This window comes from Bos indicus x Bos taurus, chromosome 9 (assembly GCF_003369695.1).
Source record: "Bos indicus x Bos taurus breed Angus x Brahman F1 hybrid chromosome 9, Bos_hybrid_MaternalHap_v2.0, whole genome shotgun sequence".
Lineage (NCBI taxonomy): Eukaryota > Metazoa > Chordata > Mammalia > Artiodactyla > Bovidae > Bos > Bos indicus x Bos taurus.
Window position 1 is genome coordinate 79,604,881 of NC_040084.1, and position 121,896 is coordinate 79,726,776.

The 121,896-nt window shown below is 37.7% G+C and overlaps 2 protein-coding genes across 3 annotated transcripts; both read left to right on the forward strand.

Annotated features, from left to right (window-relative positions):
- The first annotated feature begins 13,910 nt into the window (after positions 1-13,910).
- GJE1 (gap junction protein epsilon 1) lies at positions 13,911-15,847 on the forward strand. The gene is made up of 3 exons (XM_027552180.1): positions 13,911-13,949; positions 14,600-14,782; positions 15,328-15,847. Exons 1-3 carry the CDS (start codon positions 13,911-13,913, stop codon positions 15,721-15,723), a joined length of 618 nt encoding a protein of 205 aa, XP_027407981.1. The 3' UTR covers positions 15,724-15,847.
- A 12,642-nt stretch (positions 15,848-28,489) lies between these two features.
- On the forward strand, positions 28,490-98,988 carry VTA1 (vesicle trafficking 1). 2 transcript variants are annotated; one of them, XM_027551720.1, is made up of 8 exons: positions 28,490-28,661; positions 48,511-48,605; positions 51,563-51,690; positions 52,361-52,436; positions 78,300-78,408; positions 83,262-83,435; positions 91,168-91,248; positions 97,666-98,988. In XM_027551720.1, exons 1-8 carry the CDS (start codon positions 28,550-28,552, stop codon positions 97,809-97,811), a joined length of 921 nt encoding a protein of 306 aa, XP_027407521.1. In that variant the 5' UTR covers positions 28,490-28,549; the 3' UTR covers positions 97,812-98,988. The 2 variants fall into 2 exon arrangements, with proteins under 2 accessions (XP_027407521.1, XP_027407520.1); XM_027551719.1 differs by having other exon boundaries at positions 28,491-28,661; positions 83,259-83,435.
- Positions 98,989-121,896: the final 22,908 nt, after the last annotated feature.

Sequence of the window (121,896 nt, forward strand, 5' to 3'; positions counted from 1 at the left end):
TGGGTTCTCCTGAGGAGGTACAGGTCAGCAGCGGACTGCTATGAGGGCAGGGGCTCTGGACACAGTAGACCTGGGAATGGCACAAGCCTTCTTGGAGGAGGTTACCATTAACCCACCATAGAGCCACCAGAGCTTACACAAGACTGGGGAAAAAGACTCTGGGAGGGCTCAAAGAGAACCGTGTGCACACCAAGACCCAGAAGAAAGGAGCAATGACCCCACAAGACACTGACCCAGACTTGCCCATGAGTGTCCCAGAGGAGTGTCCGTGAGGAGTCTCTGGCAGAGGCGTGGGTCAGCGGTGGCCTGCTGCAGGGTTGGGGGCACTAAGTGTAGCAGTGCATGCAAGGGACCTTTTGAAGGAGGTCACCATTATCTTCATTGCCTCCACCATAGTTTGGCTTCAGGTCAAATAACAGGGAAGGAACAAAGCCCCAACCTTCAACAGATAGTTGGATTAAAGATTTACTGATCATGGCCCTGCCCATCAGAACAAGACCCAGTTTCCCCCTCAGTCAGTCTCCCCCATCAGGAAGCTTCCATAAGCCTCTTATCCTTCTTCATCAGAGGGCAGACAGAATGAAAACCACAATCACAGAAAACTAACCAATCTGATCACATGAACCACAGCCTTGTCTAACTCAATGAGACTATGAGCCATGCCATGTAGGGACACCCAAGATGGATGGGTCATGATGAAGAGTTTTAACAAAACGTGGTCCACTGGAGAAGGGAATGGCAAACCACTTCAGTATTCTTGCCTTGAGAACCTATGAACAGTATGAAAAGGCAAAAAGATAGGACACTGAAAGATGAACTCCCCAGGTCAGTAGGTACCCAATATGCTACTGGAGATCAGTGGAGAATTACTCCACAAAGAATTAAGAGATGGAGCCAAAGCAAAAACAACACCCAGTTGTGGATGTGATGGATGATGGATGTAAAGTCTGACGCTGTAAAGAGTAATATTGCATAGGAACCTAGAATGTTGGGTCCATGAATCAAGGCAAATTGGAAGTGGTCAAACAGGAGATGGCAAGACTGAACATCGACATTTTAGGAATCAGCGAACTAAAATGGACTGGAATGGGTGAATTTAACTCAGATGACCATTGTATCTACTACTGCGGCCAAGAATCCCTTAAAAGAAATGGAGTAGCCATTATAGTCAACAAGAGTCCAAAATGCAGTACTTGGATGTAGTCTCAAAAACACCACAATGATCTCTGTTCATTTCCAAGGCAAACCATTCAATATCATGGTAATCCAAGTCTATGCCCTGACCAATAATGCTGAAGAAGCTGAAGTTGAATGGTTCTATGAAGACCTACAAGACCTTCTAGAACTAATACCCAAAAAAAGACATCCTTTTCATTATAGGGGACTGGAATGCAAAAGTAGGAAGTCAAGAAATACCTGGAGTAACAGGCAAATTTGGCCTTGGAGTACAGAATGAAGCAGGGCAAAGGCTAACAGAGTTTTGCCAAGAGAACGCACTGCTAATAGCAAACACCCTCTTCCAACAACACAAGAGAAGACTCCACACATGGACATCACCAGATGGTCAACACCAAAATCAGATTGATTATATCTTTGCAGCCAAAGATGGAGAAGCTCTATACAGACAGCAAAAACATGACCAGGAGATGACTGTGGCTCAGATCATGAATTCCTTATTGCCAAATTCAGACTTAGATTGAAGAAAGTGGGGAAAATCACTAGACCATTCAGGTATGACCTAAATCAAATCCCTTATGACTATACAGTGGAAGTGACAAATAGATTCAAGGGAATAGATCTGATAGGCAGAGTGCCTGAAGAACTATGGATGGAGGTTCATGACATTCTGCAAGAGGCAGTGATCAAGACCATCTCCAAGAAAAAGAAATGCAAAAAGGCAAAATGGTTGCCTGAGGAGCCCTTACAAACAGCTATGAAATAAAGAGAAGCAAAAGGCAAAGGAGAAAAGGAAAGATAAACCTATTTGAATGCAGAGTTCCAACGAATAGCAAGGGGAGATAAGAAAGGCTTCCTCAGTGATCAGTGCAAAGAAATAGAGGAAAACAATAGAATGGGAAAGACTAGAGATCGCTTCAAGAAAATTAGAGATACCAAGGGAACATTTCATGCAAAGATGGGCTCAATAAAGGACAGAAATGGTAGGGACCTAATAGAAGCAAAAGATATTAAGAAGAGGTGGCAAGAATACACAGAAGAACTATACAAAAAAGATCTTCATGACCCAGATAATCATGATGGTGTGATCACTAACCTAGAGCCAGACATCCTGGAATGTGAAGTCAAGTGGGCCTTAGGAAGCATTACTACAAACAAAGCTAGTGAAGGTGACTGAATTCCAGTTGAATTATTTCAAATCCTAAATCCTGGATGATGCTGTGAAAGTGCTGCACTCAATATGCCAGCAAATTTGGAAAACTCAGCAGTGGCCACAGGACTGGAAAAGGTCAGTTTTCATTCCAATCCCAAAGAAAGGCAATGCCAAAGAATGCTCAAACTACCATACAATTGCACTCATCTCACATGCTAGTAAAGTAATGCTCAAAATTCTCCAAGCCAGGCTTCAACAGTATATGAACGGTGAACTTCCAGATGTTCAAGTTGGATTTAGAAAAGGCAGGGGAATCAGAGAACAAATTGCCAACATCTGTTGGATCAATGAAAAAGCAAGAGAGTTCCAGAAAAACATCTACTTCTTTATTGACTACGCCAAAGCCTTTGACTGTGTGGATCACAACAAACTGTGGAAAATTCTTAAAGAAATGGGAATACCAGACCACCTTACCTGCCTCCTGAGAAATCTGTATGCAGGTCAGGGAGAAGGTGATGGCACCCCTCTCCAGTACTCTTGCCTGAAAAATCCCATGGACGGAGGGGCCTGGTGGGCTGCAGTCCATGGGGTCGGTAGGAGTCGGACATGACTAAGCAACTTCACTTTATTTTTTCACTTTCATGCATTGGAGAAGGAAATGGCAACCCACTCCAGTGTTCTTGCCTGGAGAATCCCGGGGACGGGGGAGCCTGGTCGGCTGCCGTCTGTGGGGTCGCACAGAGTCAGACACGACTGAAGCAACTTAGCAGCAGCAGCAGGAAGCAACAGTTAGAACTGGTTATGCAAAAACAGACTGGGTCCAAATCGGGAAAGGAATACCTTAAGGCTATATATTGTTACCATGCTTATTTAACTTATATGCAGAGTACATCATGAGAAATGCTGGGCTGGATGAAGCACAAGCTGGAATCAAGATTGCCTACAGAAATATCAATAATCTCAGATATGCAGATGACACCACCCTTATGACAGAATGCGAAGAAGAACTAAAGAGCCTCTTAATGAAAGTGAAAGAGGAGAGTGAAAAAGTTGGCTTAAAACTCAACATCCAAAAAACTAAGATCATGGCATCTGGTTCCATCACTTCATGGCGAATAGATAGGGAAACTGTGGAACCAGTGACAGACTTTATTTTGGGGGGCTCCCAAATCACTGCAGGTGGTGACTGCAGCCATGAAATTCAAAGACGCTTGTTCCTTGGAAGAAAATTTATGACCAACCTAGACAGCATGTTAAAAAGCAGAGATATTACTTTGCCAACAAAGGTCTGTCTAGTCAAGGCTATGGTTTTTCCAGTAGTCATGTATTGATGTGAGAGTTGGACTATAAAGAAAGCTGAGGGCCAAAGAATTGATGCTTTTGAACCTGTGGTGTTGGAGAAGACTCTTGAGAGCCCCTTCAACTGCAAGGAGGTCCAACCAGTCCATCCTAAGGGAAATCAGTCCTGAATATTCATTGGAAGGACTGATGTTGATGCTGAAACTCCAATACTTTGGCCACCTGATGCGAAGAACTGACTCATAAGAAAAAACCCTGATGCAGGGAAAGATTGAAGGTGGGAGGAGAAAGGGATGAGAGGATGAGATGGTTGGATGGCATCACCAACTCAATGGACATGAGTTTGAGTAAACTCCAAGAGTTGGTGATGGACAGGGATGCCTGGCATGCTGCAGTCCATGGGGTCACAAAGAGTCAGACATGACTGAGTGACTGAACTGAACTGAATATGGCAACAAGAAGACAATTGATAAACTATTAATATCAGAACTGAACTACAGTAGAAGCAGAGAGGAGGGATAATCCGTCAGGATTATGGCAACACTGATCTTTCCTAACTATGAATGGTTGTTTTAAAAAGTTCCTAGATGTAATATTTGTCCATGTGGGCAAGTTAAAACACCAAGATCTTTTGGAATTGGACATAGGGATAATGGTCAAGAAAGATTGTACAATTATTAAGATCTCAAATAGTGATTTAATAGAAATACTAAAATCAAATAAAGAACTCCAACACCCATTGCTCTGAGTATTCTTTAACTCACAAAAACTTACACCAACCCAAACACATACTCCCACACCTACACAAAAAGATATCTTCAGCCTATAATTACTACAGGAAGTTGTGCATAGAATAGTTGGCTCAAAGGGAGAGTGTAGCATTATTAAAGTTCTGCTTGAACACAGATAAAGGTCTCCAAGTGGATCTATTTTTAGAAACTTTTATGAAGGACTTGTGCTCAAACCGTGCTTCCACTGTCTTGAAATCTGAGCAGCTTGCTCTTGTTTTGAGTTGCGACATACCCAGAATCGGGGGACAGTCTCTATCATATCTGTGATATCACTCAATTCCAATTGCCCCACCAACTCTGAGGTCTTGCTTTTTCACAGATCTCCTTGTGTCACTTGACAATAGATAAGCAATTTGCAGCCAGGTAGTACCTTAGGCATTCTTCTATTTTCTTATCCATCAAATGTCTATTCATAACTGTTACATATTTTTAACTGATCTATTGACATAAAGTCATCTTTTAGATTATCATTATTATAAATTTTATCCAGTTAACCAAAGAACCCCATAATTATCCTTGTTATTAACATAATTGCTTCTAACAAATTCACTTCTGATATCATCATTAGAAACATGCCATCTCACCCAAAGTAAGTCCTATATACATTTTAGAGATAAAAAGTGTTATTAGGAAGTTGCAGCACACAAACTCACCTTAAATTGTTTTATCTCAGTAACATAAATGCTGGGACTGGTTTCCATTTGCTGCCATGTACAAGTATGCTTGTGATGATAAGGACAGTAAAGGTCACTACACATTCAAAAACCTTTCACTACATCTTGAAAAGTATGTACCCTGAACATATAAAAGTGGAAGAATCATTCCTTCTAAAACTATCTGTGTGATGGTTTTAGTTCATCTGACTCATAAAACTTGAGTAATTATAGTCAGTAGCACATTTATATAATCATCTCACATATGGTTTCATATTTTACCAGCTCCAGTACATTTGCATCCTGAGATATATATTAACATTTTAAAGATAAATTAACATATCCTAATACTTAATAAGTAGTAATTCATAGAAAAATGGACATTAAAATTTGTTTCTAAAGGGGAGCAAAAGTGGTTTATATATCAGGTGTTCATAACAGGGAAAGGCATTAATCAGCTTTCAAAAGCTAAATTTGTCTCAAGCTCATTATTATTCAAAGCAATGAATTTTCCCTGGTAACATGTCACAAAGGGAATAAAGAAAGGAAGTTCTAATGATAGCCCAGCAATTTAGCACAGGGTTTTAATTCAGTAATCTGGAGTTTATGCACATAAGACTGATTACATGCATAAAAGTTTGATTCTACAAGCACTTCATAAATTAAAGGAAAGCCATGTATTTCAATAATACAAAATATGTTTCAATATATACTGGAATTAAGAGGCATTTGGAATATACTGCTTCACCAAACATAAAACAATTGTTAATTTTCTTCACACTAAAGCATGCAACAAAATCATTTACAATTTCTCATTATGTCCAACATTGGAAAATTACAAAGAATTGATCACTTGTAGAACCCATATTGGTGAACATTGGGGTGCAGTACGGATGCTGCTGCTGCTGCTAAGTTGCTTCAGTCGTGTTCAACTCTGTGCGACCCCATAGATGGCAGCCCACTAGGCTCCTCTGTCCCTGGGATTCCCCAGGCAAGAACACTGGAGTGGGTTGCCATTTTTAAGCATTAACAAAGGAATATTAAGATTGGGCTCCCGAATTTGACTTTGTAGCAAATAATTTCACAAAAATCATTGATTGTCAGATGCTTACATGCATGCTCAGTCACTTCAGTCATCTCCAACTCTTTGCTACAGTATGGATTGTAGCCCACCAGGCTCCTCTGTTCATGGGATTCTCCAGGCAAGAATACTGGAGTGGGTTGCATGCCCTCCTGCAGGGGAATCTTCCCGACCCAGGGATCAAACTCGCCTCCGCCTTCATCTCCTGCATTGCAGGCGGATTCTTTACCCGCTGAGCCACCTGGAAAGCCTGTCAGATGCTTAATTCCCTGCAAATACTTGGTACTCAGTTGACTTCTTAATTTTAAATATAAAGTTAGAACCACTGTGCTACAAAGATTGCAAAATTGACATTATACTTATTCAAGGGTCATATGATCTTAACTCTTTGGAACATTGTCAGCCAAGAAACAGTGTGAAGGGGCTTTATGCTCAGATAGAAATGGAATAAAGAGGATTAGGTGTTCTTTTCTGCTTTCTGCTTAACAACAACTAGAAAATTGGATCAAAAAAGGTAGCCATCACTGTAAAACAGGAGACAGCCAATGGAAAACAAGCAGCACAAGACCAATCACAGAGAGAGAAGTGAACCATGGGAGACTCGATTGTTAGAACTCATTACCTACAGGCAGTTTTCAGGCCACTGGTCAGGAAGTGAAAACCCTAACAGAGCCTAGTGGCTTCAGTGAATTGAGGAACCAGAGTCAGTGTTTGAGGAGGCAAAGATGACTAGAATTTGGAGAGCAGAGTACTATCAAGGCAGGAGCTAAATAGAGAGAACTTCGGAGATCTGCAGGGGGCTCCCCTTCAGGCTTTGACCAAGTTGTTGTTCAGTCGCTCAGTTGTGTCCAACTCTTTGTGACCCCATGGACTGCAGCACACCAGGCTTCCCTGTCCTTTATCATCTCCTGGAGTTTGTTCAAACTCATGTCCATTGAGTCAATGATGCCATCCAACCATCTCATCCTCTGTCATCCCCTTCTCCTCCTGTCTTCAATCTTTCCCAACAACAAGTTCTTTTCCAATGAGTTGGCTCTTCACATCAGGTGGCCAAAGTTGGAGCTTCAGGTTTAGCATCTGTCCTTCCAATGAATATTCAAGATTGATTTCCTTTAGGATTGACTGGTTGATGTCTTTGCTGTCCAAGGGACTCTCAAGAGTCTTCTCCAGCACCACAATTCAAAGGCATCAATTCTTTGGCACTCAGCCTCTTTTATTGTCCAGCTCTCACATCAGCACATGACTACTGGAAAAATCATAGCTTTGACTATACAGACGTTTACCTGCTTATACATAAGAATAAACTTCCCATGGCCAGAGAAAAGAATCACCCATTAAGATTTAAAGTACAAACCAGGCTGAAAGTACCTTGTGTCTCCATAGCCAGACCCAAATTAAACTTCCTGAGCAGGGTTGTCTCCACAAAGATTGGCAATTTTTTTCTTAAAGGCCTGGATAGTAAATATTTTAGGCTTATGGTCCATATAATGTTTGTTGTAAACATTAAATTCTCACAAAAGCAACCACAGACAGTACATAAGTGAATGAGCATGACTATGCTGCAATAAAACCTTATTTTACAAAAGGAGTAGCTGATCCATGGACAATAAATAGTTCACTGACCACTGTCCTAGAGATAAAAAATATCGGAAATGAAAAATGCTCTTAACAGGCTTAACTTCAGATGAGATTCTGTACAAGATCAGTGTTAACATAGTGACTATTCATGATGAAACACAATGAGAAAAAGGATTTATAGAGAGTCAGGTATGTCTGGCAACATATCAAGCATAAAGCATAATAATATCAAACATCAGATCAGATTAGTCGCTCAGTCGTGTCCGACTCTTTGCGACCCCATGAATCGCAGCATGCCAGGCCTCCCTGTACATCACCAACTCTTGGAGTTCACTAAGACTCATGTCCATCGAGTCAGTGATGCCATCCAGCCATCTCATCCTCTGTCGTCCCCTTCTCCTCTTGCCCCCAATCCCTCCCAGCATCAGAGTCTTTTCCAACGAGTCAACTCTTCGCATGAGGTGGCCAAAGTACTGGAGTTTCAGCTTTAGCATCAGTCCTTCCAAAGAAATCCCAGGGCTGATCTTCTTCAGAATGGACTGGTTGGATCTCTTTGCAGTCCAAGGGACTCTCAAGAGTCTTCTCCAACACCACAGTTCAAAAGCATCAATTCTTCGGTGCTCAGCCTTCTTCACAGTCCAACTCTCACATCCATACATGACCACAGGAAAAAACCATAGCCTTGACTAGACGAACTTTTGTTGGCAAATTAATGTCTCTGCTTTTGAATATGCTATCTAGGTTGGTCATAACTTTCCTTCCAAGGAGTAAGCATCTTTTAATTTCATGGCTGCAGTCACCATCTGCAGTCACCATCTGATTTTGGAGCCCAGAATAATAAAGTCTGACACTGTTTCCCCATCTATTTGCCATGAAGTGATGGGACCGGATGCCATGATCTTCATTTTCTGAATGTTGAGCTATAAGCCAACTTTTTCACTCTCCACTTTCAGTTTCAAGAGGCTTTTTAGTTCCTCTTCACTTTCTGCCATAAGGGTGGTGTCATCTGTGTATCTGAGGTTACTGATATTTCTCCCGGCAATCTTGATTCCAGCTTGTGCTTCTTCCAGTCCAGTGTTTCTCATGATGTACTCTGCATATAAGTTAAATAAACAGGGTGACAATATACAGCCTTGACATCCTCCCAGTCTGTTGTTCCATGTCCAGTTCTAACTGTTGCTTCCTGACCTGCATTCAAATTTCTCAAGAGGCAGATCAGGTGGTCTGGTATTCCCATCTCTTTCAGAATTTTCCACAGTTTATTGTGATCCACACAGTCAAAGGCTTTGGCATAGTCAATAAAGCAGAAATAGATGGTTTTCTGGAACTCTCTTGCTTTTTCCATGATCCAGCGGATGTTGGCAATTTGATCTCTGGTTCCTCTGCCTTTTCTAAAACCAGCTTGAACATCAGGAAGTTCACAGTTCACATATTGCTGAAGCCTGGCTTGGAGAATTTTGAGCATTACTTTACTAGCGTGTGAGATGAGTGCAATTGTGTGGTAGTTTGAACATTCTTTGGCATTGCCTTTCTTTGGGATTGGAATGAAAACTGACCTTTTCCAGTACTGTCGCCACTGCTGAGTTTGGCCTTGGAATTTGGCCTTGGAATACGGAATGAAGCGGGGCAAAGACTAATAGAGTTTTGCCAAGAAAATGCACTGGTCATAACAAACACCCTCTTCCAACAACACAAGAGAAGACTCTATACATGGACATCACCAGATGGTCAACACTGAAATCAGACTGATTACATTCTTTGCAGCCAAAGATGGAGAAGCTCTATACAGTCAGCAAAAACAAGACCAGGAGCTGACTGTGGCTCAGACCATGAACTCCTTATTGCCAAATTTAGACTTAAATTGAAGAAAGTAGGGAAAACCACTAGACCATTCAGGTATGACCTAAATATCAAACATATCACACATAAATTAATATGTATTTATTCTTAGTCCCAGAACAAGAGGTGAAGGAGAAGGCAAAAATACTTGAAGAAATAATAGCTTAATTTTTTCCAAATGTGTTGAAAACAAATCCATAGACCCAAAGCATTCAACAAATTTCAAGGAAATGAGGAAACCAAGGTTTAGACTTGTTAGGTGAAACTCAGCATTAACACGGAATGTTTAAACAACCAGTAATGGAAGAAAAAGATAGGAACTCAGATCTTCCGGATTTACAGGCTGTGTTCTCCTACAGAGCTTGGTTATATGGATGGAGTAGCTGAAGAAGAAATAAGAGATATGTATTGTATAACTAGAAACCATGCAGTTTAGGAATATTCAAAATATAAACTTGTTGATAAACAAGGAGAGCAATACCTTCGATTTAACCATTAGGTCAAGCAATTACTGGCATCACACAAATTATTGACAGTAAATCTCAGAACTAGTTCAATAACTCCAAGCATGGTTATAAAACTTAGAATCAAAAAGCCATACATAGAAATTATTTTCAAATCATAGAATTCACTCTTTTCATTTTGTTGAAATGGGAACACACCCCAGAAAGTTAAATAACTTGCCTAAAATCACACCATTGGTTATAGACCCTTTCTTTAAGCTATCCCCAACATCATTCCAGAAAATATGAATTATTCATACAGAAAGACAAACCCAATTTTGGCAGGTCAGAGATTTCAGTGAGATGTGAATTGGTTAAGGATTGTGATTTATGAATTGAGGCATCTATCCAGATTGCCTTCTCTCAGCTGTCCTTCTGTGAAGCACACTGTTGCGAGCACCTAAATTGACCTCTATTTCATCCCATTCAACAGTCATTCCATAGCTCCTGTGGAGGAGGGTAAATTACTGTAACAGTTCAAAACTTATATAGAGATCATTTCTCTTTGTTTGCCAGATATAAAATAAGCCAAGATAGATTGTGACTCTACTCTGAAGAAGTTAACAACGTAAGTCATGCCTCATTTTAAGCAAGTTCTCTGCAGTATGCAGTATAAGGCTTCCTAGGTGGCACTAGTGGTAAAGAACCCGAAACATGGGCTCAGTCCCACGATAGGGAAGATCCCCTGGAGGAGGGCATGGCAATCCACTCCAGTATTTTTTCCAGGCGGGCTGCAACACACAGGGTCACACAGAGTCGGACACGATGCACACATGCTGCAGTATACATGTCTGCATACATATGTACAAATATACATGCAACACAAGCACACACGCTCTTATGTAAGCCCCATGAAGGCAGGGGTCACATCGTTCTCACACATTCCCTGTACCTTACCTTACACAGCAGTTGATACTGTAGGTGTTCAATATTTACTGAATGAATGAAAAAAAAAAGGGTAAATAAGCACAAACAAAAAAGCATACCTCTGGAGCAATACATATAATTTGATTTTTAAGTACTGATTTGGAACAGATTATTTAATAATAATAATAACATCAATGGATCAATTTCCATGTGTAAGTTACCATGAATAGTGCTTTTCAGCACTTTTATTTTAGCCAGTGTTGTCTTGAGTTCTGCACAAATTAGAGGTTTATCCCCTTTCTGGGTTAGATCACAAAGGTCTTAAATGTTTTTAGTCTCAGAAATTTTTAGGACACCGAGAATATCTGTCAAAAGATTGTACATGACTTCTGGGGCTTAGATTAGTACTGGAACATAGCAGTGATTAATTAATGCCAGAAGTTTCTGTGTATGTGTGTGTAATAGCAACAGAAGTAATGGTAGTAGCAGTGCTAAATCTGGGCTTGCCTTCTATCCAAAGTTGAAAGCTTTAAGCAAGTTTGAGCAAGCAAGTTGATGTGGTTGCCTCAAATTTTAGGCTATTTACTCAGGAAATCCATTGAGGTGTCCTAATCATGTTTAAATTCTTTGAGGCTGGGAGAACAGCGAGAGTTTTAATAATTAAATTTACTCAAAGCCCACTGGGGTTCAGTCCCACTAATCCTTGGTGAGCGTAAGTCCATATCTCGGCGTCTGAGTAATAGACTCTGATGGAAAAGACATTCCTCCCACATAGATTAAATGGACATGAAGAGAGAGAGAGAGACACTGAAGATAGACATAACATGGCATTTGTATATATTTGGGCTTCTCAGGTGGGTCAGGTGGTAAAGAATCTGCCTGCAATGCAGGAGACTCAGGTTTGATCCCCAAGTCGGGAACATCCCCTGGAGAAGGGAATGGCAACCCACTCCAGTATTCTTGCCTGGGAAATCCCATGGACAGAAGAGCCTGGTGGGCCATAATTCATGGAGTCACAAAAGAGTCAGACACGACTTAGCAACTAAACAGTAACAAACAATAGCTATCATAACCTGCTTTACAATTTCTTAAATTTCCCAGAAGTCAGTTCTTTCTCAAACTTTTTATTTTGTATTGAGGTATCAGTTCAGTTCAGTTCAGTTCAGTCACTCAGTCGTGTCCGACTCTTTGCAACCCTATGAATCGCAGCACGCCAGGCCTCCATGTCCATCACCAACTCCCAGAGTTTACTCAAACTCATGTCCATCGAGTCAGTGATGCCATCCAGCCATCTCATCCTCTGTCGTCCCCTTCTCCTCCTGCCCCCAATCCCTCCCAGCATCAGGGTATTTTCCAATGAGTCAACTCTTCGCATAAGGTGGCCAAAGTATTGGAGTTTCAGCTTCAGCATCAGTCCTTCCAATGAACACTAAGGACTGGTCTCCTTTAGGATGGACTGGTTGGATCTCCTTGCAGTCCAAGGGACTCTCAAGAGTCTACTCCAACATCACAGTTCAAAAGCATCAATTCTTCGGCACTCAGCTTTTTTCATAGTCCAACTCTCACATCCATGCATGACCACTGGAAAATGTATTGAGGTATAGCTGATTATTAAAAGATGCTTACTCCTTGGAAGGAAAGTTATGACCAATCTAGACAGCATATTAAAAAGCAGACACATTACTTTGTCAACAAAGGTCTGTCTAGTCAAGGCTATGGTTTTTCCAGGAGTCATGTATGGATGTGAGAGTTGGACTCTAAAGAAAGCTGAGCACACAAGAATTGATGCTTTTGGACTGTGGAGTTGGAGAAGACTCTTGAGAGTCCCTTGAACTGCAAGGAGATCCAACCAGTCCATCCGAAAGGAGATCAGTCTTGGGTGTTCACTGGAAGGACTGATGTTGAAACTGAAACACCAATATTTTGGCTACCTGATGTGAAGAACTGACTCATTTGAAAAGACCCTGATGCTGGGAAAGATTGAGGGCAGGAGGAGAAGGGGACGACAGATGATGAGATGGTTGGATGACATCACAGACTCAATGGGCATGAGTTTGGGTAAACTCTGGTAGTTGGTGATAGACAGGGAGGCCTGGTGTGCTGCGGTTCATAGGATCACAAAGTGTCGGACATGACTGAGCAACTAAACTGAGCTGAACTGATAGCTGATTAACAATGTTGTGGCAGTTTCGGGTGAACAGTGAAGGAACTCAGCCATATATCCATATATATATATATATCCATATATATCCATATATCCATTCTTCCCCAAACCCCTCTCCCAACCAGGCTGCCACATACCATTGAATAGAGTTCCATGTACTATACAGTGGGTCCTTGTTGGTTATCCATCATTTTGAATACAGCAGTGTGTATATGACCTTTCCTAACTCCCTAACTATCCCTCCCAGAAGTCAGTTTTATTCCGTAGAAATGAACAAGAAAATGTGGAACTAGACAAGAAAGGATGAATACATGGGAAGTTTCCCACGTACTTATCTTTTCAGACTCACCTAACAGGAAGCCCCCCACCCCCCAAAAAGAGATCACTCAATATTTCAGAGAAAGCTCTAGGCTGGAATCCACTGATTTACACACAGGCAATTCTTAGGTAACTGAGAGGCAGTGAGTGTCAGAGCCCTTACTGGGCTGGCCTCCTGCTTTGCTGGCATGCCTGGGTGACCGGCTGGCTGTGCTGACAGTGTAGGTCAGGGGATTATTAGGTTGACTACATGCCCCAGGCTCTTTGTTTTTGTTTTGTTTTGGGAGGGAGAGAGGAAAGTTGACTGGGGCCCCAGAGATCTATGAAAAAAAAAAAGAAAAGGAGGAGGGGAGAGAAATGTGCAGTGATAAGTGCTTTCTGTTGTAAAAGTCATGACAGAAAATAAGAGTTTGATTCTGGCAGAAGCAAACTGGCAATGTGGGTCAAGGAATAACCCTCAGAGATGCCAGGATAACATCTCCTGAGACATGTCTCTAAATTACATCAAAAACTTCTATGAAGGATGTGTGAGTATTATACAAACAGTGACGATTGTATGAGTCCTCTCTGTGTATTTTAACCTGATTCTCATGAGTGCTGATGAATAGGGTTCTCTACGTGCATGGAGAGATCAACCATTTACTTCAAAATATTCTGAATCTAAATAACTGTAACTAGAATAATTCAGGAAGTACTTCTAGCTGTTGGTGCTTTAAAGCAGCTTGCTCTGTCAATCTGATAGTTGAAGAAGTAGGAAAGAAGATGTAATGACAACCAAATAAACACTTTGGTTAAGAAAGTGCATATACTAATGAGTCTAATGTTGAATTTGTTACCCAACTATTTTAATAGGTACTAGATATACTAAGATTATCTTGATTGTATTGCAAAAGGGATATTGATTGAATTCAAAGCTTTCTACAAATTTCCAAAATTATTTATTTCATTAGCAACAAGGTCCCATTTGACTGTTGCACTTCATATTTTCAGAGTGAAAAGCATTAAGAAATCTCATAACACATGATTTAAACTGGACTCGATAATCCTTAAGGTTCTTTCTTCAAAATTTCATAAATCTTAAATTTTTTTAAAAATGTGATGATGAAAACATCCTTTAAAATGTCCTCCTTTAATTTTTGTTTTCAAAAGATTCTTTTTTCTCCTAAAACTGTAACAGATGAAGCCTCCTACCGTGATTGGCCAATTTCACACCCTTTTCTTTGGATCGGTTCGAATGTTCTTCCTCGGGGTCTTAGGCTTTGCAGTCTACGGGAACGAGGCTCTGCACTTCAGTTGTGATCCGGACAAGAGAGAAGTAAACCTCTTCTGTTATAATCAGTTCAGACCAATCACTCCACAAGTAAGTTTTCCTGTGTGTACAAATATAAACCTTACTCTACACCAGATAAAACTGTTTCCTTTTAAAATGTAAAATAATATGTAGACTATGCTAATGAGTATTATTTCTGGAATAATGTTTTTAAAAATTAATCATATATTTCAGGTAAATTAATTTAAGTAGATCAAGAGTTTCTTCCAAGTCCAGCATTCTATTATCTACTGATGTTAGAATTATACTCCAGGCTTGTAATTAGAAAATGCAGATAGGGTAGCTACTAAAATAAAGTATATCATCATTGTTAGTAATTGATAAGTGATGATAGTAAAATACAACTACTTTTTCACAATTATGAAGACATCTAAAGTTTTAAACTTTAAACATCTTGAAAATTAAATGAGATATGTCCGGCATTGCTACTTTCATTATATTATTTTTATTCCTCATAAGACTTACAAAACTTAGAATTTTTAAGTTAGCCTCTTTTGAGGGTCAGTACATTTTGATAGTGTATATTTTCATGACATGCTGATGGATTTTACTAAGATATTTCTGACACACTTTAGGTGTTCTGGGCATTACAACTAGTGATTGTCCTGGTTCCTGGAGCTATTTTCCATCTATATGCTGCATGTAAAAGCATCAATCAAGAATGCATTCTTCAAAAACCCATCTACACTGTGATCTACATCCTCTCTGTTTTGTTAAGAATTAGCCTAGAAGTGGTAGCATTTTGGCTTCAGATTCACCTTTTTGGTTTCCAAGTAAAACCTCTCTACCTGTGTGATGCTGTGTCTCTCGGGAAAAAATTGACTATCATAAAATGCATGGTTCCAGAACACTTTGAGAAGACCATTTTCCTCATTGCAATGTATACATTTACTGCCATTACAATAGTATTATGTGTGGCTGAGATTTTTGAGATCATATGTAGAAGATTATGCTTTCTAATTAGTCAGTGACCGAAAGGATGATTAACTGATGTCATGCCACTATTAGTTACCAGCCGTTTTTACTTACTTTTATCAGTGAGCACCTCAACTCCAAACATAAACATCTGTTTTTTAAACTGACTTCACTGTGTCTGAAATTTATGTCTAGTATAAAATATAAGACTAAGTTCTAAGGCAGGGATTCTTGAACAAACCTTTCGTTCCATTTTAATTTTTTTCACACATTAAGAAATATACATGGAACTAATGATAACTCATTTTTTAAATAGTACTTTTACAGAGCCTTTTCATACACAACAACTTAATCAATCACAGTATTTTGGCCAGAGAAACTTTTATCAGCTCCTTTACCCCGGTGGAAAATTAGGCTCACGGAAGTTAATGTATGTATCCAAAGTCACATAACCAGACCAGGATTCAGCTTTCTTAACTAGAAAGTCATTTCCCTCTCCACTTAAGTAAGCAGCATACATTTTGAGGATGTAATTATTGTTGCACTCATGTAAAATATAACTTAATGAAGTACAACAGTTGTCAGTTAATTATTAAAAGAGTCATTTTATAATTTGATCACTAACTTGAAGAAATGGAGCATTTACATTTTTAATATTATACTCATACTGTTTTCTTGAAATTTTTAATATTAAAGTATATGGTAATATGGCCACTAAATAAATAAAAAATGCTATGGGAAATAATATGCATGGTCTCTTCGCTTCTTGTTAGATGAAAAAAAATCCCTCTGTGCTCATAGATATTCTATAACTGTAGTTTCTATATACAAGATTAATGAGGTAGAAAATTATATTTATATTGTTAGACTTGCTAAATCACTATGAAATGATTTCTAAGGTATGTTCATATTAATTCAGTGCATTTTGTTTTAACTGCCTGTTTTACCAATAATCATGTCCATATAATATCATTTAAAAACTTTATGTATGACTGCCTTATACTAGCAGTTTATTAAGGAAATAAGTATATTCAGTAAAAAACTGAGGTTTTCAATTTTTTTCTTAAGCATTATTCAACCCATAGTTGATATCATGAATTTTTACATTTAAGGATTTTTAAATCATTGAGGCTTTCTCCACATGATAGCTCAAGAGAAATTCAACGAATAGCTGCTTAGTATCTATTATTAAACACGTACCACATTAAAAGTTCAAATACAAAGATAAACAAGACTTAGCACCTTTATAAGACCAAGAATCCATCTGCTAATGCAGGAGACGAAAGATCCGAAGATTCCCTGGAGAAGGAAATGACAATCTACTCCAGTATTCTTGCCTAGAAAACCCCGTGGGTAGAGGAGCCTGGTGGGCTACAGTCCATGGGCTCACCAAGAGCCAGATACGACTGACTGACTAACACGCGCACACACACACACACACACACACACACACACACACACACACAGATAATTGGTGCTTTAGTCGCTCAGTCATGTCCAATTCTTTGAAACCCCACAGACTGTAGCCTAACAGGCCCCTCTGTCCATGGGATTCTCCAGGCAAGAATACTGGAATGGCTTGCCATTCCCTTCTCCAAAGGATCTTCCTGACCTAGGGATTGAACCCTGATCTCTTGCATTACAGGCAGATTCTTTACCATTTGAGCTACAGAGAAGTTCTTACATAAATAATTCTTAAATTCTATTCTAGTGCACAGTGAAATGACTTGATCCTTGGTGCTTCCTTTTAAGCTCTGTGAGATGGGGGCAGGTTAACCCTCACCAAAGGCTCAATTTTGCCCCATTACTAAGCCAGAACCTTTCTGAGTACCCTATGAGCTACCCCTTTGATGCTTTGAAAATATTATTTTTCCACTGTTCTCAAATTCTTAAATTCCCTTCTCAGGCTGGTTGACTCACTGTCTTAGTCCAATTGGACTACTATTACAGAATATCTCAGCTGGATAGGTTATAAACAAAGGAAATTTATTTCTCATAGTTCTGGAAGATGGAAGTCTCAGATCAGGATGCAGGCATGTTCAGGTTCTGATGAGAATCTTCCTCTGCATTATAGTCTTGTCATCACAGCCTCACATTGCGGAAAGACAGAGGGCTCCCTAGGGTTCCTTTTACAAGCACACTAACCCCATTCATGAGGGTTCCATTCCCAAGACCTACTTACTTGACAAAGGTCCCACCTGCTAAAATCATCACACTGGAGGTTAGGATTTCCAAAATATGAATTTTGGGGGGAACACAAACATCTGGCCCATTGCACTCACAGTTGCCACAGAAATTACTGTAGCTACGTGAAGCAGGTCTTTGCTGTGCCCAAGGAAAGAAGGGAGAGGGGTAAAAAGACATTCTTCTTGATGGCTTCTTACAAATTTTCTAAGGGAAGATCATTTTTTAAAAAATAGAATTCCCTTAAATATCATTGCCCATTCAAAGATGAACACTTTGATTTATTCTTATTCTGACTCATCCTAGGACATTTTCAAAGTAATGCCTCTTTTAAAGAGAATTTCTACCCTAGCTGTTGGGAAAAGTAACTATTCTCACTTCTGTGTGACTCTTGGATATTGTTCCTTTTAATCCTTTCAGGTAGTTCTTTTCCTGCAAAGATGTTACATTGATCAGGCCTCAGTCAAAGACCCTTTACAGATCTCTGGGCTCCCATGCTTTGCAGCTTCTCCCCCTGAGGCACTCTGTCCTGTCAGTCTAGCCTCCTCAGCCCTGGACTCTCTCTCCCCAACTGACAAGAAGGAAAGATAGCATTTCTAAGCCACTAGAGAAGGCAATGGCACCCCACTCCAGTACTCTTGCCTGGAAAACCCTGTGGACGGAGGAGCCTGGTAGGCTGCAGTCCATGGGGTTGCACAAAGTCAGGCATGACTGAGTGACTTCGCTTTCACTTTTCACTTTCATGCATTGAAGAAGGAAATGGCAACCCACTCCAGTGTTCTTGCCTGGAGAATCCCAGGGACGGAGGAGCCTGGTGGGCTGCCGTCTATGGGGTTGCACAGAGTCGGACACAACTGAAGCGACTTAGCAGCAGCAGCAGCAGAGGAACTCTGGTCACCTCTGCTTCATTTAAGTGAATAGTACATATGTGTAAAGACGCAGATTCTGTGTGAGTTTGTTTGGAAAGTCTTTTTAATTCCTTAATGATCTATATTATTCTATGATTTCATTTTCTTAGTAAGTATATCAGGATTGTTAGCACACAGCTATATATACCTGGATAATAAATGTTACAAAAAATATAGCATTTATAACATATAAATATCAGATATTTAATTATATAAAATATAAAAACTGATTTTTCTAACTAAACTGCAAATGTATCAAAAATGAATAAGAATGTCAAAGCTAAACAACTAACTAGCCACTTGAAAATATATTTAAAGATATATTTAAAGTTATTGCATAAAAAGTTCTTGGGTCAAATAAGATAATTTAAATTGAAGTTTTTCAGTCTGTTTATAAATGAAAAATGGTCAGGATACTACATATTAAATCCTATTAGATGTTGCCAAAATTGTAGTGCCTGGCAAATTGACAGCAGAAAATACACTTCACATTTAAAAAAGAAACAATAAATGTAATTCAAGCAGCAAATATAAGAACTTCAAAATAAAACTAAGGAAAACAATAACAATTTAATAAGGATAAAGACAGAAAGTAACAAATTATAAAGTGAACAATATACGATCAGTTCAGTTCAGTTCAGTCGCTCAGTCGTGTCCGACTCTTTGCGACCCCATGAATCGCAGCACGCCAGGCCTCCCTGTCCATCACCAACTCCCGGAGTTTAGATAGATCCAAAATTCGTCTTGAAAATAACAATTAGAAAAATGTAGCATATCAAATCATGTGTGAAAGTATATCCTTGTAAGGTTTTATGATATATATGGAGTTATACATTGTCACCTGAAATACACTGATAATTTAAAGATGTATACTATAAAATACAAGACAACTAGGAAAATAAAAACAACAAAATTTTGGCTACTAAGCCAAAAAAGGAAATCAAAACATTCAGTGAATCCAAAAGATGGCCAAAAAGACAAAAAGGAACAAAAACAGAAGGGACAAACTGAAAACAATAACAAGGTAGTAGAATTAGACCTAAAAATATCAAGTTACAATAAATATAAAAGTCTAAGCATTCCAAAGCAAAACAGGGATTGCTGACTACATTTTAAAAAATATGAACAGATCAAATTATTAACAAGAAGCTCACTTTAAATATTTAAAGATTTAATATTTTTAAAATATTTTAATGAATATTAAATAGATAATAAAAAGTAGAAAAAGATATATCATGCAAACAGTAAGGATCAGAAAGCTGAATTAGCTGCATTAATAAATGAGAAAACGCAAGCAGATTTCAGGATAAGGAATAGTGACAAGGATAAAATAGACATTTCATAATGATTAAAGTATAATTTCATTAGGAAGCATAACAGTTATAAATGTGTATGCCACCAATTAAAAAGTGCCAAAATATAAGAAGCAAAGCCTGCTAGAGCTGAAAAGAGAAACAAATTCAATTATAATTAAATATTTCAACACCAGTAATCAACTGACAAAGTAGAATATCAGGAAGGAAATAGGACACACCAATGAATAACTGGAACTAATTCATATTTAGAGAGCACTCTGCCAAACAAAGCGCAGAGTATATCTATTTTTTCAAGTGCATGGGTACCATTCTTCAAGAGAGTACATTTTCTGAGTCATGATAGAGTCTCAAGGATTGAAATCACAATGGAATTGAACTAGAAATAAATATAAATAAGATATCTGAAATATGCTCAAATATTTTAGAAATGAGCAATACATTTTTATGAACCCATTGATCAAAGAAAAAATTACATGGAAAATTTTAAACATAATTTATTAAAATTTGTAGAAAGTAATTAAAACAGTTATTGGCAGTATATAAAAAGCTCTAAATATTATGTTAGGAAAAAAGAAAGTTCTAAAATGATTTTAGATTACACCTCAAGAAATTATTTTAAAAAACAGTTTAAATACTAATTAAATAGTAGGTAAATAAAAATAAGAGCACAAAACATTGAAATAGAAGACTGAAAGATAATAGAAAAATCAATGAAATGAAAAGATAGTCTTTGAAGAGACTAGAAAATTGATCAATTTCTAGTTAGCCAAACTGAGATACATTAGAGAAAGATATTCCTTCAGAATAAAAGAGAAAATGAAAATTACTCCTATCATAAATGAAAAAAAAAGCAAAAGGGACATCAAAACAGAACATTTAAATGATTATAAGGAAACGCCATGAACAATGTTGCACCAATGAGTTTGATGCTTATGTGAAATGGAAAAATTCCTTGAAAGACACATATTACTAAAAGCTGACTCAACAGTAACTAGAAAATATGAATATCTCTATACATATTAAAGAAATTAAATTTAAAAGTCAAGAGCTTTCTCAGAAATAAAATATCAGGCCCAGATAAAGCTATCTCAGAAAGAAAATATCAGGCCCAGATATCTTCAGTGGTGAATTCCATCAAATGTTTAAGGGAAAAAAAAATACAATCTCTTTTAGGAAGGACTATTTGCCATGTCATTAAATGAAGCCAGTATAACCTTGATATCAAAAATGCTTAGCAAAAACAGTCTAGCATATGTAATCCAGCAATATACATAAAAGATTAGACATCATGTTCAAATGGGATTTATCCCAGGAATGAAAGGTTGCTTTAACATTTGAAAACCACTTAATGCAATTCAACTAGATTAATGGAATAAAGGAAAAAACTCACCTAGTCATCTTAGATGCAGATAAAAGCACTGGATTACATAAACATTTATTAACATAATGAAATAAACAAAAACCCATATCTCTCACTGTAAGAGAATTAGCTAAGCTTGATAAAAAGCATCTAAAAATACCTACAGGAAATATCCCACTTAATAATAGTGGAAGAATAAATAATTTCCCCTTTAGTCAGGTAAAAAGATAAGGCTGTGTACTTTTACCACTTCCGTTTAGCACTGAACTAAAGCCAATAAGACTAAACAAAACAAAAAATACATACTTAAATATATACTTATTCATTAATGCAGTAAGACAAAAAATAGAAGATATACAGATTAGAAAAGAAGAAATATGGTCACAGACATAATCATGAAATAGAAAATTCTAAAGGACATACTGAAAGTTACTAGAATTTGTAATTAAGTTATCAAGGTTAAAATTTCTGTAGAGTAATAAAAATGAAATTGTAATTTTAAAATGTCATTTAACATTCATAAACATGAAACAGATAAGAGAGAAATTTTACAACAGATGTGCTAAAGCTGTACAATGAAAACTAAAAAATGTTGAAAGAAATTAAAACTGTTTTAAATAAGTGAGTTTTTGGTTTGGAAGCCTTAATCTTTTAAAACTCAGTCACTCGAAACTGATATGTTGATCCAACACAATTTCAGTTAAAATCCCAGCAAGCTTCTGTAGAAATTAAGAAGCTGCTTTTAACATTTACACGGAATACAAAAGACCTAGAATAGCCAACATAATTTTGAAAAAGTAAAATAAAAGTAGACAACTTACATTACGAGCTCTCAAGACTTGCTATACAATATGAATGAATGTGCATGAAAAATAGAGACAAACTCACAGGTATGGGGGCTTCACTGGAGGCTCACTGATGAAGAACCCACCTGCCAATGCAGGAGATGTGGCTTCAGTTCCTTGGTCAGGAAGATCCCCTGTAGGAGGAAATGTCAACTCACTCCAGTATTCTTGCCTGGAGTATTCCATGGACAGGGGAGACTGGTGGGTTACAGTCCCCGGAGTCACAAAGAGTCAGACACGATTTAGTAACTAAACGGCAACAACACGACTTCCTACAAAGGTACAATAATCAAAAGAGTGTAGGGCTGGCATGCAGATAGGCACAGTGATTACAGGAGTAATAGATCAAAAATAGTTTAACACATATATAGTTATGTATTTTTTAATTCTCCAATATAACTTAATGGTGCTAGGACAACCAGATATCCATGCTGAAAACATAAATAGCCTTTTTTTTAAAACCTTTATCCTTGTCTCAGCCATGGATGTGTAGATGGAACTGGCCAACTCACTGGTCTTCTCTTTTAATCTTCTGCTAGTAACTGTAAGGGGGGGGGGGAATCTATTTTAGGAGATGATAAACAATAAGAATGTGAGTCTCATGTATTGGAAGCCAAATTTCTACCATAGTGTACCCAAAAGAAACAGCTATAAGTATATACCATCCTTATTACTTTGGCTGAGCCCTGTCATTTCCCATAAAAGTATGTGTGGCCACAATCAGAACAGAAAGTTTTGCTGTGAGATGACCACACTGGAGTCCAGGAAATGGTGCAAAGCATTTAACTTTTTCCGTCAAAACACCCACAGGTCCAGTCTCTCTCCCTTTTCTTCTTCCTGTGGTTGCTCCTACCCCATATCTCTGCACTTCTCTAACTTGCCAAAATTCTACCCCAACCTGGAAGGGGATATCAGATCCTTCAGCAATTGATTAGAGTTGGATGGAGAAGAGTTTAGGTCTTTCTTCATAGTAAAATATCAGTAAATTCTTAATAGAAAATCATCAACCACAAAATTCAACCTCGTGTTTTTAATATTTATTTCACAGAATAATTTCCACGTGCTGTTATGTTAACAATGTCTGTTCAGTTCAGTTCAGTCACTCAGTTGTGTCCGACTCTTTGTGAACCCATGGACTGCAGCACGCCAGGCTTCCCTGTCCATCACCAACTCCCAGAACTTGCTCAAACTCATGTCCATCGAGTCAGTGATGCCATCCAACCATCTCATCCTCTGTCGTTCCCTTCTCCTCCTGCCCTCAATCTTTCCCAGCATCAGAGACTTTTCCAATGAGTCCATTCTTCGCACCAGGTGGCCAAAGTATTGGAGCTTCAGCTTCAACATCAGTCCTTCCAATGAATATTCAGGACTGATCTCCTTTAGGATGGACTGGTTGGATCTCCTTGCAGTTGAAGGGACTCTCAAGAGTCTCCTCTTGAGAAGAAGCATCAATTCTTCAGCGTTCAGCTTTCTTTATAGTCCAACTCTCACATCCATACATGACTACTGGAAAAACTACAGCTTTGACTGCTGCTGCTAAGTCGCTTCAGTCGTGTCCGACTCTGTGTGACCCCATAGACGGCAGCCCACCAGGCTCCCCCGTCCCTGGGATTCTCCAGGCAAGAACACCGGAGTGGGTTGCCATTTCCTTCTCCAATGTGTGAAAGTGAAGTCGCTCAGTCGTGTCCGACTCAGTGACCCCATGGACTGCAGCCCACCAGGCTCCTCTGTCCGTGGGATTTTCCAGGCAAGAGTACTGGACCTAAGTTCTCCAAAATATCAATTATCTTCTGGTGAAGGGAGTACAGTGCTTAGAAAGAAGACAGCATGTGTTGGCAGGTGGAGCAAAATCCCAAAACACTGATATTTAGGCTCCAACCCAGAACAATTATATCTGAAAGTCTGGGGGTGTGGGGGTAAGAAGGACACCTAGATATGAGCTTTTTAAGAACTTCTACAGTGAACTTTAAGGAAAATCACAGATGAGATTCAAGAAGTAATAGAAAAAGAGTACCTCCAAATTTGTAAGGACAGAGAGACCATTCTGCTTTGCTTCATTAATTCCTCTATGAATCTAGCAACTTCTGACTGGATAGTGTAAATAGAGGAGAAAGAAACTGTACTATCGTTGCATGATTGGCTGCTTTAACAAAATACCACAGACTGGGCAATTTATAAGCAACAGAAATCTATTTCCTACAGTTCTGAAAGTTGGATGGTCAAGTGCCAGCAAAATCAAGTTCTGGAAGGAGCCTTCTTTCAGGTTGTGGACTGCTGATTTCTTGTTGTATCTGCAAATAGTGGAAGAGCAAGCTAGTTCTCTAGGGTCTCTATTATAAGGGTATTAATCTCATTCACGAGGGCTCTGCCCACATGAGCTAATCATATGCCAAGGGCCCATCTCCTGAAATCACCTCAAGCATTACCTTTAAACATATGAATTTGAAAAGTGAAAGTGAAAATCACTGAGTTGTGCCTGACTATTTGCAACCCCATGGACTATATAGTCCATGGAATTCTCTAGGCCAGAATACTGGAGTGGGTAGCCTTTCTCTTCTCCGGGGGATCTTCCCAACCCAGGGATAGAACCCAGGTCTCTGGCATTGCAGGCGGATTCTTCACCAGCTGAACCACCAGGGAAGCCCAAGAACACCGGAGTGGGTAGCCTAGCCCTTCTCCAGGGGATCTTCCTGACCCAGGAATTGAACCAGGGTCTCCTGCATTGCAGGCAGATTCTTTACCAATTGAGCTATCAGGGAAGCCCATGAATTTGGGGGAGACACAAATATTCAGTACATAGTACATACATTCTTAAGAGGTAATAAATATGTTGCTCAAATTGGGGAGAACACAGAACTCAGTTCTTTGAAAAACAGGCAGCCCCCTGAGTAAGGTGATGTACTCTGCAAATAGCAGTGGAAAAAAGATAGATGTGCACTGGAGGTAATACAAGGACATTGAGCAGGTTCTGCTGAGGTTTGGGTGAGGGTAGGGGGGAGTGTTGATTACAAAATAGTAGGCAGAGGGAAATTTCAGAGTTTGAGATCTTGTTTCTTCAAGTGATGTGATTTCAATGAAAACAAGCTTTAAGATGAACTCTCAAAACTGGGAACTGAGATAAAATGAAGATGAAGGTTACTGGAGGAAGTAAATAAAGTGTCACATCCTGACAGTATGTGAGGAGAAAAAAGAAAAAGGATTAATGTCACTGATGACAGAAGGAAAAGTTGATGACTACCTACAATGGTATATACAATCGACATCACCAGATGCTCGACACTGAAATCAGACTGATTATATTCTTTGCAGCCAAAGATGGAGAACCTCTATACAGTCAGCAAAAATAAGACCAGGAGCTGACTGTGGCTTAGATCATGAATTCCTTATTGCCAAATTCAGACTGAAATTGAAGACAGTGGAGAAACCCACCAGACCATTCAGGTACAACCTAAATCAAATCCCTTATGATTATAGAGTGGAAGTGAGAAATAGATTTAAGGGACTAGATCTGATAGACAGAATGCCTGATGAACTATGGATAGAGGTTCATGACATTGTACAGGAGACAAGAATCAAGACCATCCCAAGAAAAAGAAATGCAAAAAAGCAAAATGGCTGTCTGAGGAGGCCTTACAAATAGCTGTGAAAAGAAGAGAAGTGAAAAGCAAAGAAGAAAAGGAAAGATATTCCCATTTGAATGCAGAGTTCCAAAGAATAGCAAGGAGAGATAAGAAAGCCTTCCTCAGGGATCAATGCAAAGAAATAGAGGAAAACAATAGAATGGGAAAGACTAGAGATCTCTTCAAGAAAATTAGAGATACCAAGGGAACATTTCATGCAGATGGGCTCAATAAAGGACAGAAATAGTAAGGACCTAACAGAAGCAGAAGATATTAAGAAGAGGTGGCAAGAATATACAGAAGAACTGTACAAAAAAGATCTTCACGACCCAGATAATCACGATGGTGTAGTCACTCACCTAGAGCCAGACATCCTGGAATGTGAAGTCAAGTGGGCCTGAGGAAGCATCACTATGAACAAAGCTAGTGGAGGTGATGGAATTCCAGTGGAGCTATTTCAAATCCTGAAAGATGATGCTGTGAAAGTGCTGCACTCACTATGCCAGCAAATTTGGAAAACTCAGTAGTGGCCACAGGACTGGAAAAGGTCAGTTTTCATTCCAATCCCAAAGAAAGGCAATGCCAAAGAATGCTCAAACTACCACACAATTGCACTCATCTCACACGCTAGTAAAGTAATGCTTAAAATTCTCCAAGCCAGGCTTCAGCAATACGTGAACCATGAACTTCCAAATGTTCAAGCTGGTTTTATAAGGGGCAGAGGAACAAGAGATCAAATTGCCAACATCTGCTGGATCATGGAAAAAGCAAGAGAGTTCCAGAAAAACATCTATTTCTGCTTTATTGACTATGCCAAAGCCTTTGACTGTGTGGATCACAAGAAACTGTGGAAAATTCTGAAAGAGATGGGCATACCAGACCACCTGACCTGCCTCTTGAGAAACCTGTATGCAGGTCAGGAAGCAACAGTTAGAACTGGATATGGAATAACAGACTGGTTCCAAATAGGAAAAGGAGTACGTCAAGGCTGTATATTGTCACCCTACTTATTTAACTTATATCCAGAGTACATCATGAGAAACGTTGGGCTGGAGGAAGCACAAGCTGGAATCAAGATTGCTGGAAGAAATATCAATAACCTCAGATATGCAGATGACACCACTCTTATGGTAGAAAGTGAAAGTGAAAGAGGAGAGTGAAAAAGTTGGCTTAAAGCTCAGTATTCAGAAAACTAAGATCATGGCATCTGGTCCCATCACTCCATGGCAAATAGATGGAGAAACAATGGAAACAGTGGCTGACTTTATTTTTGGGAGCTCCAAAATCACTGCAGATGGCTATGGCAGCCATGGAATTAAAGATGCTTACTCCCTGGAAGGAAAGCTATGACCAACCTAGACAGCATATTAAAAAGCAAAGACATTACTTTGCCAACAAAGGTCTATCTAGTCAAGGCTATGTTTTTTCCAGTGGTCATGTATGGATGTGAGAATTGGACTATAAAGAAAGCTGAGCACCGAAGAATTGATGTTTTTGAACTGTGGTTTTGGAGAAGACTCTTGAGAGTCCCTTGGACTGCAAGGAGATCCAACCAGTTCATCCTAAAGGAGATCAGTCCTGGGTGTTCATTGGAAGGACTGAAGTTGAAGCTGAAACTCCAGTACTTTGGCCACCTGATGCGAAGAGCTGACTCATTTGGAAGGACCCTGATCCTGGGAAAGATTGAGGGCAGGAGGAGAAGGGGAAGACAGGGGATAAGATGGTTGGATGGCATCACTGACTGGATGGACATGGGTTTGGGTAAACTCTGGTAGTTGGTGATGGACAGGGAGGCCTGGCGTGCTGCAGTTCATAGGGCCGCAAAGAGTCGGACACGACTGAGCAACTGAACTGAATTGAACTGAAATATGATATAAGTCGGCAGCATTGAGCAAGAACTATTACATGAATGCCTTATTTGTGCATTTACAAGATAGTAACTATCAAAGAACTTTGCAAATTGTTCATTACTCTCCAGAAACAAGCTATCTACAAATGTTTAATTCACTAGTGTATACACCCAGCTTAGAACAAAGGCCAAATATCTTTAAGTTTAATGGGTCACTATTCATGTTGAAAAAGCATCTGGTTATTTTATCCAATGTGTCCATATAGAAGCGTAATTTAAAATTTTAAACACATCTCTCCTCTTATGCAAGAATTAAATTCAAAGTTTCTAAAGTCAGAGAGGCTTCTCTGGACGCTATTAATATAATGTGAGGAACTGGAAACGATAATTCCTGAAGGATGCCAAAGGCAATTCATCTCTTTACCTTTTCTCCCAATTAATAAACATCATTTTATTCCTGTTTTTCCCTTTCTACCAGTCCTTAAGCCACAAAAGCGGGGGTCGATGGCGAAACAAAGAGAAGTAAAACAAAATCTCTGGTCCCTCCTGCCAGCAGCCAGCAGAGAGCGCTGGTTCCATAGGCAGCTGGATGGCCGAAGCGCTTAGCTCCTCTCGGCTCTAACCGCTACGTACCAGGCAAACTGAGGTTGTCCCTGCTGCCAACCCGTAGTTGCCTCGCTGTCGCTGAGCAACGGGGAAATGGGTGGGATTTGCCGTGCGCGTTCGTGCGGGCACCCTCCCAGGCGGAAGCGGAAGTGTCGGCGGCCGGCGAGTAGGAAGTGGTGATTCCTGAAGAGGAGATGGCTGCTCTTGCTACACTCCCCCCGCTGCCCCCACAGTTTAAGAGCATACAGCATCATCTGAGGACGGCTCAGGAGCATGACAAGCGAGACCCTGTGGTGGCATATTACTGTGAGTCCTTCCGAGTCTCCGCGGTCCTCCTTGGCCTCCCCTCCCCACCCCCGCCCCCTGGTTCTTAAGGCCGTCCCCGCCTCCCTAGCTTTAGACCTGAGCTTTGACCTCTGACCTGTCCCCGGGGTCCCGCCCTCCTTAGGGATCCCCAAGTTCCCTGCCCGCTCCAGGCCTCAGAAAGGCAAAACCTCGAAAGTACTTTAGCGTCCACCAACTAAATATTTTTAAACGGAATACATGGGCTCATGGACTCTGAAACAGTGTTCTAAAGTTTTCTCCCTGTGTGTACACACAGGAGCTTTCTGTCTCCACTAGGAAATCGTGAAATTAACCTGGGTAGTTAAGTAACTGAGTTGGGGCTGAAAGGAAGATAAGTGTTCCAAAGACAGTAGTGATGTGGGCAAAAGGAAGATTGACTAATTGAAAACATTGTAATGAGTGTGGGTTACTTATGACAACTTGCAGGCCCATTCATAAATAAAGAGTGGCTGCTACAGAACAAACACTTGTATTTACCGATTTGTCCTTCTGCATTTAAACTGCTGTCTTCTACCAGTGAGAACTTGTAGCCTTGATTTTGAGCAATAAATGAGGTTGAGACATTTGGTGACACACTCTCACTTGGGTTGTGATACAGTTGATGAAAAACACAGATCAGACTTGATCACACTTTTTCCTTTGTGCTAAAGACAGTAGTTCCATTATAGGTTATTTTATATTCCACATTCTAACTTTGCTGCAAATAAAACAAGTGACCAAGCAACCATAGTACGCTGAAAAGGATTTTTAACTTTGAGAAGCTCAGTGTAAGGTGTCCTCTTTCATAGACAGTATAAGGTTAGCCGAAATACGGTCCACTGCTATCCCGGCCATAAACCAGGAGTACCCCATTTTCACTCCTCAAATGTGCAAGGCCCTTTCAAACCTCCACATTCTTCCCTTTCTTGGAAATCTACCCTTTTTTCCACTTGGCGAACTCCTTAATTCAGATTCTAACTCAGTGTCACCTCTTCTGTGGGCAGTAAGATGATTACTCTCAAGGCTTTACCTCCTCAGTTTGTTCGGATCATAACAACATTTTTGCGTTATACTTGTTTTTCAGGTTCCTCAAGCAGGGACCATTAGTCATTCATTCAGCTTGTATTTATTGAGATTTTACCTGTATGAGTATTACCAGGCACAGTGCCTACAGCATTCATGAAGCTTACATATTGGGGGGTGGGGGAGGGGTTGGATTAAACAGTAAAATGAGTAAATTTATATAGAATATTATAAGATTGTGAAGAAAATTAAAGCTGGGAAAGAACAGGGAGTACCAGGAGTAGGGTGGTAGGAAGTGAGGGAGGGATTTCATTTTCAGAGTGGTCAGGGAAAGCTTCGCTGAGTTCACATCTGAACAAACTTAACAGGAGTGAAAAGCAAGCTTTGCATCACCTGGGCGAGAGTGCTCTCCATAGAGGGGATAGCAAGTGCAAAAGTCCTGAGGTAGGGGCTTGCTTAAAAGAGGATTAAAGTGACTATTGTAACTAGAGTGAATAGAGCAAGCAGAAAAGCAATGTGATTAAAGTCAGAGAGATTATTTCTTGTAACAATTAAGTGGGAACCCTTGATTCTGTCTAGAAGCAGTCCCTCCATGGGCGCTGTATTCTACACGTTTGTTACTCTCCTGGGACCCTTTATTTCCTGTGTCACTATCTTCCCTTTTTTGCTGTTTCTTCCTAAACTTGCCCCGGTTCCCTTTATTTAAAAAATAAAAGGAGCTCTCACTGTGACATTCCCCTGGAGTTGCAGTCCTGTCGGCCCAGCCTCAAAGCTAGGCTTGAAATAGTTGTCTGTAGTTGTCTTTAGATCCTTACCTCATAGATCTTTTTCAGCCCATTGCAGTCTGGTTTTCAATCCCATTATTTCACTGAAACTGCTCTCAGCAGGGTCAAGAACCATGATTTTTATTGCTAAAACCAGGTGTCACTTAAAAAATATTTTTGTTATGAAGCACTGGAGAAGGAAATGGCAACCCACTCCAGTACTTTTGCCTGGAAAATTCCATGGACAAAGGAGCCTGGTAGACTACAGTCCAGGGGGTCACAAAGAGTCGGACACGACTGAGCCACTTCTCTTTCTTTCTTATGTGCGTGTTAAAGAACATATATAATGTGTACATACAGTTCAAGGAATAGTAAAATGAATGCTAATATATCTACCATGCTTGCTGTGATTAGACTTTCAAATTTTTGCTGATCTGGTGAGTGTGAAATGATGTCTCACTGGAGTGAAATTTGCAATTCACTGAGTCTTAATAAGGTTGAGCATCTTTTCATATGTTAATTAACCATTTGTGATTTCCTATTGAAATACCTACTTATTACTTTTGACCATTTTCTATTTCATTGTTTTAATCTAGCTACTGATCTTTTGGTATTGCAAATGTCTTTTCAAAGTTTATTTGAGAAGTTTGATTTTTGATTTTTCATTCTATTTATGAAATCCTTTGATGTGCAAAAGTTCTTAATTTTAAAATATGACCAATTGAGTAATCTCTAATGATTTATGTTCCGATTTTCTAGGTCTTGATTTCTTTTTGTGTACCTTATTTGAGATTTTGGCTTCCTGAGTTTGTAGATGGGTGTCTTTCATCAAATCTAGAAAATTCTCTACTTTCAATTATTGTTTCTCTGCTATCTCTGTTCTTTCCTTCAATTTTAATTAGACGTGTTGCATTTTCCTCCTTTAGCTTCTTTATCTCTTAATGCTTTGATAGTTTGTGTCCATTTTCTTTCTATGCTGCATTCTGTGTATTTCTCTAGGTCAGTGTTCCCCTTCATATATTGTATAACCCATCTGTTACATTTCTATTAACATTTTCATTTTTTATTTCTAGATGTTCTCTTACTTTGTTTTTAAATCAGCCTCACCATTTCTGATAATCTTTTAACTGTTTCAGAAGCACTCATTTCTTTAAGTGCTTTAAAAATATTTGCATTTATATTTGCTGTCTGATAATTACTGTATAGGTTATATTTTAGATCTGATTCTGCTGTGTAACAAAAAATGGCTTATGACAGTTTTTTTCTTGTAACTTAGGCACTAGAACTACTAAACCAGTACTCTTCAATCTTCAATATGCAAATAATTCTACAGGAATCATTTTCACATTTCGCAACTTCTGTGTTTCTTTCCTGACAAAGTTCCTTTGGTCAGGGTGGCAAAGTAGTATGCTTCCCTTCATTTATTTATTTATTTTTTACTATATCTTGTTCTCAATTGCCCTTTTCCTACTTTAAAGAATAAAAGCAGGCTCTCCTGCATCATTAGTATTTTTATGGTGAATTGTTCTGGAGGAGAAAGTGGAAAATCCTCCAGGGTGTCCAGAAAAAAAGGACAGTTCTAACAAATTACTGCTGTTAGTGAAACCTCCATTTATTAAGCTATTAGATAGAGCTTCCTGTCTTTATGTGTCTTATTTGGAAGAAAATCAGTTAGAGCACAGAATAAGCCTTTATCTAAAAATGCTGGGCATGGGAAACAAAGGATGTGAAAGGAACATTCTAACGTACAGCTTTTTATAAGGGGAGTCACCTGGAGTCATCTCCTTTCAGGAATAATTGGTCAAGAATGAATCTCAGAAGAAGGAGGAATTTTTCTTAGCTATTAGCAGCCATTGTTCAATCATTTTGGATTTTATACAGAGGAGTGCAAAGGCGCAGTTTGCAACCAAGGTCAAGTGCAAGATGGTATGGAGCATGTTGTCCTTGTTCTTGGGGAACATGGTAAGGCCATGTTCAAAACTGGCCTGTGTTGAAATTTCAAAATGGTAAGAGTTTTCATTATATGATCTTAGCGTTTCGTTCTCTGTTCCTTATTAAAGTGTCATTCCTGAGGACAGTTTAGTTCAGTTCAGTCGCTCGGTCGTGTCCAACTCTTTGCGACCCCATGAACCGCAGCACGCCAGGCCTCCCTGTCCATCACCAACTCCTGGAGTCCACCCAAACCCATGTCCATCGAGTTGGTGATGCCATCCAACCATCTCATCCTCTGTCATCCCCTTCTCCTGCCCTCGATCTTTCCCAGCATCAGGGTCTTTTCCAGTGAGTCAGCTCTTTGCGTCAGGTGGCCAAAGTATTGGAGTTTCAGCTTCAACATCAGTCCTTCCAGTGAACACCCAGGACTGATCTCCTTTAGGATGGACTGAGGTAAAAGCAAAAGGGAAATGCTGAAGTGGGAGTAACTTATTTCATTCAGGTGACAAGCTCATATCAAGGTCTGTAGGTTATCAAAATTTTAGTCTTAGAATCCAGAAATGAGAAAGAGTGTGTGGGAACATGTGTTAATGTTTATTTGAATTAGAGAAGTCATATTTTTCTGAAAAAAGTAAGCCTCCAATGGCTGATTGGTTTGACTTGAGCAGTTTTGCCATTTATGTAGAATGGTGAACATTCTCCTCAAATGAGGTAAATTTTCAGCTCTGAAGTGTTTTGCTTTTTTCAGAAATACATTTAAAACAAGTGATAAGATTAAAATATTATGACTTTTTTTTCCTACCAGAGGATGTTGAAACAAACACTATTTCAGTTTTCCGAATCCTGTCTCATTCTTAGAATAAAAAGAAGCCTTTGAAAGCAAATGATGAGTCTTTATAAGGTCTTTTCTGTATACTTCAGAGGAATTGAGAAAATGAATACTCTGATGAAGGGGTGACACATTCTTTTCTAGTCTTAAAACAAATTTTGAGGCAAACCTAATTAAAATGTCAGCTAAGAAAGATTATTAAAAATGTTATTTGATGATAAGTCATGATGTGGTTTTTAGCCTATAACCCAGAAGGAATTTAAAGAATTTGGTAGTTTTGCTGTGACAAAGCTTCCATTCTCATCTGCTGCTTTATGTGAATGAATTTTCTCCCTTGTTAAATTCATAAAAGTGAAAGCAGGAATAGAACCAATACTCTGGTTCGTTATGAGGATAAATCATGTTCATTCATAGATAGGCGGTTTACCTCATGCACTTCCAAGGAAAGTTTACTTTTTATACTTAGCGATTATTAAGATAAATAAAATTCATATTGTTTTAAATGTTACGTCGTTATACATAACAATTGCAAAAACTCAATTCCAGAAGAAACATTTTAACACATAGCACCTTCTCTCAGGAAATTTAATAAAAATTTAAATTTAAATTTTTATATACTTTTGTTGCAGAGCAGTGTGATAGGATAATCAAGTAACACCTTTGAGCTTGCAGATACATTTTTATAATAAAATCCTGTAAAGTACATAGAAATATGGGTTAAAAGAAAATAAGACAGTGTATTCTGACTCTTGAAAAAAATAATTTTTTTATCTGAAAAGATTGTAATAGATACCAAATTGCTATGGTGTTTACAGTTGAAAGAGTGATAAAATTTTTAGATGTCAGTACTTGACATCTATAGTACAGAAATTGCATTTTTTACCTGTTTAAACTTCAGATAAAAAGTAGTAAATGTCAACCTAAAAATGTGTGAAGGGATACATTTCTGTAACCTTAGAGCAAACAAAAATTTTCTAAATTCCTAGAGCAAGGAAGAATTTTTTGTGAGAAGAAAAACTAAAGGTTATTTTGCTAAAGTACTCACTGATTTATAAAAGTTCGGTATTATCTTATATTTCCTCTCTGTATGTTGCGCTCTGCCTGGAATCCCCTATGACTTCCTCTTAATCAAATTTAACTCCTATTGACTCAGTACTTTTTACTTTTTTTCCTTTTGAACTGTGTGTAGCTGGAGTAAGCTATGCATTGGAGGCATTATTCAGACACATTGATAGACACTTAAATGTCTGTCAGTCTTAAATGAATAATCGGGGTTTTCCATCCTCTGGATCACTTTTCAGTATGCATTGTGTTTTGATTTTCAGATATTTGGTTGGTGTTTTTGTTTTCTAATATTTTGTTGATCTCTTAAGTTAGTGGTTTTTTGTGTCATTTTTTGGTCATGCCTCTTGGCTTATGGGATCTTAGTTCTCCAACCAGGAATTTAACCCAGGCCCTCGGCAGTGAGAGCTTGGAGTCTTAACCACTGGACTACCAGGAAATTCCCGACTCAGTATTTTTTGCAGATTGGTTTTCCTGAGCTCATATGATGTCTAGAAATGGTATCAAGTATATCCCTCCTCTTGATCCTCTTGATCCTCTTTACCTTTCAGTCTCCTGGATTCTCTTGAAAGACAGGGATTGATACCTTGTTTTCTCTCACCACCTGACACATAATTGGCATTCATAAATATTTAACGAATGCCATTGTTGTAAATGTTACAAATATTCCAGCCTTACTAGAATATTCACTTTGAGAGCAAGAAATATGTCTTAAATTGATGATCATTGAATCTCTTAACTCCTAATACAGTACCAAAGCCATGGTGGATAATTGGAAATTATGTAGTTTACATGTAATATGTGTTGATTGAATAAATATAGGGTAATTCATAGTTTTTTCACATGCTCTTACTGCAGTAAGGAAACATAATGAAAAGAATCTTGAAGCACAGTATTTCATAGCTTGTGGCTACTAGACTGTCATAGAGATGTCATAGGATGTGCCCTCTGTGCTTCCTCATTTCCAGTATTTTGTGATTTCCAGAAATGATTTAGATCTGGCCTTAATGGGAATACTCTAGTGTGTTATCATTTTTTGTTACCTTAGTATTCCTATATTTCTAAGTTGTTTGATCTTTTATTTTCTTTTTAAGTCAGGAATAAGTGTTGAAATATCATATATCAAATTACTTTTTGACTATATGCTTAGAGTTTACTTCTTCGACCTTTTTAATTAGTAGTAACAAATTATTGAATTTACTCTTACTTGGAACATCTCACTCCTGGAAAAAATTCTGTTAGATTTTTTTTTTCATTAAATTATTTTGAAATAATTATAGATCCACAGTTAGAAGAAATAATACAAAGAGATCTGTGTGACTTTTACTCATTGTGCCCAGTGGTAATATCTTGCAAAGTCATAGTACAGTATCACAGCCAGAATATTGATATTGACACAATCTACCCATCTCTTTTAGACTTACGTAGTTTTCCATGAATTCATTTGTGTATATATCTGTATTTAGCTCTAAATAGTTCTCTCAAGTGGAGGTTCATGTATCCAACACCACAGTGAAGATAGAAGTTGTCTAAGAAGAATCCTTAATGTTAATCCTGTTGCAGCCAGAAGTTTATGCTTTGGGGATGTTCTTTTGTATACTTGTCAATTTCTCACATTTAAAAAATTTAACTTGAGCTAATGTTGATGCGTCAAAGTTTTCTAGAATATCTTTCATATCTGTCAGATTTTCAGATTTATTAGTTAAGAAATTACAAACTTAACCTTCCCTTCCTTTCTTCATACCTGTCACAGTCAGCCCAGTCATCAAATGTTTAAATTTTTACTTACCTTCTTAGTTTCTTTGACATCATACCCTCATCTTACATCTAAGCTATTGAGATAGCTTCCTACCTTCTACTTCAAGCTAAGTGAAAGTTGCTCAGTCGTGTGCAACTCTTTGTGATCCCATGGACTATATAGCCTGCCAGGCTCCTCTGTCCATGGGGATTCTGCAGGCAAGAATACTGGAATGGGTAGCTGTTCTCTTCTCCAGGGGATCTTCCCAACCTAGGGATCAAACCCAGGTCTCATGCATTGCAGGCAGATTCTTTATCGTCTGAGCCACCAGGGAAGCCCCTACTTCAAGCAGGTAGTACCTGTTGCTACCTGAAAGTTCTACTTTAAATGCTCAGTGAAAATAAAATTTTATTCACAGAATAAAAGAAGGATAAAGTTAACTAAACATTTAGAAACCTGTGCTGCACAAGCAGTACAATTAATTTATAAAAGCATTGCATTAGGACAAGAATGTTTCCAATAGATGAAAGACAGAGGGCCAGTGTCCTTAATAGGGAAAACACTCATACAAATCCATTTTAAAAAATGAAAACTATGATCCACATAAATGGACAGAAATGTGTATGTACTACTAAAATAGAGCATACTAATTTTTAACGTTTAGCTGAATTAGTAGCAAGTGTAAATTAAGACGGCATACCATTTTTTGACTAAAGTTATAACTCATACAAAATGAGTATGTGATGAAATTCTCCTTGACATGGCTGTGTGAATTTTTAGAAAGCATTTTATCGGAGTATATAGAATTGTAAAAGTATCTGATGTACAGTAATTCCAGTTTTGAAAAGCTTCTGCCTAGGAAATAATCACTAATATATGAAGAACTTTAGGATTATCTGAACAATTATATACGTTTGTGGCAAGCTCAAAAACAGCCTAAACATATATCATGGTGGAAATGGTTAAGTTTTGGTATATCCATTGCACAGAAAATGATGTAATCATTTAGAAATTAGAAAGCATCTTTTGTAACATGGGGAAAGATTGATATAAAAATGCAGGATATAAAATTATATATATACTATTATTTGAACTTTTCACTGCAAATGGTGACTGCAGCCATGAAATTAAAAGATGCTTGCTCCTTGGAAGAAAAGCTATGAAAACCTAGACAGCATATTAAAAAGCAGAGACCTTACTTTGCCAACAAAAGTCCATCTAGTCAAGGCTATGGTTTTTCCAGTAGTCATGTATGGATGTGAGAGTTGGACCGTAAAGAAAGCTGAGTGCTGAAGAATTGATGCTTTTGAACTGTGGTGTTGGAGAAGACTCTTGAGAGTCCCATGGACTGCAAGGAGATCCAGCCAGTCCATTCTAAAGATCAGTTGGGTGTTCTTTGGAAGCACTGATGCTAAAGCTGAAACTCCAATACTGTGGCCACCTGATGTGAAGAGCTGACTCATTGGAAAAGACCCTGATGCTGGGAAAGATTGAAGGCATACATAATAAACTTAGAGGAAAAAATTGCATCTTTAGGTTTCTGGATAGTTTTCTTTTGTCTTTTTAAAAATTTTCCTATAAGTGGGCATGTTTCATACCATCATTACTAAACAACAAAAGCTTTACTAAAAGCAAAAATATTTTTTAAACACCAATAGTAGCTCCATCTGACTATCAGAAAAAATAAGTGCCTTTAGTGATAACTCATGATTTGAACATGGCATCATCTTCTGTAATTTTAATCAAGCTGAATTTCACTCCATTTCTAGAACCTGACTGACCTTCTGTTGTCTCCAGACCTTCCAACATTGTTCTCCAGCCCTTGACACCTCTTCCCCTCCTTACCAAATCCACTCCATTTTTACCCTTAAGATTCTAGCTTAAATGTCACTTTCTCTGGGAGGCTTTGTCTTAAACTCCCTGGTTTTAAGATGCATCATCTCTCGGTCCTCATTGTGCCTTGTATGGCTTTATCTTCATTGCTTTTCATATGCCTGCTGTCCCTTCTAGAGTGTAAACTTAAGGAGACTGTACCCTGCTAGGGCCTCTTGATTCATTCACTGTACCAGGTAGTGCTCGGCCACTAAAGATACTTACACAATAAGGAATAGATACTCCAAAAATGATGAATTGATCTGACTTTTGAGGCAGCCATGGTCCCCATAGCTACACCTTATAGTTGTCATGGAATAAAGAGGCCAGATAACTAACATTCATGGAGCTTTTGGCATTCGTAACGGTCCTTTTCTTCTGGGTATCTGATTTGAACCTTATAGTCATCCTGGTCCTTCTGTTACTAAGTGATGGAACCGGAACCTGAATGACAGATGCTAGATGAGAAGTGGGTACATGAAAAATTGTTGAGAGTAGGTAGTAATTAGAATAGCAGTTACAGAGTGAAGGTAAAGGGACTTGTTAAATCAGTGGGAAAACAAAGGGAACCAGTGCAGTAATCTGGAAGATCCCTGATAAGTGGAGAGTGGAAATGAGGACAGGCTTGATGTTACTGACATCAATTTCTGAGCTTTGTATGTCTCTCTTTTTTTTTTTTTTGCCTTAATGAAGCCAGAAAATATTTGAGTTCCTACTAAACATAGGCACCATATGATAAATATTTTGATTCTGTGACATTTGATGTTGTGGATAAAGCAAAAACTAGAAAGATTCCTTCCCTTTAAACTGTGTGTTGATATTTAGTATCAATATCAACTATCAACACATAAAGTTCATATTAAATATCAACATACAAAGTTTCAGATTTGGTTTTTAAAAGTTTCCTCTAGGGGGTGGTATTGTACAATTAATAGACATTCAGTGACCATGTATAAATGTTCTTTGAGAGTCATTTCTTTATATGACCATAGGAAAATCAGATGTGGTTGTTCAGGAAGTTGAAAATACATATGGTATATTTCATATACAAGATGTCATAGGACACCAGTGTAAATGTTTAAAGGCTAAATAATAATGAATTTTTATTGATGGTGATAAGCTACTTGGATATTAGGATTAATAATCAGTTGCCTGTTATTTGCTGTTAATCACATAAATTGATTTTAATGACTAATAAATTTGACTAAGCCAATTAAAGATAAGCAGTTTTTTTGTGCTGGTTTCTGAATCTGTAGCAACTAATTTGAGCTCATAGTCCTTTTGTCTAAGTATGTATCATTTCTTTTTTGTAAGCTGACTCCAGATACTTTACTGTAGCATGACAGGTTAATAATAAAAACCTCGGAAAGTTGGACTGCTGACTTATCCATTAACATTCCATTTCTTTTTTTATTTTGCAAACATATTTGCAGACATGAATTTTATATTGTAGAATAGTCATTTTAATAATTACTCCTGTTTTGAGTAAATCGTTTTGGTTTTAGACTCTTTAAGCTAACACACACATACACACACACACTAGCAGTACAGTAACTTGTCACAGGCTGTGTGTGTGTGCTCAGTTGCTTCGGTCGTGCCCGACTCTGTGACCCCATGGACTGTAGCCCTCCAGGCGCCTCTGTCCATGGAATTCTGTCAGCAAGATACTGGAGTGGGTTCCCATGCTCTCCTTCAGGGGATCTTCCTGACCCAGGGCTCGAACACGTTGGAGGCGAATTCTTTACCAACTGAGCCATCAGGGAACCCCTGTCACAGTCAGCTACTATATAAAATCGCATTTCACATATTAGTTTAGAACTTACTTTTCCCTTCTCTTGTCCTTTGGCTGTAGTTATCATATATTTCAATTATAAACCTGTAAACCCTAGAATGTAGTTATTTTTTAATTGTCCTTCTTAAAAAGAAATTTATAAAATGAGGAAATAAAATTTTTAGTATATTCCCGCATAATTACCATTTTCAGCATTCTTCATGCCTTTGTAGTTGGTTTTAAATATGGTGTCATTTTTTTGCCTGTTGAAAAGTTTATCATTTCCTTAATAGGATTGTCACCAATTCTATCAGCTTCTATGGTGTGAAACAAGCTTTTATTTTCATCCTTATTGAAAGATAATTTTGCTGGGCAAAGAATTCATCAATCATTTTTGCCACTCCTCCCCACCTTTAAGGGGGTGGACTCCAGTTACATATATGTTAGAGCATTTGATGGTTCCCCATACCTCACTGAAACTCTGGTTTTGTGTTTGTTTTCCTTTTCAGTCTTTTTACTCCCTGCTTTATTTTAGGTAGTTTCTACTGCTGTGTTCTGAAGTTCATTAGTTTTTTTCTTTTATGATATCTAAACTACTATTAATCCTGTCCAGTAAACTTTTCATTTTTATATTTCATTTCTGGATGGCCCTTTTGTGTTCCTTTGTGTATGTTCTATCTCCTCATTTTATTCATGGTTTCCATAAAATACTTCAAAATGATTTCCCAGTATTTTAATGTCATCATCTGCTATTTCCATTATTTTGTCATTGTTTTATTTTTTTATGTTCACATTCTTCCTCTGTTGCCATCATTAGTGATTTTTGATTGATTGAGGGACAAAGTGAATTTTAAGTTCTTGAATGTCTGTTCTTTGAAGGGATTAAATGCAACCAGCAATTAATTGCTGTTCAGTTTAATTCTTTGGTGCCTTGTTTTGTTTTTAGCTTTGGGGGGCAGTTCTAAAGTACTCCTTGCTTTAGGGACAGGTTAACCCTGTTTTATTTGGGGGCTGTCTACAGAATATCCTGGGTAAACCTCTGGGGCTCTCTGCTCCTTTTGGTTGGAACTTGAATGCATCCCAGCCCTGTGTGTGCCTTGGGAATAGTCCAGCTCACAGCTTCTGTTCGCTCTTTGGCCTGCGGCGTTTTCTCCTTCACATACACATGGCAGTGTTCACCTGAGCCTCAGGATAAACTCCTGTCTTTTCTGTGTAGCTCCAAACTCTTCAGAGCTCTGCCCCTCCATTTACAGCTGCCTCAGTCTCCCTGAACTCCAGTCCGTTTTCTCAACTCAGAGCACTGTGTTCTGTTTAGGATTCCCTTCCTACTCCTTAGACTGGGATGTACCTCCAGGCAGAATGCTAGGCTGATATTGGTGTCATCTCATATGTTTCCTTTCTTCAGATGTCCTAATCTTACCATGTCTGTTTCCATTGTCCAAAAAACTCTTTTATATATTTTGTCTAGTTTTCTTTGATTGTTCACAGTAGGATGGCAAATATTACTCCTTATGGCCAGAGTTAGACTCTGTGTTGTTATTTTAGTAATCAGATCATCACTATTATTTACTAAGTACCAGCACAGTCTTTTAGTAGGAATTCAGAAGGAGCTAACTTTTCTTAAAGCTATTATATTATGACAGAAGCTCTAAAAATACTTAATGAAGGAATGAGTGAAGTATATACCCTTTATTAGGATATATTCATTCATACTTTGTTTTTATTTTAATTTTGTCCCTTCACAAAGACAATACTAACCATAGAGCGGTATTTATAATATACTTATGAGTAGAATAATATATTTGGTTCTATTTACTGGAATAAAATTTGGCTTTATTCCTACTTGAGTGCTATATTTATTTAACCGACTAGTACATCACTCTTAACAATTGCTTTTATGTGCCTTTTGTGTCTATATATCATGCATTTCATATTTTTAGATTTCTCATGTATAAATGAGGATGTCATAGAATGTTAATGTTTAGATTTAATGAAACTTTGAAGTATACATGCCTTGAGGATTAGTAAATATTTGTCTCCTAAATGCTTCACATTAAAGTTAGGTTGGAAAGTATTTAATCCTTTTGCAAATATGCCTCATTACTCATCTTTTAAAAATATTTATTCATAAAAATAAACACATTTCCTTGATGAAATAAATATATTTCCCTATAGGTGATTCTAGCTACATATTTATTCTGTTTTACTAGGTAATTTTCCATGTTGGACATCAATTTTTCTTCATACTGCTGCTTCTACAATGAATTACTTGTCCTGAACAGAGTTTTATATAAAAGTAGTCCTTTTTCCCATCTGTATGACTAAAAGATCTTTTGGTGTATAAATTTTCATAAGTAGATTTAACATTTTTTCACTGTATTAATATTAGAAAATGTGTCTTGTTGTACAACTACAAATTGTAAACCATGTAAGATACTCAGAAATATAGAAGCTAGGCAAATTTGTACTTAAATCTTTTCAATTTTGAGAAGATTCTTTCCAGTCCTTCAATTAAAGGTGTTACTTTGTAATAATGTCCTTGTAGTTGCAAAGACTGAATATGCATATAAGCCAAGAAGAAAATGCGTGTAAGTGAAACCATTAAACTGTGTTGTCATTGCACTGTATTTCAAGTGTCAGCCACTTGTATTAAGGTTAGCTTTTAGACGGTAAGAAGCTTATATTATATTTGTGTTGTGAAGAAAATTGATGATGGTTGTGGTGGTAGTGAATTGGGAATAAATCTGATTCTCACTTCAAAGGAGATACCGATAATCTCGATTTTTATTATGAGCAATGGTGGAAGTAGTTAAAAGTAACAAATCAGAAACAAAATTGAACTTTTTACATAGGAATAAATAACATTCTCTTGATAACAAGAAAATACTGATTAGTTTTCTGTGTGTTTGCTTAATGGACTTTTACCGTTGCTGGATAGCCATTTATTTCCACGGTTGCTCTATTAAATAGCTCACTATGCTCCATAGATGGTAGAGTTCATATACTGTCCACTTGGTAATAAAATAAGGAGAAAGACCTCCCAGGGAAATGAAGCTCACTCCTCTATTTCCTCACATTGTGTTACTATGTTGACTAATAGTATATATAGACAGTAAATAATTAACTGATGTCTATTTAATTTTCTGTGTGTATGTTTGGGTGAGGGTTTGCTTGAAATATGCTTGAAATGGTCATTTGAGAGGTTGAGAAAATAAGGAAATCAGTCTTTACACAATTAATATAAAATGTCTTCAGAGAATGCCAAAATAGGAAAGAAGATGAGACACAAAACAGAGAGCTTAAAGATTAGTTTCAAACCAGATGTTTCACACAGGACATAAAATGTTGGCATGTCATAAAAATATGTATGTTTAAAAAACTGTAGCTTGCTCAGTTTGTAGTGATGGAAAGTATATTTTACTTGCTCAAATAAATAATACTGGAATATTCAATATGAAAAAGTATTAAGCTAATTTGAGGTTGATAATTCTAATATTTATAGTGATGCTGATCTGTCTGTGGTCTGTGTTGCTGGTATGTAGATGCAGGGAGAGAGGATTGTTGGGCTTATGTATGAGTGTACGTTTGCCAAAGGAATGTAATAAAAAGATTCAGGGTTTAGAGATAGGGCAGTAAAGTCCTAGAAAAATCTGTCATAAAATCAAAGCTAGTTACAGAAGGAAGTTAAAGGAGAAAAGACTGATTGTAATGAAGAAGTAGGGAGACACCAATGAACTGGAAGCCTGTTGTAACAAACAGAGTTTAAAGTTGGAAGAAAAGCAGTTATGTTTAGAGTGAGTACATGGTATACTGATATTAGCAGTACAGCAGTTTGAAATGGTAATTTAGTTATGAGGTTACTGGCATATAAGGGAGAGTCCGTACAGTTATGGAAATCAGTATTGATAAGAACTGAGAGCACAGCACTGTATATGCATTAGAAATAGATTTGCTTTCTTATTGCAGAAAATTCAGAATTACAATGCATAAGTAAAGTAAGGATTTATTTCCTCATTTAAAAAAAAGTCTGATATTGGCAGTACCCAGTACCAATTCCATGAAATCATCAGGGACCCAGGCTTTTTCTGACTTCAAATCTATAAACCAGCACATGATTACCAAAGTCGCCTTGTGGTCCAAGCTACCTACTAGAGTTTCAGTCGTCCCATTTCTGTTCTAGGCAGGAGGGAGGAGAAAGGGGAATGAGTCATTTCCTTTCCCCTGCCATCATTCCCGTTTTACAGTCCTTCCAGAAGTCAGTCTCAACCACTTCTGGTTATATGATATTTGTCTTAGGTAACAGCATGGCCATATTTTGCTTTGAGGAATAGTGGAAAATGTACTGTTTTGGCTAGCTATATTACAACTCCCTAGTAATATAGGAGTCTTGTTAGTAAAGAAGACAGGGAGAAAGGATGCAAATAGGCTGCTAGCTGTCTCTGTCACAAGGCAGCAAAATTTTAAGATGGTGGAAAGATAAGGAAAGACCCTGAGATACATGAGCAATTACAAGCATAACAGTCCAGTGGAAGAGAATGGGTGAGCACTAGACCAGTGTATTTAGAAAGCCTTGAGAGAATACTGTAATAGTGGGATGCAAAAAGAAAACCAGTCATACTTGCCAACTCTTCTCTTAAATACTAGAAGGAATGTAAGAGAATTAAAACTCATTACTTGAGAGAACTGCAAAGAAAATGATTTCTTAAGTGACATTTAGGTTTTAATTAAGACAAAGAGGAAGAAGGAATCTGAGGAGAGGTAAGACAGTTTGCTGATTCTTCAGAATTGTTTCAACTGTTTTTTCAACAATAGTTCCAGGGAGTATGGTAGAAGGAATAGGGCTGTGTGGAGAAACATGGACTTGGTTGGGGCAAAAAGTATAGTTTACAGTTGAGAGGAGTAAGGATGCAATGAGCAGTGATGCTCAACCTTTTGCTTATCTACCCTCAAGTTTAAAATAATTAAACATGAATCTCCAATATTATGTAACTTTATAAATAATTTTTCTGTATTGATGTACTATACATACATACATACATACATACATACATATATGTGTGTGTGTGTGTGTGTGTGTATATATATATATATATATATAATAAAAATACTACATGTGCCTGACTCTGCAGCCCCATGAACTGCGGCCTGCCAGGCTCCTCTGTTGATGGGATTTTCCAAGCAAAGATACTGGAGTGGTTTGCCATTTCCTTCTCCAGGGGATCTTCCTGACCCAGGGATCAAACCCTGGACTCCTACACTGCAGGCAGATTCTTTACCTGCTGAGCTACCAGGGAAGCATATAAAAGAAAAGTACAAAGGATGAGATAAACATATCAATAAAAGGCTAATATTTTCTTCCCACACTCCAGCCATTCCCTGGACTCTTATGGGTCTCAAAGTCTGCAGCCTCAGTAGCTTAGGGTGAGAACTGTTAGGGGAAATAGAAGCAGCCTGGCACAGAATTTACCCCTACACTCAGCTAAAAGCCTTCCCCTTAAAAATAAGAGCAAGAACACTTAAAAGTCTTCAGAAAATTTTGGTAATACATTAAGACATAATAAGATTAAATTTCAAGGAAGAAAAAGCATATTATCAGTTATAGGTATTATCATGTGAGGAGATGACATTTGATCTGTAATCTCAGTAAAATCAAATAGCCAAGATATATAAAAAGTAAAAACATACTAAAGACGAATCATCAGACAAATCATTAGAGAAGGAAAGAATTTTTTACCACTTGCATTTGGGACAGATACCAGACTGAGGTAGATGCTAGTTATTAAATAGTTAGATTTGAAAAAGCAGAGGAAAAACTGGAAAAATTATGTAACTGAATTTCCAGTTTCTTGGAGATAAAGAGCTTTCCAAGCTTAGAGTTGATAGAAAAATCACTTTGGGTACATAAATATTTTAAGTTTCTGTATTTTAAAACAACATTCAAAAATTGAAAGATGGCATAATACTTGCATCCAAAATGTTTATTTTCCACAGAGCTCATGTGATGTACTTTTAATAAAAGAAATACAGCAAAAATGCTAGAAGAAAAGACCTGACAGCTCACTAAGAGGATGTGTTGGGGAGTTCTGTCACAGTTATAACAAAAGAAGAGCTGACTAAAACAGATATGAAGCTTGAACAACTCAAGAGATGACTGGTTTAAAAAGGGGAGGGTGATCAGCCATGCTTTTAAAAGGCATGGCATGGGGAGAGGTGATTCAAACCTAGTTCTCAAACGACCTGGGTATGTTATTAAATATGCCTGGTTAAAAGAAAGAGAAAAAGAAAATTTTGTCACATTGTGATCAAAGCAATGAATATAATAAGTGGGTTTCTATTTTTGCTTCCAGATTAGATTTTTTGTGTGTCATTAATACCCAGTGCTGGGTATTGTACAGTAAAAATGAAAGTATCATGCTTTTTACATTGTGAGTCAGTGTAAACCAGGACAGGTCTTTAAGAAACTCCATTTTTGCTTCTCATTGATAACTGGATGAATCAAAACCCTAAATTTGGTACAGAAATAAATACATTAATAAATTAAACTTCAAGCTCTGTGAGAGAACCCTAAAAGCCTAAGCCTTTAAAAGTAGTTCCTTCAGACACAGATATTGAATTTAAACACACTCAGAATACATGATTGTATTATTTGTATATTAACACATCTTTAAAGAAGGTGTGAATTGGAAATCATGAGAGTAACTAACAGCTTGCCATGTTCTAAAGCTGTAGCAAATAAAGCCACGATAGATAGTAGACTAACAAGTAACAAAGCAAGATAGACAGTATACAGAGTTGGGGCCTTTTGTCCCATGAAAATTTAATATATGATAATGAATGACAAAAGTGGCATTTAAAGCCATCAGGCAGAATGAGCTGTTCTTTCATTCATGTATTTTATCTATTCAGAAAATGTTTGTCGAAGGCCAAGGACTGTTGCAGATGCCGGGGATCCATCAGCAAACCAAGTAGACTACAATTGCCATTATCATGGAGTTTAAGTTGGAGTTGGAGAATCTTCGAAGAAATAGGTTGAATGATTCCCTGCTGAGGAGAAAAGACTAGAGCAGGAAAGGCGATAGTGTTCACAAGATTCCACTTGGGGGTGTGGGGGACAGGATAGCCCTCTTTCCTACTGTATAAGGAACTGCCGCAAGGCAGTTTGTTAAAAAGAAAGCGACCAAACAGAAAATTTGATGAAATTTTTGTTTTGATAGTTATTCTGCATTCATAAAAGAGGATATAGAGGTCTTCAGTACACCTCTAAGACCTTGAGTAGTGAAAATGCAAAATCAAAAGTGAGATAACACAGTCCTGAGACTGATAGGACGTTTAATACCAGTTTTTAATTTAATGTCAGTTTTTTGCGAGTTTGGGAGAAATGGCTGCTTGCATGTGTTGTTGTAGCTGTAACTGCATAGTGGTGATTTGTTTTGAAGGACAGTTGAAGAGTAGCTGTTCAAGTGAGAAAGGTACACATACTGCAAGCCAGCAGTTCTCCTTGATGTCTCCCAACGGGAACTCACGAATGTGCACTCAAGAAGGTCTGGTAGTGCAGCATGGCTTATAATGATGAAAATCTGAGAACTACCCCGTTGTGCTTTAGTTCAAATGTCGTGTCCATACTGTGGAGCCCTGTAGGGCTACGCAAATCTTCAGAGCATAGTGTTGAAACTGAGAGGAAAATTACAGGCAATATGTATACATACTGGTGGTAATAATTGCCACCGAACTTCACCGCTCTCATCACTGAGAACGCTGTTTAGGGTTGTGGTTTCAGAGAAGTTTTTAGCTTCACCCTTATCTGTAATATTTTTATTATTTTTTTTCAAGAGATGGTATTATTGTAGCCACACATTCCAGGAAACAAACTCCCTCAGAAGGACAATGCAGATAATGGAGTTCAGTTTATTACACCGATGGGCCCAAGGCAGAGTCTCCTCTTAGCCAAGGACCCCAACCAGTTTTTGTGAAAACCTTATATACCCTAAGTGTACGTGGTCAAACCCACCTCCCCGAAGTCTCTGAAATTAGTCTGAAGAAAGGAAAAGAAAGATGCAATCAAAGTTAACCCGTGATTCATATGCCTTAAGCCTAGGTAGTTAACAGTGGACAATTATCAATAGACCTGTGGTTATACCCCAATAAGCATAATAGAATTTATGATTCTATTTGGTTACACAGATAATTAGGGTATTCTTTTAGGCGACAGAGACTCTAGGTACGAGCCCTGGGGCTCTTCCATCCGGGGGTCTGGTTTTCCAGTTGATATGTCATTTCCATAGATACTGGGCATATAGCTCAAAGTCCACAGTCTGGCCCAAGATGGAGTCCTGCTTTTGAGATGGAGCCTGTTCTGTCTGTTTCCTCCTTCAATATGTTTATTTTTACGTGTATACATAAAAATGACCAAAACAATTCTCCCCATTAACCTCAGCTCAAGTGGCATTTCCCCTCTCCCAACGCATATTGTGTATTTTATCAGTTATCACGTATCTGGCCCTTGGCAAGTGCTCCTATACACAAGGTTGTTTTTCTGAATGCCCCCATTTATCCACTAAATTTAAATTGCAGGTTCTTTTGACAGCCTCAGACTGATCCTTTTATTTTAAATATAATGTAAAAAGAGAAGGCCTTCCTTCATAGAAATGTGTTATCATCATCATGAATCTTGTATTCTTTGGATAGTGTTTTTGTGTTTGTTATATTTGTGAATAAGATCCATAGTAAATTAAAGTTTTATTTCTAAATTCACTTAAATTTTAAATTATTTATTAGAGACAAAACATATTTTAAACATTCAGTCCTGGGAATTATTCATATCATTGTATTTTTCTTTATAGGTCGATTGTATGCGATGCAAACTGGAATGAAAATTGATAGTAAAACTCCTGAATGTCGTAAATTTCTGTCAAGGCTAATGGATCAGTTAGAAGCTGTAAGTTGAACACTGAACATTTTTCTGATTAATGTTTATAATGCCATTTTATTTGTGTGTGTGTGTTATTGTAGCTCTAACTGTTGGTAGCAATCAGCAGCGTCATTATAGCTGAGGAAAAAGTAGACAATTTTTTTTACATTTACATTATAGTGCTTAGGGAGTTGAAGGAAAAGTTGGTTTCAGTATCTTTCCCTATACATTATTTCTTGTTCCAGGTTATTGTAGACCTTTGAATCATTCTTTCATAAGTAATGAATCATTTCTAACCTTCCTTCATGCACTCACAAGGATGACTGATTAGAAATTCTTAAATAGCTCTTATAATAATAAAATGGGGGACCTCCCTGGCAGTCAGGTGGTTAAGACTCTGCTCTTCTACTGCATGAGGGGTGGGTTTGATCCTGGTGAGGGAACTGAGATCCCACATGCCACTGATACTGCTCCTGCTGCTGCTGAGTCGCATCAGTCGTGTCTGACTCTGCGACCCCAGAGACGGCAGCCCACCAGGCTCCACCGTCCTTGGGATTCTCCAGGAAAGAACACTGGAGTGGGTTGCCATTTCCTTCTCCAATGCATGAAAGTGAAAAGTGAAAGTGAAGTTGCTCAGTCGTGTCTGACTCTTCGCGACCCCATGGACTGCAGCCTACCAGGCTTCTCTGTCCATGGGATTTTCCAGGCAAGAGTACTGGAGTAGGGTGCCATTGCCTTCTCCGCCCACATGCCACAAGGCACAGCAAAAAAAAAGAAAAGAAGTGGGCTATTTATTTAGTGAAAAAGACAACAAGGCAAGTTTCCTATCGTCTCTTCCTCCCACTCTTAGTCCTGTGACAGGATACTCTTATGGTCCAAGCATTCTCCTCTGCCAGCAGAAATGTGGTAGGTGAACTATGATGTAACATCACAGATTGTGTAGAGGCACCAATCCAGGGAAAACTGAATGCATTTGATTGGGTATCAATATATCAGGAAGGCAATGCTATAGTAATTTCACTTAGCATTAAGGGCTCCACCCTGTGCCTCCCAGTCTCTTTTTTAACAGTGTCAAGGTCTACTCATTGCTTCATCTCCTCCCTGGGTTGGGAAGATCCCCTGGAGGAGGGCATGGCAACCTACTCCAGTATTCTTGCCTGGAGAGTCCCTTGGACAGGGGAGCCTGGTAGGCCACAATCCATGGGGTCACAGAGTCAGACACGACTGAGTGACTAACAAGAGAATTAGAAACCTAAATATTTATTTGACCAGTTGCATTATTTTGTTTAGAGAAACAAAACTTAAACATTAAAAATCAAAACACTTAAACCAGTCAGTCCAGAATCTTTCAGATCAAAGTCTTAGTTGTATGAAGCAGCCATGGATAAGAGTGTTCTTTCTACCCTGGTATGGGTGTCTGACCTTCTGAGGCTGTCATCTTCTGCTATTATCTACCCAAGGTAGGCCTGGTGGCATCACTGATGACCACTCAGCTGCCCTTGGAACCTGTCTGGCCTTCTGCTTCTAACACTGCTTCTGTGAATGCAGGAAAAGTTTGAGTACTCTTGGGAGTGAGGTTAGGAGGTGGACGAAAGAATGTGTCTGACAGGTAGCAGTACTTTGTAAAATACCATCTCTTACAGACATTAATATAGAATAAACCTCTATTAATTTTACAGCTTAACAATAATAGGTGAAATAACAACAGCTTATGGATAAGACAAAACTTAAATGGTTCTTTATAATACACAAAATGTAAAATCACATTTATAAAGGGACTTACCAGGAATTTTTTATTATCTACATTAAATAACAAGGAAGTTTATTCCATGGTGAGAACGTACCTGCTTGTATTATTATAATGTTTATAGTTGGTACACTTCAGGTATATTATGTTATTGCTGCCAGACATTTTATGTTGAGGATGAGATTAAATGGCATACTCCCACTAAATTTTTCTAGAAATAAATTGCCTCTCCAATTAAATTATTTCACAATGTGGATACAGTAAACTAGTGTTACATGTGGGACTTTTTTTTCCCTGTTTTTGTTGGGAGTAAGGATGCCCAGATGTCCTTAAATTCCAATATTCAGTCTCTTCCGGGCCTTAATTATGAGAATATTTACTTTGATGATTTTATGAAAAATTCTGTGGCTTTTTCTAAATTTAATTCTTTATAATGTTCTTTACAATAGTGTGATATTCAGATCTAATATTCTAGAAGGTCATTTTATTCCAATATGACAGTCTCAGTAAAATATAGGAATTAAATTTGTTGTTTTTAAATTACTTTTTCTGTGTGTAGGGAAGGGATGTACTGACTGGAAATTTACATGGGTGTAAATTGTGTTGATTTGAGGTGTATATTTGACTAAATTTAACAGTGTGCTCTGAGAGATACTTTTTAGGATATAATGATCCTTCTCATTGTATTTTTCTATATTTGATAGGAGATATTGAAATAGGAGTAAATTAAAAATTTAAATTATATGGCTAGGAAAGAATTTTTTAACTCCATTTTTCTTGTACATTTGAAATATTTGTCTGATGCTTTACATAGATAGTTGGGCATGTTATCTTTTTTTTTGCTCTTTTTTATTTTGATATTTTGGCTTCCCAGGTGGCTCAATGGTAAAGAATTCACCTGCCAATGCAGGAGACACAGGAGATGCGGGTTTGATCCCTCGGTCAGGAAGATTCCCCTGGAGGAGGAAGTAGCAACCCACTCTAGTATTCTTGCCTGGAGAATCCCATGGATAGAGGAGCCTGGTGGGCTGTAGTCCATAAGATGGCAAAGAGGCCAACACACCTGAGCATGCTCACACAAGTTTTGATATTTAGAACTAAATTATACTTTCAGGTTATCATGAGTATCTTTCTTCAACTTTTTATAAACATTGGATTTGATTATTAGGATTTCTTGTACTTGGTATATGCTTCTCTGAGTCCAGAATCATAAGTTCTATATCTCATTTCATTTTAGCTTAAGAAACAGTTGGGTGATAATGAAGCTATTACTCAAGAAATAGTTGGTTCTGCACATTTGGAGAATTACGCTTTGAAAATGTTTTTGTATGCAGATAATGAAGATCGTGCTGGGAGATTTCACAAGTAAGTATAGAAAGATCAAATAAAAATGACAAGTTTTATTACTGTATAACCAGACTTTATCCAGTTTTTTTCTTAATAAGTTCCAGGATTCCTGATTAATGATTTAGGTGTTTGTTTTGGGTTTTTTTTTTTTGAATCTTAGAATAAGTCTGGGTTACAAGAGTGATCCTGGCTTTTTAGATAACATGGCTGAAAGATAAGTACCCAGAGCAAATTCATTTTCTCAGTAAATACACTCTAACTAGCCATTCTTTAGCAGTTAATAAAATCTGTGTTACTATTAACCAAAACATCCTGGTTCAGTGATACTGATTTTAAAAATTTCCAATCCCACCGACTCAAATGATTTGTCATTATAGTAAAACTTAAATACAAAGAAATACACGTAGCATAATATCGATTCAGATAGTATTGCCACTACATTTTCTAAAATGAAAAGCGTATTGTAAAAACCTTATTGTACCATATGCACCTGTAATATGTGTTGTCACTTCCTGCTAATACAGATTACAGAAGGAGCTCCATTGTGTTCCTAAAATCTGATTTTATTGAAAACATGAACTTCAGAGTGCTTTTTAAAACATTGGAAGTTTTTTTCTTGTAGCTACAAGACTAATTATGCATCTTACATTTTTCATTTAAATTAGATGAACTCTCTTTTCTCTTCCAGAAACATGATCAAGTCCTTCTATACTGCAAGTCTTTTAATAGATGTCATAACAGTGTTTGGAGAACTCACTGATGAAGTGAGTGTATATTCTTTATTGCCTTATTAGCTAGAGATCAGTATTGGTTGCTTTTTATTAGTTTTGTCATTGCATTGTTTATTTAGAGCACTTGTCCATCAGAAATGTAGTAAAAGCAAAACGTGTAATTTTAAATTGTCTACTAGCTACATTTTAAAAAGTTAAAAACAAAAGGTGAAATTATTTTTTAACAATAAATGTTGTTTTTTTGTAGTAGGTTCTTTAAATCCAGCATGTATTTAACACTTAGTGAGTGCATGGCTACTAAATTGGTCTCTGAACCCCAGGTTCATTGTTTTATTTTATTGAGTTTTTAAATATTACTGATCCTTGATGCTGTTAAATTTATTTATTGTTATTTGGTAAACATTACTGGAGGCAGAAATTTTTTAGGACTGTTTTTTTTTCCCTATTTTGTTTCTTGCCAGAAATACTATTGTTAGAGATTTGTTTCTATTGTAAAATGCATATACAACTTGATATTTTACGAGGTACTTCCTATCCGTTTTATCAGTTTGTTTCTCAGAACCACTTTGAGATAAGTTGAGCACATATTCATTTTATGTATGAGCAAATGGAGGCTAAGTGATGAACTTATTGCCATTAGTTCAGTGTTGTTTTCACTGTAGTGGGCTTTACCATTCACATGGAAAAATTGTTTTCTGAGAGGAGAGAGATTAATTTAGAAAGAGAAAGAAGAAAAGGGAGTTATAAACGAGACTGATAGAGGAATGTCTTATTAGTGATTTGAAATCTCTGGAGAGATTGCTTTTTATGAAAAATGATTTTTTTTTCAAAATGGTTAGCTGTTCAGAGTAAAGTTCCAAACAAACGAATCTATGAGACAGTTTACATTTTCATAAAACAGTATATCAAAACTGTGCAAAATATTCTTTGTTTATATGTAAAATGAAGTGAAGCTCCAGGGTTGATGATCATAAGCTAAGTTTTTGAGTTGGCAGAAATGTGCAGTACAGTTCAAAACTGCTAAATGAGGGACACCTTGTACTGAGTGTGACTGTCCCTTATATTTCAAAGTATCCCTGACCCTTGCCCACGGAGCATTCCTCCATCAGTCAGATGACTGGAAACCACCAGCAGATATTTCCAAACACCCTCTAGGATATGGGGCAATGCCCACTGAGGGCCACTTCTGTCAGATTTTCTTGAAATAGAGAAGTACTGAATATAATAGAAAACTGAAACTTGGAGTGTGAAAACCAGAGATGCTTCTCACTTACTTATATTTTATAGGTTCTATAAATCCACTGCTTGGCTCCATTTCTGCTCCCGTCTCCTGTCACTATTTATCTAGATTTTTTCCTGTTTTACTAGTATGCATTGTTGTTGTTGTTTAGTTGCCCAGTCATGTCCGACTCTTTTGTGACCCCATGGACTGTAGACCACCAGGCTCCTCTGTCCATGGGATTTTTTTGGAGAGTACCAGGTGGGTGAAGGAGAAAAAGAGACCTGATTAGAAAAGTAAGTCATAAGCCAGATTAGACAGATGATAAAAAGACTGGCATCTTTAGTAAGGGGACCTTTTTGAATAAAGAGCTATACTTTGAGCAAAAGAACTAGTTAATGATTACTGTGGAACTTCATACAAAGTGGGCTGTCTTTGACCTGAGGAATAATAATATGTTTAAACTTAGATTTAAAATTTGAAGTGCAGGTATACCAACCAAAAATAAATTGCCACAAGACTCTTGGAATCAAAAGACAAGAAATATGCAAAAGAGAGGTGAAAATTTGAGTCAGGAGAGTAGACAAACTCTCAGGTTAAGAAGATAGTTTTGAAAGAGAATATGGTTAGATAAACATCCTGATAAACACCTGCATGTAAAAGGCTAGAGAAAGAAGTGAATAAAGAAATACAATTAGAGAAGAGGATGGAAATGTCAGATGTCAGAAGAGAACGTCATAATGAGGCAAAGTAGCAGATTGGTTTGCCATATCCTTCTGAGTGTCTCTTCCTTCTGAGAGGCGTCTCCTACTTCTTACTTGGAGGAGCTGCTTTTACCCACATATCTCAGAAGCACACACCCAGTTCCATGAAGTTATAACTGCCAACAATGGGGAACCCAGACAATAAAAGTGACAGATACAGGAAAAAGAACAAAATGTTCACAAATCTTAAGTGAGTAATTGAGATTTTGTTTTGTTTTTGCTTTAATTAACAGACATATAAATGTCTCTATTTAGCATGTAATTCATCTGTATTTCAAAAGAAAAAAGAATCTAAGTTTACATTTAGGTACTAGAGCCAGACATCCTGGAATGTGAGGTCAAGTGGGCCTTAGAAAGCTCACTACAAACAAAGCTAGTGAAGGTGATGGAATTACAGTTGAGCTCTTTCAAATCCTAAGAGATGATGCTGTGAAAGTGCTGCACTCAATATGCCAGCAAATTTGGAAAACTCAGCAGTGGCCACAGGACTGGAAAAGGTCAGTTTTCATTCCAATCCCAAAGAAAGGCAGTGCCAGAGAATGCTCAAACTACCGCACAATTGCACTCATTTCATATGCTAGCAAGGTAATGCTCAAAATTCTCCATGCCAGGCTTCAAAAATATATGAACCGTGAACTTCCAGATGTTCAGGCTGGATTTAGAAAAGGCAGAGGATGAGAGATCAAATTGCCATCATCCATTGGATCATCGAAAAAGCAAGGGAGTTCCAGAAAAACATCTACTACTGCTTTATTGACTATGCCAAAGCCTTTGACTGTGTGGATCACAACAAACTGTGGAAAATTTTTCAAGAGAAGGGAATACCAGACCACTTTACCTGCCTCTTGAGAAATCTGTATGACGGTCAAGAACCAACATTTAGAACCAGACATGGAACAGCGAACTGGTTCCAAATCAGGAAAAGAGTATGTCAAGGCTGTATATTGTTACTCTGCTTATTTAACTTATATGCAGATTACATCATGAGAAACGCCGGGCTGGATGAAGCAAAAGCTGGAATCAAGATTGCTGGGAGAGATATCAATAACCTCAGATACACAGATGACACGACCCTAATGGCAGAAAGTGAAGAAAAACTAAAGCGCCTCTTGATGAAAGTGAAAGAGGAGAGTGGAAAAGTTGGCTTAAAGCTCAACATTCAAAAAACTAAGATCATGGCATCCAGTCCTATCACTTCATGGCAAATAGATGGGGAAACAATGGAAACAGTAACATTTTTTTTGGAGGGGGCTCTAAAATCACTGCAAATGGTGACTGCAGCCATGAAATTAAAAGACACTTGCTCCTTGGAAGAAAAGTTATGACCAACCTAGACAGCATATTAAAAAGCAGAGACATTACTTTGCCAACAAAGGTCCGTCTAGTCAAAGCTATGGTTCTTCCCGTAGTAATGTATGGGTGTGAGAGTTGAACTCTAAAGAAAGCTGAGCACCGAAGAACTGATGCTTTGAACTGTGATTTTGGAGAAGACTCTTGAGAGTCCCTTGGACAGCAAGGAGATCTAACCTGCCCATCCTAAAGGAAATCAGTCCTGAATATTCTTTGGAAGGGCTGATACTGAAGCTGAAACTCCAATACTTTGGCCACCTGATGTGAAGAACTGACTTACTTGAAAAGACCCTGATGCTGGGAATGATTGAAGGCAAGAGGAGAAGGGGACAAAAGAGGATAAGATGGTTGGATCACATCACCGACTCAATAGACATGAATTTGAACAAGCTCTAGGAGTTGGTGATGGACAGGGAAGCATGGTGTACTGCAGTCCATGGGGTTGCAAAGAGTCGGACACGACTGAGCGACTGAACTGAAGAACCCTTAACAAGGAACAGCTTCCTTAGTTATTTGAACATAGTAGCTAAAGCTGGAGAAGGCAGTGGCAACCCACTCCAGTACTCCTTCCTGGAAAATCCCATGGGTGGAGGAGCTTGGTAGGCTGCAGTCCAGGGGGTCGCGAAGAGTCGGACACAACTGAGCGACTTCACTTGCACTTTCCACTTTCATGCATTGGAGAAGGAAATGGCGACCCGCTCCAGTGTTCTTACCTGGAAAATCCCAGAAACGGGGGAGCCTGGTGGGCTGCCGTCTCTGGGGTCGCACAGAGTCGGACACGACTGAAGCAACTTAGCAGCAGCAGCAGTAGCGGCTAAAGACAGGACTATGTAATAGGACAAACGATAGGACTTCAAGAGGAGTTGGGGAAGATTTGTTTAGATACTGAGGATACTAAAGAATGAATGTAGTATAAGCATGAAAGGGACATTTTCCCAAAGTTTTTATGCTATTTTCTTTCCCTATCTCATCACATAACCTACTACATACTTCCTTTGCCTTGCATATACACTAAAGTAGGAAATCAACATCTGTTTTGGTGGTTAAAGGATCAAAAAATCAGGAGGGGTCTGAAATAGTATGGAGAAAATTAGGCTTATAGGGACGGCATGGAAAGGACGTTCCTGAAGTTATTTTATTGGGCTTAGATTTATTCTTTGTGTCTTCATGTAAATCCTGCATTTTAATTAGAAAAGGAATTGTACACACAATTAATGTGTACGTATAAGTAGGTACTTTTCACTGCCTTACATATGTTTGTTACAGCATGCAAAATTTGTATATCCAGTGAAAGTTGTATATATCAAAATTATAATTTCTTTGGCATACAGTACTGACATTTCTCATATCCATTATTAAACGATCTTATCCTTAACATGACTAGTGAGTGGGTTTTTGACCATGATTGAAGATTGACAAGGAAAGTAAAATACTGGCAAGATTGTCCATGCATCAGTAACATAATCCCCCAGCCAACCAGTTTGATCACCCTAGTTTCAAATTCTGTTTTCTCTTACTTTTAGTGTTGTTTTGTTCCATCATTTTCCATTTCTAGAAATGGCATCTCCATCATTATCACTGAGGTAATAGCTTTTTCAAAACAATGATTTAAAGTGTTACAATTGTAAACAGTGCTCCACTTTAGCAGCTGCTGCCAAAACAGATAAATTAGATGGTCACCGGCGTTAACTTTCAGTTGTAGGTTCTCGTTGTTGAAGAAATCTAAGGCTTGTATTTATTAATTTATGTTTTAAGCACTTGATGCCCAAATCCAGATGCAAACTATTGGAACATTGCTTATTTCAGAATAGCTATTAATCCCATGAGATGTTTTAACTTACAACAGTTATAACTGTTACTTATAACAGTTGTAACTCATTCCCTTCTTTCAACTTTCACTTCAGTTCATTCTGTACTTTAAAAACACTAGCAGAGACAAAGACAGGAAACAGAAAGGTGGGAAAAGAATGAGTTTAAGGATTTCAGGTAGGCAGATTTTTTTTTAATATATACTCCTGTGGGTAGCTTTCAGGACTTGCTATATCTTATTTGTTCATTTATAAAGGAAATGTAATGGTTATTAACTGCATAGTATCTCACAGTTTTTTGATAAAACTTAAACTCTTCAAAAAGATTGTTCCTCTTGCTTCTCAAAGAATGCTAGTTGAGAAACATTAAAGCCTACAATAACAAAAAATAGGGAAGGGAAAGTCATGATTATCTTATATTTTTATTTGTATATTTTAAAATAATCTTTTAATTTTGTCATCTTTATAATCAAGATAATGATTTAATTAGCATTAAATTTTTAATGCTGTCTTTAATCATTTTAATTATATTTTCTAAAGTTTAAAAAATAGTATTTTTTTTTGCTATCAGCTCTGAAAAATTTTAAAAGAACAGAAAGGTAGTTGTCAGAGCCAGGCCTTACTGAACTCCAAACCAAGAGGTCATTTTACCTCTCTGGAATTGGTTTTTCCTCTGTAAATAAAATGGGAAGCATGGTTGAGCAGATCTCTGAGGTCCTTTGCAGCTATCTAGATCTATGATTATACATGCCAAGCATGCAAGAAGAGATGGGAGAGGGCAAATAAAAAACAAAGATGAGAAAGGAAACAAAAAAGGAAAGGAGAGAAGCAAATATAGTTTTTGATTAAAAGCTCCAAAAGGAGAGATGAGAAATTACCCATATAAGTTGTATAAATGATAATGAAAAGTAGAGCCACCAGAAATGATGACAGCAAAAAACTAATCTCTAGTAATAAAAAAGGAGAAGAAACATGATATGGCATTGTGGGGGTTATCAGTGTAGGAGGTAACAGGGTGAACATCTAGGGCCATCTGTATGGCATTTATACATAAAGATGTGAAGTCTTCTAATTAAATTTATTTAACATTTCAGCCTTTTTTTAAAGGTCAGTCATTCACAAGCTATGTTACTACAGATAACCTAATGAATTTTCCTATTTTAGGCTCTTTTTCCATGCTCTCCTCCATCATTGTTTTAGTGAAGAACCTAACAGAGACTTTTCCTTTCCTGGTATTGCAAGTCCAGGCTCCTTCTTGGTACTTCTTACCAGTCCCTTTTTACATTTGTCAGACCTATCTGCTTACCGCCATCTCCACTTTCACCGTTGTAAACTGTTTTTTTTTTTTTTAGCTGCTTTGTCTGGGTCTTGCCTTCTCTACAAGTCTTAGCTACGTTATTCTAGCCCTTATGTGCATTTTTCCATTCTCTCAGATTTTCCATGATTGGGATTAACTATATGATTGTGAAACTATAAATGCATTAACTTAAGGTTTATATATTGTATTTTAGAATAATTATACTGCACATCCTCAAAGGAAGAACTTTGTCTCATTCTACTATTACATCATATTTGGCAGTAACTATAAATTTGGACATTGGTTAAAATCTCAGAGTGAAAACAGTAGCTATTCAGTAGCTGTTTAGCTATAGCTATTTCAAAAGTTGCTATAGTTTCATTTTTCTATCTATAAAAGAAGATAAGGTTCAGACTTGCTTACACAGAACTTCTTTTATAATTCTTATAAAATGCAATAGATATAATCTTTCTTGGTCTATTTTCTGACTTTTTTTCCTTTTAATTTCATGTCAGTATTCATAGTTGCCCCAAATTTTTAAAGTCTACATTTTCTTTAGTCTTTAGCTTTAAAAAAAAAATACTTTATCTGTTGCTATTCTGTTTCTAAGCTCTCCTATCTGTTTGGTAGACCCTGGTTCAATTACACGGTCAGGAAGATCCGCTGGAGAAGAAATAGGCAACCCACTCCAGTATTGTTGGGCTTCCCTGTGGCTCAGCTGGTAAAGAATCCACTTAGAATATGGGAGACCTGGGTTCAATCCCTGGGTTGGGAAGATCCCCTGGAGAAGGGAAAGGCTTCCCACTCCAGTATTCTGGCCTGGAGAATTCCACGGACTGTATAGTCCATGGTGTCCCGAAGAGTCAGACATGACTGAGCAACTTTCATTTAACTCTTTTAACTGTGCTTTATATAATTCCATCTCAGAATTTGATTAAATTTATAGTCATGTAAACTTTTACCATTCCTATAGCTGTCTTGGAATCAGTGACCCAGTTTTAGGTATAGAGTCACCAGAGTATATGTTAAATTTTTTACTTTTCTGTTGTGAAGCAAGCAATGTTCAAACCATAAATAGGTTATATTCCTACTTGAACATCTTGTGTTAACTACTTATGGCCGCGTTGATAGACTTCCTTTTATTGTATTTTAGGTTTATTTCACTTCTAGCATGTTTGAGGAGCAGATACCATTTTACCTTTATCTGTTGAATTTCTGCTAATTTGAGGGAATCAAATGGTATGTTTTCCTGCCCTCATGGGGGTAGTGTTCCAACTTGGAAAGAGAAGCAGAATAACTGATTGTGATGCTATACGGTGTAGTAAGGGCAAAATACAGTAAAGGGATATACTCCTGCCGTTTGTCTGGCACTGTACTTAGACACTTTTTTCACTTTCACAACCCTGAATTACAGTGAGAAAACAGACTCAGAAAATATAAGTTCCTTATGCCCAGATGCTATGCCCCAGTGCAGTATTCACAAACTCTCTGTGATAAAGGTCCAGCCTCTTTTTTTTTTTCCTTTTAATAGCCATTGTGTTGCAGACTGATTGTTTTGTAAAATACAAGTTATGATTATCTAGAAAAATAACACTTTAAAGAGACATATAAAATACAAGCCAGATTTGTTTTGTCTGCTAAATGCTCTCAATTTCTGTACTATCTTGTCACAAAACTGGTAAACAGTTTGCGAGCCAGCTCTGGTTCTCGGACCATATTTTGATTGGCGCTAACCTACATTCCTCTATTGGAGCTCCTAGAGAATCCTGTTTATATTTCAATCTGGAACTCTCCCTACTTAAAAAACAGAGCTGCAACATAACTAGGATGATCATGTACATGAATAGCTGGCTTCAAAGGAGATGATCTGTTTAAGGTATTCATTTGCAGTGGAAAGTTTGGAATTATTGCTAGCCTGGAAAACCATGGTAGATTAGAAGAAATGCATCTCCTTACAAAAATCATGAGTTTTTCTTTTTTTGTTTTTATTGGCTGTGTTGGGTCTTCATTGCTGCATGCAGGCTTTCTCTACTTGGGGAGGGAGGTAGGGTTACTCTTCATTGCCATGCTGGGCTTCTCATGGCACAGCCTTCTTGTCTTGTTGCATAGCATGGGCTCTAGGCACTTGGGCTCAGTAGTTGTGGTACATGGGCTTAGTTGACCTGTGGCATATAGATCTTCATATGACAGATCTTTGTGGCATATGACAGACTTCATTTTTTTGAGCTCCAAAATCACTGCAGATGGTGACTGCAGCCATGAAATTAAAAGACACTTACTCCTTGGAAGAAAAGTTATGACCAACCTAGAGAGCATATTAAAAAGCAGAGACATTACTTTGCCAACAAAGGTCCGTCTAGTCAAAGCTATGGTTCTTCCAGTAGTCATGTATGGATCTGAGAGTTGGACTCTAAAGAAAGCTGAGCGCTGAAGAACTGATGCTTTTGAACTGTGGTGTTGGAGAAGACTCTTGAGAGTCCCTTCAACTGCAAGGAGATCCAACCAGTCCATCCTAAAGGAGATCAGTCCTGAGTGTTCATTAGAAGGACTGATGCTGAAGCTGAAGCTCCAATACTTTGGCTACCTAATGCAAAGAACTGACTCATTTGAAAAAACCCTGATGCTGGGAAAGATTGAAGGCAAGAGGAGAAGGGGACAACAGAGGATGAGATGGTTGGATTGCATAACCGACTCAGTGGACATGAGTTTGAGTAAACTCCTGGAGTTGGTGATGGACAAAGAGGCCTGGCGCGCGGCAGTCCATGGAGTCACAAAGAGTTTGACATGACTGAGCAACTGAACTGACACTGAACTAACATGGATCTTCCCAGGCCAAGGATCAAACCTGTGTCCCCTGCATTGACAGGCAGATTCTTAATCACTGGACCACCAGAGAAGTCCCCAAGTCATGTGTTTTGTACATATATCATACCTTAAGTTTTCATGCTCTCACTATATACTGAAAGTCTCATTCTTAGTAATTATAATAATAAATAGATCTATGAGGGTAGTATTGTCTCTCTTGCTAGATTAGAAATTTCTCTTTTATTCACCTCTGGATAATAATTGCCAAGAACAGTGGCTTGTATCTGCTCTTCAGTTAACTGTAAGTGAATGGAGTAGTTTTGCATGCAGTGTTAGTATAATGTGGTTAAGAGTACTGCAGGCATTGACCTCAAAATTCCATATGCCACTTTGTAACTGTGTGACTTTGGGTAATTTATTAGAGTTATGTAAACTTGTTCCCACGTCTGTAAAATGAGGAAAAGTATAAAGCCTGCTTCATGAAGGTGTCCTGGATTTTAAATGAGAAAATTCATGTAAAGCCTTTAACAAAGTACCTAGCATATAGTAAATGCTCAACAAACATTAGTTTTTGCTTTTCTTAGTTGGTGGATGATCTTCTAGTGTCCTGTGTTTAGAAAGGATATCCTTATCTACTCAATCTTACATATTAAGGTATATTTATTCAGAAATAAGCATTATGTATTATTACTTTATATTTGGATGTCCAGCATATATGGTTGGAGTTCCAAAACAGACTAGAAAGAAAGTGTTGAAAAAATAATGGCCATACACTTTCTAAACTGGGAGAAAAAATACTTGTGGATCCAAGAAGCTCAGTGAATCTCTACTAAAATAAACACAAAGAAACCATACCCAAGAGCATCATGGTCCAACCTGTAAAGATCACTGATGGAAGAAAGAAATCTTGAAGGAGCAGTCTTGGGAAATAACGCATTACACGCAAGGTAACAGTGCTTTGAAAGATGGTTGATTTCTCTTTTTCTTTTAAACATTCTGCCAAGAAGATAATGAAATTGGCATATTTAAAGTACTAAATATACTTTGGCCACCTGATGCAAACAGCTAACTTATTGGAAAAGACCTTGATGCTGGGAAAGATTGAAGGCAGGAGGAGAAGGGGACAACAAAGGATGAGATGGTTGGATGGCATCACCAACTCGATGGACATGAGTTTGGGTAAGCTCCGGGGGTTGGTGATGGACAGGGAAGCCTGGCGTGCTGCAGAGAGGGGTTGCAAAGAGTCAGACATGACTGAGTGAACTGAACTGAAAGTACTGAAAAAAAAAAAAAATGAGCAAAAAACCCTGACAACTCAGAATTCTATGTAGAGCAAAGCAAATAATGAAGGTAATACTCCAAATAGGAAAAGGAGTACGTCAAGGCTGTATATTGTCACCCTGCTTATTTAACTCCTATGCAGAGTACATCTTGAGAAACGCTGGGCTGGGTGAAGCACAAGCCGGAATCTAGATTGCCAGGAGAAATATCAATAACCTCAGATATGTAGATGATACCACCCTTATGGTAGAAAGTGAAAAGGAACTAAAAAGCCTCTTGATGAAAGTGAAAGTGGAGAGTGAAAAAGTTGGCTTAAAGCTCAACATTCAGAAAACGAAGATCATGGCATCTGTTCCCATGACTTCATGGGAAATAGATGGGGAAACAGTGGAAACAGTGTCAGACTTTATTTTTATGGGCTCCAAAATCACTGCAGATGGTGATTGCAGCCATGAAATTAAAAGACGCTTACTCCTTGGAAGGCAAGTTATGACCAACCCAGATAGCATATTCAAAAGCAGAGACGTTACTTTGCCAACAAAGGTCCATCTAGTCAAGGCTATGGTTTTTCCAGTGGTCATGTATGGATGTGAGAGTTGGACTGTGAAGAAAGCTGAGCGCCAAAGAATTGATGCTTTTGAACTGTGGTGTTGGGGAAGACTCTTGAGAGTCCCTTCAGCTGCAAGGAGATCCAACCAGTCCATCCTAAAGGGGATCAGTCCTGGGTGTTCAATGAAAGGACTGATGCTGAAGCTGACACTCCAGTACTTTGGCCACCTCATGCAAAGAGTTAATTCATTGGAAAAGACCCTGATGCTAGGAAGGATTGGTTGCAGGAGGAGAAGGGGATGACAGAGGATGAGATGGCTAGATGGCATCACCGACTCGATGGATGTGAGTCTGGGTGAACTCCGGGAGTTGGTGATGGACAGGGAGGCCTGGCGTGCTGCGGTTCATGGGTGGCAGAGTCAGACACGACTGAGCGACTGAACTGAACTGAATACCTTCAAATAATGAAGGTAAAATAAAAGGCATTTTTAAATCAATTAATTCATGACTAGAAGTTCTGCAATAAAGAACTAAAGAACAGCAGAAAGGAAGCTTTTCAGGATGAAAGAAAATGATTCTAGATGACAACTTGAATTTATAGGAAGGAATAAAGTATAATGATATAGTGTATAATATTGATACATAAAACTATATATTTTTTCTTCATTTCTTTAAATAAATATATGCCTGTTTAAGTAAAAATCATTGTAACTATACATATATATATTTGGTAAACCCAAAAGAGAGCAGAGAAAGGGAATAGGGAGAAACAGGAATAGATAGGACTAATATAAAACAAATGGCAAATTTTAAGCCTACATACAGCTGTATGAGTACATACTATAAATGTAAATGAAATAACACTCCAAATTAAAAGTAGAGATTTATAAAAGAGCAAGCCTTAACTTTATACTATTTATAAGAGACATCCTTATTTTGAAAATGAAATGATGAAAAAATAATCAATGTAAATATACTAAGTTAGAAAGATTGGAAGTGGTCATATTAGATAAGGTAAATTTTAAGGTGTTTTACTAGAGGTAAAATGGGCCATTTTGTTCATCAGTTGTTACAGTTCATTAAGAAGATACCAGTTATAAATGTCTGTGTATCTCGTAAGACTTTAAAACTTTATGAAAAAAAAGTGATAGAAATAAAGAAAAAATATAAAAAATCCTAATTATAGTTGGAGATTTTAACATGCTCCTCTCAGTCATTGGTGGATAAATAGTTTAAAAACAGATTAACTAAAATGAATAAAGACTGGCCACATCTCAAATATTGACTAGAATGTGCAAACAAGAGCTTTCATATATTGCTTGGTGAAAATGTTAGATGTAATAACCACTTTGGGAAAAGATTTGGCTGATTTTTATAAAGTTAAACATCCACCTACCTTTTATCCAGCCATTCCTCAGTGTTTATCCAAGAGAAATGAAAACATATCCAGAAAAGACTTGTTCAAGAGTGCTCATAGGAACTTTATTCATAATAGCCTAAAGCTGGAAACAACCCAAATGTCCACCAACAGAGGAACTGATAAATAAATTGTGCTTCTATTAAGGTATGAAAAGGTGCTACTGACGTACCCTAAAACATGCTTCAATTTTGTAGACGTTATGCTGAGCAAAAAAAAAAAAAACAGAAGAATACAAACTGTATGATTCGCTTCATATAAAGTATTACAATATTTAACTTTATTCTAGTGAAGAAAATTAGTATTTTGGTGTGTGTTGTATTTTGATAAGAATACATTATACACTTATGAATCTTTTTGTCAAAACTCAGCCAACTATATACACTTAAGATTTGTACATAGCAAGGTATATCAATTTTACCACACCAAAAAAATGCTGAATATTGAACTATTATTAGTAGGTTTGGTTTTTCTTGATAGTATTTGGTTGGCAGTTCTAAAACTGCATACTCTGTATTCAAGAATTGTGCAATTGAGTAAATATATTGAGGGAGCCGGGTTTCTAACTTCTGGGAAAGGAAGGTACATTAGGGGATGGGAGAAGACTAGATTGTGTTATAGTGTTGGATTCGAATTGGCGATGTCCATATTAACCCATGCTTTTAAATATATTATACAAATAAGGCAAACTAGAATATGTATTTAAATAGTTATATATATATAAATATGTGTATAGACAATAACTGTGTTTATGTACATGCAGTGTATATACATAGATTTGTGTATACATGCGCATAAAACATAATATCCATATCTCTGTACTGAAAGGACCTAGAAGCAATGATGCATCAATAACAGTGAGCACGTGTAGTGCCTGAGTTTGGATTCTAAATACCCTTCAGGGCTCACAGAACTGAATCTTGGGCTGGGTCAGGGAAAGTCCTAGATGAAGCTGGGCCTTCTTATTCTGCCAGAAAATAAAGAAGTGGTTCACATAATCACAAGCACATATCAGAAAGATCCAGAAGCCAACTTGAAAGTGTTCCTACTGTCTGTATCAGGGACAATTTGACTACCAAAATATGGTCTTAATAGGTAACCCATTGAAAAGTAAGAGTTCATGGCTCCCTACTGAAGCATACAATGAAATAAATAAATAATGAAAGGATAGAGAAAGCTTCTTACAGTAAAGTTATGACTAATAAGTAGAGAAGTAGAGAAATAACAATAAAGTTAGAAATCATTCATGGGGTTTAAAACTAGTAGGTAGAAAATTTGGTGAAGAACAAGATGTTTATGTTAGTATCTAAATATCTCCCCCTCAAATTATTTATTAAGTTTAAAAGGAAAAATATTAAGCTAGTAATGGAGAAAGCTGTCTGATACCACCTTAACCAAGTCGTCAAACCTAATACAGCCAGTAACGGGACCAACTAATACTGTGTGCCTCCTAATGAGTTGAAATAAGAAAGACAAACATCTCACAACCTGAACCTAATCATAAGGAAACGTCAGACAAATCCAAACTGAAATGTCAGTGTCCAGAAACACTAATAACAAAGGCTGTCTGGATCAAAGGCTGAAAAGACCTGACAACTAAATCAGGTTTGCTTTTTAAGTTATTAAAAATAGACCCAAGGGAGGAACTACCAAGGACATCACTGGGCCATTTATAAAATTAATTGGGATTGTGTATCAGATAGTACTCTTGTGTAAGTGTTAAATTTCCTGATTTTAATAACCATTGTCTATGAGATTGTCCTTCATCTTGGAAAATGCTTAATGAAAGGGTAAGAGGGCAGAGTGACTTAAATTAGTACTGATAAAAATGCAGTTAACATTTTGCATACTAAGAAGTCAGGCATATGTAAGTAGATTGATAAAATGTAAACAATTGGGTGATCTGAGTGAAAGATTCTGTACTAGTCTTAAAAACTTTTCTCCCAGCTTAATGAAATTATATAAAATAAATTACTTCTGAAAACATATATATCTGTATATATATAGAGAGAGAGGTTTTTTTTTCCCCAAAAAAAGATATTAGCTTCTTTTCTTGCCCTGGTGGACTAGGTTTTATATGATTAATGCTCATACCTTCTTTGGATGAAAGTAGAAAGTGAAAGTCATGTCAGATTATTTGCGACCCCATGGACTGTACAGTCCTTGGAAGTCTCCAGGGCAGAAAGAATACTGGTGTGGGTAGCCTTTCCCTTCCCCAAGGGATCTTCCCAACCCAGGGATCCAACCCAGGTCTCCCTCATTGTGGGCAGATTCCTCTGTCCCTGGGGATTCTCCAGGCAAGAATACTGGACTAGGTTGCCATGCCCTCCTCCAGGCTGTCTTCCCAACCCAGGGATCGAACCCAGATCTCCCTCATTGCGGGCAGATTCTTTATCAGCTGAGCTACCAGGGAAGCCCAAGAATACTGGAGTGAGCGGTATATCCCTTCTCCAGGGGACATTCTTGACCCAGGAATCGAACCAGGATCTCCTGTATTGCAGGCGGATTCTGTACTAGCAGAGCTACCAGGAAAGCCGACTTTGGATATCTTTTGGCTAATTGGAGTATACATTCCAAATATTGTAAAAAATAGAGTAAATTTAAATGTGCATTTTAGTTAAGATTTTTTGCTACAGTTTTACTCTCATTTTTGTTGTTTTTTTTTTGTAAAATTCTAGTTGCTTTGAAAAATAAAAAGGCGTAAAATTTTGAATAAATCTACATGAAATGTGTAATTTGTGATTATAAACTTCAGTATTTGAATCATTGTGATAGTAAATTTGTTGAATATGTACTTTTAAAGTGATTCTCATTGTGCTATGTCCAATGTTAATAGGAGTTATATATAGCCCTAATTTTTTGTGTATAATATACTTGGAAGATCATGGCATCCAGTCCCATCACTTCATGGCAAATAGATGGAGAAACTGGAAAACAGTGGCTGACTTTATTTTTTGGGGCTCCAAAATCATTGCAGATGGTGACTGTAGCCATGAAATTAAGAGACGCTTACTCCTTAGAAGGAAAGTTATGACCAACCTAGAGACCATATTAAAGAGCAGAGACATTACTTTGGCAACAAAGGTCTGTCTAGTCAAGGCTATGGTTTTTTCAGTAGTCGTGTATGAATGTGAGAGTTGGACTATAAAGTAAGCTGAACGCTGAAGAATTGAGGCTTTTGAACTATGGTGTTGGAGAAGACTCTTCAACTGCAGAGATCCAACCAGTCCATCCTAAAGGAGATCAGTCCTGAGTATTCATTGTAAGGACTGATGTTGAAGCTGAAACTCTAATACTTTGGCCACCTCACGCAAAGAGCTGACTCATTTGAAAAAACTCTGATGCAGGGAAAGATTGAAGGCAGGAGGCGAAGGGGATGACAGAGGATGAGATGGTTGGATGGCATCACCAACTCAATGGACATGAGTTTGGGTAAACTCTGGGAGCTGGTTATGGACAGGGAGGCCTGGCATGCTGCGGTCCGTGGGGTTGCAAAGAGTCAGACATGACTGAGCGACTGAACTGACTGATACTTGGGAGAATTGTGGGCCTAAGGGTACAGATGTATTATCTGTGATGTTGTCACCAAGTTAGAGATTTTTACTTTCTTTCATGTCGCTAACTACTTCGAAATGTTATGAAAACTGTGACCAATCTTCCATCCATACGTGTATTGCTTTTTTGCATATAACTTAGGGAGTTTCAAGGATACCCTTAACCCTATCCCCTGACTTTTCCTTGGAAGCCCAAGTCAACCTGTGCACTCAAGTTTAATGTTCACATGTATTCATTAGCAAAATGCCATTCTAGGACAACCAGCTTCAGAATCATTTGCGGTACTTGATTTTAAAAAAACATGGATTCCAGAATCTGCTCTCCATTCATTCATTCACCAAATATTTGTTAATCTCTACTATATTCTAGACACCATTCTAGGCACTAGTAATACAGCAGTGGATTAAATCCCTGACATCATAGGAATCACATTTCTCTGGTAAGGATAGACATTAAACAAATAAATGTTTAGTGTGTCAGATAAACATCATGGGAAGTCTCTCATGGTGGGGATAGGAAGTTCAGTTTAAATAAGGTATTTGGGAAAGGTCTCACTAAGAAGACAACATGGAAACGAAGCTCTGAAGAAGATAATGAAATGAATCATACAGATGTTCCAGGAAGAGACAAAAAGTGCCAAGATTTGTGAACAGCAGAGTTACCCATTAAAGTTCAAGACATAACAAGAAAGACAATGTAGCTGAATCGAGAGTGAGAGGAATGGAGGGAGGTGAGGAGGTGGGCAGGGAGTTCAAACATAATTGATTGAATTTGACTGCTGTGTTTAAAGTATTATTACATTATAATGGACAGGGTGAAAATAGGGAGACCTATCAGTATATTATTAATGAAGTGAGGGCAGTGGTGGCTCAGACCAGAATTTGCGATAGAAAACATTATGAGTAGTGGTTAGACTCGAGATATATTTTGAATGTAGAGCTGACAGAATTTAAAAGATTCATTGGTAGAATATGAGAAATCAGGGGCTTAAAAATAACTTCAGAGTTTTGGGCCTGAACAACAAAAACAACAAGGCGTTTACTGACTTGTGGAGGAACAAATTTGGTAGAGGAAGATCTAAAATCAGTTTTGAACTTTGGGTGTTTTGAGCTATCAAATATACAAGTGAAGTGCTGAGCTGAATTATACATCCTGGCGTTCAAAAGAGAGGTCTGAGCAGAGGATATGAATTTGAGAGTTGTCACATCGTATTTAAAGCCGTTAGACAGGAAGAGATAGTCAAGGTCAAAGTTTGGAAAATTTGTCCAAGAACTGAATGCTGTGGCACTCCCCACCTGGAGATGAGAAAGAATCAAATCCATATGAAGGACTGAAAAGGAACACCTAGCAAGGCACAGAGCACCGAAAGACCTTAAGAACCAGGAAACCAATGTAAAGGAATTGCAAAGAGGTCAAAGTACTCCACTTTCCATGCTGGTGGGAACAAGTAAGATGAGATTTAAGCTTTGAATTTAGCAAGAGAGGAGTAATCCTCAACCTTGACAAAAGCAATTCCAGTGCATACTGGAGATAAAACTTGCATAGGATGGGTTCAAGAGGAACAATTGTAGACAGATAATATAAAGCATTTTCTTTCAAAGTGGCTTTTTGGTTTCCTGGTGGAGAATGATTTATATCAGATTTTCTATAGTTTAGACCAGGAGTTTATTTTTTATTATACCCTAATATGATTTTTGTGTGCACCAGATTTGAGAACCCCCCTTATAACATATGATTGGTGTTTGCTACCAATCATTCTTCAGTATAGCAAGTGCAAGTGATTTAAAAATAAATGAAAATTCTTGTTTAACCACTGCTGACTCCAGTGGCCAAAATTTACAGATATCAGCGACTCATCAGCCTAATCACAAAACAGGAACTTAAAGGCCAGGGACAAAAGTTTAAAAAAAAAGAAAAGAAATTTTTTTTTTTTTTTGGTAATTACTATTTCCCTGAAAGGATGTCTGTAGTCAGCCAAAAGAGTTAAAAGATTTCAAAAATATTAACATCTTGAAATTCTCCTTTTCAAATACTGTTTTATATTTAGCATCATTTATTTTAAAACAATTGAAAAGTGAATTAGCTTTGCATTACAACTGCCAAAATCTGCTCAAACTGTAAGCACCAGTTTCTAGAGGCATCTTGGAAATAGTGGGGATTAAAAATTAAACTATTGTATTGATTTATCTGCTTTGGAGGAGTTTTTTTTACTGTATTTATTAAAATGAACCCATTTCTGGTTAATATTTTTTAAATCTCACATACTAATGAAGGAACCCAAGATGGTTTAAATATCTCTATACTATTCATACTATGAAATTAGGAATGAAGGAACCTTCTAAAATCATTACAATACTACTTGCTTAACTAAGTCTTTAGACAATTTTAAATTATTTCAAGCCAAAGAAAATATGTCTCATTTTAAAAAGATTCCAAAAGAAAGTAATTTAATTCTCCTAAGCAATTTATTCATTTACTTTCAAAGTGATTCTATTTACCAAAATATGTCCCGTATAAACACACATTAAGTATCTAACCTTTGACTATTTAAAAGCCCATTTTTCTGTATTTTATATATTCCTGTCTAAATTGCAAATTGCATTTTGCTAATTGTAGCTAACCAGAGCACCTTGAAATGGGATAGCTGAGTTGACTGCTAGTGTGGCCTTGGGTAAGTCATTTTACTTTTGTAATGCCACTTCCTCATTTCTATGATGATGGAATTATAGATTCCTAAGAGAAAAACATGAAGAAAATATTATGGACTTTAGATAATTCAGGTATCACATTTAATGATGGGAGTTATTGCCTGATTTTCACATTGGACTCCAAAGCACATGGCTAACAGTTCATCTCATTATTGCTAGCACTTAGCATGGTAAGTGACTTGAGTAAATGCCAGATACCTGTGGACTTCCTGGGAATCAGGGTGTCATGGGAATATGAGCCTCAGAGAGGAGGAGACTTTTGACATCTTAAGAGGAAACCTCTCTCATGAGAGGAAGAATAGCATGAGAAAAGACTGAAAATGAGACAGAATCCCAATTGGAGTGAGGGTAAGGGTAGGAAATGAGACTTAAGCCATGTCCATAAAGTGGAAGGCTTTGAATGCTGGGTTAATCTGTATTTTACAATGATTCAGGCTTTAATGTCTCAGAGCCTTAGTGTGAGTAAAACGTAACCTGCTTAAATTTCATGGTTATGGTAAGGACTAGTTAAAGGGACAACATGTGAAAGTGCTTTATAACCTACAGTTAGTTCAGTAGCTCAGTCGTGTCAGACTCTTTGCGACCCCATGGACTGTAGCACTCCAGGCTCCCGTCTATCACCAACTCCCGGAGCTTTTTCAAACTCAGGTCCATTGAGTCGGTGATGCCATCCAACCATCTCATCCTCTGTCATCCCCTTCTCCTCCTGCCTTCAATCTTTCCCAGCATCAGGGTCTTTTCATATGAGTCAACTCTTCATATCAGATGGCCAAAGTACTGGAGTTTCACCTTGAACATCAGTCCTTCCAATGAATAATTAGAACTAATTTCCTTGAGGATTGACTGCTTGGATCTTCTTCCAATCCAAGGGACTCTCAAGAGTTTTCTCCAACACCGCACTTCAAAAGCATCAGTTCTTCGACACTCAGCTTTCTTTATAGTCCAACTCTCACATCCATACATGACTACTGGAAAAACCATAGCCTTGACTAGATGAACCTTTGTTGGCAAAGTAATGTCTCTGCTTTTTAATATGCTGTCTAGGTTGGTCATAGCTTTTCTTTCCAGGAGCAAGCATCTTTTAATTTCATGGCTGCAATCACCATCTGCAGTGATTTTGGAGCCCCCCAAAATAAAGTCTGTCACTGATTCCATTGTTTCCCCATCTAATTGCCATGAAGTGATGGGACCAGATGCCATGATCTTAGTTTTTTGAATGTTGAGTTTTAAGCCAGCTTTTTCACTGTCCTCTTTCACTTTCATCAAGAGGCTCTTTAGTTCTTCTTTGATTTCTGCCATAAGGGTGGCATTGTCTACATATCTGAGGTCATTGGTACTTCTCCCTGCAGTCTTGATTCCAGCTTGTGCTTCATCCAGCCCAGCATTTTGCATGATGTATTGTGCATAGAAGTTAAATAAGCAGGGTGACAATATACAGCCTTGATGTATTCCTTTCCCAATTTGGAACCGATCCGTTGTTCCATGTCTAGTTCTAACTGTTGCTTCTTGACCTGCATACAGATTTCTCAGGAGGCAGGTAAGGTGGTCTGATATCCCTTCTCTTGAATTTTCCACAGTTTGTTGTGATCCACACAAAGGCTTTGGCGTAGTCAATAAAGCAGAAGTAGATGTTTTTCTGGTATTCTCTTGCTTTTTCTGTCATCCAACGGATGTTCGCAGTTTGATCTCTGGTTCCTCTGCCTTTTCTAAATCCAGCTTGAATATCTGGAAGTTCACAGTTCACATACTGTTGAAGCCTAGCTTGGAAAATTTTGAGCATTACTCTGCTAGTGCGTGAAATGAGTGCAATTGTGTGGTGGTTTGAACATTCTTTGGCATTGCCTTTCTTTGGGATTGGAATGAAAGCTGATCTTTTCCAGTCCCATGGCCACTGCTGAGTTTTCCAAATTTGCTGGCATATTGAGTGCAGCACTTTCACAGCATCATCTTTTAGGATTTGAAATAGCTCAGCTGGAATTCCATCACCTCCACTAGCTTTGTTCATAGTGATGCTTCCTCAGGCACAGTTCACTTCGCATTCCAGGATGGCTAGCTGTAGGTGAGTGATCATACCATCATGATTATCTGGGTTGTGAAGATCTTTTTTGTACAGTTCTGTGTATTCTTGCCACATCTTCTTAATACCTTCTGCTTCTGTTAGGTCCCTACCATTTCTGTCCTTTGTTGTGCCTGTCTTTGCCTGAAATGTTCCCTTGGTATCTCTAATTTTCTTGAAGACATCTCTAGTCTTTCCCATTCTGTTGTTTTCCTCTATTTCTTTGCATTGATCACTGAGGAAACCTTTCTTATTTCTCCTTGTGATTCTTTGGAACTCTGCATTCGAATAGATATATCTTTTCTTTTCTCCTTTTCTTTTAGCTTCTCTTCTTTTCTCAGCTATTTGTAAGACCTCCTCAGACAACCATTTTGCCTTTTTGCATTTCTTTTTCTTGGGGATGGTCTTGATCACTCCCTCCTTTACAGTGTCATGAACCTCCATCCATAGTTCTTCAGGCACTCTGTCTGTCAGATCTGATTGCTTGAATCTCTTTGTCACTTCCACTGTATAATTGTAAGGGATTTGATTTAGGTCATACCTGAATGGTCTAGTGGATTTCCCTACTTATAACCTATAGACTAAACATTTTTGTCCAAGATTTTAATCCTATCTTGAATTTAGCTTACTTACTCCAGTAGTCTCTAATATATATCTTATACCCATGGCAAAATTTATTTCTTTTCCCTCATTCCCTGTCCACCTTGTATGTTTCTGCCTTTCTGACTTTGCTTATACTTCTCCATAGAATAGTCTTATTGCTTTCTACCATTTTTTCACATCATATCCGTCCTGCAAGACCAAACTGAAGTACTTTTTGCTTTACCATTTATCCTTTATTCCTGTTTTTTTCTTCATTCGGGGAACTCTTTGCTTTACTTACTCCAAGAAAATCTGTAGTACTCCCTCACTACTCTATTTTGTATAGTAATTCTCATTTATATTTTAATTCTATATCCATAACAAGATGATTAGTTCCCTAAAAACAGAAATAATATATTAACTTATTTGCTGAAGTATAGGTTAATAGTAAAAGTTTTAAAATAATGTTATTTTACAGATACTTAATTCAAGAAAACATGCAAACCTAGAGATTTTTAAGTGTGGGACGAATTCACTCTTTGCAGAGCTTCAGTCCCTATTGTTCAGGATTTTGAAACAGTGAAACTAATGAGGAAACTCCATGTTTTATTTAGCAGACATTGCTTATTCTGAAAGAATGGGAGTGGAGGGGGGGAAAAGTTGAACCAGATGATAATGCTATTTCTATATGTCAAAAATAGTCAAACACTGAATATTTCATAACATTCTACCTAAGTATATAGTAAATTTAACTGAACATCCTAAACTTAGTAGTCACTGCTGCTGCTGCGGACGAGTCGCTTCAGTCGTGTCCGACTCTGTGTGACCCCATAGATGGCAGCCCACCAGGCTCCCCTGTCCCTGGGATTCTCCAGGCAAGAACACTGGAGTGGGTTGCCATTTCCTTCTCCAGTGCATGAAAGTGAAAAGAGAAAGTGAAATTGCTCAGTCATGTCAGACCCTCAGCAACCCCATGGACTGCAGCCTACCAGGCTCCTCCATCCATGGGATTTTCCAGGCAAGAGTACTGGAGTGGGGTGCCATTGCCTTCTCCTTTGCCACCACAAATAATAAATCTGTATATTAAACAGAATAACTGCCATCCTAATCATTTAAGCTATCATATATCTGAGATGCATGTATTTGTTGGGCAGCTACTGTATGCTAGTCACCAAACTAAGTGCTTAATGTGTCATTAACAACAGACAGACATAGATCCTACCTTTGAAGAGCTTATATTTTAGAATATGCCTGTTGTGGTCTAGGGGGCTTCATAAACATACATATAAAATGCAACTAAATTGTGGTAAATAATGTTTTCTAAAATACGAGAAAATTTTGGGGAAATCAGGAGAAGATTTCAGAGGAAATGATGTTCATTCTGATATATGAAGAATGAGCTTAAGAGTTAGCTAGATGAGAAAAGGGGAAAAGGCAGAGGGAATACAGTGGGACCCATGTGTTTAGGAACAGAAAAAAAGCTGCCAGGGTAGCTTGTTTGTGGCAAGTGAATAGATAAGAACATTAGAGGAAATTGAACAGTCAGGAACCAAGTAAAGTAGGATCTGTAGCTAGAGTTAAAGTTTGTTTTGTATTTTAAGTACACTGGAAGCCATTAAAAAAACTGACATGAATCGATTTATATCTTGAAAGATCATTCTACTCTGAAGACTGAATGATAGAGGTGTACTGGGGATAAGGCAAGAATACAAGAAAGGAGGCAGATTAAGGGGCTGTTACAGAGAAAATGGGGAGATAAGACCAGTTCTAGATAGTTATCAGAAGCATAATCAACTGGGGTCCTGATAAATTAGATGAGGGAGTCAGTAGAGAGACACAGGGTAAGCGAAAGGTGCAAAACTTAATTCCCAAAGACTTCTGACCTGGGAGAATGAAATTCTGTGGAGGAAGGAGTTGGGGGGTGGGTCAAGAGAACAGTTGGGGACAAGTTACTTTGAGTTGTACATGAGACATCCAGGTGTAGTCTCTGGATATTTGTCAGAAGCAAATTCTAGCTAGATATATAAATTTAGGAATAAAGATGAAGGTAGTATTTAAAACCATGAGAATGAGTATGGAGAGGTAAGAAAATAAGCTGTAAGACATGAGTCCTGAGGCCTGCAGGAATCTGGCAGGAAGTACAATGGATGAAGACAGCCCACGGTGAGATAATAAATGACAACTGATAAGGGTATGTGAACTAGAGAGGGAGGTGAGGGAGCGGGGTGGTAGTATAGAGAGAACAGACAAATCTGAACATTAGTGCATCATCTGCAAGGGGTTGCCTCTACTGACTCATACAGTTTTAAATATGAAGTATATTTTCCACATAATTCAATACTAGAAAAGGCACAGAAAATCCAAATTCTTAACTTCTTGTTTGGTACTTTACTAGGATAATTAGTAGCAAATGAACTCTACTAGGATTATTAGTACCAAATAAATATGGCCCTAATGTTATTAGAGCTTCCATTTTTTAAACAAGAAGTTAAGAATTTGGATTTTCTGTGCCTTTTCTAGTATTGAATTATGTGGAAAATATAATTCATATTTAAAATTGTATGAGTCAGCATTGATTTAGCCCACCAAATTACAGTCTCTGCTTGGACAGGGTACTTAGGGTTATTTGGAGATCAGATAAAGGATTAGCAGCCAGAAAGATGTTAGGGAAAACAGAATATAGTGTCATAAAACCAGAAATAGAATGTTTCACAAAGTTTGGATGGTCTCATGTTTAATATGCTGCTGACAAGTTTGGTAAAATGATGCCTGAAAGTGTTGGTTGGATTTACTAGCGTGTGGAATAGGCTTTTGGTGACGTTAGCAAGAGCAATTCCTCAGTCGAACTGACTACTTAAAATTAAGTAAGGTAGAGACTGCCATGCGTGGGCACAGAACAGGAAAGATCCCCTGGAGTGAATTGAATGATAAAAAACTGAAGACTTTAAATATGGATGCTTCTGAAAAGCTTCTTTGTGAAGTGGAGCAAAATATAATTGTACCTGGAAGAAAATTAGAATCAAAGTATGGAACTTTTTAAGGAATTGAATATATGAGATAATTATTAAGAGAAGAAAAATTAAATATGCAAGTTCAGTCATTTGGAGGGTTACTTTTTTTTAGGTTTTTATATACTACTTACCTAGGGCTTCCCAAGTGGCACAGTGGTAAAGAATTTGCCTGCCAATGCAGGAGATGCCAGACAGGTTTGATCCCTGGCCAGGAAGATCCCCTGTAGCAGGAAATAGCAACCCACTTCAGTATTCCTGCCGGGAAATCCCATGGGCAGAGGGGCCTGGCGGACTACAGTCCATGGGGTCACAAAGAGTCTCTTCTGACTGAGCGACCGAGTACACAGACACCAATACTGCTAGTTGATGGTGTGGTGTAGTGTTAGTCACTCAGTCATGTTCGACTCTTTGCAACCCCACGGACTGTAGCCCGCCAGGCTCTTCTGTCCACGGAATCGTCCAGGCAAGAATACTGGAGTGGGTTGCCATTCCCTCTCCAGGGGATCTTTCCGACCCAGGGATCGAACCTGGGTCTCCTGCATCACAGGCAGATTCTTTACCGTTTTAGCTACAGAGACGCACTTATCTATAGCAGTATGTAAAGAATCTCACATTACAGAATACTCAACTGAGTATCTGGACCGTATGCAGTACTTGTAGTTATTGATGACTTAATGGATCTTTACAACAGGCTAATTACAGTTGTTTTCAACATGACAAAGTCATGTGCCTTCTCCAGCTTTCCTGTACATACAAATCACCAGAGGGGGGGAAGGGTCTCTTGATAGAGTATTTTGGTTCAGTGGGTCTCAGTTGGACTTGAAGAGTGCATTTCTAACAGGCTCCCAGGTGATAGCAATACCACTGATCCATGACTATAGAAAAAGTATTAAGAAACAAGAGGTAACTAGCAGGTTTTTCACTGATTTCCAGTTCTCTTTCCAGCGACCCTGTGATGTATTATTTCCCCCTTTTTAGAACTGAGGTAAATGATGTTTAGAGCTGTTAAATAACACAAGTTAAAAGGTAAAGTTTGCCTAGCTGCCAGTCAGTTGTTCATGTGTTTGCTTTGGCCACTATAGCATCTTAGTTTTTGTAGATTTGTACAGATAATTTTTCCCTCTTTAGTGAAAATTGCTGTTTTCTTTTATATTTAATTTTAAATTCCATTTGACCTCTCTCTCCTACGCATTAAGAGTTGCAAGTTCGTTGGAGGGACACTCCCATAGTCCCATTGTAGTCCTTTTCTGAAACATGAAACCTTAAAAGAGAACTAGTTATGTGTCTTGAGGAAGATGGCTTTTCACAAAGTTTGTCATGCCCTAGGCAGTTGGTAGAATCCAGTGATGAGGTGGGGAGATTGCCAGAATATTCCAGAGCTGTACCATGCAAAAATAGGTTTTATCTGGAAGTATGATATCGGTCATCATAATGTATAGTTTTATTTGACTTCTTTACTGCAGCCTAACATTGACATAAAAATATTTCTTTTAGAATGTGAAACACAGAAAGTATGCAAGGTGGAAGGCAACATATATTCATAATTGTTTAAAGAATGGAGAGACTCCTCAAGCAGGGCCTGTTGGGATTGAAGAAGATAATGGTATGTATTTATATAAGTGAAATGATTTAGTGGAATCATAACTGTTCAATATATTATTATTCAGAATTTTTGGAAACCATTTTATTTCCTTCATCAGGTCCAAAATCAGGTGTAAAATTATAAACTTAGGGACAAGTGAAAAATTAAGGCAGAACTGCTCAATATCTGTTTGTGTCAACAACAGAATGGCTTGGTTTTCTCCTGCATCTGATCAGATTTCACTGCTACATGGGACAGGTGGTCCTTTCATAATCTATAAAATGTTTCCAATCCATAGAGAAAACTGAAAACTTATTTTTTAATAAGGTGAGTTTTGGAGGGGGAAGGGGGGGTAGGTAATACTTTCACAAAATTTGTAATAGAGTATGTAAAAAATATTGAGTGAATTTCTCATTTCCACCATAGTCTTTATTATCCCAGATTCTACTGAAACCAAAAGAAGTAAATATTTTTTTAGTATTTTGTATATCTTTATGGAAATTATTTTTTAATAAATTACTAGTAAATAGGAATATATATCCTCACTTTGTTAACACAGTTGGTAATATACACACTGTTCTATTGATGCATCTGGGTGGTTGGCTTATTTATGCATTCACTTAAGAGGTCTATTTAGAATTTTATAATACCATTCAGTTAAAAAAAGCAGCACCATAGTTGTACATGTAGCTACTACGTGTAAACTCTTGCAACTCTTCTAGAATGCAAGCTTTCATATAGCATTTCAAGTGAATTTTTTGCTATTTCTGAAGAACACTTGTTTAATCTTTAGATAGCCTTTTATATATAGCACACCCTCAGAAATCTTTGACACTTGATGTTATTCTTGTTTGCAAAAGAGGAAACTGAGGTTTCAAGTTTTAGCTGTCCAGATTTCATAGACCCACAGAGAAGGGAACCAGAAATGGAGTTCTTACTCTTTAAGTCCTATGCTCTTTTTACTAACACTACAGCGTGTATACTGTAATACTAAGTTGTTATTAAGTGTTTAAAGTTGACTGTTCTACAGCATGATTAAGTTTTGGGCTTATTTACATCACAATAGTGAAATTGGGTTTTTTAAAGTTTATCGCCACAACTTTATTTCTCACTTTTTCATTTAATATTTTGGAATGTTTTGCATACTTTTCTCCCTGCTTTAATGCTGTCCATAGTCAGAATGTTTTATGTCACTACTGCTTTGTACAGAACAACTAGTCATTTCCAGTTGTCCAAAAGAAAAGATCTGAGATCCTTAGCCTAACAGGCAAGACTCACCATGATATGGCACCGACCTACCTTACCGTCTTTATTTCCTCCTCCTGTCTCCTGTTGGCTTAGCCTGCTAGGGCTGCCGCAGCAAAGTACCATAGACTGAACGGCTTAAACAAAGGGTATTTATTTTCTCACAGTTATGGAGTCTGGAAAATCCAAGATCAAGGGCCAGCAGTTTGGTTTCTGGTGAGATGTTAATGTGATTACTCCTTGAAGAAGTTCAAGGGCAATTAGATATTCTACCCAAGATTTCAAAAGAAAGGTCTAGGCTAAAAGTGATATTTTGGAGTTGTCAGTTTAAAAGGAAGAAGTGAACCTAAATTAAATATTGGATAACCCAGGGAGAATGGATTGCTTAAGAATTAAAAGCAAAGATGGAACCAGCCTTTCTTCACCTTTACTAATCCTATTAGATTAGAAACTGAAGCAGAGGCACTTCTGTTAATTTAAGTAAGGTACATACACATACATGTAGTAAATGTAAAAAGACATGTAATATTCATAATTTCAGACATTTGATTTATGTCTCAATTCTTAAATACACATTGAAAATGAAAATATCTTAAAAAAAAGAAAATGAAAAAATCTTTGTTGTTTTAAACATATCATTATACTCTTCAGTAGTATTTCAGAGGTGTCATTCTAGACACATTGAAATACCTAATGATCAATTTGTTTTTCATGTACTCTGAGGATCAATGACTTCTCTCATCTTAAAAATTTTAATTTCTCTTGAAAGTAGGAAGTGTTACATTTTGATCATTATCATGGTCTCTTTTGTTCTGAAATGGTTATTTTAGGTCCTCTATAATATTGTAGATTATTAAGTACATACTATATAATTTTTGTTTTAATTTCCCAAAATTAGCTTAAACTGAGTTTGTAGTTTTTATTCATTATTTTCATTCCATTTTATAGAGCTTCTGGGTAGTACAAAATTGTTAGCTATAGAATACTAATAATCCTTTAAAATATAAAAGAGAATATTTTCACTATATACTTTTCAACCTATTAAATAATTTAAAATGTGGCCTGGTGTCATAATTAGGTGTTAATGTCGTAACATCTAACAGTGTCTGCTTAGAAATGGCTTATGGGTCTAAAAGAGGATGTCATGAAATCTGAATACGTATTCAAAACCTTTTCTTTAAAACTGATTTTTCTTTTTCTCAATGTAGCATTGTATTCCTTGTATTATTAAATTTTACAAGATATTCTAGGTATAAAAGATACTATGTTTAATAAAAGTCTAATTTTCTGTTGTTCTATAAGTCTAGTAAAGCTAGTAAAAAATAATAGATACTAGGAACTCCCCTCATGGTCCAGTAGAAGCTTCCACTGAGCTTCCAATGCAGGGGACATGTGTTCAGTCCCCGGTTGGGAAACTAAGATTGTATATGCTGTGCAGTGCAGCCAAAAAATAAATACTGTACCTTTGTTAGTTTAGAGGAAGAGAAAAAAAAATATTCTTATTTTTGAACAGTACTGTATTACCATATTGTCTAAAAGTACAGAAGGAAGTCATACAATTGATACAAAAAAGCATTCTAGGAAAAATTTAGGCTTAGCTGAAGGGGAATCTGTTAACATTCAAACCCTTGAGTTTCCGCATCCACTTGCTTTCAGTATCTGCAAAATGGTATTCTTTTTAAATGGTCAACATTAACCTATACTTCAGCAATAAAAACTAATGAAGGTAATTTTGAGTTTTTCTTCTTTTTTTTTTTTTTTTTCATTATGACTACATTTTTCTCCATGGCCTTGAACTTATTTATAGTATTTGCTTTAGAGTTATTTTCCACTAATTTCAATATCTGGGTCACATCAGGGTCTTTTCCTGTGTCTCTTTTTCACCTGCATCTGGTCACATTTTCATCCTCTCCCCTCCCCCCGTATCTCTAATTTTTGTTATTGATAACCTTTGTAGCTCCTCTGCATTCAATTATCTTCCTTTGCAAAGTCTTGATTCTTGTTCTAGCAGACAATTAACTTGCCTAAACTGCCCCTCTTTTGTTTCAGCTTTAAGGCTGTTGCTTTCTTCAGGGCTCCTTAGACCCTTCCCTGAGTCTGCCTGCATAATTTAAGGGCCATATAGGTATTTAGTTGAGGTTCATACAAGCATTTCAAGGCTCACTTCTCTGCAACTCCTTTTTTTGCATACTTTTGGGTGCCCTCAGGTGAAAAGCGACATGAAAGCAAACCTTCCCTGGTGAGATTTCTTCTGTCAGGGCTCATCTTCATTCTAATTTCTACCAACTTTTTTTTTTTTTTGGTAACATTTTATTTTGTATTGGGGTGGAGCTCATTAACAATGTTGTGATAATTTCATGTGAACAAGGAAGAGTCTCAGCCATATATGTACATGTGTCCCTTCTCCGCCATACTCCCCTCGCATCTTGGCTGCCACGTAACATTGAGCAGAGTTCCATGTGCTACACAGTAGGTCCTTGTTAGTTATCCATTTTAAATATAGCAGAGTGTGCATGTCTGTCCAAACTCTCTTAAGTGTCCTTTGTTCACTCTCCAGTGTCTTTATGTTTGTTTGTTTTTTTCCTTTCCAGGATGTTTGTGTTAGAGTTCTCTAATATGGGAAGAAATTATGTTAGTATATATAACATCTACAAGTTCACTTAGTAAAATTCCCAAAAGTGGCTAACTCTTTATTACTCCTTTCTACATAGACAGCTCAATGTGAAATTTCATTCCTTTGTTTTTGTTGATTAATTTGTTGAATAACAAACACACAGGTAATCATTTAATAGCTAGTAAACAATAAATCTTGAGTAAAAGGCAGCTGTCAGAAAATAGAGCTCTTAGGGAAAGCATAAATGTGGTATGTTTTGCTGAAAAGTCCTTTTTTTCCCATAAATTTTAAGAATGAGTTTAAAGAATTTACTTTTAAGAAAAATATAATATATGCATAGATCTTACAGAGTTGGAAAGTATTAATTTAAAGAAATGTTATTCATATTGCCAGGGACAACTAAGTATTGTAAGAAAAGGAAAAAGTTAAAACAATTATTTTAAGAGAAGCTGCGTATCAACTGTATTAAATAGAATTGCACTTGAAGGTCTGTCATGTTCATATATCAGAAGAATATTTGGCATTCTTATTTCAAAATACAGATTTCCTCAACTTACAATGGGGTAATATCCTGATAAACCCATCATAAATTTGAAATAACTATGATTTGAAATGCATTTTATAGCCTACCTTACTGAACATCATCGCTTAGCCCAGCCCACCTTAACCTACAGCTGGGCAGAATCATCTAGCACAAAGTCTATTTTGTAATACAGTGTTGAGTATCTCGTGTAATTTATTGACTAGTATACTGAAAGTGAAAAAGAGAATGGTTGTGAGTGTATCAGTAATTTACTTTTGTGATCTCGTGGCTGACTGGGAGCTGTGGCTCCCACTGCCCAGCATCAAAGAGAATACTATACCACTTACCGCTGCCTGGGAAAAGATAAAAATTCAAAGTATAGTTTCTACCAAAACCATATCACTTTTACACTACCGTTTTAAAAAAAAGACAAAACCATAAATCAAGAACTGTCTGGACCTCGTTTAACATTTCATGTATATCATATAGTAGATGTTGAGGAAAATGAAGATGCTGGAGCCACCTCTCTGCCCACTCAGCCACTTCAGCCGTCATCTTCCACATATGACCCAAGCAACATGCCATCGAGCAGCTATACTGGAATCCAGATTCCCCCCGGTGCCCACGCTCCAGCTAATACCCCAGCAGAAGTGCCTCACAGCACAGGTAGGAAGTTGAAACTTAACAGGTTTGAACTCTTCCTTTCATAAATAACAACTGCTCCTCTTATCTTATTTTTGCCTCATAATGATGGTCCTAAAGCACAAAGTGGTCTTTAAATTCCACTTGAACCCACAAAAAGAATCCTTTTCACTGAAGTTTTTTTAATTTATATATTTTTTAAATTGAAAGATATTTGCTTTACAATATTGTGTTCATTGAAATTTTAATACTAGTTGTATTTTAATTTTTTTAAAAATGACAGAATATTTATGTGTAATTGATTACTATTTACTATATATTTTATTAATAAGTAGAGTGTCTATGTCTATAGTGTCTCTATGTCTATAGTGTCCCTGGTGGCTCAGTGGTAAAAAATCTGCCCGCCAAGCTGGAGACCCAGGTTCCATTCCTGGCTTGGGATATCCCGTGGAGAAATGGCAACCCACTCCCGTATAGGAAATCCCATGGACAGAGGAGCCTGGTGAGCTAAGTCCATGGGGTTGCAAAAGAGTCAGATACAACTTGTACCACCACCACCGGGCCTCATAGTGTCTGTACTTTTCGTGTGTGTTTCCCTTTTCTTTTTCTTCCCCTCCCTTTCTTTCCTTTTCACTGCTGTTCAAGAATAGCACTGAAGTGAGTGGGTCTTATTTATAGGAGTGTCAGTCAGACTCCTACTATGATCACAAGATCCATTTTTCTCTTGACTCATTTCCCTAAGACCCTGCCTCTACCCTCAATATGGGTATTATTGGTGAAGGAGCCGGCTTTGAGGCACAGAATCTCAGTAGCACAGACAAGTGAAAGGAGGGGTTTCAGGTTTGTTTGTTTAATATTACAAACATGTCTAAAAATAAACCACCAAAGTGATATCTACTCTTTGGATAAATTAGTACTGCTGCTGCTAAGTCGCTTCAGTCGTGTCCGACTCTGTGCAACCCCATAGACGGTAGCCCACCAGACTCCCCCGTCCCTGGGATTCTCCAGGCAAGAACACTGGAGTGGGTTGCCATTTCCTTCTCCAATGCATGAAAGGGAAAAGTGAAAGTGAAGTCACTCAGTCGTGTGCAACTCTTCTCGACCCCATGGTCTGAAGCCTACCAGGCTCCTCCATCCATGGGATTTTCCAGGCAAGAGTACTGGAGTGGGGTGCCATTGCCTTCTCCAAAATTAGTACTATATACCTTGTTTACATAGAAAAAAATAATCTGACAAAACTAGTTTCCAAGAATAAGTCAGTGTCAGTAGATAAATTGTTTAAAGTTGCAGACAGCTACTCCTTTGTTTTCTTGTATTGTTGACAGAGAATCACCTGTACTTCCAAATAGAAGGGCGTTTAAAACCGTAATTTAAATAAAGCTTAACTTTAATAAAATTTTTTTCCAAAAATTGTTTTTAAACTTTTACTTTTATCTCAGTCTATGAGTAATCTATGGTAGTAAAATATATATTTCAAAATGTTTAATAGAATAAAAGTTGCCTTTGAGCCTTGCTTTCTACTATTTCTGTTATTCACCGTTACTTCATTGACTTCCAGATTTTCAGCTTCTGTTTACCCAAACCGTTTAGGTTATTTTGCATGAGTTGAACAACATTTAAGTTTTCTATTTTGACCACTGTAGGTGTGTGATTAGTCTCTTCCCTCCTATTTTTCTCTTCCCTTCTATTTTAAAACTTTCAACTTCATATCATCTATAAATACCACAAACATTTTTGTCTTAAGCATATTGATGAACATGGTTGTTTTAATGCTGATCTCTTTTGTATCATCATTCTCTAAATTTTACCCTGCCTGACTTTTCATTGCGTTATGGTCTATGTAATGGCATTAATAGACCAATTTGCATTAGTTTTGTAAGTAAAATTTCATGGAACATTGTTTTAAATATTTTATTATCTCTCAGGAATGTTCAGTATTTCCATTGTAGAATGAACTAAGCAAAACCAGCTACATACTTAGATGTATTTGCCTTCGATAAATACTGCTCGAATATACTAGTAAGTTTAAACACTGACCTAGAGCCTCCAACAGTCATCCTCACAGAAGGACAAAGTGAAAATAAAATGCACTTGGGAATCACATAGTATTTGTTACTAGTTTCTACTCCTTGTTAGACCACAAACTCTGCTGTTACCATCTTTTCTCTCTCTAGGTTTTTCCTGTTTCAAAATGAAATTAATCATACTTCTTATAGTTGTTTCAATTATTAAAGAGGAAAAAGTATGAAAATTGATTACTGTGTCTAACACAAAATCAGTGTTCAGCAAATTAGCTTCCTTTTTTTATAACCTTCCTTCCTATTTGTGTGCCAAAGAAAGGATATTTAATAGCAAGTTAATGAACACTTAAAATTATTTTGTGAATCAGGACAAGTGTCAGAGTTGTGGATAAGGCCTTGACCTTACAAAAAGATTGACTAAGGGTATTGTTGCTCAGTGTGTCTTAGGGCAGAGTTATGGTAGAGGCATATATGCATATATTTACATTGTGTGCTCCGCTGCTAAGTCTTGTCCGACTCTTTGCGACCCCATGGACTGTCACCCACCAGGCTCAGACTTTGTCCATGGGGTTTCCTAGGCAAGAATACTGGAGTGGGTTGCCATTTTTACATATTTACAGGATGTCTATAATCAAACATATGAGATGGAAAGTATACTTCTAGTAGGAGGGTTGTAACAGGTTGAACCATATGACAATGGTTCATAGGACAGAACAGACACAAACTTTGTGTCTGTTTTTGTACAACGGAGGTGATAGAACATGAATTTCATATATTCAAACTAACAGACTCCTGCTTAGAATATCCAGACATAAAGATAGATATCAAGAAGTAGTCTTCTATTTATTTTAGGAAGTTTTCTGGCATAAATAGTTCATTTCGATCCATTTAAATGTGGCATTAGCCTTATTTTTTTTCCCCCACTTATGTTCTTTAGCATGAGGCATAAAATTGAAAATCTTAGAATTGCTTTAAGGCATCAGGTATATGTTCTTACAGACTTAAATAGTTATTGTGGCTATTTCATAAACTTACGCTAACAGAACTATATTAGATAGTGGTATCCCTAATTTTCAAACTAAAGAAAAGCCATTATCCTGAAAAAATATACATACTAGCATAGCTAATAAGTGACAGTCCTAGAATTGGAACCCAAGTCTTTCGGATTTCATGTTTTTGTCACCTCCCTTCTATTTCCCTTCCTCTGAAAAACTAAAGTTCTATCAGATTAAAACCTACATTTCTCATAATATTTTTCTCCTTAAGATTGGCTTAGATATGGAAATAACCTGTTTGCTGGCAAATTTTTCTATTACATTTAAAACAGTTTTAAAAAATTAGTTCATGGTTACCCAATAGAAAATGAAATAACATTGTCAGTTTATAAATATAGCAGATGTTTCCCTTCTTACTCACTTCAAGAATGATTTACTTTCTCTCATATAAAGGTCCAGGATGTACTTTTATCAAAGGGAAATCCTTAAGATAGCTGCAAAGAATAGTATGTACTAATATACAGTGTTTAGTTCTTCCACAGAAAAGCAAAGAGGGTGCAAGGAGGGCGGGTTTAGTGATTAAACAGCCAAGTGTTTGGTTCTTTGTGCTTTTACCGCTGTGTTCTATCAGATAGAGGTCATACAGCCTACCGTTTTTTCCTTCTCTTGAAATACGCTTTCTACAGTCTGTAAATATCGAGGAAGAACATCTCAGTAGTAAGTCTAAATAGATGAAAAATTAGTTTAGAATTAATGCAAACCTTATAATTATAAAGGCAGCTCACCTCATATCTAGATCAAAAACTTAGCTCTTTTATTGTTGTTCTTTTAAGTGACAGAAGGACTGCATTTGAGCTCTGCTGTCCAGCCTTCACAGTGTTTTGTATTCTGGCCTGACTGTTTCTGTCAGCACTATTTTCCATGATTATTCTGAAGTTTACTCAACCCACTGTTCCTACATTTGCTTACAGTGTTCCTCGTAGTTACCATGTCTTTCTCTTTCACTGCCTCTTCAAATGTTAATGCCATTCAGGGTTTTGTTTAATTATACTTCTTGCATCATCTTCTCGAGTTTTCTTCCAACACTCATTTCTCTTTTTCTAGAATTCCTACACCATGCAGTCAGGAGAACAATTTAGTACTTAATTAGAAGTCATAAAGTATTTAATTTTTAAGTGTATATAAACTCATCAAATAGGCTGTGTAAAAACCATCTGCTAAAAAAAATTAGCCAGAAGTTACTTGTTAACATTTCCTTTTTGTCAAGTGATAGAAATTTCCAACACACTTCTGCCTTCCCTAGGATTGTTTTTATGGTGACATCACTCCAACATATTGTAGTATAACAGGCTACAACCAGTTTGCAAAATAACAAGTGAAACCTTTACAAATTGAGGTAAGAAGGAAAAATAAGTAACTTAGGGCATTTTAAAAAAATAAATTAACATAAACTAAAAACCATTCTTACTAATTTAACTGGTGTTTATACACTTAGTTGAGCCTCTGCTAGGCCCCCACAGGAACATGTCATGGTAACTGCCAAGAACATAGGCCTTGGTCCCTATACATGGAGACAGATGAGAAGCTGTGTTTTCTCACTGCTGCGTAAGACTTGTTGAGCAGCCTATACTGTCAGTTCAAGCTTTGGTTGAATGACTCTGATCAGAGTTCTTAATAAATGCAGACTATTTGTGGGGTTTTCTTTTTTTCGTATCACTCAAATAAAATTTTATTATAATACATAATGGTCTTCCCAGGTGACGCTAGTGGTATAAAACCCACATGCCAATGCAGGAGACATAAGAGACGCAGGTTCGATCCCAGCGTCCAGAAGATCCCCTGGAGGAGGAAATGGCAACCAACTCCAGTGTTCTTATCTGGAGAATCCCACGGACAGACAAGCCTGGCTGTCTACAGTCCATGGAGTCACAAAGAGTCAGATATGACTGAAGCAGCTTAACACACACACACACATAATACATAATAGATTATCTCTGTAAATTCTCTTTTGTTCTTGTTAAGTAATATTGCCTACTTAATAATCTGGAGATGTGCAAGGAAGCATTTAAAAATTAATGCAGGATGCTGACCAAGGAAACTTTGCCTTCTCCATAGAGAAAGAGGTTTGTTAGGAGGATTTTAATATACTCAGAAACACAAATTACTTAGTAAGAAGTGACATTGATATCCAGATTATATGTGAAGAGTTGTCAACTTACTCTTTTTTTCTTAAAATCTGTGTGAAAAATATATGTAGTCACCTACCTTTGTTTTTATGCTCAGCTGCTTCAACTGCCTGGACTTCACTAGGTAGTTTCTAAAGAGCCCTGTTGAATCTTGCATTCTAAGTTAAAAAAAAAAATTATTTTGTGTAATTATTTGCCTTCGAAAGTTCAAGTCTTATGGGAGAATTATGTCATAAGTTTATAACTTAATAAATTTTGTTAGGCCTTCCCAGGTGGCACAGTGGTAAGAATCACCCTGTCAGTGCAGGAGACCCAGGAGACATGGGTTTGATCCCTGGGTCAGGAAGATCCCATGGAGGAGGAAGTGGCAACCCACTCCAGTATTCTTGCCTGGAAAATTCCATGGACAGAGGAGCCTGGTGGGCTAGAGTCCCTGGGGCTGAAAAGAGTTGGACAGGACTGAGCTACTGTGCACACACACATATATATATTTTGTTAGCATTTTTTAAATCAAGCAAAACATAGTTGTTGAATTGGTCAATTTAAATTTGTATGTCTCTTGACTTTGCAGTTATATAATTTTTCCTATAAATAAATTCATACATATATATGTATACACTGTATAAGATTATTTGCTGGTATTAGCTATAGCAGAAGATTGGAAACAACCTAAATGTCCTCAGTGATGGATAGCATTATAAAATGTGTGTTCATGTATGTAATAGAACACCATTATATATACCCATTAAAAAGAACAAGGCAGATTTATATATTTTAATCTGGAATTATTGCTAAGGCATATTACGTGAAAAATGCACAGAACAGTACAGTATGCAGACATATTACCATTAGCAAAATCTTAATATATTAACAACACATATGCTGAAGTATGCCTTCTCCACAGAGTGAGGAGTTTGACCAGAGATTTTGATTTAGGCAAGAACACAGATTTCTTAGCAAAGTACATTTCTTTATTATTACATACATACACTGATCTGAAAACACGCATATTTTTGTGTGACTAGAAGGGTGCCCTAGAAACTAGTGATAGCCCTCAAGTGGATTAGAATGAGAGGTAAGCGTTTCACTTTTTTCCACCCTTTTTTCGGGGTTTGTTTGTTTGTTTTTTGGCTACTTAAAATTTGTACTTTTCATCCATACCCCTTTGGAAATTTTTGTTCTGTTTTTAATTTAAAAGCAGGATTGGTATGACTTAATAAAAATAGCACCAAGGCTGTGAAAGTGAAACTAGTTTGCCAAAACAAAATTGAATGATATAAAATAGTATATATTTAAACTGTTTTTCCTTTGGGTGGGAAATAATCAGATCAGATCAGTCGCTCAGTCGTGTTTGCGTGGGAAATAATAAGGTCCTTCAAAGTCAAGAAGTCCTTCAAGTAAAATTCGTACCTGCAGAATATATTTGAGAACTTAAGTCAAACCATAGCTCTAGACTCTCATTGCCCCTAAAAACTCCCCAGTTGGTTTTCGCTCTCTCTCCCGCTCTTTCTTGTTGTCCTCGTGTCTTACCTACTTCACGCTACTGCTGTTTAGTCACTAAGTTACAGTCTGACTGTTTGCAACCCCGTGGATTATAGCAAGCCAGGCTCCTCCGTCCATGGAATTTCCCAGGCAAGAATACTGGAGTGGGTTGTCATTTCCTTCTCCCGGGGATCTTCCCAACCCAGGGATCAAACTCTCATCTGCTGCTTGGCAGTCAGAGTCTTTACTACTGAGCCACCTGGGAAGCCCCTACTACACATTGCCTATTCAGATTGAACCTCTTGGCCTGGGGCAGAAGAGTCCTGCTTTTCCTTTGAGTCTGTTGATTGAGAGTAATCAGCTTTTCTTCTTCATTTGCTTTCTTATTGATTGAATCATCTTGTTAATTGAAACTCTGGAAGTTTCAACAGTTTATGTTAATTTTTTAGATGATTAATAGTCTTTAGTATATTACTTAGCATTAATCAAGAATGCTAGTTATCCACTGAATATGATAGTCATGACAAGTTCTAATAGGAAGTCATAATTAATTGCTTCTTCGGTGTGTAAAATACTGTCTTAAAAACATATAAACTGGAAAATTGGAATATATAATTTTTAAATTTCATTGACAGAGATGAAATGGGACTCATTCCATAAGTTAAACTAAATCATAATTATATCCTATCTTGTCCTCAAAATTATTCAACTATTTAAGAAATTAAAAGGTAGGAATAGAATCTGTTACTTCTACAGATATATGGTAAGCTTTATTGAGAAGCACCTTTAAGAAGTAGATGTGATAGAAAATGCAAAATATATAATAAGAATATATATTGCCTCATAACACATCTATGTAAATGCTCAAAATATATTTTTCTGCATATTTCCTATACCAGCCTCCAACATCAAATAAGATGTATATCAAATTACAGTTCATTGAGATTTCAGGAAAGTAATTAAGTGAAGTAATGAGATTCTTCCATGATCCTCTGAGTGCTTTCCTAGTATATAATTAAGAGGATTGAGGGTGTAACACTTGTGTACTCATTTGTGGTTTTCTGATTTGCAGGTGTAACAAGTAACACTATCCAGCCTACTCCACAGACTATTCCGGCCATTGATCCTGCACTCTTCAGTACAGTTTCCCAGGGTAAGTCAGCTATTTTATGAGGTATAGTGTATCTCCTATTTCGGGTCATTGTTTTGTGCTTTTATCTTGGGATGACTATATTTGAATGTCTGGGTAATTTGAAATACACTTCTTTAAATGTCTTTATTTGCCAAATTCTCCAATAAACCAAGATTATTTCTTAGATCAAAAATATTTAAATCCAGAGGCATTCCCCACCGCCTTTTTTTTTTAAACAATTCCTTTTTTTATGTACTGCTGGATATAGTGGTACAAACATGTAACCAAAGCTATCGTGGAAGCTTCTGTTAGTTTAGTTCAAGATTACCTCGTGATTTGATTATAATCTTCTTTACCTGCACTGAGTTAGTAGATTATCTAAGAAGGAGAAACTAACCATAGTTGAAGATAGAAGTCTCTGAGGATTGTTATTTTGACTGATTGGTTCATAGGCTAAGGGATGAGTTTATTAATTCCAATCTTTCTAGCTTTTCTGGAAAGAAACAGAACAACTCGGGTGTTCTCTTTGTTTAATTTAGTCTTTTTCAGAATTTTCTTCATATGTCTGATGAGATTAGTCCTTTTATATGTAAGATGAAGACCTTGATTGGTTACTTTCAGTAGCTGTCATTGAATTTCCCCTGATGTTATGTCTGCAGGTCTGTTTTCCCACTTGATTTTTCTGTTCTCGCTTGTGAAAACAGGCTATTCAGCTTCCTCCTGCATCTCAGCCATGGATGAAAAGATTTTTTTCTTGGAGGGGAATGGCAAGGGGTGTACCGCACATACCTTGTCAGTCCTCGCTCCATCTAGGAGGTCAATTCCATGATTTTAGAGAGACATTCTCTATGTTTTTAACCTAGAGTGTCATGTGAGAGATGGCAGTGCAGTAGGGCTAAGGATGCGCACGTATGCAGAGGCTGATAGAGTGAGGAAGGTGAGACTGATGGAGTAAAGACCCCTAACCCCACTCCTCATATAGCTAGACCATCTCTGAAGTTTCTCTGGGTAAGCTCCACATAAAGGCCTCCTATAAACATATTTTGAGTTGGAATGTTTTTCCACTCTTATCTAACAGCATGTGTGTTAGCCACTCAGTTGTGTGTGACTGTTTGCAACTCCATGGACTGTAGCCCACCAGTCTCCTCTGTCCATGGAATTCTCCAGGCGAGGGTACTGAAATGGGTTGTCATTCCCTTCTCCAGGACATCTTCCTGACGTAAGGATCAAACCCAAGTCTTCTGCATTACAGGCAGATTCTTTACTGTCTGAACCATCAGGGAAGGCCATCTAACGGCATACCTCCATTTAATTTCTAGTTTTCTAGAAATTTCTTTAAATCTCATCAGTTACCTGTTCCAGTTTTTACACTCTTTGACTTCACTGCTTTTCCTTCCATTTTAGGATTTATTTCCTTTTGTTTTACCTTATCATTTTAATATGGTTTCAGAAGAAAAAATTACATATGCTAAGTCTGCCATCTTACCCAACCAAACTGTCAGGTATGAATGCAGAATAAATATTGTTAAATATGTAAGGATTCTGAAGTTTCACCTACCACATACCATTTCTAAAGAAGTTACCAGAGGATATACTCCATCAAGAGAAGAGTGATAACCAAGAAAAGAAATATGAGATATAAGAAATGGTGGAATTAATCTTACGTCACCTAACAGGAAAAATTCCATTGACAACTTTTCCATAGGCTTGAAAAGCAGTTGCTCTAAAATTAGAAAATCAAATCCCCCCCTCTTTTAAGAAAACTGAAGTGGATTCCATGCAATATATACAATAAACAGCTATAGAATGTGAAAGAAATGGATAAGAAGCCATAGAATTTGTCTGCCAATAAGAACGAAAATATCCAAGAAAACATTTTAAATTGTACAAGAAATTTCAAGTAAGAAGCAAACTGAAATATGCCATGATTTTGAACAATAATAGAATTATGAAATATAAGAAAAGGGATTTTGTTTGACTTGGACACAAAGAACATTCTCCTTGAAATGGCATAGGCTTATCACAAACAGTATTTTATTCAAGACAGAATATGAATCAACACTGACAAGTTGAAGGTAAAGAGAGGTATTTCAAGAGGTTGAAAGGTGGAATAAAAGAAGGCTCTGTTTAGGGGGAGTGTCCGAAAGTAAAATGTTGAAATTTTTTCTAGAGTTGATGAAATGAGAAGACAGAAGTAAGCAACTAAGCAATTTGAAAAAAAAATAATAAATTTAGGAGGAGACAGGGTAAGAAAGAAGGAAAGAGTGTAAGTGGCTAAATCCTTTACCTTTTATAGCAGAGAGGAGGCCTTACAAATAGCTGAGAAAAGAAGAGATGCAAAAGGCAAAGGAGAAAAGGAAAGATACACATCTGAATCCAGAGTTCCAAAGAATAACAAGGAGAGATAAGAAAACCTTCCTAAGTGATCAATGAAAAGAAAACAAAAGAATGGGAAAGACTAGAGATCTCTTCAAGAAAAGTAAAGATACCAGGGGAACATTTCATGCAAAGATGGGCACAATAAAGGACAGAAACGATGTGGCCCTAACAGAAGCAGAAGATAGTAAGACGTGGCAAGAATACATGAAAGAACTACGCAAAAAAAGATCTTCATGACCAAGATAACCACAGTGGTATCATCACTCACTAGAGCTAGACATCCTGGAATGTGAAGTCAAGTGGGCCTGAGCAAGCATCACTGTGAACAAAACTAGTGGAGATGATGGAATTCCAGCTGAGCTATTTCAAATCCTAAAGGATGATGCTGTGAAAGTGCTGCACTCAATATGCCAGCAAATTTGGAAAACTCAGCAGTGGCCACAGGACTGGAAAAGGTCAGTTTTCATTCCAATCCCAAAGAAAGGCAATGCCAAAGAATGCTCAAACTGCCACACAGTTGCACTCATGTCACACGCTAGCAAGGTAATGCTCTAAATTCTCCAAGCTAGGTTTCAACAGTTCATGAACCAAGAACTTCCAGATGTTCAAGCTGGATTTAGAAAAGGCAGAGGAACCAGAAATCAAATTGCCAACATCCACTAGATCATAGAAGAAGCAAGAGAATTCCAGAAAAACATCTACTTCTGCTTCATTGACTACCAAAGCCTTTGACTGTTTGGATCACAACAAACTGGAAAATTCTTTAAGAGATGGGAATAGCAGACCACCTTTCCTGCCTCCTGAGAAGTCTGTATGCAGATCAAGAAGCAATAGGAAAAACTGGACACAGAACAACAAACTGGTTCCAAATTGGGAAAGGAATACATCAAGGCTGTATGTTGTCACTCTGTTTATATAACTTATATGCAGAGTATATCATAGGATGTGCCAGGGTGGATGAAGCTCAGGCTGGAATCAAGATTGCCTACAGAAATATCAATAACCTCAGATATGCAGATGACACCAACCTTATGGCAGAATGCAAAGAGGAACTAAAGAGCCTCTTGATGAAAGTGAAAGAGGAGAGTGAAAAAACTGGCTCAGTACTCAACATTCAAAAAACTAAGATCATGACATCTGGTCCCATCACTTCATTGCAATAGATAGGGAAACAATGGAAGCAGTGAGAGACTTTATTTTCTTAGGCTCCAAAAAATCACTGCAGATGGTGACTGCAGCCATGAAATTAAAAGACACTTGCCCCTTGGAAGAAAAGCTGTGACCAACCTAGACAGCTTATTAAAAAGGAGAGACATTACTTTGCCAACAAAGGTCCAAAGAATTGGTGCTTTTGAACTATGGTTTTGGAGAAGACTTGAGAGTCCCTTGGACTGCAAGGAGATCAAACCAGTCAATCCTAAAGGAAGTCAGTCCTGAATATTCATTGGAAGGACTGATGCTGAAGTTCCAGTACTTTGGCCACCTAATGCAAAGAACTGACTCATTGGAAAAGACCCTGATGCTGGGCAAGATAGAAGGCTGGAGGAGAAAGGAAGGACAGAGGATGAGATGGTTGGATGGCATCACCGACTCAGTGGACATGAGTTTGAGTCAACTCCAGGAGTTGGTGATGTACAAGGAAGCCTGGTGTGCTGCAGTCCATGTGCTTACAAAGAGTCAAACACGACTGAGTGACTGAACTGAAGTGAAAAACTTATAAATCAAGAAACAATGGTATAAGATTATCATTTGGAGTTAGGGAAATAACCTAGAGAAAACAAAATCATTATTTGGTTTAAAGAGAAATCCCTGTATCCCCAATTGATAAAACTATGCCTTTCCAAGGTTGACTTATCTGATCTTGACAGAGGACTGTTGTTCACTCATTAAGTCATGTTTGACTGTTTTCAGCCCCGTGGACTGCAGCACGCCAAGTTTCCCGGTCCTTCACTGTCTCCCAGAGTTTGCTCAAAATCATGTCTATTCATCAGTGATGATATCTAACCATCTCTTCCTCTGCCAACCCCTTCTCCTTTGCCTTCAATCTTTCCCAGCATCAAGGTCCTTTCCAGTGAGTCAGCTCTTCTCATCCAGTGGCCAAAGGATTGGAGCATCACCTATAGCGTCAGTCCTTCCAGTGAATATTCAGAGTTGTTTTCCTTTAGAATTGATTGGTTTGATCTCCTTGCAGTCCAAGGGACACTCAAGAGTCTTCTCCAGCACCACACACAGTTTGAAAGCATCAGTTCTTCAGCACTCAACCTTTATGGACCAACTCTCACATCCATACATAACTACTGGAAAAACCATAGTTTTGACTATATGGACCTTTGTTCACAAACTGATGGCTCTGCTTTTTTTTTTTTGGTCTGCTTTTTTAATACACTGTCTAGGTTGATCATAGCTTTCCTTCCAAGGAGCAAGCATTTTTTAGTTTTATGGCTGCAGTCCCTATCCACAGTGATTTTGAGGTACAGATGCAAGAGTTAGATTATAAAAGAGGCTGATCTCCAAAGAATTAACACTTTCCAATTGTTGTGCTGGAGAAGACTCCTGAGAGTCCACTGGACTGCAAGGAGATCTAACCAGTCAGTCCTAAAGGAAATCAATCCTGAATATTCATTGGAAGGACTGAAGCTGAAGCTCCAGTATTTTGGTCACCTGATGCGAAGAGCTGACTCATTGAAAAAGACCCTAATGCTGGGAAAGATTGAGGGCAGGAAGAGAAGCAGGTGACAGAGATGAGATGGACGGCATCATTGACTCAATGGACATGAGTTTGAGCAAACTCCCGAAGGTATTGAAGGACAGGAAGCCTGGCATGTTGCAGTTCATGGAGTTGCAAAGAGTCAGACACGACTTAGCTACTGAGCAACAACAACAATCTGTGATTCACAACAGTGAGGACCAACTATGATTGTAATCTTTAATACTCAACAAGTATTTGGAGGCTTTGTATATGTAGCACACTGGTCTAATTACTGTATGTAGATATATAAGTACATTATTTTAAAATCTTAAATTTAATGTTTAATTCTATGTGAACTTAATATTTTTTTAAGTGGGAGATAAAGTAAATATGGCTTTTTTATAGTCATTCATTGAAGTTATTCAACACTTACAAGTGCCTGAAAACTGGGTTAGAAACTTTAGGATACATTACTTCAGCATTCTTTTTTGAAAATTTTAGAAAATATTAATTTGGATAAGAATTTAGTATCAGAGTACCTAGAATTGCTACATACTTTGAAGTAGGACTTCAAATGCCAAAGTTTTCATTTTATGCTTTATTTTCTGGCAAAATTAAAAGCAACTAAAAGAAAAGCAATTATATTTATATATGTTCATTTAGAAAGGGAATCAAAATATATTATCTTTTCTTTATTCTGTACCCCCAACCTTCTGATCAGTTCTTAAGAGTCCTCATAAAAATTTCTAAAGAGAATGCTATTTATTTCCAAAGATAAGACACAAAGTCAGTTTTTAATTTCACTTTTAGAAATATATATTCAAATCTAAATCTTAGATTAAATATTTTCAGTATGATTTTTTTTTCACCCAAATTGTTTGGCTGGGTCTATCCATGTTAAACATATGTGTAGATAGAAAGCCTGATGAGAATCAGTTTTAAACAAAGAACTAATAAGGATTGTTGAAGTTTGATTGTGTAGTTTAATGGTATGTTTTAGTTAATCCTTAACCCTTTACATGCTTTAAAAAATTTAGATAATGTATGTAATATTTGCATAAAGTTTGTTGCTTAATTTTTTATTCATATGTATATTCTAGTTCAAATGAGGTTTGAATGTCTTAGACTGTGTGTATTGTTCCAGAAAAAGAGAGTCTCAGCAATTCTGACGTAAATACCAAAGCTGCTTTCCTTGTTTTTAAAAGCATAAAGAAAATTTATTCAGATACAACTAAGGGTTGGGGAAAGACCTTCATATTTTTATATAAACTTAAACATTTTCTGTAATCTTGAGTATAAGCATTTACCTAACCTAAATAACACTTTTTATATTCTTTACAAATATTTTCATTACTCTGTTTTTCTCTTAGGAGATATCCGACTAACACCAGAGGACTTTGCTAGGGCTCAGAAATACTGCAAGTATGCTGGCAGTGCTTTGCAGTATGAAGATGTCAGCACTGCAGTGCAGAATCTGCAGAAGGCCCTCAAGTTACTGACTACAGGCAGAGAATGAAGCCTTTGTACAACATCCATGCATTTTTGGCTTAAAGAACTAACAGTCCACTACTCTATCTTCAGCCTATCAGGAGCACAGTTTTAAGGAAGACTTCAGTTCCATTGACTTTAACAATGAAATCTGTGTCTGTGTATCAGATTCCTATTGAAGTATTCATCAGCAGCCTCAACCAGTTTTCATTGTCCATTTAGTGGATCCAATAGTCTCTGAGTGTATAGCTCTCTAATGTGAGCAAGGTCCTATAAATGCCCACTGAACCCTGCTTGTTCAAAACATGAAAACACTTCTATAAAATGTATTGGGAATTAGCTTTGTATCTTAATCTAAATAAATGAAGGAATCTTATAATCTATAATTTGAACAAACCGACCATAATCACTTTGCTATAAAATTCTGAACTTAACTTTTAATAAAGACTGCCAGAATATTCTAGATTAGAGATCATGTTTCTGTTTTCCTCAGGATTAATTAAACATATGGATGTTCTAAACTGTTAGATGAATCTGAAAGAGATTATATTCAAATTTCAATTTATACTCAAATGGAGCTATGCTAAAAAGTAAAATGTTCATGAAAGGAAAAAATAATGAAGTAAAGAGGTAGCATCAGTTCTAGATGTAAGAATAATGTTGGTTGCTTAACTGTTTTCCCTTACCCATTGACATTTAAGGTGAATTGGTATTTGCTTCCTAGGCAGTTTGACTGCATGTATTAGAGAATGAAAACAAGATGTTTGTAGTAATGCCTGGAAACTTGGTGCTTTTGAGTTAAGGTTCTCTGCTGCTGTGGAATGGATTCCATAGAGTGTATAGCTATGAATGATGCAGATTATAAGAACATGATTCTCAATTGTTGAGTTTATAAGTTTTTTGTGGGGAATTATGAACTTACTGTGTCACCTGCATTTGTGCTGTGTAAAAAATAAATACAAGGTTTCTTTTAACTAGTTTGGCTTATTGCAGAGCCAGATATCATTTTTGCATGCTGAAATTGTCACATTTTAAAAGTCAGACCATTTTTAAAATGAGAGAAATTTGGCAGATTTACCTGAAATTTATCTGATATATTTCATTCATTGCACTAATATTTGGAATCTTTTAACATAGGGGTCAGCAAACTGTGGTCTGTGGGCTGGCCACTTGTATAAATAAAGTTTTATTGAAACTGAATTATATCTATTTATGTTTTGTGCTTGGTTTCTTTCCATGACTGCAGAATTATACGGCCTGCCAGTCTAAAATACATACTACTTGCTCCTTTATGGAAAAGTTTGCTGACCCCTGTTCTAACAATCTATTTGGAAGAAAATGAATCATTAACTCATAATGTCTTTCTGTTTTTCTTTGCATAGGTATAGTGCTATTGTATAGAGTTTGATAGAATGAATATGCAGAATAAACAGTTTTAAATTATTATAAAAACAAGCCCCCAAAAACAAGCCTCCTGAAAACTATTTTCATATCTTTCACAGCTAAATTCTTATAACATTTGTAGAGTTCAACATTTGCATCTGCAATTCCAGGGTTCTGATATAGATCTTTGGAACTTTATTGAAATAGAAAAATAACTTGGATGATCTTTTATGTTGTAAAAGGTAAATGTAAAATACGGCTCAGCAAATTTTAGTTCCGATCCTAACGTGTCTGGCCACTGGGAAGAAAACTGTCACCTCCCATTTCACACACTCCCTGTTGCTCCCAGTTGGGAGAGCACATGGAGAGGAGAAGATGTATGAAAACCACAGAGAAGTGGGCTTTGTCATAGCAACTCCTGTCTGTAAAATGGAGGTGATACCACTAGCCACCTTAGAGTTCAATATGAAAAGTGAAATACTACACATGAAATACTCAGCAAATAGTAGCATTCCATAAATGTTTATTGTTACTAACATTAATGTTGCAATGATAATGTAAATTGATAATTAATTTCCTGAATATCAGGAAATCCCAGTTGTCTCTGCAGCCCATTACTTTAATATCCTTTCTTGCAGGAAGAGATTGATCTATAAAGGTTTTTTAACTTTGTGATTCTGCATATAAAACCTGACAGGAGAAAGAAATTTTCTGACATATCACTAGGGTTAAGTAGTTTTCATTTGATCAATCAGCATGTATTTATTGAGCAGCTACTATGTGCCTGGTATTCTTTGCGTGAGGAAACAGCAGAAAACAAGAAAAAGAAAAAAAAAATCCCTGCCTCAAAGTTGTATTCTAATAGGAAGAAATAAAAAAAAAGATACCATATATTCTATTCAACCAGTCGCATTTGAAAGAAGCACTTTAGGTAATCTGGTGGCCCCTCAAGTTTGAGTAGTCTACCCCTACTCCCATCGGAAAGATTGAGTCTAGGAGGAAGATTCCCCTAACGTGTGGTCACTGAGCCCCATCAGCATCACAATAGGAATTTGAAAGTGGTAGAATCACATTTTAGGAACTTCCATATTAGTCAGTGATAAACCCTCTAGAGAACACCAGAGTATGGAATGGGAAATGCTTGGGTGTGTGTGTGGGCCTGTGCACAATTGAATAAGATAGGCTAGGCCTCACTGAGGTGACCATTGAGTGAAAAAGGGAAGGAAGAGCATTCGTGGCACAGAGAGGTCACAAGAGGTAAGAGGAGAAAAGTGAGGATGGCTGGTGGAGGAGTGAGAAACTCAGGATCACACAGGATTTTTGTGAAAGACTTGGCTTTTCCTCTGAGCAAGATACGGAGCCAAAGGATTTGGACAGAAGAGTAGCCTGTTAAGACTTTTAAAAAGGATCATATTGCCAGCTGTGTTGAGACAAAGACCATAATGTGGACAAGGGTGGAAGCTGCAAGATGAGTTAAAAGTATTGTGGGACTTCCTGGAGATCCACTAGTCAAGAATCTGCCTACTAATGCAGGAGACACGGGTTCAATCCCTGATCTGGAAAGATTCCTCATGCCACAGGCAGCTAAGGCAGTATACCAGCTACTGAGCCCATGCTCTAGAGCCTATGCTCCACAACAGCAACAGCCACCACAGTGAGAAGCCCATGCAGCACAACCAAGAGTAGCCCCGACTCACCACAACTAAGACCCAGCACAGCCATAGATAAATGAGTATTGTAATAATTAAGGGGAGATGTCACAATGGCTTAGATCAAGGATAGAAGTGGAGGTTATAGGATGTAATAGGTTTCTGGCTATTTTTTTTAAAGGTGAGCCACAGTATTTCTGGTAAAGCGAATCTGACACATAGGCATAGGGAGTGAAGGTTGATCGCAAGATTTTAACTTAAGTGCTTGGAAGGAGTGAGTAGTCGTTAATAGCAGTGGGGAAAGTGGCCGAATTCTGCTGACATTTAAGGCTGAAGTGCAGTGTTCCCAAGTTCTTGTGACCATCCCAAGTAAAACTATTTGATAACATTGTTTTGTCAATACAGACAGAGGAGGAAGGAAAAATAAGATAAGTTCTGTCTACATTGATTGTCACAGACATCTCACCAAATCACTGCTGAACTGGAGCTAGAAGCCAAGAACAGTTTCCAAGCCTATGGTCAAGGAAATTTGCAGGCTTCAAGATTACACCAAGCAAAAGACCCTGGTTGCAGATCTAGTGTTCACATAATTTATTTATATATGATTTCTAGAAATCTGATGTTACTGTGTGTTGGTTCAGAAAAGGTTATATACTATTCTTTCTAAAGAAATGTAAATCCTAATAGCAGTGTTAACATCTGCAACTCTGAAAGAACAATAACTGGGTGTTGAACGACTCGGGGTTGAACAGTTATCTGCAGAGCTTTCTCCCTACCCCGTTCCCATGTTTTTTAACTTGACTCATTTTATATTCCAAAGCAATTGGATCAGATATCTAGTTTGGATTGTACATAAACCTCCAGCAGTAGAGGAGTTTTTTCTTAGATCACAAAATTTTAAGGCATCCTTCATAAGGAGAGTAAGCATACCTGGTTGGTTGTAATCTTTGATGTCTGTGTGGGATTCTGAGACTAACAGCTCATTTGATGGAGTATTCTTACGGAGGACTAATTTCAACCGAGTGACACTTTAATTATAGTGAATATAATAACTAGCATTTGAGTATTTACTAAATGCCAGGCACTGATTTGAGTATTTTACATGTATTTATTTAATCTTGCCAGTGATCCTGAGAGGTGAGTCCCTGCTTTACAGGTAAGAAAACAACCACAGGATAATAAATTTGCCTCCCAGGTGGCACTAGTGGTAAAGAACCCACCTGCCAATGCAGGAGACGTAAGAGTCGCAGGTTCAGTCCCTGAGTCGGGAAGATACCCTGGAGTAGGAAATAGCAACCCGCTCCAAAATTCTTGCCAGGAAAATTCCATAGATGGGAGCCTGGCGGTCTACAGTCTAGGGGGCTGCAAAGAGTTGGACATAGCTAAGCTCACACACACACACAGCTAGTATGGAAATTTTCTAAGCTCAGACTGCCTATTGAGACAATAATATTATCACCCATGTAGGTACAGGATCAGTTAAATTATTATGAGAAAAGCGAGATGTTATCAAGTTCACTGGACAATTCCTTTTATTAGTGGGAAGCATAGCAACTAGACTTTTCTATTATTGGACGTATTGGACAATATGTTCCAATTATTAGTAACTATGGTTGAGCCCGTGGCTTGAAAGCAAATGGACTTTGAGTCCAGGGAGAAAACAGGCAGATTTGATGACTGGTCCTATGAATTTATATGTCATCCTGGAGAGAGTCCCACATCACTTAGGGAGTCCTGGGTTTCCCAGACATGCCAGTTTTTCTTAATTTTAAACAAAATATTTTTCCTCACTATGTAGCCATCACTTTTACAGATTTCAAATATATGGACTTCAAAATAAAATTAATGTTTATTATCAGTTGGTTCTTCAAATTAAATTTCTGCCTGAAAGTCTGAGACAGGAACACCTATCCCTTACTTTAGGTAATCCCTTAAAGTTGGGAGGAAAGACTCGATTGCATAACAATAATCCATGAATACAACTTTCTAGAGAACTATCTTCATATTGATGCTGAAGGCTCAGCCTCTCTGCAGTGGAGCTGAACTGAATCTCAGAGACAGAACTTTGGGTGAAGTAGAAAAGGATAGCTTTATTGCTTTATTGCCAGGTGAAGGCGGAAAGCAAGTTCTTGCCTTGATAATTTATGTGTCTCAACCGGGGAGGATTTGATGAGGAATTTTACAACAATGGTTCAAAGATGGGGTTGCTGACAAGATAGGTTGTGTGCAGGGCTGGGATGATCAGTCTCCTAATCTCGATGTGCCATCTTGCCTCAGGTGGTTTCTTGTGTACTCCTCATTTTATTAGCAACTGTTCGAATCCACCCTTTGGAACTCACAGAAGGTCATGGAGGCTGGAGTCTTGAGTCTTGCCTACTAGAGTAGTAGCTGTAGAATAAAGAAATCCATCCCAGGACCTCCCCCTGCCCCCTCCAGGTTTCAATAGCTCAGCAATATTGAGAGATCTTATAAAAATGTTAGTATCATTCATTGTTCAAAAATATTAATACGTATTGAGCATCTCCCATCAATTATAGTTTAATGTTATAATGCTATATTGGAGGTTATGTATGAGACTACACTCATTCTTCCTGAAGAAAGAAAAGTCCTCAGAAAAGAGATTGGCCTGCAGGTTTGCCAGATAGAGAAGCAGGAAGAACTTAGCAAAACTAAAACATGAGTGTCTGCATGGAGGAAAAAATGTTAGAAATTCAGGGAATTTGAGTAATTTAGTGTTGCCATGGCAGATGGCCTATCAACACCAAAAATAACAAATGTGAGATTGCGCATGTGGGAAGATGTTCAGTTCAGTTCAGTCGCTCAGTCGTGTCCAACTCTTTGCCCCATGGACTGCAGCACGCCAGGCTTCCCTGTCCATCACCAACTCCCAGAGCTTACTCAAACTCATGTCCATAGAGTCTGATGCCATTCAACCATCTCATCCTCTGTCGTCCCCTTCTCCTCTTGCCTTCAATCTTTCCCAGCAGCAGGATCTTTTCTTGAGATGAGTCAGTTCTTCGGATCATCTCATCCTCTGTCATCCCCTTCTCCTCTTGCCTTCAGTCTTTCCCAGCAGCAGGATCTTTTCTTGAGTGAGTCAGTTCTTCGGATCAGGTGGCCAAAGTATTGGAGTTTCAACTTCAACATCAGTCCTTCCGATGAAGGACTGATTTCCTTTAGGATAGACTGGTTGGATCTCCTTGCAGTCCAAGGGACTCTCAAGAGTCTTCTCCAACACCATAGTTCAAAGGCATCAATTCTTCAGTGCTCAGATGTCTTTACAGTCCAACTTTCACATCTATTCATGACTACTGGAAAAAGCCATAGGTTTGCCTAGACGTTTGTTGGCAATGGACTGAACAGTCCTACCCTACCCCAACTAAAACTTCACAGGATGAAGCCCTGCCTCCTAATGTGACTATATTTGAAGATATGACCTTTGGGGAGGTAATTAAGGTTAAATGAAGCCCTGAGGGTGGGGCCCTAGGTCCACAGGGTTGGTGTTCTTAGAGAAAAGAGACACCAGAATTCTCTCCATGCAACCCCTGTGGCTCAGCTGATAAAGAATCTGCCTGCAATGTGGGAGACCTGCATTCAATCCCTGGATTGGGAAGATCCCCTGGAGAAGGGAAAGGCTATGCATTCCAGTTTATGGCCTGGAGAATTCCTTGGACTGTATAGTCCATAGGGTCACAAACAGTCAGACTTAACTGAGCAACTTTCACTTTCACACACACAGAAGCTATGTGAGGGCACAATGAAAAGGCAGCTATCTACAAGCCGGGGAGGGCGGGGGGGGGGGGGGGGGGGGAGGGGGCGGGGGGGGAGATTACTGGAATATTGCTGTTCCTCTGGGCAGGGAATTTTCTGCTGCCATTGCAAAGATTGCCAGTGAGCAAAAATCCGATGAAGAATATTAACAGGGACAATGAAAAAGTGCTCAATCAAGAGGACATAACAGATCTTCAAAATAATGAAGCAAAAACTAACAGAATTTCAAGGAGAAATAGACAAATTCAAAATTATAATTGGAGATTTTAATTCCCATCTTGTTAATTGATGGAATAATAAGAAAATATGACCCTTAAAATTGGTCTATGACCCTAAATAAAATCAATATATCTTTTTTCTTTCTGCATTGGGTTCTGTTTGCTTTTCTTCTTTTGGAGTGACACTTACATAGGATGATATGAAAATGAATTTCTGACTCTTTTTCTCATAACTGGAGATTTTATTTCTACAAGTGTGAAGATTGCAAGCAATGCATCTGCCTTCTTTGATGCTGAATTTAAAGGGACATATATGGTGTGTTACGTTATTTACAAATGGATATACATACATATATATATATATTATTTTTTAAATATTTTCTTGAGACACTGAAGACTGGCTTCCTTGGTTGCTTAGTGGTAAAGAATCTACCTGCCAGTGCTAGAGACTCAGGTTTGATCCCTGGGTCGAGAAGATCCCCTAGAGAAGGAAATGACAACCCACTCCAGTATTCTCTCCTGGGAAGTTCCATGGACAAAGGAGCCGGGGAGGCTACAGTCCATGGGGTCGCAAAGAGTCATACGCAACTTAGTGATGAAACAACAATTTATGTAATATGTAGTTATATAAATTACATATATAATTACATATATTACATATGTATACAAAATTAATCTGAGAGTTTCTACTAAAGTGATTCAGAATATATTTTTTTCCAAATTATTTAGTTGACAGACTTGAAAATAGAAAGTCAAGGGATCTTTATAAACAGTGTTTCAAGACAATGTTAGAAAACAAATGAGATTGTTTATTGAATGACAGTAATCCTTTTGAAAATTATTTTTGGAATTATGTGGATCTAGAAAGCAAAGAAAATCATTATAATTTTACTATTAAAATTATCCTCATCTGCTAAGACTGGAGATGAGTTTTTGTTCCTACCCTAGAGAGTAGTTACTTCACCTCAAAATGGACTGAAAAAGAAAATCCAAACATTTCTGTTGAATGATGTTTGAGCTGATGAACAGATATTGCAGGTTTCCAGACTACTTCTGTTCAACAAGCTCTTTTTCAGTTCAGTTCAGTCACTCAGTCATGTCCGACTCTTTGCAACCCCATGGACTACAGCGCACCAGGCTTCCCTGTCTATCAGCAACTCCCAGAGCCTGCTCAAACTCAGGTCCATTGAGTTGGTGATGGCATCCAACCATCTCATCCTCTGTCATCCACTTCTCCTCCTGCCTTCAATTTTTCCCATCATCAGGGTCTTTTCCAATGAGTCAGTTCTTCGCATCAGGTGGCCAAAGTATTGGAGCTTCTTCGGCTTTGCTTAAGAAGTTGCAAAGTACTGAGTTGTGTAATCAGAAGGCACAAAATTTCTTCAGAAGTCTCAGAATCCCAGAACCCTAGAAGCTCAAAATCTACTTAGTGATGCAGATGTGCCCAAATAAAGATAATTGGAAGCATAAAGTGCCAGAAAGAAAACATTCATGAATTGCTATTGAAGTTAATTTCTTTTCTCTAGACTAAGGGAGCTGGAGCTGACATTTCGTTGCATGATGACCTTATTCCAATAGAGAAAATAAGGTGAGTAATTAAGATAAAAGGGAAGCATCCCAGGGGAGAAATAATTGTAGGAAAGCACATGATAACTTTTTTCAATATAGCAAAATATTAATAGCCACATATAAGTCCTAAGGAGAAACTGCTTAACAGGGTAAATGTAGTCACTTGATCCCTGTGAGATAACAATTTCTTACAGATGGAAAAGTAATTACCAATAGAAATCTTCGTATTCTTTCTGAAGCTGAATATGTACCTACTTGTAAATCCCAGCATTGTAAACTCTAGCTCTCCTTATAATCCTCACACACCCTGCCCTAATCCAGACACTGTCTGTCTCTCAGACACTTAGAGATCAAAGTGAGAGAAAGGTTTGCCAAGTAGAGCAGAAAGGGCCAGACAGGGCTAGAAGAAGAATAAAGCGGACGAAGAAAATGGGAAACAGCTTAAGGAGTGGACTATTCTACCCAGAACTTTAAAAGGCAAAAGTAAGGGTGTAGCTCTTATAAGTCCCAGCAATTGACATGAAATGTTGCTAAAGTCCTGCTCAAAGGATCACTGGCCATTTTGTTGCCGTGGCTGTCTGTGTGACAAATGCTTAAGTCATTAGGACGCTACAGTTTTCTTAAGAAAATTGTTGAAAAGTTTACAAAAATGCTTTCATAAAAAAGTTTCCAAGGACCTCACCAACGAGCCCCTCTTTCATCTACATGTGAAAGAATTAACTAGACTTGGAAATAGTGTGTCAATCCAAATAAGTCTTTTGACAAGAAGGAACTAATGTTATTAGGCATGTGTTTGATACTGTTCACTTTCTTTTTAAAAAATATTTATTTTTGGCTGCTCTGAGTGTTTGTTGCTGCATGCAGGACTACTTTTTAAGTTCTCAAAATTCCTCTGAGGGGGAAAAAAAAGTGTATTACTTCTATTTCCAGAGATCCAGGGCTTCCCAGGTGGCTCACATGGTAAAGAATCTGCCTGCAATGCAGGAGACCCTGGTTTGATCCCTGGGTCAGAAAATCCCCTGGAGAAGGGAATGGTTTCCACTCCAGTGTTCTTGCCTGGAGAATTTCATGGACAGAGGGGAGATCAAACCAGTCAATCCTAAAGGAAATCAACCCTGAATATTCACTGGAAGGATGATGCTGAAGCTCCAATACTTTGGCCACTTGATGCAAAGAGCAGACTCATTGGAAAAAACCCTGATGCTGGGAAAGATTGGAGTCAGGAGGAGAAGGGAGCAACAGAGGATGAGATGGTTAGATAGCATCACCGACTCAATGAACATGAGTTTGAGCAAACTCTAGGAGATAGTAAAGGATAGGGAAGCCTGGCATGCTGCAGTCCATGGGTAAGTCCAACATGACTTAGTGACTGAACAGTTACAGCAGAGATCCAAGTTCATCAAGATGGTAAGAAACATACACAAGAAAGATAGCTAGAATCTCAAGGCAACGTATGATAAAATGTCAGATTAATGAGAGAGGGAAGGGTCTCTTGGATGAGGAAAAAAACACCTTGTTTACTGTTTAACCTCTAGGTGAAATTTACCATTCCCTATAATTATAAATATTAACAACAAAAAACAGTAGTATGAGCATTTTCAGTGACTCTGTTACCAATAAAAATTAGATATTTTCATACCTAATCACAGATATTGCAGTTGTTACTGATATACTGAAAAGTCATTTATATTCACCAGTATTTTAAATTTATGGACATTGTTAGACTTGCTCTAAATCTCATTATTAAATATATATTATTATAGCACAAGTTTGGCTTTTTAATATATTTAATATATTTATATTACTGATTTCCACACAATTATCTTATCCATAATCTTAATTAGGTAGAATAATTGTTTCCAAAGATACCCAAGCCCTAATCCCCAGAACTGGTGAACATGTAAGTTTAAGGACCTTGAGGTAAGGGGAAGATCCTGGGTTTTCTTCGTGGACTCAGTCTACTCACATGCATTCTTTAAAAGTGGAGAACGTTTCCCAGTTGTGATGAGAAAGGGTGATGTGAAAGAACTTGATTTGCCTTGCAGACTTTGAAGATGAGAAAGGAAGCCATGAGCCAAGGATGTGGGTGGCCTCTAGAAACTGGAAAAGACAAGGGAAACAGATTCTCCCCTAGATCCTCCACAAAGGGAACTCAGTCCTGTCAACAACTTAATTTTAGCCCAGTGACACTTCTATCAGACTCTGATCTTCAGACCTGTTGTATAATAAACGTATGCTTTTGTGCTGTGTAAGACACTAAGTTTGTGGTAAGTTGCTATGCCAACAATAGAAAACTAGTATATTGTTTATATTATCATTTAAAATATTATTCTGAGAATTTCACTGAAAATGGGCATGTGCAAATATAGGTTAAAAGTCTTGCCAAGTAGTACTGTCTGTTGCTATAGTTAAAAGGAAAATCTTAGTTAACGCTGACACCAGTCAATGTCTACAGGACCCCAAAGGTGAATCTGTGTTATATATGTTTTTTGATAATTGTTCAAATTTTCCAATAAAAATGTTTGTAGCAAAATCACAAGTCCAGATGTTCAAAGTTGGCTTTTTTCTTCATACTTTTCTTTCTCAGCAACTCCTATTTTTCCTGGATTCCACCATTTCCGTATCTGGATTCCATTCATATACCAAACTCATCCCTGAGAGCCAGGGGAAGAGTGATCTTAATCCATTTAATCGACATTGTTGCTTTACGAGCTTCCAAATGAACCCAGCAGCTACTAAAATATCATTCTAGGGAAATGTTGTAAAAAAAAAATATAAACCCAATAAAGAGGATATATGCCAGCATGTGATATATGAGATGTGTTTCCCATTCCCAGAGGTGATCGGGTCTCTGGTAATTCCTTTGTTGGAATTCTTGGGGTCAGTTTCTAACCTTGGCATAAAGTGTTGATGCGAGAATGACTTTTAAAAGTTTCCATTTTTCCTACTGGTTAAGTGTAAATACCTTTTGAGATATCTTATTAATTAAAATTGATAATGATATTTGTTCTAGGGAAATGCCTGACACAATTTTACTACTGCATTCTTATTTGTTGTTTTGGAATTAAAAAAAAGAAAGAACAATCCTTTACAATTTCGAAAGAGATGCTTCCGTTATGGAAAACCACACCTTGAAAAAACCAATAAGCAGACCTTTGTCCACAGCAGCCTGGTTTGTCTGCTGTTGGCTAAGACTTACAAGGAAGGGAGGGACAGTGCCGGCTTGATATCTGTTCAGAAGCTAACATGCCACAAGCCGCGAGGCCACATAAATAAATATACAGAAAAAAAATCTTAAAACACACTTATCAACACAACCTCCACATGGCTCTTGTAACAGTTTTTTTAAATGTGTACGTTTGGGTATTTAAGAAAATCTTAAAAAATTTAAACTGCCAATGCAAACATTATAAAATTACAAATCATTAATCAATTTACTTTAAAAAATATGCATAAAATAATCTAATCACTATTTCCCAGGACTGCCTTCTAGGGGTAATGAAGGACAGACATGCTAGTATTGTTGAGATCAAGAAAATACGGTGTATAGTAAAGCATGATATCTGTATCTTGGACAAAATGGAATGCGAAAACTATCATGCTGCCGGCTTTCCACTGCGCAAGGCCTAAGTTAAGCGATACATCTGCTTTCCATACTTTATGAACCCCAGTACCTTTTCAGGAATTCAAAACTAATATTTCTCGTTATTAGAGATGCACAGTCACTCTGCCTCAGGTACAGAAAATTGTATTGCTGCTGCTGCTAAGTCGCTTCAGTCGTGTCCGACTCTGTGCGACCCCATGGACAGCAGCCCACCAGGCTCCTCTGTCCACGGGATTCTCTAAGCAAGAATACTGGAGTGGGTTGCCATGTCCTTCTCCACAGAAAATTGTATTAAATGACATCTATTATCACATAAGAGATTTTCAGAATGCCTTGCAGGGATTGTTCTAAAATGTAGAAAAAGGAGAGTGATGATAAAATGCAGCTGAAAAATCAATAAACATTTAAGTGGTGCTTCTGAGAGTTTTTACTTACTTTTTCGCTGAAACAATTGTATACTCTCACACCTGAAAAATATCTCGCATCTTTAACAGCAACCATCAACTGAGACCAGCATTTTATTGCTATTTTCATAAAAGTAAAAGATTCCTGAACGCTGTGCAATGTCTGGTTGTTGTTGTTTAGTCACTGAATCACGTCCAGCTCTTTATGACCCTATGGACTGCAGCACACCAGACTCCTCTGTCTGGCACTATCTCCAGGAGTTTGCTCAGATTCATACCCATTGAGTCAGTGATGCTATCTTACCACTCATTCTCTGCTGCCCTCTTCTCCTTTTGCCTTCACTCTTTCCCAGCATCACGGTGTTTTTTAATGAGTTGGCCCTTTGCAGCAGGTGACCAAAGTAGTAAAGCTTCAGCTTCAGGATCAATCTTTCCGATGAATATTCAGGGCTGATTTCCTTTAGGATTGATGGGTTTGATCTCCTTGCAGTCCAAGGGACTCTCAAGAGTCTTCTTCAGCCCACAATTTGAAAGCATCAATTCTCTGATGCTCTGCCTTCTTTATGGTCCAGCTCGCACATCCATACATGACTGCTGGAAAAAACATAGTTTTGACTAGATGGACCCTTGTTGGCAAAGTAATGTCTCGGCTTTTTAATATACTGTCTAGGTTGTTCATAGCTTTTCTTCCAAGGAGCAAAGTGTCTTTATTTTATGGCTGCAGACACCATCTGCAGCGATTTTGAAGACCAAGAAAATAAAATCTGTCACTGCTTCCACTTTTTCTCCTTCTATATGCCATCAAGTGATGGGATCAGATGCCATGATCTTAGTGTTCTGATTGTTGAATTTTAAGCCAGCTTCTTCACTCTTTTTTTTCACCTTCATCTAGAGGCTCTTCAGTTCCTCTTCACTTTCTGCCGTTAGAGTGGTATCATCTGCATATCTGAGGTTGCTGCTATTTCTCCTGGCAGTCTTGATTCCAGCTTGTGATTCCAGCTTGTAATTCGTACATTTCACATGATGTATTCTAAACACTTAAGTTAAATAAACAGGGTAACAACATACAGCCTTATTCTACTCCTTTCCTAATTTTGAATCAATCAGTTGTTCCATGTAAGGTTCTAACTCTTGCTTTTTGACCTCCATATAGGTTTCTCAAGAGACAGGTAAGATGGTCTGGTATTCCCATCTCTTTAAGAATGTTCCACAGTTTATTGTGATCCACACAGTCACAAGTTTTCGAGCAGTCAATGAAGCAGAAATAGATGTTTTTCTAGAATTCCCTTGCTTTCTCTATGATCCAACCATACCATTGTGTGGTAAATCATGACAAAAGAAATAAAATACCTATTGGTGGTGCAAATGGTTTGCACTTCACAGTTCTGATTTTTAAATTAATTTTAATATAATAGAAAATAGTGTATGACCAAAACAAGACAAGGAAGCCATGAGAAAAAAAATATATATATAGGCAGAATCACTGATGAACATAGATGCAAAAATTCTCAATGAAATGTTAATGAGCTGAATTCAATTAAAAAGGTCATACACCTTGATCAAGTGGGGTTTATTCCAGGGATACATTTTGTTGTTTAAAGGGTATGATAAGCCCTTGGGTGAATTTTTTAAATGTTTCATTTCTTAATTTAAATACATTTTTATTTTGAAAAAATTTTAAAATGCAGAAGAATATATAAATAATAAAGATCATCAGTCATCCCATCACGCTGAGAAATTTCCAGGTAGCATCAGCATCCACCCTTCTCGGACCCAGAGGAGGAAGAAGGGTTTGATGTGTTCAGCTCTCAGGCTCCTGATGGCAGGCCAGACTGCAGTCCTCAAAGGGACGGCAGGAAGAGCACCCTGGGACATCAATCACAGCTTCAGTGGGGACTGTGTGTTTGAAAAAGAAAAGCCCTATCACCAGGAAATTCTGGTAGCTCCCCTCACATGTCACCCATGTACCCTTTCGAGTGTCCTTGTATATGGAGAGATGTTAATTCCTGTTGAGTTTTAAGCTACATCTGAATAAAAACAAAGTGTCAAAATCTTCTAATTCTGCTTCTCAATGAGCAGAAAAACACAGCAATGATCTCTAGTGGAAGACATACGCCTAGAATCCTCCTCCTCCCTATTCAATGCATTGCATTGACATCCAAAACTGTAGCATTTTAAGAAAAAGATGTTAAAATAGGAAGGAATATTTAAAGTGGGAGGTGTAATTAGTAAAGACAGACAATTATGTGTTTGAAAGTAGAGTGTTAATACATGGATGCTTTTCAAATGTTCTTCTCCAGAAGTCAAAGGAAAATGAATGGGTACCTGCTAAGCATTCTGGAGTAGACCAGAAACACAGGACAAGGCTCTGAAATCATGAGGTGTAATTTATGATTCAATAAAATGTTACAATCTATGTCTTGTAGGCAGATTCTTTGCTGTCTGAGCCACCAAGGAAGCCCAAGAATACTGGATTGGGTAGCCCATCACTTCTCCAGGGGATCTTCCCAACCCAGGAATTGAACCAGGGTCTCCTGCATTACAGGTAGATTCTTTACCATCTGAGCTACCAGGGAAGCCCAAATCTCAAGAAGAAACCCAGGTTAACAGAGGTTGATTTGTGACCTTGTAGATCTGTTGAGGGAATTATGTCTAAGGAATAAATTAATGTAGGAGGAAAAGAACCTGTCATTTTGAACAGCATTCAGTTAGTTACAAAGATATTTTCACCCTTCAAGCCCTGTGAAGTTAAAGCGATATTGGAGAATTCCTATTTAAATAATTTTTGAGTGGTAAGTGCTTTGCAATATATATATATCATGTCAATTCTTTGTACACCTTAAACTTACACAATGTCATATGTCAACTATATCTCACTGTATCTGGGGAACAATCGTGAACACAAGTATGAAGGCTGGAAAGCATAGAGCAGCAAGTAAGCAGTAGATGGGCGTAGGGAGACACATGCTGGGGACATGAGTGATTAAAATCTTAGGGATGACCTTAATATTTAAGACTAAAAATTTGTATTTTATTTCATAAAGATTGGATATGTTTTTACTTTATGTATGTTCTCAGTTGCTCAGTCATGTCCAACTTTTTGTGGTCCGTGAACTAATTCTCCAGGCTCCTCTGTCCTTGGAATTCTCCAGGCAAGAATACTGGAATGGCTTGCCATTTCATACTCCAGGTGATCTTCCCAACCCAGGGATTGAACCCTCATCTCCTGCATTGGTATGCAGAGGTAAGTGTGCAAAATCTAAAAATCAACAAATAAAAATAAATGTTCAAAAGATAGCATAAACTGATGGATCTGCCTTTTTGAAAGAAACATGCTTTACATTTTTTTAATATCTGCTTTAGATTTTTTTTAATTTAATTTATTTTATTTTATTTTTTAACTTTACAATGTTGTATTGGCTTTGCCATATATCAACATGAATCCACCACAGGTATACACGTGTTCCCCATCCTGAACCCTCCTTCCTCCTCCCTCCCTGTACCATCCCTCTGGGTTGTCCCAGTGCACCAGCCCCAAGCATCCAGTATCGTGCATCGATACTAGAGTCACCAGTCCAGATTCGATGCTTTAGATTTTCTAAGAGACATTTTTTAAAATACAAATTCTTATAGATGAAGTTTAAGTATTGTAACCTTAACCATTCTTTTTTTTTTAATAGAGTTGATTTATGATATTACATTAGTTTCAGGTGGTACAACATAGTGGTTCAATGTCTTTATAGATTATACTCTATTAAAAGTTATAAAATAATGGCTACATTTCCTTGTATAAATATATACTTATTGCTTAACTACTTTATATATCAGTTCAGTTCAGTTCAGTCGCTCAGTCGTGTCCGACTCTTTGCAACCCCATGAATCGAGCACGCCAGGCCTCCCTGTCCATCACCAACTCCCAGAGTTCACTCAAACTCAAGTCCATCGAGTCAGTGATGCCATCCAGCCATCTCATCCTCTGGCGTCCCCTTCTCCTCTTGCCCCCAATCTCTCCCAGCATCAGAGTCTTTTCCAATGAGTCAGCTCTTCACATGAGGTGGCCAAAGTACTGGAGTTTCAGCTTTGGCATCATTCCTTCCAAAGAAATCCCAGGGCTGATCTCCTTCAGAATGGACTGGTTGGATCTCCTTGCAGTCCAAGGGACTCTCAAGAGTCTTCTCCAACACCACAGTTCAAAAGCATCACTTCTTCGGCGCTCAGCCTTCTTCACAGTCCAACTCTCACATCCATACATGACCACTGGAAAAACCATAGCCTTGACTAGATGGACCTTTGTTGGCAAAGTAATGTCTCTGCTTTTGAATATGCTATCTAGGTTGGTCATAACTTTCCTTCCAAGGAGTAAGCATCTTTTAATTTCATGGCTGCAGTCATCATCTGCAGTGATTTTGGAGCCCAAAAAAATAAAGTCTGACACTGTTTCCACTGTTTCCCCATCTATTTCCCATGAAGTCATGGGACCAGATGCCATGATCTTCGTTTTCTGAATGTTGAGCTTTAAGCCAACTTTTTCACTCTCCACTTTCACTTCCATCAAGAGGCTTTTTAGTTCCTCTTCACTTTCTGCCATAAGGGTGGTGTCATCTGCATATCTGAGGTTATTGATATTTCTCCCAGCAATCTTGATTCCAGCTTGTGTTTCTTCCAGTCCAGCGTTTCTCATGATGTACTCTGCATAGAAGTTAAATAAGCAGGGTGACAATAATACAGCCTTGACGTACTCCTTTTCCTATTTGGAACCAGTCTGTTTTTCCATGTCCAGTTCTAACTGTTGCTTCCTGACCTGCATACAGATTTCTCAAGAGGCAGATAAGGTGGTATATAGTAGTTTGTTTATCTTAATCCTATACCCCTGTATTGCTGCCCCCCCCAAATCCCAAATACACACACACTGGTACCACTAATTTGTTCTCTATATCTGTGAGTCTGTTTCTCTCCCAATTCTATTAGCCAAATATATTACTGGATTTGTATATAGTATCTATTAAATGTTTTAAACATTTTAAACCTAGTTTTAGGTTTGAAGTAAGGTCCTTCTACTTATGTTTATTTATTAATAAATAAATCTTATTTATGCTTACCAAAAATAAAGGGGGAGAAAAATGTGTCAGGACCAGAGAAAAAGAGAGAAGGAAATACATAAATGACTTGAAAAAGCACAAGGATAAAATCTTAATGATGAGGCTCAGGGGAAACAAAATTGCTTAAGCTAAATGGCAACATATGAACTCATAAACATCCAGTAACCACATCCCTTGAAAATTAACCCAAATACAGGAATGTTGTTCAGTTGTTTCTGACTATTTGCAACTCCTTGGACTGTAGCATGCCAGGCTTCCCTGTCCTTCACCATCTCCTGGAACTTGCTCAGACTCATGTCCATTGAGTTGGTGATGCCATCTAATCATCTCATCCTCTATCATCCCCTTCTTCTCCTGCCTTCAATCTTTTCTAGCATCAGGGTGTTTTCCAGTGAGTCAGTTATTCACATCAGGTAGCTAACGTATTGGAGTTTCAGCTTCAGCATCATTCCCTCCAATGAATAGTCAGGGTTGATTTCCTTTAGGATTGACAGGTTTGATCTCTTTGCAGTCCAAGGAACTCTCAAGTCTTCTCCACAGTTCAAAAGCATCAATTATTCAGTGCTCAGCTTTCTTTAGAGCCCAACTCTCACATCCATACATGACTACCGGAAAAACAATAGCTTTGACTATGCAAACCTTTGTCAGCAAAGTAATGTCTCTGCTTTTAATATGCTGTCTAGGTTGGTCATAGCTTTTCTTCCAAGGAGTAAGTGTCTTTTAATTTCATGGCTGCAATGATTTTGGAGCCCAAGAAAATGAAGTCTGTCACTGTTTCCATTGTTTCCCCTTCTATATGCCATGAAGTGATAGAATCTGATGTCATGATCTTTGTTTTTTGAATGTTGAGTTTTAAGCCAGCATTTTCACTCTTCTCTTTCTCCTTCATCAAGAGGCTCTTTAGTTCCTCTTCGCTTCTGCAGTAATGGTGCTGTTATCTGCATATCTGAGGTTACTGATATTTCTCCCAGCAATCTTGATTCCAGCTTGTGCTTCATCCAGCCTGGCACTTCGAATAATATACTCTAGATAAAAGTAAAATAAGCAGGGTGACGATATACAACCTTGATGTACTCCTTTCCAAATTTTGAACCTGTCCGTTATTCCATGTCTGGTTCTAACTGTTGCTTCTTGACCTGCATACAGGTCAAGGAGGCACATAAGGTGATCTGGTATTCCCATCTCATTAAGAGTTTTCCCCAGTTTGTTGTGATCCACACAGTCAAAGGCTTTCAAGTAGTCAGTGAAGCGAAGTAGATGTTTTTCTGGAATTCTCTTGCTTTTTCTGTGATCCAATTGATGTTGGATCATTAAAAATTCAGTTTCTTATCTGCCTAATTATAAGACCTACAATTAGGCAGATAAGAAACTGAATCTGCTTTATCTTCAGAAGAAAAGACTCCAAGTGAACCCAACTGCATTGACAGTCGTATTGGTAAGATTTCATGATTCAGTTCCTCAAGTTCGCCAAGCTCTTAGCAGGAAGAAACTGTGTCTTATTAATTGTATTAGCTTTCATCACTAACATGTCAGTGACCTTTGATAAATCTATTAAACTGAAGTGAATACCCAAAGAGTTGGAAAATACAAATCCTGGCCATGGAGTTTGGTTGACCATCCCCCTCCTTCACAAGGAGTTTTGTATTATCTTCTCTTGGGTGATACCTGGCTTGTAGAAGTGGTTGAGTCAAGTCTTGCTTAATTTTACATTCTGACTGAGGATTATGTTTTCTCTTATTGGCCTTACAGTTTAAAGAGAATTTCTTTATTGTGACTATAATTAAACTCAAGGAACCAGGGGACTTCCCTGGTGGTTCAGTGGTTAAGAATCTACCTTCTAAGTCAGGAGAGGCAGGTTCTATCTCTGGTCAGGGAACTAAAATCCCACATGCCATGGGCAGGACCAAAAAATAAATCAAGGATCCAGTTGTTTCCTTGTATCCAGATTCCCAGGAACTGCACAGAATGGGCTAGTACTTGAACTTCCCTTTGCCCCAGAGGATGATGTTCAAAGTATGATCCTTATTAACTCTATTCTCCTTCCATTAGATCCTTCCTAAAAGACCATGGGATGTTCTGCCAGCACTTCCAAATTGCTAGTAATAACTGAGGGAGAGGAGAAAGGTTAAGAATGCTAGGATCAAGGGATTAATAAAAAAAAGAAACTTGAAATAATGTTCTGTATCCGTTACCCCATATCCTTCTGGCTCTGATGTACTCTCTTCAGTGTACAGGAAAAATAGGACCTTAACTCTTGGTGGATAAGAATTCTTTGAACTTTTATGGTGCACTTGAACTACAACCATCAATAGTGAGATCACGGAAAAATGAGTAAGACATTTTGGCTCATTAGAGGTCTCCCAAATGATACATTCAAAATTTTACATCCCTTAAGTGATTGTAACTTTCCATTAATAATGAAGACAGTTTCCTTGTTTTAAAACTTCTAGGAAATGAGACCTTGAAATACATCCACCTTTAAAAGATCCATTCATTTTTTTATGATCTATTTTTCCTTTCCTTTTCTTCTCTCTTTCTTGTTACTGAGGTGCAAAGAGTGGGAGCAGAATCCTGTTCTTTATTTTGAGGCTGCTCCAGGAGGTTACATGTGGTTTGGTGAAGACTATGATAAGGATTCAATAAGTCTGAAGATGTGAAAAATATGAATATTATTATTATTGACATTTTTCTTATTACTTCTCTGCTAACTTCCATTTCATCTTTAACTTTCCAATGCAGTCAGTGGTTTTATCCTACAGAAAAGAAGCCTTAATCTTTACTGATGTTTTATTTTTAAAGTTCAGATAAATAACAAAGTTGCCCCTTAACTTTAGAAATAAAATAGTAAAATAAAAGTGGAGGGAGGTTGCTCCTTGAAGAGTTATCTAACACATATTTGGGACATCTGTGTTGCAAGACAAGTTGATTACCTAAATCTTTCAAAAAACAAAATTTTCTTTCTTTTTCTGTCTTGTGATGAGAACTTTTAATATCTACTCTCTTCAGTTCAGTCGCTCAGTCGTGTCAGACTCTCTGCAACCCCATGAATCACAGCACGCCAGGCCTCCCTGTCCATCACCAGCTCCCGGAGTTCACTCAAACTCACGTCCACTGAGTCAGTGATGCCATCCAGCCATCTCATCCTCTGTCGTCCCCTTCTCCTCCTGCCCCCAATCCCTCCCAGCATCAGAGTCTTTTCCAGTGAGTCAACTCATGAGGTGGCCAAAGTACTGGAGTTTCAGCTTTAGCATCATTCCTCCCAAAGAAATCCCAGGGCTGATCTCCTTCAGAATGGACTGGTTGGATCTCCTTGCAGTCCAAGGGACTCTCAAGAGTCTTCTCCAACACCACAGTTCAAAAGCATCAATTCTTTGGCGCTTAGCAGCTTTCAAACATACAGTACAGTCGCCATGATGTACATTGCATCCCCATAGCTTATTTATTTTGTAACTGAAGTTTGTACTTTTTGACCACCTTCACTCATTTCCCCAATCCTCCACAACCTGCCTGTAGGCATAGTCTGTTCTTTGTACAGTTATCCTTCTGCATCTGTGGGAAATTGATTCTAGGATTGCCCCCAACAAATAGCAAACTCTGTGAATGCCCTAGTTCCTCGTATAAAATGGTATAGTATTTACAGCTAAGCTTATGCACATGTGTGCATGCGTGCTAGCTAAGTCGCTTTTGTCATGTCTGACTCTGCAATGCTATGGACTGTAGCCTGCCAAGCTCCTCTGTCCATCCTCCTATATATTTTAAATCATTTCTATCTGACTTATAATACCTAATGCAATGTAAATGCCATGCACATATTTGTACATACAATGTAAATGCTGTGCAAGCAGTTGACAACACAGCAAATTTAAGTTTTGCTTTTTGAAGCACTCTGGAAATTTTTTCTGAATATTTTCAAGCTGTAGTTAGTTGAATCCAAAGGTGAGGAACCCAAATATATAGAGGGCAGATGGCATCTATGAGTTTGGGGTTTTTGTTTGGTTTGGGGATTTTTGTTTGTTTGTTTTTTTCACCTATATACAGATTCCGTATATAATTGAGATACATATTTATCTTTCTTAGTCTGACTCATTTTACTTAGCATAATGCCCTCAAGGTCTATCCATGTTGTCACAAATTTTCTTAGTTTGAAAAGCAGTTGCAAATTTCTATTATTATTGTAAAAAATTATTAAACAGAAACCTCAATTAAACAGAGTTGAGAGACCAGAAGGGCAAACTCTCACGCCCTGAGAATTCAGCAGACCCCAACAGGAAGAGGAAGGACTCCTTTTCTTTCCTGGCAATGATTCAGCCAATGAAAAGCCATGAACTCTTTATTTACTCTAGTCCTTCCAACTTCCTTTTCCTCGTTATAAAAGAGTTCTCCTTCCCTTGTCCATTGGGACTTGCACATGGCTTGCCAGGTTTGCATATCCTGAATTGCAAAACTCTGCACATCCAGAATAAGCTCCCCCCACCCCTTTTTTTTTTTTTGCTGGAGAAATAACTGGTAGTACATTTGTTTCATGTCAACATTATTCAATCTGAAAATTTGCAAGAATTTTCTCAAAAGGGTTAAAGTGTGTGTGTGTTGTTGTTTTTTTTAAAGGCAATGAAAATCCACACCTTAAAAAATTTCTCATCTGCTCAGGTCTTAAAAGAGTCCCAGTTCAATTGCCTTTTTCCCAAGCAGTTGAGGTGCTTCAGAATTGCAATGGGAATAAGATTGAAATGAACTGAGAATGTTGATGGTAAAGGAGAACTTGCCAGTTTTACTTTTCTTCAAATTCCTGATGGATGAGGCCACAGCACAGATGACTGAAAGACAAAGGGGGTGAGGTTGGCCACTGTGTAGACTGGAAGACTTCTGCAGGGGAATAGAGGGAAAAAATCAGAAACCCAGCCAAATCTATGTTTTCTATACACTATTCCCCAGAAGGCTTACAAATATAAAACATGTGAAGAAAGTAATTAAGTAGCTATAAATTCCATCATAAAATTTTCCCAGTGGGACTAGGCAATAAGCCCATTAAAAATAAACCACAACAGGCATTCTCGATGATGGAAAACATTACAAATAACTCACAGGCTGGCAAGAAATTACAGCCAATAAGTGTGTTCTAAGAATAGAATTCTGGAGAAGGGAAACTACCTACAATAAATGATTTCCAAAGGAAATTCCAATTATTAGAAAAAGGCCAGCAAAAGAGGCAGAGATAGCCTGAGTTCTAGCATGCAGACCTCTATCTCCCTCCATTGGCTTTAGGTAAAAGGAAGATTTAAAGAATATTTTTTCATTATATGTAGTGCCTATGCTTTAATATAGTCAGAAGTTTTATGTGTTTTCCCCACAGTGTAAATGCATACCTCACTCTTTAAAGAAATAATGAGAATTGCAAGCAATTCTCGCTATGATTCTGTCTAGGGAGATTTGTATTTCTATGTCTTGAAGAACCATCTACAGAGTTCACAAATGAAGCTAGATGTGGCCATAAATTCTACTACTTTAAGAGTCAAACATATTGATTTGTAGCCAAACAAGATCTTGGCCTTCCCATCAATGGTTATCCTTGACACAGAGCCTGACATTAGCAAAGATAACATAAACTCCTAATCTAATATTCAGTTCATCATGTTAGTTACTCAGTCATCTCTGACTCTTTGCAACACTATGGACTGTAGCCTGCGAGGCTCCTCTGTCCATGGGTTTCTCCAGACAAGAATTCTGGATTGGGTAGCCATTCCCTTCTCAGGGGAATCTTCCCAACCCAGGGATCAAACTCAAGTCTCTGGCAATGGAGGCAGATTCTTTGCCATCTGAACCATAGGGAAGCCCTTAATATAATAATTAAGTGACATCAATAACAAACTGGTTAATGATGTTGACAATTTAATGAGCTTTTAAAATAAGTCACTAGATAGTTCAGTCAGTTCAGTTCAGTAGTATCCTACTGTTTGTGACCCCATGGACTGAAGCACACTGGAATTCCCCTGTCCATCACCAATTCCTGGAGCTTGCTCAAACTCAGTCTATCAAGTTAGTGATGCCATCCAACCATCTCATTCTCTGTTGAACACTTTAAAGATCAGAAATCCCACAGCTTGTATATAAAAAAGGAAACTTGATAAAGTTTCCTCAGACTTGGTAAGAACCCTAAAAATGTACATGATATTATCATTTCAGTTTTGAAGTTGAAAGTTTTCTAAAATATCAACGACTATAATTATTGTCAATTTTACTCTCTCATAATCATGGAAGCTATGAATTTCTTATTATTCTCACTAAAAGAATAATATTATAACAATTGTTACATATACCAAAAAATATACAGTAAAAAAGTATTGGAGTCAAGCAAGACCTTGGCCTTCCATCAATGATTATCCTCGACACAGAGCCTGACATTAGCAAAGTTAACATAA

Excerpts from the sequence above, each read along its gene's own strand:
- GJE1 (XM_027552180.1), top strand. The coding sequence starts at position 13,911 with ATGTCTCTAAATTACATCAAAAACTTCTATGAAGGATGT. Across the intron at positions 13,950-14,599 it reads AAAACTTCTATGAAGGATGT|ATGAAGCCTCCTACCGTGAT; the intron begins GTGAGTATTATA and ends AAACTGTAACAG. Across the intron at positions 14,783-15,327 it reads TCAGACCAATCACTCCACAA|GTGTTCTGGGCATTACAACT; the intron begins GTAAGTTTTCCT and ends GACACACTTTAG.
- VTA1 (XM_027551719.1), top strand. The coding sequence starts at position 28,550 with ATGGCTGCTCTTGCTACACTCCCCCCGCTGCCCCCACAGTTTAAGAGC. Across the intron at positions 28,662-48,510 it reads CCCTGTGGTGGCATATTACT|GTCGATTGTATGCGATGCAA; the intron begins GTGAGTCCTTCC and ends TTTTCTTTATAG. Across the intron at positions 78,409-83,258 it reads TGGGATTGAAGAAGATAATG|TAGATGTTGAGGAAAATGAA; the intron begins GTATGTATTTAT and ends TATATCATATAG.